The sequence below is a fragment of the Patagioenas fasciata genome, chromosome W, assembly GCF_037038585.1.
Source record: "Patagioenas fasciata isolate bPatFas1 chromosome W, bPatFas1.hap1, whole genome shotgun sequence".
Lineage (NCBI taxonomy): Eukaryota > Metazoa > Chordata > Aves > Columbiformes > Columbidae > Patagioenas > Patagioenas fasciata.
The window spans coordinates 66317997-66462175 of record NC_092559.1 but is presented as its reverse complement, the minus strand read 5'-3'; the positions used below and the strand labels follow the sequence as shown (position 1 = coordinate 66462175).

Genomic DNA, 144179 nt, shown 5'->3' with positions numbered 1-144179 from the left:
TTCAAAAGAAATTACAGAAACTGGAGGGGGCACAATTACGAGATCTGGATGTTATGTTAGAAACAGCCTGGAAAGTTTATAATAATAGAGAAAAGGAACGGTCAAGGCGTCATCAGCAAGACTTATTGGCCCTGGTCCAAGGACAAGGCAGGGGAGTAGGAATAGGAGTCCGTGGTAGAGGAATTAGAAACGGTCAAGGGTGCGATTTTCGGAATGTTCAGGGAACTCCTTTGGGACCTGTTGTAAAGCTTGGTTTAAATCAATGTGCTTATTGTAGGGAGGAAGGACACTGGAAAAACGAATGCCCGAACCGTCCGGGTTCCATGAGTCAGGTACCAAATGCAGTAGGGAATGCAGTACAAACTATGGTGTTGGGAGAGTATAGTAACAACAGCTGACTATATGAAAGCACGAAAATGGATACCCAGAATAAGGAGCCCCTGATGACGGTACAAGTTGGGGACCAGGATGTGAGATTTTTAGTGGACACAGGGGCTACCTATTCTGTGCTAAATTCCTTACAGGGAACAGTAGGTCATAAAACGACAACGATTGTTGGTGCCACAGGGAAGGAAGAAGAACGGCCATTCCTACAACCCTTAGATCTGTGTTTTGGAGAAAAGGAATTAACCCATGAGTTCTTATATGTTCCAGACTGTCCAGTTTCCCTTTTAGGATGGGATTTATTGACCAAATTGGATGCCGTAATAACATTTGAGGATGGAAACCTGGTAATGAAAATTCCAGAGTCTAAGGTAGGACAAATTCTGTTATTAAAAGAAAACCCGGTAGTGAAAATACCACAAGCTGTGGAGGAGGCTGTGATTCCTACGGTATGGGAGACTGACATACCTGGGAAATCGAAAACAGCCCAGCCTGTAAAAGTGGAACTGAAGGAAGATGCCAAGCCAGTACAGTTGAGGCAGTACCCACTGAAACGAGAAGCTAGGTTAGGAATAGTACCTCTAATTGAAAAATTCTTGAGGTATGGAATTCTAGAGGAATGTGAATCAGAATATAATACCCCAATTTTTCCAGTAAAGAAGCCTGATGGTAGTTATCGATTAGTCCAAGATTTGCGGGCTGTAAACCAGATCACTAAGGACATTTATCCGGTAGTTGCAAATCCATATACCTTGTTAACATCTGTGAAAGAGAAATAGAAATGGTTTACTGTACTTGATTTAAAAGATGCCTTCTTGTGCATACCCCTCGACCAGGAAAGCAAAAAGCTATTTGCCTTTGAATGGGAAAATCCACACAATGGAAGGAAAACTCAATTAACCTGGGCACGCCTTCCGCAAGGATTCAAGAATAGCCCAACCATCTTTGGAAATCAACTAGCCAAGGAACTCAAGGAATGGACTACAAAAGGTCATATCGTGATCCCTCGACAATGGTATTTGTTGCTACAATACATGGATGATATTCTGATTGTGACTGAGACACGAGAACTCTGCATCCAGGTAACGATTGAAATATTGAACCAGTTGGGAATGAATGGGTACAAAGTATCGAAAAATAAAGCTCAGATTGCATCCGAGACTGTGATCTATTTAGGATGCGAGCTCTCTCAAGGACAGCGAAGGCTCGGCCTGAACAGGGTACATGCTATTTGTGCTATTCCAGAACCACAAAACTTACATGAATTAAGATCTTTTTTAGGAATGACAGGATGGTGCAGACTCTGGATTATGGACTATGGGTTGATTGCCAAACCTTTGTATGAAGCACAAGGGAATAAAACATTTGTGTGGGGAAAGCCACAATGTGAGGCCTTCCAAAAGCTAAAACAGGCTTTGATGCAGGCACCTGCTTTGGGCCTGCCGGACTTGAGCAAAGATTTCCAGTTGTTTGTACATGAGCGACAAAGACTTGCCTTGGGAGTATTAACCCAACGACTGGGATCCTGGAAAAGACCTGTTAGCTATTTTTCTGAACAGCTAGATCCGGTAAGTGCTGGGTGGCCGGCGTGCTTACGGGCGGTAGCTGCTGCAGTAATACTAATCCAGGAAGTCTGAAAGTTAACTATGGGAAAAAGGATAGAAGTGTTTGTATCCCATATGGTGACAACAGTACTGGAACAAAAGGGGGGCCACTGGCTTTCCCCAAGCAGAATGATGAAATACCAGGTAATTCTGACAGAACAAGATGTGGGGGACTACCAGCTGCGGAGAGGAGCAACCAGCTTGTGCAGCAGGGTGCAGAGAGCACTTGCTGCTAGTCAGTCCCTCTAACTTATTGCCAGCGTCCCAGACTGCTGATGACCATGGTCGCCTCCAGAAGGAGAGCTTGTCTCAAAAAGACTGTGGCAACGCAGACTGAGGTTCTGTCCCAAACAGTGGCTGTTCAGGTCTCCGGCTGCAGGGAGTGCCAGAGCCTGCTGCTGCCAGGGGAGAGAGGCCAGCACTCCACCTGTGTGAGGTGTGAGCAGGTGAAAGATCTGCTCGACATGGTTGTGAAACTTAAGGAGGAGGTTGAAACGCTGAGGCCCATCAGGGAGTGCGAAAGGGAGATCGACTGGTGGAAAAACACCCTGACGTGCCAGTCGGAAAGGCCCCAGGGAGGTACCCCCGAAAAGGAGATGGACCTCCTGCCCTCTCGGACAGAGGCGGAAGTCCTGAGACAGCCCCACCCTTGTCGCTGTCGGGCAGAGGTAGGGGACCTAAAAGATGATGAGGGTTGGAAGCGTATTCCAGTTCGGCATCACAGGCAGCCCCCCTCCCTGCCTGATTTGCCTCCCCAGGTGCCCCTCTGTAATAGGTTTGAAGCCCTGGATCTTGAAGAAGAGGTAGGTGAGGAGGTGGTGCCAAGCCTGCCTACAAGATCACATAGGAAGAGGCGGTTGACTTCACAACTTAAGACTGCCTCTGATAAGAAAGACAGAAGGGTGATTGTAATAGGAAATTCCCTTCTGAAAGGAACAGAGGGCCCAGTATGCAGGGTTGACCCTCATCTTAGGGAAGTCTGTAGTCTACCTGGAGCCTGGATCAAGGATATTGTTAGAGAGCTCCCCAGACTGGTGCACCCGACAGACTACTACCCGCTGCCGGTCTTCCAGACAGATGGGGAGGAAGCTGCTTCCCGTAGTCTGAGGGGAATGAAGAACGATTTCAAGGTCTTGGGAAGGATGGTGAAAGACTCAGGGGCGCAAGTGATCTTCTCTTCGCTCCTTCCATCTTCAAGTGACGATGTGGGGTGGAATGGGAAAATTCAGTCTCTAAATGGTTGGCTCCAAGACTGGTGCTACAGGCAGGGCTTTGGATTTTTTGATAATGGCTGGTTTTATAAGACTCCAGTCCGGACAGTGTTACGCGGGAAAGGTTTATCTCGCAGGGGCAAAAGGATGCTGGGGCAGGAATTAGCTGGGCTCATTTGGAGAGCTTTAAACTAGGCTCGAAGTGGGATGGGATTGTAGCTGGGCTTGTCCCAGTGGGGCAGCATTCTAAAACGGATGAGGACCGGGTGGCCTTCTATGCCCCTAGGGAGAAATTGCTGTGCTCTGCTCGCTCCCTGAAATGCCTGTACACTAATGCACGCAGCATGGGGAATAAGCAGGAGGAGTTAGAATCCTATGTTCGGTCGGGAGATTATGATCTGGTGGCAATTACAGAAACCTGGTGGGACAGTTCACATGACTGGAATGTGCTCATGGATGGCTACGCCCTTTTCAGGAAAGACAGGCCAGCCAGGCATGGTGGTGGAGTTGCTCTCTATGCGAGAGAGCAGCTACAATGTACTGAATTCTGCCCAGGAGCGAAGGAGGAGTGAGTTGAGAGTGTATGGGTCAGGATTAAGGGGCAGGCTGGCAGAGGTGATACTGTTGTAGGTGTCTATTACAGGCCACCGGATCAGGCTGAGGAAGTTGATGAGGCCTTCTATGGGAAGCTGAGTGTGGCCTCACAGTCTCAGGCCCTGGTTGTTGTGGGGGATTTTAACTTCCCTGATGTTTGCTGGAAGGACCATTCAGCCAGACAGCCACAGTCCAGGAGGTTCCTCCAGTGCACTGACGATAACTTTCTCATGCAAATGGTGGAGGAGCTGACCAGGAGAGGAGTGCTGCTTGATCTCATCCTCACTAACAAGGAGGGTCTGGTCGAAGCAGTAAAGGTTGAGGGCTGCCTAGGTTGCAGTGACCACGAGATGGTGAAGTTCAGCATCTTGTGTGGTAGGACCAGGGCAATAAGTAGAATTGCAACCCTGGACTTTAGCAGGGCTAACTTTGGCCTTTTCAAGCATTTGCTAGGGGAAATCCCATGGGCAAGACTGCTTGAAGGAAAAGGGGCCCAAGATAGCTGGGTGGCATTCAGGGACTGCTTCTTCCAAGCTCAGGATTAGAGCATCCCCACACGCAGGAAGTCAAGGAAGGGAGCCAGGAGGCTTGCATGGTTAAATAGGGATCTGTTGGGTATGCTCAAGCAGAAGAGGCGAGTTTACAGGTCATGGAAGCAGGGGCTGGCCACCTGAGAGGAATATAAGGCTGCTGTTAGAGGATGTAGGAAAGCAGCTAGGATAGCCAAGGCCTCCTTAGAATTACAGCTAGCGAAAGGGGTCAAGGACAGCAAAAAGAGCTTTTTCAAATACATAGCAGATAAAACTAACACCAGAGGCAATGTAGGCTCACTGATGAATGGGGTGGGTGCCCTGGTGGCAGAAGAAACAGAGAAGGCAGAATTACTGAATGCCTTCTTTGTCTCTGTCTACTCTGCCGGAGGCTGTCCTGGGGAGCCCTGTACCCCTGAGACCCCGGGATGAAGCCAGGTCAATGGAGGAGTTTGCTTTAGTCAATGAGGGCTGTGTTAGGGAGCAATTAAGTAGTCTGGACATCCATAAATCCATGGGTCCAGATGGGATGCATCCGCGGGTGCCTAGGGAGCTGGCTGAAGTCATTGCTAGACCGCTCTCCATTATCTTTGCCAAGTCTTGGGAAATGGGAGGGGTGCCCGAGGATTGGAGGAAAGCAAATGTCACTCCAGTCTTCAAAAAGGGCAAGAAGGAGGACCCGGGTAATTATAGATCGGTCAGCCTCACCTCCGTCCCTGGCAAAGTAGTGGAACGGCTTGTCCTTGGTGCCATCTCAAGGCATATCAAGGATAAGAGGATTATTAGGGGCAGTCAGCATGGCTTTATGAAGGGTAAGTCATGCTTGACCAACCTCATAGCCTTTTATGAGAATGTAACAAGGTGGATGGATGATGGCAGGGTGGTGGATGTGGTCTACCTTGACTTCAGTAAAGCCTTTGACAGTCTCCCACCGCATCCTAGTTGCTAAGTTGAGTAGGTGTGGTCTGGACAATAGAGTAGTGAGGTGGGTTGCAAAATGGCTTAAGGAGAGAAGCCAGAGAGTGGTAGTCAATGGTGCGGAGTCTAGTTGGAGGCCAGTATCTAGTGGAGTGCCTCAGGGGTCAGTACTGGGGCCAATATTATTCAATATATTCATTAACGATTTAGATGAGGGAACTGAGTGTACTATCAGCAAGTTTGCTGGTGACACCAAGCTGGGAGGAGTGGCTGACACGCCAGAAGGCTGTGCCACCATCCAGCGGGATCTGGACAGGCTGGAGAGTTGTGTGGGGAATAACCTGATGAAATTTAACAAGGGAAAGTGTAGAGTCCTGCATCTGGGCAGGAACAACCCCAGGTTCTAGTATAGGCTGGGGAATGACCTGTTAGAAAGCAGTGTAGGGAAAAGGGACCTGGGGGTCCTGGTGGACAACAGGATGACCATGAGCCAGCACTGTGCCCTTGTGGCCAGGAAGGTCAATGGCATCCTGGGGTGTATTAGAAGGGGGGTGGTTAGTAGATCGAGAGAAGTCCTCCTTCCCCTCTACTCCGCCCTGGTGAGACCACATCTGGAGTACTGTGTCCAGTTCTGGGCCCCTCAGTTCAAGAAGGACAAGGAACTGCTGGAGAGGGTCCAGCGTAGGGCAACAAAGATGATTAAGGGAGTGGAGCACCTCCCTTATGAAGAAAGGCTGAGGGAGCTGGGTCTCTTTAGTTTGGAGAAGAGGAGGCTAAGGGTTGATCTTGTTAATGTCTATAAGTATATAAAAGGTGAGTGCCATGAGGATGGAGCCAGGCTCTTCTCGGTGGCAAACAATGATAGGACAAGGGGTAATGGGATCAAACTGGAACAGAAGAGGTTCCACTTAAATGTGAGAAGAAACTTCTCAGTGAGGGTGACGGAGCACTGGAACAGGCTGCCCAGGGAGGTTGTGGAGTCTCCTTCCCTGGAGACATTCAAAACCCACCTGGACATATTCCTGTGTGACCTCATCTAGGCGTTCCTGCTCTGGCAGGGGGATTGGACTAGATGATCTTCTGAGGTCCCTTCCAATCCCAAACATACTGTGATACTGTGATCATTTGCCCTCACATCCAGTGATTAAATTAAGCAGTCAGGTGAGATTTGGTCAGAAGCAATTGAATCAGTCGAGCCCAGTAAATGGACCTACAGTATTTACAGACGGATCAGGAAGGACAGGCAAGGCAGCCATTGTTTGGAAGGATGGGCCACAGTGGCAGCATCAAGTAGAATATCAGGACGGATCACCACAAGTGGTTGAACTTAGAGCAATGACCATGGCATTTCAGGCCTTTCCTGGACCTGCGAATATTGTGACAGACTCTGCTTATGTGGCCGGGCTTGTACAACGGTTGGGTAAAGCTGTATTGGAACACGTGTCTAATGAAAAGCTATTTGGTATTTTAAAAGTGTTATGACTTGAAATTCAGAAGCGTCATCATGAATATTATGTCGTGCATGTTAAAAGTCATACTACGTTACCAGCCTTCATAATAGAAGGAAATGCAAAAGCAGATTCTCTAGTTTCAGCAGTGACTTTAGGACCTGTTCCTGATGTTAAACAACAGGCAATAGCCTCACATCATTTCTATCATCAAGGCTGTCGTGCTTTGAGACGACAGTTTGGCATTTCATATTCTGAGACACGAAGCATTGTCAGCATATTCCTGCTTATTATGACACCAATCCCCGTGGCCTTCGAGCTTTGCAAATTTGGCAGACCGATGTTACGCATTTACCTGAATTTGGGCGTTTGAAGTATGTTCATGTCTCTATAGACACCTTGTCTTCTGCTGTTGTTTTCCACTACTCATAGTGAAGAATCTGCACGAGATGCAATACACCATTGGCAGCGTGCGTTTTCCTTTTTGGGAATTCCGCAGTAGGTAAAAACAGACAATGGCTCAGCATATGTATCCCGGAAAGTTGTTTCATTTCTACAGCTTTGGGGGGTATCTCATGTTACAGGTATTCCCCATTCTCCTACGGGGCAAGGCATTGTGGAATGCGCCCATGGAACACTCAAGCGTTTTCTCCAAAAACAAAAAAGGGGAATGTTGGGTGAGCCACCTGATGCATGCTTGGCTAAAGCCATGTATGTTTTAAATTTTTTGCAGGTTTCTGATGATGCCCAGATGCCACCCATTCTGTCATTTTTCCTCTTTAATGGCTCAGGAGAGGGTGGGTCCAGGGGCAAAAGTGTTGGTGCAGGATTTGCGCACAGGACCTGAATTATTAACCTGGGGGAGAGGCTATGCTTGTGTCCCTACAGATCAAGGACCGAAATGGTTACCTGCGCGAAATGTGAAACCTGTACTGCCTTCCCAACGATGATTGCTGCAGCTGCTGCATTTTGGATGCCTGCACAGACAGAGACTAACATGTGGATTATTTTAGCCAACATGACTGGTCAGGACTCCATATGCCTAGCTATGGCATCTCCAGAAAACCCATTCCACGCATGCTTGGTTGGCATCCCCCTTGATGATTACAGCATCACACAACTGTTTCAAAATAGTGGTCGGTGCAAAGGCATTGCAACAAACTGTAATAATACCAACCTGGCACTTTGGATTAATTGTCTCCCGGAAACAGATATTGAACCACAGGAACTGGAATTGCTGGGATCTGTGCCTACAGACGCTTGTATCCAGCTGATTTTTGAAAAGTGTCAGGACAATATGCTAAAGCATGAATGGATAAAACTGCAAAATGTTAATGCTACCCTTGATGACTACAGAAATGAAACTCGTTGGTGCAATGCCTCGCAGAAGAATCCAAGGGGTGTCGTTAACAATGTGGGACAGCGACCTCGAAAACTCCTGTATGGTGTATTCTTGATCTGCGGAGATAGAGCCTGGCCAGAAATTCCTTCTAATGCTGTTGGAGGACCATGTAGTTTGGGACGATTAACTCTCTTAATGCCTGATGTATCCATGATAGTAGATCACAGAAGAGCAAGACAGGAAAAACATTTTTTGCATATATATATAAGTCAAAATGTGTTCTTCGCCTCTGGGTGAAGAACCTTTTCCTAATGTCTACCCTAAACCTCCCCTGGCACATCTTCCTGCCATTCCCTTGGGTTCTGTCATTGGTCGGCTCCTACCTTTCCTCCTCCCCTAGTAAGGAAGCTGTAGACCGTGATGAGGTCTCCCCTCAGTCTCCTCTCCTCCAGGCAGAACAAACCAAGTGACTTTAGCCACTCCTTATACAGCTTCCTCTCCAAATCCTTCACCAACTTTGTAGCCCTGTTCTGGACACCCTCCAGTAGTTTTATATCTTTTTTATACTGTGGCACCCAGAACTGCACACAGTACTCCAGGTGAGGTGGCACCACTGCAGAGTAGAGCAGGACAATCACCTCCCTCAAGCAGCTGGCAATGCTGTGCTTGATGCACCCCAGGACATGGTTGACCCTCTTGGCTGCAAGGGCACACTGTTGGCTCATGTTCGACATGAGCTAGCAATATAATTACAATAGCCGCTCACTCCCCGCCACACACCCCTAAATAGGGGAGTGAATCAAAAGGGAAGGGAGAAACTCATGGACTGAGATAAACACAGTTTAATAGAATAACAAAATAATAATAATATAGCACTACTACTAATAATATTTATAAAATGGAAAATAGAATATAAAATAAGTGATACTCAATGCAGTTCCTCATTAACTCCGTCCATGCCAAGCAGCCAGCCCCAGGAAGAGAGCACCCTGGTCCCAAACAGCTGATCCCAGGGCAAGAGAGAAAAAGGCAGAAAGGCCCAGAGGTCAACTGCAAAATGGCAAGACAGCAAAAGGCCGAACTAAAGGAACTCCTGAACAGAACTCCACTGAAATGGAGCAGAACCAGAACAGGTCCCCATCTCCATCAGTCAAGATCTGCCCCAGCTATATCCCCCTTCCTAGCTGCCTCACACCTGCAGGCAGAGAGCTCAGAAAGATCTTGGCTCCCAGACAACAACTAATATAACAGTAAGCTCTTACATTCTCTTTGTACCAACTCAAAGACATCGGAAATTTACTTGAAGAAAAATATTAACTCCATCCCAGGGTTTTATCTTCTTGTTCTCAAACAAAATCCAAAAAATGACCATGCTAGCTTTGAAAAAAATGGTTTCTAACTGCCTGAAGAAAATTAACTCACTTTCAGTGAAACCAGGACAGCGGGTCACACTGATCACACAACAAGCTTGAATGGGGAACCCCAATCACCCAGGGATCTTAGAAGTTATCACAGACTAGCCAGAGGGTAAGGATTTCAGAATATCTCCAGAAGAGGAGATGACACTGATACAGGGAACTAACTAACTAACACTTAAAGAGCTAACACTTAACCCACATAGCAATTGCCTAGCTTAGAGCTTTGTGTACCTTATTGCATGAGAAACAGGAGTTCGCTGACAACTTCACAGGCCTTGCAAAGATAAAAAACCTAGCTGCATCCTTGGGTGAATGAGATAACAAGAATCTTGGGCACAGGACAGGAGATAAGCCAGTTCTAACCAGCTCATCAGTTTGAGTCCCAGTCAACTCAGCACACCAGGCCAAAGGTAGAAGTGTACAGTGAAGAAGACCCCAGTTCACAATCACTGTGCAGGCACAACCAGGAGGTGGAGACTATGGAAATTATTTCCCGGAACTCACTGTAATAAGAACTGCCTTCTCGGGGGCAGGTTATGAATATGTATAGACGTTCCTAGAATTGTCATGAATATGTAATACTTTACAGGAATTAACCAAGTTCACGGCTGCTGGAAATTTGCACACGTCTTGGGCAGAATTATCCCCCATGTGCCCAGTGCTGAATAAACATACCTTCTTTATAACCTCACAGGTTGTAAAGTAATTTCCACACCTCATTTTGGTGAGCCAGGCAGAAGGCTCTGCTTGGCTGCGGGATGATCAGCTGAGAGTGGACGTCTTAAGGCGCACCCCGAAGGTTTTTTTTTCGGAAGACCTCCGCTCCCAGCTGGTCACTGCAGGAGCAGGCAAAAGACCTTCGGCATTAGCAGCGGATAAGGTATGTTGTATTGATTCACGGAATGACCTTACAACCCTTGAGGTTATAAGGAAGGTATGTATTTATTTACGATGCTGGACACATGGGGAATCATTTCACCTAATACGTGTGTAAAATTACAGTAGCTGTGAACTTGGTTAAATGCAGTAAAGTGTTACATATTCATGAAAGTTTTAGGAACGCCTGTACATATTCATAACCTGTCCCCGAGAAGGCGGTTCTTATTATAATGAGTTCTGGGAGACCATTTCCATAGTCTCCACCTCTGGCTCCTCCTGGTTGCAGCTGCGCAGTGATCGTGAACCCGGGTCCTCTTTCTCTGTACACGGTCACCTTTGGTCCAGTGTGATGAGTTGGTTAGGTCTCAGACTGCTGAGTTGGTTAAAACTGGCATATCTCCTGTCCTGTGCCCAAGTTTCTGTAATTTAGTTCACCCAAGGATGTACCAAGGATTATTATTTTTGCAAGGCGTCAGTGAAGTCCTGTTTTTCATACAATAAGTTACACAGAGTTAAGCAAGGCTAGGCAATAGTGATGTGGGTTAAAGGGTTAGCTCTCTAAGTGTCTTTAGTGATGTGGGGTAGGGTTAGTTCTTTAAGTGTCAAGTGTTAGTTTTTTAAGTGTTAATTAGTTAATTGTCAATTCCCTGTATCAGTATTGTAACGCGGTGGGGACAGTAAGTCACAGGGGACGCCCTGAGCACGGCCAAGGTTCCCGCAGTGGTATTTGGTGTAAACGGAGGCAGGGTTTGTTGACCGAATGGGGGTCGGCCGCTAGTGATCTTGGGAGTAGATCAAGCAACCCCGAGACTACTGCATCCCAGTTTCAGGAGCCAGGACGGACCTGCTAATGATTGTATAAGAATCAGGAGAAGGGTAAGCAGAGTCTTTTAAATTACTTTTCGCAGCTGCTGAATGAGTAATAGTTGGTCTGGTAATTGTAATTGAATTGTAATTGAATTGTAATTGTGTGACACGGGGGAGGGGGGCAGTAAGTCGCAGGCCAGGGTTCCCGCAGTGGTATATCTTTTTGGAAGTGCCCGGGCATTCCATGCATTCCATTTTAAGCACTATGTGAGATAGCTATCTGTTGTGAAAACAAGCCGTAAAAGTGTCTGTGTGTGTGTCTGAGATGCAGTCTGACTGCTAAACGAGAGGTTATTGTTTCATTAGTAATTACTGTTTAAATGTATGGTGGTATTACGCTTTAGCTTGTGATCTATATAAAGTGGAAGATGAGCTTAAAACACCTTGATTTAAACCGTGGGGCGTGGCGTGAGTTCTCGGTTCCGGGACTCCTGTTACCCGGATTGTTTTTTTTCCGCGAACTAAAATCCACATTATGACCCCTCAGCTAATAGAGATCGAACTGAGGTCTTACCTTTACTCTGTGGATGAGAATTATCAGTATCTATCGAGTGAGAAAAAAGAAAAACAAATTCCACAATGGGTAACACTCGAAGTGGAGTTCTAAAGAAAAGCCCCCTCGGTTGCATATTAGCTCATTGGAAGGAAATTGTCGGGACGGGACGGCGGGGGGGGGTACGGAAAGCAAAAGGACCCTTATCAACTATTGTAATCAATGGTGGCCACTCTGTAAATTAGGGCATGAGGAGAAGTGGCCCATCAATGGAACTTAGAATTATAACATCCTGCTACAATTAATGTCATTTTTGAGAAGGGAAGGAAAATGGGATGAGGTCATATATGTAGATATGTTTTTCACTCTCTGAAACCACCACAAGTGGTGGTTTTGAGACCAGAAAAGGATTTAAGTTGTTAAACTCTGATTTGTATTGAATTTATGTGCTAGTTGGAGATATGGGAAAGAAAACTAAATGTTATGATGGATGTGAACTTGGGAGAGGTTGTATTTAAAAGTTGCTAGAATATGAACTGATTTGGATCTAGGAAAATGGAAATAATGGATTGATATTTAATATGCTGATTTTTGACATCTGTAAGAAATTGCAAAAGGTAAATGGGGCTGAGGAATGTAACTATTGCTGAGCTAATTTGAATTGCATATAGAGTGTATTATGGCTGGAATGAAATGGAAAATCCAAAAAGAAAAAAAGCAAAATATCCCAGGCCTGTGCTGTATAGCTTAAACATAAATTCCAGGCCTGTGTCAAGCTGCAAAATAAACTCAGCTCATTGTGACCAAGGAGTCTGCCAGAGCCTGGCAACTCCCACTTGGTACCAGTGATTACGCCATCCATGTGGCCTTGCCTGTATCTAAACTGCAGCAAGAAGAGAAGAAAAAAAAAAAATAGAACAACCTGGCTGCCCACTGCTAAAGTGGCGAAAAGGAGGGGGGCAGCCAGATAACTCTCAGGGTAGCCTCTCGCACCCAAAATAGTGCAAGCTCCCCTTAGAGAAGTTACAGAAACTAGGAGCAACATAAAGTAGGAATTTGGAAACATTGTGTCGAGGGTTTAGATTGCGGGGATGACAATAAAACCCTGGCAGATGTATTGTTAACCTCTTCCCCCTTTTGCCCCTCCCTCTCCCCCCTTCCCACTCAGGACAGGCGATTGGGAGGGAAAGAAGGACAGAGAGAAGAGAGTTGGAAAAGTTAAAGATGTTTTACTAATGCTACTAATAAGAATAGAGAAAATAATACAAAATATACAAAACCAATCTTGTAAGTCTCAGCAACTGCAGAGCCAGCACCCAAAGTCCTGGATTAGACTCTGTAGCCAACCGGAGCTGGATTCAGTCTGTCACTAGGCCTCAGTTCACAGGGACAACCAGCAAGGTCCTCTCCTAATGTCAGCCATGAGGAAAAAAGGAAAAGGGACGAGATCCTCGTGATCTCCCCATTTTATATGAAGTATTCACGTGAATGGAATGTTATACACAGTTGGTCAGTTTCTTGGTCACCGGTTTCTCGTTGCCCCTCTCGCGAGATGTTCATCCGTGCTTATCAATAAGTTTGCATTCCATTGCTATGTTTACCAAAACATGTATCTGGTTCTCCAGGAAAATGCAGCTAATATGAAGGCTTTAGCTGACAGGCAAATTCACTAAAAGAGAAACTTGTTTTTTAACAAAACCAGGACACATTGTTAGATGAAGCCTGGACAGTATTTAGTAACAGAGAAGATGAAGATCGTCGAAAGGATAGGCGTTTGATAGTAGCAGCATTGCAAGAAAGTAAAAAGGTTGGAAGGCTTTGAAAGCCTTTAGAGAGAAAAATCAGTGTCGGGAAAGGAGGGAAGGAAGCAGGCAGAGAAAGAACCAGGGAGTAGCAAGTTTTGAAAAAGACTGACGGGAACCTGGAATGAAGCTAGGGAGAGAAAAAAAACAAGTGAAATTTTTGGTAGATACGGGAGCAACATTTTCAGTCCTCAATCAAGCGTTAATGCCAATAAGTAATGATTACGTAGTAGTAGAGGGAGCCACTGGCCAAAGTGAAAGGGTGTATTTCTGTGAACCTTTGAAATACAAATTGAGTAAACAAGTAGGCACTCATAAATTTTGTTATATGCCCAACTCCCCGAAACCTCTTCTGGGGAGGGATCTGTTGGAACAAATGGATGCGGTAATCAGATTTGAAAAAAGAGGAAATTACTCTGGAGGTAAATGATCAACAATATGTGTAAATATTGGGCTGGCTTTTAGCAACTGTTCCCACAGAAGACAAGATTAATGAAGAAGTCATGAACCAAGTGTAACCCGGGGTATGGGCTACTGATTTGCCTGGAAGGGCCAAAAATGCTCCACCCATCGAGGTAAAAAATAGAGGACAGCAGCCGGTAAGGATAAAACAATAACCATTGAAAAGAGAGGACAGGGAAGGAATTTAACCGGTAATAGAGAAATTCCTGCAAATTGGGTTATTAAAGGAATGTGAGTCCAATTATAACACCCTTATATTGCCTGTCCGCAAGCCGGACAGGTCATATTGGGTAGTTCAGGACTTATGAGCTATAAACAAAATAATCGAGGACCTCTACCCAGTGGTAGCAAACCCATACATTCTTCTGACTGTATTAACCCTGATTTGTCTTGGTTTACTGTTTTAGATTTAAAAGATGCCTTCTTTTGCCTCCCTCTCCATGAAGCCAGCCAGACAATATTTGCATGACCTTAAAAGTGGACATAAAACCCAGCTCACATGGACAGCTATCAAGACTAAAGAATGGAAAGCCTGGATCCATCATTCTAGAGAAAAGAAAGCCTGCAAAGCACCATGGAGGGTAACCCACGTGCAACCTGGAAAATTGTATTTTTCATGATCATAGCTTTATGACATGGGTGGGATGAAAATTGGCATGTGAAGGTGACCCAAGTGATCGGGAACAATCTGAATCTTTCAGACTGTTGGACATGAGAAATGGAACCAACACTGTTCGAGTTGTTACATTTATATAGTACTAAAATTACATTCAGCCCTTTGAAGACAACCATGAGGCTGATGTGGCCCTCAGTGAAAATGAGTTTGACACCCCTGCAGTAGGCAAATCAGGCTGCTAAGATTTAAGTAGCTGAGTTTGCTTTGGACTGGCAATATAAAGGTGAACTTTTCCTAGCTTGGTGGGCCCATGATGCCTCAGGTCATCAAGGAAGGGATGCAACATATAGATGGGCTCGTGATCAAGGGGTGGACTTAACTATGGACACTATTGCGCAGTGAATGTGAAACATGCTCTGTGATCAAGCAAGCCAAGTGGTTAAAGTCTGTATGGTATGGGGGGCATTGGTTGAAATATAAATATGGGGAGGCCTGGCAGATTGACTTTATTACACTCCCACAAACCCACCACGGCATGCACTATGTGCTCACCATGGTGGAAGCAACCACTGGATGGCTGAAAACATATGTCATGCCCCATGCCACCACCCAGAATACTATCTTGGGCCTTGAAAAGCAAGTCCTTTGATGACATGGCACACCAGAAAGGACTCATTCCTGGAACAACCTCAGAGACACTTGGGCCAAAGAGCATGGCATTTAGTGGGTATATCACATCCCCTATCATGCACCAGTCTCTGGGAAAACTGAATGGTAAAATGGGCTGTTAAAGACTACAGTAAGAGCAGTGGGTAGTGGAACCTTCAGAAACTGGGATTCAAATTTAGCAAAGGTCACCTGGTTAGTTAACACTAGGGAATCTACCAATTGAGTTGGTCCTGCTCAGTCAAAACTTCCACGTACTGTAGAATGGGACAAAGTCCCTGTGGTGCGCATGAAGAATGTGTTAGGGAAGGCAGTCTGGGTTACTCCTGCCTTGGGCAAAGGCAAACTCATCCATGGGATTGCTTTTGCTCAAGGACCTGGGTGCACTTGGTGGATAATGCTGAAGGATGAAGAAGCCCAATGTGTACTTCAAGGGGATTTGATTCTGATTGACAATACTCCATGATGTGAACTGTATAATGTTAATTGCTACTGGTAATTGCTACATAATACTATACACCATACTAACAGTATTCAGTTGGTTCAGATGGACAAACGACATGGACCAAGTTCTTCCAGGATGAAAGTAGTAGATAGATGCCATTTATTGCTACAAGTGCATTTTTATACAGTTCTACCAGTTCATGTGTCTCTTCACTATTGGTTACAAGTTACAGCAGTAACATCTCATTGGCTAATTTTGCTATCATCCATGTTACTCTTCTACTCCCTTCTCTCTCACGGGTACAACTTAATATCTCCAGATACTCCTTTACTCCCATCCTTCTCAAGGGTAAACCTTAATATCTTCAAGTCTGATCTCTATTCCCATACTCTCTGTCAAGGATTCCACAGACCTGCTGTAGTTTCCCACATAATACCTTTCAGGTTAATGAATAATGAACTTTGATAAAACTGAACAAAGTGCAGCAATGATGTAACCAGATCTGGCTTCAGCAACTGGCATCCAGCCACCTCCTTGAGGTCGACATCTTTAACCTGCAATCCATGGGCATGAACCCTGCCAGATGCACCAGTTACAAGTTCTGGATGCAGCATGCAACAATGCAACACTCCATCATGACACACCATCTTTGACAGATAGAACCCAACGTCATGGACTAAATGGACTCAATGAACATATTAGAGGCACAAGATGATGCCATGGACTAAGAGAATAACATCTGTTTGCATATATGTGTGTATATGTGTATATATATATATTATATATATATGAAAAGTGGTAGTAATGAACTGTAATGTATTGGTAAGACCTGAGCATGACATAAATGATACAGAATAAGGGGTGGAATGCGCTGGGTCAGCCGAGATAGGGTTAATTTCCACAGGTAGCTGGGGGGATGACACAGCCAGGACAGTTGACCCAAAACTAACCAACATACTAGATTATAAGGAAGCTAACTTTGTCAGCAGAGAGAAGTACCAGACTCTCCTAGATAGATTTTCTGTCCTGCTTTTGAAGATCTTTTATATTAGACTTACAGAGGCTTCAAGAAAGACCCTCCCTTTCCTTCACCAAGGCATTTAGTGATTTCCTCTGATCTTGTTCTTTGGCAGCCAGTGACCCTAGGCAGATACCCTAGTTCCTTACCAAAAAAAGTCGATTCTGTTTTTTAGACTACTTCCAGTTACTTTAAAGGAACTTCATACTTCATCAATGAATCCCTGAATTTCCTCTGCTTTTTGAAGAACAAATGCTATAATTTTCCATCACCTGACCTCAGTCAAACTCTCCATCATCAGGTGGTCCCACTCCTATAGTTTGGTAATTACACCATGTTTAACAAGCCTTCAGCTGGTAAATGCAAATGGTCAGCCAAAAAGCAATACAGAGGTCACATTGCTGCATCTTGATTCAACCTCATTTCTGAGAGATTTCATTTTCCTGAGATTAATTACCTTTTATTCCAAACTCTAGGCTAAGCAGGACTGGATTTTACAGTGTGAAACTGTTCTCTTTGGCTACAATATGTGGAACAATTTCACTCATCCTGTCCTCACTTAGCCCAAAACAGAAAAAATCCAACTTGTTCTGCTTTATGGGGACTCAGGAAATGGAGATGTAGCTCTTTCATCATGTACCATTCCTTGAGGGCAGCACACATATAAAGTGGTGACAGTATTAAAGCATATGGAGCTATGCGCTTCCATTGAGTGGCCTAGCAACCAATGAGAGGGGAAATGGGAACAGACACTGTTATTGAAAGATAAGGATTTCAGAGGAGATGTGGAACAGGTCAAGTAGACAAGATTTTTCAGAGATTATTTAAATCCCATGTAGAATCACTGTGTAAAGGCTATGCTATTTAGACATTAGTCAAGGTCTCTATACAGTGTCAAGCCAGTCTATCAGTGGATGAGTCTTTGAAGTGTTAGTATCTAGTATGATGGATTTTTTAAAAAAAACAAGCTAAGTACATGCTTCGGATGTCAGTTTTTCACCATCTACTTTCCTGCGTGGTACAGAAGAGAAAACCTGTCTTCCAAACTCTTGACTTTTGTCTTTTGTACCCCAAAAAACTTCCCATTGCAAAGCTCTTTTGATCATAAGATTTGCAATGTTTTTAAATAAATTCATTTTTGCCACTCATTTCTGTTTCTCTTCAATTCCAAGATAGTTCTTTTTTGTGAATACTAGGAGATCACAATATTAATTATAATAATAGAGTTACTGAATAGACAGACAACTAGACGGAAATACTTTTTAAAGTCTTCATTAAAAGACTAGGAGGTTGCAAAGGCATGCAAAGCCGGGGTATATGAGTCAGTGTTATGTTGAAGCTAACATTACACAGATAATCTTAACCTCCTCTCCTTTCTGTAATATATATATATATGATTTAGGGCTGACAGTCTTCTGGGCATACTGCAAAAGACATCTGTCCAATAAGGTTTTTGGAAAGCAATGGGAATATACTTCCTGAAGTGATGTAGGACTGGAAGGGAGCTTTTGTGATTGGCTGGCTAAATTCTTGCTTGAAATCATTAGTTTCAGTGCTGGGACCTTATATTATTATTAACTATGTGTTAGATTCCTAGAACCTTGTCTAGGGTGTTGTTTTGTTTGGGTTTTTTTTTGTTTTCTTAATCGTTACTTAAATTTAAATGAATAAATATTCCACAATTCCTCACAGGCAAGTCATTCTCACTATGTCTCACTTTTCTCCTATGCCACATACGCTAATTGATCCATTCAGGACCTTTTCATCTGTAAATCCACAGATGACAAAATGATGAATGTAAACATACATGCCTTTTTTATGGAGAAGGAGGATATAAGACTTGCCTTTGTTTGCATGCTGGGGTGGAGAAAGATGTTTGTTGCTGGAATTAGTTTCTTACATCTCCACAAAGGGGCATAGAGACTTAGTGGCTTGACACCATTTGTGTTACAACCTGTTTAATCCAGTTTCATAGAAAAAGGAATATGAAATATAAGTCTGATTAAAAGGTTTTTTCCAAGATGCCCTGTCTGCAATGGGGTGGAATAACTGATGGCATGCCTTGGCAGGCCTAGTGTGTGGAAGTCACACATATCTATTAGGTTGGTGAAAAAGTAATTGCAGTTTCAGACCATGAATTTTAAATCATTATAACTAGGCTCAAGCATATCTTTATTAATCAAAATAAGAAACATTACAGTCAACACATTTTTGCCAATGAGAAATAAGCTTGTTTATTCCTGTAGCATAAAAATCTGTGCTTTGGGATTTGACGAACTCTTGAAAAGCATTTTCTGCATCCTGTTGGTTGTGGAAGCATTTTCCCTGCAAAAAGTTGTCGAGATGCTTGAAGAAATGATAGTCGGTTGGTAAGAGGTCAGGTAAATATGGTGGATGAGGTAAAACTTCGTAGCCCAATTCATTCAACTTTTGAAGCACTTGCTGTGCGACGTGCAGTTGTCGTGGAGAAGAACTGGGCCTTTTCTGTTGACCAATGCGAGCTGCAGGCATTGCAGTTTTCAGTGCATGTTATTGATTTGCTGAGCATACTTCTCAGATGGAATGGTTTTGCTGGGATTCAGAAAGCTATAGTGGATCAGAGTGGCAGCAGACCACCAAACACTGACCATGACCTTTTTTTGGTGCAAGTTTGGCTTTGGGAAGTGCTTTGGAAGTTCTTCTCGGTCCAACCACTGAGCTGGTCATTGCCAGTTGTTGTCATATAAAATCCACTTTTCATCGCCCGTCACAATCCAATTGAGAAGCGGTTTGTTGTTGTCACATAGAATAAGAGGACACTTCAAAATTATTATTTTTTTTATTTTCGGTCAGCTCATGAGGCACCCACTTGTGGAGCTTTTCCACCTTTCCAATTTGCTTCAAATGCCGAACAACCATAGCAATGGTCAACATTGAGTTCTTCAGCAATTTCTCATGTAGTTGTAAGAGGATCACCTTTGATGATTGCTCTCAATTGGTCATTGTCAAATTCCAATGGCCGGCCACTATGCTCTTCATCTGCAAGGCTCTCGTCTCCTTTCTGAAACTTCTTGAACCACCACTGCACTGTACATTCATTAGCAGTTCCTGGGCCAAATGTGTTGTTGATGTTGCGAGTTGTCTCTTCTGCTTTATGACCCATTTTGAACTTGAATAAGAAAATTGCTTGAATTTGCTTTTTGTCTAACATAATTTCCACAGTCTAAAATAAATATAAAATAAACAGCAAGTAATAAATCAGTAGCAAAAAAAAAACAAAAACAAAAAAACCATAAAGCACATTAAAATGATGTATAACATAAACACATTTACTTAAGAATGTATTCCAATATCAAACGGCAAATTTCAACAATGCAAAAACCGCAATTGCTTTTGCACCAACCTAATATTATCTATCTTTTTTAAATCATTGATTTCTGTAGACTGAAGAAAAATATTTTGAAGGTCCTATTGTTTAAGTACATTTAGAAATTTTTTTCCTTTTTCTCCACTGTCTGTTACTTATTTTCCAGGCTTCAGCAAAATTAGTACTGTTGACACATTTCATTATTTATTTGACTAACATAGGCAATTTTGAATATTTTGCTTGCATGCTATGCTTTTGGGACCATATTTATTGTCTTTTGTGTCTGATACTGTAAAACTGGCTAATTGAAGAAACTTCTAAAACCCGATTTGGAGGTTTTAAAAGCAATCATCACCTTTATTGACATGCCGGCACACTCACAGGGATTGTTCTGCCTAGTGGGGGCCCTGAACAGTTCCCAGACAGAGGTTATATTCCCACAGATCTTACATATTCATTACATTCCCAAGAAATCCTTTGCATATGCATTAAATTTCTCGGAACTACTTAACATATGTAAATATCCTTTGCGCCTGTGCAGTTCAATAAGTCGGTGGTCTTTGGAGGATTCTGGGATGAAGTAAGAAGTCTTTCTCAGGCTGTTTGCTGCTTAACCCCAAGTCCTGAGCAGGCACAGACCCTTTGTTATTTGGCTCGTAACCACAGAGATGGTAATAACCAGTCTCAAGCTGGTTGCTGGGCTGCTCTCGCTACCTTATCTTCTAGGAGCAAGCGCATTGTCTCCTAACCTTCTCCTGCTTATCTTAACAAATACAATTCTTGTGACTGAATGCCTAATAAGTACCTAACATCTGTAAACCTTCTTATTAATTTAACAAGTGCCTAAAATTTACGAACCTTATTTTTATTAACTGATTTAAATATCATTAATCCCTCCTCTTTTCTTGAGGGTTTGTAGCCATTAAGCTTCAAGACTCATTAAAATCCAAGTTTATAATAAGCAACATTCAGCTAAAGGACACTTTATCCAATAGTCTTGAGATATATGTCTTAAAGCAAGACTCAACTAATTGTGCAGGCCTCAAAATGTCTAAACTGCAAGGTCAATAGTGTCTATAGTTCACGATTAAGTGTTTTGCAAGCCACTCCTTGTTGTGTGAACACTAAAACTGAAAGGATTTATATATCTTTAGGTTAGCACCTTTTTTAAACTCTTAGTTACTGCAGCACAACACTTAATCACACATTGCAACATAACATGCAAACATACAAATATAACAATTGCTAATACAATAATGACAACCAATTTCTTAATCTATGTGTGTAAATCAGGAATCCAGGACACTAATCATGTCCAAACTTCTTGAAAACTGTAAGAGGTATTGCTTTTCTGTACCGCATGCAAGACACTAGTATGTTTCCAAATCTCCTCTAACTCAGTCATGATTCTTTTAGATTGATCAACATTCGAATGAAGTGTTTTCCCAAGACATATTAATAGGGAGGGGTATTCCTAATATAAGAACCCCTTTATTTGAATTCTCTAGGTAATATGTGCATACTCAGCAAGTGGTCTTGTCAGCTATCTGCATGGTTTTCTGGATCATCATAAAATGTATATTTTGGGTCCATGGATTCTCCTGATTTAACAGTGAACTTGCTATACCATATAACAGGCAAAGACTTATGTAATTGTAATACATGTTTAAACAAAGACCTACAAAGAAAACAGGCTAATATTAATGCTACAATGAATATTAACAAACCTCCTTGAATACAATAAAATTCTGTATAAGATTCTATTTCAGTCCAAGTTCAGTTCATTATGTCTTCATGAGTTTTAGTGTTAAAGGAGTCATCTCTTCTGATTTCTACCCAGTCTCTGTACTTTTCTTTAATCTAGTGTGGTGAATCCAGGAATTGACTGTTTTATGTTTCACAGCTGTGTTAGTTACCAACAGTACGATACTGGGTTCCCAACCAGTCTCAAGCTGGTTGCTACGCTGGTCTCACTACCTTATCTTCTAGGAGCAAGCACATTGTCTCCTAACCTTCTCCTGCTTATCTTAACAAATACCATTCTTGTGACTTAATGCCTGATAAGTGCTTAACACCTAACATCTGTGAACCTTATTGTCACCATTTACTGCAGGGTGAAAATAAACTGGGGCAGATACTCTCTGTTAACCCCCTCCCAGCCCTCCCCACCAAGGAAAGACAATAGGAGGAAAAGGGAGAGAGACTTGCAAGTTGGAAAAAGTTTTAAATGCTTTACTAATGCTACTAATAAATAGGTAAAATAATACAAAATATACAAAACCAATCTTGAATTTCCCGGCGTAGTTCAGGGTTACCCAATGTGAAGTTGGCGTCACTCCAGCGGCTGCAGGGCAGGCACCCGGAAGTCCTGGGCTGGACTCTGCAATAAAATGGAACTGGATTCAGGGATGCAGGGTCTGGAACCAGGCCTCAGATCTCAGGCATGACAGGAAGGATCCTCTTCAGGTGCCAGCCATGGTCGAAGAGAGTGAGACCCTTGTGATCTCCCACTTTTATAGGGTGTATGACATGTATGGGATGGAATACTTAGTTGGTCAATTTTAGTCACCTGTTCTATTTGCCCCTCCTTGCAAATACGCCCCTCTCACTTACGGGACGTGCGAATTTTATCAGCAACCTTGGCTGCCATAGCAATAAGTCTAAATCTGGACCTCTTCTGCATACCATTGCTACTGTTATCAACTCCGGAGTGAACAGTGTCTGAAAAACATGCAGCCAAATTCAGAAAAGTGCAGTTACTTAGAAGAACTTAGCTGAAAGGAAAATTCACTAAAAGAGAACTGGTCTTGTTTTTAACAAAACCAGGACACTTATTAATTTAACAGGTGCCTAAAATCTACAACCCTTATTTTTAAATGATTTTATTACTTATTGCTGATTTTAGGTATCATGTCAGCAAGTACAGAAAAAAATCACATTCATGGTACATTTTGAAACGAGTCACTTTTTAAGACAGCATCATGCTCTCCACCAACTACACCAACTACAAATAGCAGAACGATGGCCATCAGACAGTTCGGTGTTCTTCCTGTGATAATTTGTTTTTCTGAAAGGATATCAGGTGTGGGGCTGAAGCTATGAAGGACTATTTTTCACCAAGATCTTGAATTTTTGTGAACCAGAAAAAAAGGAATTAGCCAATATGTACAGGAAGACCATTTTGGCTTTAGGTACAACTGTACTGGGTCTATTTGGGATGGAGTTAACTTTCTTCATAGCAGCCCATATGGTGTTGTGTTTTAGATTTGTGGGTAAAATAGTGTTGTTAACTGTTCTGTACCAGGGAGGTGGCAGGGGGCAAGGGGGCGGAGAGACAGAGAGAGAGAGATGGTGCAGAGTTCTTTCTGAATCTCAGTAAGAAAGGCCTGACAACAAATGGCTTTTAATAAGATAGAACAAAAAGAGGCATATAAATCTTTTGTCCCTTCAAACACTAGAAACCCTGTGTTCATGCAGCATTGGATAGACTCCACATAGATTTTCCCATGGCATGCTGTGCAGATCCCACTGTGCATATCTCATCTGTGGAGAGACATTCCTCCTTTTTGGCTATTTGAGCTATTATATATTTTTCTTACAATAAATCAACGCTATTCATAAAGGATGTTCGCATTAGAACTTTTTTCTGCATTTTAAGATAAAGGCAAGGCAACATGGGTGGGGTAATTGCCAGTACCAAGTGGGAACTGCCTGAAGGCTCCTCTGTTACACTGAGATGGCTGATTTTATCCTGTGTTTTATCCTGTGGCCAAGGAATTTGTGCAGCACACCATAGGCCTGAAGGCCAAGCTGTATGTGCAACACAGCACAACACAGGCCTGGGCCTACTCAAGTTAACTGTTATGTTGATCTCTGACTCCTCCATGTAAAATGGTCTCTCGATCAAGATCACTACATTTCACACACAGTTTACCTTTCTCAAAGTTGTCATAAATTACAGATTATATATTAATAACATATGGGCTTCTCCAGCTCTAAGTACATGGCCCTATGGAGTAGACATGGCCTGTTCAAAATCACGTACTCCTCAAATAGAATGTTTTCCACAAGGCTCCCAATACAATAACACACCAGTACTTGCACAGTATCACAGCTTTCTCTTTTCCTGCTCTGTCCCATCTAGCAAGTAAGCTGGAGGTGGGCAAGAAGTTGGGAGGGGACACAGCCAGGTCAGCTGACTTGAATTACCCAAGGGAATATTCCATACTGTATGATGTCATACTCAAAAATAAAAACTGGGGTAGCAGAAAAAGAAGGGGGTGGGATTTTTGACCTCCAAGGTGTTCATCGTTTGGACACTAGCTGGGCATCAGACTGCTTGTGGGAGGTGATGAGTGATTACCTTTGCATCACTTGGTTTTTTCCTTCTTTCCTTCACTTATTAAACTCTCTTTATCTTGACCCACAAGTTTTCTTGCTTTTGCTTTTCCTATTCTCTCTCATCCTTCTAGAGGGGCTGGAGGGAGAGTGATAACAGCTGTGTGGGTGCTTAGCTGCTGGCTGGGGTCAACCTACAACAGCTCATGAATGACATATCAGAATCTGGATACCATCTAATGTTAATGGAAGGTCAAAAACTGGACAGCATGCCTACAATTTTTTGAACTCTGAAGAAAATAAAAGCCTATCAGAGACACAAATTTAAATTTGCCTATCGAAAAAGAGTTGATTGCATGGCATAAGTAGCTTTACAGGGACAAAGGTACTTAAGGGGTCTTTATTGTATTAGAAAAAAGACAACACAGATGAAAACCTGTATGTGTTAGAAATAAGCACATCTTTTAAACAGACAGAAATTAACCATCTGTATAAATGGCCAAGGAAAGGGAAGAGCTCTTTGTCTCTTGCTATTCTGCCTTGAAGATATATTTTAGCATGTTATTAAGATCAACATAGGGGTTCACGTGAAAGTCTATGCCCCATAAGAAACAAAAAGTCATCTGAGATGATCTCAGGTTCATTCTGTTTGTGTAATCTATGGACATCACTTAAATCACCTAACTTTAAATACTTAATTAAGGAGACAATGTCCTGTAGGTACTCAGTCAGTGGAGGAATACAGGATTCTCTATGAAAGCATTTAGAGACAGGCCAGCCAGGCGTGGTGGTGGAGTGGCTCTTTATGTGAGAGAGCAACTACAATGTACTGAGTATTGTCCAGGCACAGATGAGAGGTGAGTTGAGAGTCTATGGGTGAAAATTAAGGGGCAGGCTGGCAGGGGTGATACTGTTGTGGGTGTCTATTATAGGCCACCAGATCAGGGTGAGGAAGTTGAGGCCTTCTACAGACAGCTGAGAGCAGCCTCACAATCACAAGCCCTGGTTGTGGTGGGGGATTTTACCTTCCCTGATGTCTGTTGGAAGGACTACTCAGCCAGCCAACCACAGTCCAGAAGGTTCCTCCAGTGCCTTGATGATAACTTTCTGATGCAAAGGGTGGAGGAGCTGACTAGGAGAGGCGCACTACTGGACCTCATCCTCACTAACAAGGAGGGTCTGGCTGAAGCAGTAAAGGTTGAGAGCTGTCTTGGTTGCAGCAACCATGAAATGGTGGAGTTCAGGATCTCATGTGGCAGGAATAGAAAAGCAAGCAGAATTGCAACCCTGGACTTTAGCAGGGCAAACTTTGGCCTTTTCAAGCAAAATCAAAATGTGTACACTCATGGAAAAAAAAATGTTTTCAGAGTACACACAACCATTAAAGAGGGATGCCTATGCCTCTTTGAGTACCCTTTATTTTATGCAGACAGGAAACAAAGAATTTCAGTAGTTGCCCCTTTCTTCTTCACTGAATCATTCACATTCAAAACATGATGTCCTAATTCTGTTACACAGTTTGGAACTGAGTCTGTATAGTACCTAGGTGTCATGGAGGCACCCCAAAGTCAGTTAAAACTGACAAGTTCCAAAACAGACTTTATTCTGGCTGGAAAAGTGCAGCCAATAAACCAACCAAAACAGGGGTTATACAATTAGTTAGCACTCCGACAACACAAAATAAAGGTTCCGCTATCAGTTGAGGAGATTATTGGGGTACAGCAAAATAAGAATGAGTATCCACAGTGTGCATGCACACACAAGAAACACACCAGAGCCCTCTGACTCCAGGGTAAACTATCACTCACCTGGTTAGGCAAGGACTTATTCAAGGATATATCCAGTAAATTATCACTCACCCAAACGAGAAGGTGAGGCGCTCCCAATCCCGGGAAGTTTCCTTAGACAGCGTTCCAGTCTAAGGGGAGGGCTCTGGCTCAGCCGACCCGCTGCTCCGAGAAGACCACACAAAGGGAATCTTCGGTGGGAACCCCATTTTATAGTCTGATCATATCTGGCTGTGGGCATTCCAGAAGCTTCTCAGCTTCTCTGGGCCCCTCCTCTGCTAACGACCCTGTCAACTGACTTGGGTCCCACAAAAGAGCCATTAACTGCCCCATCGAAGGCTCCAGTTCTCAGAGGGGGATGTGCAACTGCCACACCAGTTCTCAGGGTGGGGAAGTGCAACTGCCACACTAGGACAGCCAAATGATCGCTCTACTGATGACAACACAATCCAGTGGAAGTATTTTCCATGGCTACACTGGAGTTATCACCTGCATAGTAAATAAATGATCCAATAAAACCAACTCACATCCTATTCTACCCTAGACCCACAGATCAGGTCCAGGTTTGTCAGTGAGTCACAAGGTAATAATGAAAATACTAAAAGAAGATGGCAGTAGAAAGACATTTCCACTTAGGATTTCCACTGAAACATCTCCTTTAAAGTCTCTTTTCAGTATATGATACTGCTTTCTAAAATTGAACATATTTGAAAAGGAGACTCTTGTCATATTCCTTTAGACCATCTTTATTTTCTTTTTCTTTATCTTAACTGCCATCTTCTAGGCCAACTCATACTTCCCATTTGTTTAGTTATTTATTTATTTTTCTGTCACCTCTGTCCTCTTTTTTTCCTCATGCAGGAACTTGTCAAATTCTGTAATTTCTCTCTCCGCATCAGAAGATGGTGGAAAAGTGCCTATAATTCAAACTATTGCAATGATGTGAGCTGCCCCAGATTTGCCCTTACTGAGCTCTAAGAAATGCACACAGCCATATGTTCTCAGATTTTGCTTACAGAGATAATTATTCATATTGTTAGTTGATTGTTTTAGTTAATGGCATAAAATAATAAAAACAGTTGAACATCCTTATAGATTTTCCCTGTGGTCAGCTTTTTTTATAGAGGTCACCTGGTATGTTGTATTGAATCATGTTCTTGCTAACACTATGATGATAGAAGAACAGACTCTAATGCTGATCATAAACTTTTATTTCCTACTGATTTTAAAGAAAGATAGAGCCTTTGTATTAAGCTCATACATGCTTCTAAACATTTATATTTGTTTACTATCGTATATCATGAACTATAAATTTAACTATGACATAACTATAGATTTAATTTGTTTTATTCATGTCTTCTGTATTATTTACATCACTGGTTATATAGTGTTTACTTGCAAACACAGATATAATTATTAGCAATCCTCAAAGTTTTTTCAAAAGACACCATAGGCTTCTTTGAAGATAATGTCAGCTCATAAAATATTGCATTTCCATCTGTACTTTCAGTGTTTTTAAGGTCAGAAAGAACTATTCAGATCACATAGTCATATGTCTCTGTTTTCAAGTTGTAGAATTTCACCCAGGAAAATAATGTGAGCAACATTTTTACTAAACACTTGTCAGTTGAAAGTATCAAAGCCACAATACTACAGTACTAGCTGTTCTGCCCAATGGGAGCTGCAGTTGTATATCTGAAGGCAGAAATGGGTCCATACAATCTATTATTAAACTAGAGTTTTACTTGCAGATCTATCAAAACATATGGTTATTAATGTAACCACACAGAGAGAAAAGCACATTATTGCATTCAAAACTGGCATAGTGCTTCCAGCAATGCTACACTTGGAAACTATAGATCATACAAACAGTAGGATAGTATCACAGCACATATTCCCTCATTTCCCCCACTTTGACAGGTACCTACTTCTGAAGAAGAAAAAGAGTTCCTGCTCCTCATGCAAGAGTTGGAAATGAAAATGCTAAAGAGGGAAACAATGTTACAGGGCAAGCAGCTTTAAAATCAGTCTTAAGTTGTTTTGTTATTTTTCCTTTATGAAACCTGTATATCAGGAGCAGGAGCAGGTAAACTAAGAGGCAGATTACATTTCTATGGCACAGCTTATGATAAAGGGGTCTGTCCATTGCTACACAGCATAACCTGCTGATGCCCAAGGGAAACGTGTGAATGCTGCTTTGTGGAGCACATTTTGCCTGCAGCAATGGTCAGACAATTCCTGAGGCCCTGGTGAGTACTGAATGCAACCCAGGGTAGGCCTTCACAATTAAAGAAAATTAAATGAGGAATTATCTTTGAACAACCAGGTCCTACTCCAAAGCCCATTGAAGTCAGCCTGAGTCCTTCCAACAACTTCAGTGAGCTTCAGCTTGAAACACACACTGCAGTTCTGCCCAGCTAATACATGTATAGTTCAAGCAAAATGGTTATATAGCTGTGCAGGGTGGGAGCAGGGGAAGGAGTGCATTCCTTGTGCTCTCCTTCCTGAGCTGAATTCCTGATTTCAGTAGAGCACACCATGGTAGTTGGCAGAAATTACTCCAATGGAGGGCTGCATTACTCATGGAAGAGAAAATGAGAAATGGGTCACCTCAGAAGAGGCATGATAAGACCTTTATGGCTCAGGAAACTCTTAGGAGCTCTATAATTATGGATTATTATCTGTGTGCACATACGCAGGCACATCGCAAGAAGAGCCAGAGGCCACGGATGCATTTGCAAAGAGCAAGTTTTATTTTAGTTACCTCTCTACTGGGGGATCTCCGAAGCCACACCTAAGCTCCCAGGCAGAGGTGACACAAACGGGGACGCAGGCGCTGGTCAGTTCAGCCCTGCTGGAAGATCGCTGGGCCTGTTGAGCTCGCCTGTATTTCAAGGCTTCAGGCAGGTGCAGCCTCCCGCTCTTTTTCACAACAAAGCAGAAATCTCAGACACAGTGATAAGGTGCCCAGAGTTTCTCCCAGGCCTGTGTTATCTAACACAGAGCTTCTACTCATCAAGCACACAAGGTCAGTAAGACAATTAGTGTGATGTGTGTGCTTTTTCTACAGACAGGTGCAAGTCACTTGAGCGTATTTACATTTAACTAACCTCCTCGCCGCTATATCCCCATACATTCCACCCCCTCGCTCACGTGACTTGCTTCTCCTGGGGTCAACAAAGCCAGAATTGTTCATTTGGGCTTGTGAGGTGTAGCACAGAGCAATTTACAGGGGCACACAATAAACACATACAGAAAAAGGAAAAAGCATATTTCTACAATAATCAGGTGTCCCATTCATCTTGTCAGGGAATTAAACGAGTCATTCAGCCAGGCATTAGTTCCAAAGATGCAAGATGTTGTCTTCCATGCTGGCTAGTTCATCATCTGTGTTGAAGGAACACATGACTTCAAAATCAAAGCAGCATTTGCAGCTACTACCTACTCAGAGAAACAACAATAAGAAACATTAGTGTTAAAATCGCTTAGCATAGCACAATTCTGTAACACAGCTATGGGGGTTGTCACCTTCCAGTAATACATACGCTGCTGCTCCAGCTCCTTCAGCTGGTATCACTGGGTTTAACAACCTGTTGTGGGCTAATTGCTTACACACACTGGAAAGTCGTGGCCTGCACTTTTTCAGATTGGAATTCAGTTGGATGTTGAGTCTGTTGACACCAATAACATTGTTCCAGTGCTGTCTCCTCTAGATAAAACACAGGTGTTCACTGAAGATACCTGAAATACAAGAACTCGAGAATCTGATATTAGTAAAGGATGTAACATAAGAGGAGAAGTCAGGGTACAAAACCATACAGCATTCTCTGGAGTCATATAAATTTTTACATCTAAATCAATAGGCTGCAGTCCCACTTCACAATCCGTTGGTGTGAATAATTTCATTTCCCCTGTAGTTAGTGGTGACACTATATCCACAGAAGTGTATACATATTGCCACCCCCTAGATGGGGATATGGGGCAAATATAATCAACCTGACAGGTATTTGAGGCCCACTGACCCCGTTTTACCTTTCCCTGTGCTCTTAAATGTAGCTGTGTACAAGCAGCACAATGATGTGAGCATGTTTTACAAGTATATAACAGCAAAGGGGTTTGATTGTGACCAATGTCCCATGTGTGTGCAGCATAAGCTGATCCATGTCCACAAGCTATATGCACATTTAGAGCTTGAGCATGCAGCTCAGCAGAGATCATATTATCTGCTTTCTTACTGTTTTGAGACTCAAATGAATCAACTTTATTGTGCTCTGCTATTAACTCTTCACAAGGGGAATCCTCCTCCACAGAAGATGTAAGGATGGAAATTCTCCAAGGCCCTAAAAATCCTAAAAAGGCATGTAATTGTTTTATTGCAGCTGGTACAGAAAACTGCTGGACTGTGTGCTGTACTTTAACTGGTGTTTCTCTAAGCTGCCTATGCCAAACTATTTCTAAAAATAGTACAGTAGCACAAGGGCCCTGTATTTTCATCAGAGTAATTGCCCAGCCTTGGTCCTGCAAATGCACCTTCAAAAATTCAGCAGCTGCTTCAGTTTCTTGTTGTGACACTGCCATGATCAACAGATTATCAATATCATGGCAATCAGTAACAGTACCCGACCATAGTGCTATATCAGCTACTATGATTTGGTGGCAAACGGAGGGACTGTGTTTGTATCTCTGAGACAATACTTGGCAAGTATATTGCTTTTGTTGCCAGGTAAAGGCAAACTGGTCTTGCACTGAGGTGGCAGTTGGGGTGGAGGGTGGGTGCAGTGTTGGCGGGGGGGCTAGGGCTGGTTGGCTTTTCTGCATAAGCATTAACTTTTGCAAGCAGCAAAAAATTTGTGATGGCATGATCCCGCTTATTTCTGATTGTGGGATACCAGCTTGTACTAAATCATTCCACATTAGTGTTCTCATCACCTGTGCTGTAACTCTTCTCAGTTTTGCCAGATTTCCATTATCCACCACCCAAACAGAGGGTCCTGAAATTACAGCCCCAATTCCGCTCAAGGCAGTTGTTGCAGTGCCTGCATTACCTATAGCACTTGTCACTGCTACCCTGTCCGAATCGGATCCCATAATCAATGCATACACCACCCCCATCTGCTGCACTAAATCAATACTTTCCTCCAATGTGCACCAATTTCCATGGGACAACACAGATTCAAGAGGTTCAGCATATGCCGTTAAAACTGCTGCACACAAACATTGATACAGCACAGGTGCAATAATATCTTGCCTGTCCAGACCTCTGACAGTTTGCAGCTAAGCATATTGTTGTTGTATCTGATCATCATAGGCTATAGGGCTTAAGAAAACTTTTTCATCTGCTAATAAATGGATAGACACAGCTCCACTATCCCAAGCTGGCAAAATCTGTGCCGGAATTCCTTCCCCACTCGTTTGCTGAGAGATCTCTGAAAATGCCGTTAACTCCTTCGGAGAGTGAGTATGTGCTATCTGCCCCCCCTCATCTGCTAGTTCCTGCTGCAGCACCATTTGTAGGGGGGGCTGTGCTCCCACCACTTCCCTGCCATTTAAGTCAGGGTCAAATTCAGACTCAATATTGGAGTCTGAGGATTCACTCAAAATATTTCCATCCCATTCCTTGGGATTCCAAGAGTGTTTTGTGGTAAGAGTACAAACCTGAGAACACAAAAACTCACTTTTGGCATGTTTTTCCTTTTGTTCCTTAGCAATACATGCTAGCAACCGGTCTACATTATCTTGCAGCTCATAGCACCGCTCTGCTTGAACAGTAATTACTTCTTGTGCGATCGCCTTTGCATCCTGTAAAATCTCAACCTCCTTTTCCAATTCTCTTATTTTACTCTTCAACGCAACAACATCACGATCAAGAGCATTAAGACCGGTAACAAATAACCATCCCAATCTTCCCGCTAATTTGCGAGAAGAAGTTGATGCTGCTCTCCATGGAAGCTTAAGCATAGCTGCTTGAATTACCTGGGGGGTAATCACCGCCCCATCATCAAACCGAGGCCATGACTCCGGTGGAGCGAATTCAGACAGGAGAGCAGCCACGGGAGCCCAGCGCTCCGTACTGGGCCATCCCGGAATTTGGGGAGTCACCCTCAAGGCCTCCCCTGTCCCCGTTTTTTTTGCAAACCACAGCATGGCTGGTTCTAGCGACTGCCGACTATGCCAAATGTGTGCACATACGCAGGCACATCACAAGAAGAGCCAGAGGCCACGGATGCATTTGCAAAGAGCAAGTTTTATTTTAGTTACCTCTCTACTGGGGGATCTCCGAAGCCACACCTAAGCTCCCAGGCAGAGGTGACACAAACGGGGACGCAGGCGCTGGTCAGTTCAGCCCTGCTGGAAGATCGCTGCGCCTGTTGAGCTCGCCTGTATTTCAAGGCTTCAGGCAGGTGCAGCCTCCTGCTCTTTCTCACAACAAAGCAGAAATCTCAGACACAGTGATAAGGTGCCCAGAGTTTCTCCCAGGCCTGTGTTATCTAACAGAGAGCTTCTACTCATCAAGCACGCAAGGTCAGTAAGACAATTAGTGTGATGTGTGTGCTTTTTCTACAGACAGGTGCAAGTCACTTGAGCGTATTTACATTTAACTTACCTCCTCGCCAAATCTTCCGCTATATCCCCATACATTATCTAAATTTGTTGTTTAGTAAACCAACTGAGAGCCTTTGCATTTGTGACTGTTGCAATTCCTATGTGGTGAAATTGCAACAGTCATCAATAAATCAACAGAAAAGATGGAGAATAGGAACATCATGTTAAGAGAACTTCTAGTGACATGACAAACAGATGAGTCTTTGCATTGTTCAACACTCAAATGATAGTAGTCATGATGCTGCTATTATTTTCCAACAACTCTAGGACATACTAGGAAAAACATGCATTTTGCATCATAATATACAGCATCACCTCAACTAACATTCTGGAAGCACATTTTCCTTGAGAAAACAACGGCATCAGCGGACTCCAAAGAACAGTGAATAGTTTTTAGTGTCCAACAGACAGTTCTTCAAAAGAGTAAATGTCGAGGGTTAAGATTGCAGGGTGACAATAAAACCCTGGCAGATGTATTGTTAACCTCCTCTCCCCCCCTCCAACTTCCCCCTTTTGCCCCTCCCTCTCCCCCCTTCCCACTAAGGACAGGTGATCAGGAGGGAAAGAAGGACAGAGAGAAGAGAGTTGGAAAAATTAAAGATGTTTTACTAATGCTACTAATAAGAATAGAGAAAATAATACAAAATATACAAAACCAATCTTGAAAGTCTCAGCAACTGCAGAGCCAGCACCCAAAGTCCTGGATTAGACTCTGTAGCCAACTGGAGCTGGATTCAGTCTCTCACTAGGCCTCAGTTCGCAGGGACAACCAGCAAGGTCCTCTCCTAATGCCAGCCATGAGGAAAAAGGGAAGGAAAAGAGGGCAAAGGCACGAGATCCTCGTGATCTCCCACTTTTATATGAAGTATTCACGTGAATGGAATGTTATACACAGTTGGTCAGTTTCTTGGTCACCGGTTTCTCGTTGCCCCTCTTGCAAGATGTCCATCCATGCTTATCAATAAGTTTGCATTCCATTGCTAGGTTTACCAAAATATGTATCTGGTTCTCCAGGAAAATGCAGCTAATATGAAGGCTTTAGCTGACAGGCAAATTCACTAAAAGCGAAACTTGTTTTTAACAAAACCAGGACAGTAAATTACTTTGGAGTGCCTTCAATGACTGTACTGGAGAGTTGCAATTTTAACACTTAGTACATATCCTTCCTATACTTCTTTTTAATAAAGAAACAAGGATATGCAGACTGAGGTTGTAGAAAGTGGTTTTTATCTTCTTTGTCCATCTTTGATCTCATTATCAGAAACCAAGATCTTATTGCTCATCATCATTTAGTAAGGACAACCAAAAACTACATGAATGTAAGAAAGATCGCGAGAAAACAAGACCTGAGTCAATGCTGTTTCCATTATTCCAATACACACAATTCAGTAAGTTTTTATCATGTCAATGACATACCACTAAAGAAATTTGTCATTATTCTTGTGTTTGCAAATAATAGGGAGCATTGTTTTTTCACTTATTTTGCTGAAAAAAATAAGGTTATCTATACTGTGGTTTAATTATATTTATGCAATTTACTTAACTGGTAGTTGTTTCTATTATGATTGCTTTACCCCTACTTCCTAGGTTATCTGCCAGTGTAAGAACACAAAACAGGGCTAGCTATGGAGGGAAAAAAAAAAAAAAAGAGAGAGCAAGCTCGTGGGGGTGACTGTAGCCCCAAAGAAATATTGAATAAAGGTCCTCTGAGCTATCTGAGCTAGAAGTCGGACTGTAGTGTCCTCAAAGGTTGACCTTGGCTATGTTTTCCCAAAAACAGGGTTCTGTCACCCGGTGTGCAAAAAAAAAAAAGGTAAATTGTAGTGTTAGTAACAGAATCAATTTTACAAAATGTTCCCTTCAGGGACAGGTGCAAAACTGATTCATCCTTTTGGGATGTTCAGGGATGCTCAAGCATATCATGTTTTACCTAATAAGGGATTTGAGTATACTCTTATCTTATCAACCTAGCTTTTATCTTAGCCCAAATATGCCTAGAATGAGAAGAAATATATACAGTATCTCTGGAAATTGAACAAGTCAGCAGTTATACAACTATAGAGTAGTACGCATGTGCAGTACCCAAAGGTGAAAAGGACAGAAGCGATGAAGACTACTTACTTCATCCTGAAGACCCCCTAAAAGACCACCAGAGGACACTGCGCATGATCAAAGTAGTTCCAAGGTGTTGCAATCGATGTTGCAATAAATGTTGAGTAACTGTTACGTTTCCTAATGAATATATGAATATGTATGTGAATGGACTGTATAAATACTGTGCAACTTAAACTGACTGCTGAAGCCAGCTTTGGGTGCGAACCCCTGGTTTCCCAGCGCTGAAATAAAGCACCGCATATAACTACGCCCGTGGTTATGTGTCCTGATTGCTAACAGTAGCACACAGAGATGAGATATTGTTTATTACAGAGTTGCACAAGCCTGGATGCTGGAATAAAGCCAGCATGACAGCAAGAAAAGTAACAGCCATTATATACAAAATCTTATCACGCTTAGGGCAGTTCTAAAGAGCCAATTGATTACATGTTTGCATACTGGTTAACATAATCATTTTAGCGTATAACGAGCAATGTTCAGCTAAAGGACACTTTATCCAGCAGTCTCAAGATATGTGTTAAAACAAGTCTCAACTAATTGTGCGGGCTTCAAAATGTTTAAAGCTGCAAGGTCAGTAGTGTCTGTAGTTTCTGATTAGGTGTTTTGCAAGTCACTTTTTGTTAGAGTAGCAGACTGACCTAAAACTGAAAGGATTTATGTATCTTTAGGTTAGCAATTGCTGGCAGGATTCATTCTTTTAAGTGATAATGACTACAGCTGGACACCAGGTGTCCACCAAGCCACTCTATCACACCTCCTCAACAGGACAGGGGACAGCAAATATGACAAAAGGCTCATGGGTCGAGATAAGGACAGGAAGATCACTTACCAATTACCATCACAGGCAAAACGGACTTGACTTGGGGAAATTAATTTAATTTATTGCCAATCAAAAATCAGAGTAGGGTGATGAGAAATAAAAACAAATCTTAAAAGAACCTTCCCCCCACCCCTCCCTTCTTCCCGGGCTCAACTTCACCCCCAAGTTCTCTACCTCCTCCCCCTGAGCAGGAGGGTTTGGGGGTTGTGGTCAGTTCATCACATTGTCTCTGTCACTCCTTCTTCCTCACACTTCCCTTGCTCTAGTGTGGGGGTCCCACCCATAGGACAGTCCTCCATGAACTTCTCCAATATGGGTCCTTCCCACAAGCGACAGTTCTTCAAGAACTACTCCAACATGGGTCCTTTCCATGGTGTGCAGTCCTTCAGGAAGAGACTGCTCCAGCATGTCTCCCGCACAGGGTCACAAGCCCTGCCAACGAAGCTGCTCCAGTTCTCCATGGGGTCACACGTCCTGCCAGGAGCCTGCTCCAGCACAGCCTCTCCACAGGGTCACAGACTCCTTTGGGTGCATCCAGTTGCTCTAGTGTGCAGTCCTCCACAGGCTGCAGTGTGGATATCTGCTCCACTGTGGGCCTCCATTGGCTGCAGGGAGACAGTCTGCCTCACCATGAACTTCACCACAGGCTGCAGGAGAATCTCTGCTCCACTGCCTGGAGCACCTTCTCCCCCTCCTTCACTAACCTTTGTGTCTGCAGAGTTGTTTCTCTCACATATTGTCACTCCTCTCTTCCAGCTGCTGTTGCACAGCATTTTTTTTTACCCTTCTTAAATATGTTATCGCAGAGGCTCTACCAGCATCACTGATTGACTCAGCTTTGGCCACCGGTGGGTCTTGTAGCTGGCTGGCACTTGCTCTATTGAACATGGGGGCAGGTTCTGGCATCTTCTCACAGAAGCCACCCCTATACCCCCTTGATACAGGGAATTGACAATTAACTAATTAACACTTAAAGAACTAACACTTAAAGAACTTAAGAGCTAACACTTAGAGAGTTAACCCTTAACCCATATCGCTATTACCTAGCCTTGCTTAGCTCTGTGTAACTTATTGTATGAGAAACAGGAGTTCGCTGATGCCTTGCAAAGATAAAAAACCTTGGGTGCATCCTTGGGTGAACTAGATAACAGAAACTTGGGCACAGGACAGGAGATATGCCAGTTTTAACTAACTCAGCAGTCTGAGACCCAACCAACTCATCACACTGGACCAAAGGTGATCGTGTACAAAGAGGACCCGGGTTCATGATCACTGTGCAGCTGCAACCAGGAGGAGCCGGAGGTGGAGACTATGGAAATGATCTCCTGGAACTCATTGTAATAAGAACCGCCTTCTCGGGGACAGGTTATTGAATATGTATAGGCATTCCTAAAACTTTCATGAATATATAACACTTTACTGCATTTAACCAAGCTCACAACTACTGAAAATTTACACACAACTTGGGCGCAGCTATCCCCCATGTGTCCAGTGCTGTGTAAATACATACCTTCCTTACAACCTCAAGGGTTGTAAGGTCATTTCTGCGCCTCACCCTCCACTACCAAAACCTTGCCATGCAAACCCAATGCAAGAATTTAGAAAGGAGGCAGGGCATAGTATTTAAGGTAGAGGTAGATCAGGCAGTGTGTAATAGAGGTCACAGACTTTTTAAGGAGAAACCTGTCAGTAGAGTAGACAAAACAAATGCAGACTTAATTAGTGGGAATAGATGAAGGTGAGGAGGAAGGTTGTGAGCAGTTAATTGAAGAAACATGATACCTCATACAAGAGGGCAGAACAGTGAACAAAGGACAGATATTTGTAATTCATTTGGAAAACAAAATCTGTGTCACCTCTACCTTTGAGGTAAGCTGTTGGCAATAGGAAAGAAATACAGTGTTGAATGCCAAATAAACATGTAATAATAACCTAGTAGTATCAAGTATGCAAATCAATGTTTGAACAATTTAGAGGGAGGGTTGTTGTCCCTATCATTGTTGTTTTTAATGACTACAATATGGTGAGAAGTAGTAAAAAGCTGCTTTTATCACAAGTGTCATATCCTGAGAAAATGTTTTCTAAGGGAATGTTAACAGTCCTAATCTGACAACCCAACTGTAGAAGATGCACACCCCTCCCCTCCCCCTCTCTTCCTTCGATATGGAAGGTGCAGACACATCTCCCCCCCTCTCCTGCAATGGGGTTAACAGATTCTTTTGTTTGATCCCAGAGCCGGTTGGCCAGGGTCGTTAAGAGAGAGGAGGAGGGGGCGCAGAGGCGCCAAGGAGCCGCTGGACACCCCACAGCCAGAGTGGGGGCACAGAGAAGCTTCTGGAATGCCCACAGTAAGATCTGACAAGGCTTTAAAAACGGGACCCCTGCCGAGGTTGTGCCCATTGTATGGACCTCTCGGAGCGTGGGTCAAATGCTGCCGCCGAAAGCCCTCCCGGGACAGGGACAGCGTTTGCCTCACCTCCACGTCTAGGTGAGTGACATAATTCCTCATCACTTGGGCGGGTGCTTATTCCGTGCTTAAATATAAGCACGTGTATTTTCTTTAATAATTCCTTGCCAGATTCAGGCAAGTGTATACTTTTCCCGGAGTCAGGGACGGCTCTGGCATTGTTTTTGGTGAGCCACATGTATGCACACTGTGGATCTCCGGTGCTATTATTTGCTGCGCCTCAATAATTACCCCAAATGATACTCGAACCTGTATTTATGTCACTATTGGAGAGCTAAAACCCCATTTTCCACCGGTTAATCTGCTGCACCTTCTTTACCGAATAAAAGTTTGTTTTGGACCCTGTTGTCTGCCTAAACTAAATTCGGGGTACCTCTGTGACACCAACCATCAAGTGCCAGAAGAGAAAATGTAAAAGTATGTCAAAAGAAAACAAGGGCAAATAAATACCACTTCTTTTGTCAGTTTTATGAAAAAGATTTGCAAACAAATCAAGATTTCAGGTTACAAGTTGTTGTTTGTAACAAACTGATCAGTAATTGTTAGGTATTAAGGAAAAGTGTGTGACACATACTCAATTGTATAATTTATTTTTGTTGTCAAACAGAATAAATATCCACAGGTCGCCCAGTCTGCTTCTCTATCTGACCTCCTCTTAGTTGCCATCACTGTTGGAAGCCTCTGCAAATGCCAAGAACAAACTGAGTCAAGAAATCAGCCCCTCCAAATCACAACTGTAGCATATCATTAGTGAAGGAAAACTGTTACCTTGTTGCCAAGAATAAAACTATTCGATGAAGAAATTAAGGAATCTTCAGGGATGCCTAAATATCTCTGTACTTCACACTAGATTAATTTTAAAATATCAAAGTCAGTCTACAAAGACAATATGTGTAGCAAGAAATTTCTATGGTTGTGAAAATGTGTCTATCTGTAAATATGAGTTGTGGTTTTGTTTGTTTGGTTTTTTTTACTAAAAAAAGTCAAAATAGCCTGTTTAACTCAGTATTGTCTTCCAGTATTGCTGCCTATTACCATAGTACATTATTCTCTTTTTAGGGAAAAATTGCTAAAAATGGCAGTTTTGTTTTTATTTGAATATCTGTCTCCTTTCCATTTCTGATAAAAAAAGATACAGAATCACAGAATGGTTGGGGTTGGAAAGGACCTCTTGAGATCATGTAGTCCAACCCACCTGCCAAAGCAGGTTCACCTAGAGCAGATTGCACAGGACTGCATCCAAGTGGGTTTTGAATATCTCCAGAGGAGGAGATTCCACAACCTCTCTGGGCAGCCTGTTCCCGTGCTCTGGCACCCTCAAAGCAAAGAAGTTTCTCCTCATATTCAGATGGAACCTCCTGTGTTTCATTCTGTGCCCATTGCCCCTCATCCTGTCATGGGCACCACTGAAAAGAGTCTGATCCCATCCTCTTGACACTGACCCTGGAGATATTTATAAGCATTGATATGATCCCCTCTCAGCCTTCTCTTCTCCAGGCTGAACAGACTCAACTTTCTCAGCCTTTCCTCAGAAGAAAGATGCCCCAGCCCCCTAATCATCTTTGTAGCCCTCCACTAGACCCCCTCCAAGAATTCCTTGTCCTTCTTAAACTGAGGAACCCAGAACTGGACACAGTGCTCCAGATGCAGCCTCACTGGGGCAGAGTAGAGGGGGAGGATAACCTCCCTTGATCTGCTGGCCACATTCTTCCTAATGCACCCCGGGATACCATTGGCCTTCTTGGTCACAAGGGCACATTGCAAGGCACTCATGGTCAACCTGTTGTCTACCAGGACTCCCAGGTCCTTCTCTGCAATGCTGCTTTCCAGCAGGTCCACCCCTAACCTGTACTGGTGCATCGGGTCATTCCTCCCCAGGTGCAGGACCCAACACCTGCCCTTGTTCAATTTCATTAGGTTCTTCTCTGTCCAGTCTTCCAGGCTGACCAGGTCTCGCTAAATGGCAGCACAGCCTTCTGGTGTGTCAGCCCTTCCACCCAGTTTGGTATTATCAGCAAACTTGCTGAGGATACACTCAGTCTCTTCATCCAGGTCATTAATGAATACATTAAACAAGACTGGACCCAGTACTGACCCCTGGGGAACACCACTAGCTATTGAAGTAGAATTTTATGGTTTAGTTGCTGTTGTTTATTTAGTTGCATTGTTGTCCTCCAGTTTTAAAGGTTAAGTTGATTTTGGGAGCAGTGAAGGAAGCAAATGGTTACTTTTAGGAGATTGAAAGGATTGTCAGTTTTGTTGTGAAAAAATGCTTTTAAAAGAAAAAAAATGTATTTTCTAAGCACAGGTAGATGCTTCAGTTAATCTCTTTTGGAAATTTGATGGATATTATTTTATCTGGTGCAGCAATGAAATTAATATTTAAAGGAATATTCAACTGATACTCCATAGAGTGACCAAATGCTGATTTCTGGCTTAGGAAATATTTGTAACTCTGAACTCTATCAGAAAAGAGGGACTAGAAGAGGCAATGCAATTTTCTTACTCATAGTTTTGTTAAAAATACTTCCTTCTACCACTCAAGTTAATTCCGTTGGCAAAAGTATTCACCCATTTATAGCTGAAATAAGGTATTATTATGAGTCAGTCTGTTGGACAGACTCTCACTTTCCTGTTGGATGTCATCCTCAGAGACAAGCTGCTGCTTTCATCCACTTTGCAAAATCATAAATACACAATCGAATTTCTAAATATTTCTACATTTGTAAGTCTCACAAATGTTTTCAAAGTGCACATATTAACTTTGAATTAATTATAAATTGGTCCATACTTCTCACCTCTAGTGAGTGTTCTGGATTGTACTTTAAGGATTAAAGATCCTATCCTGTTTCTAGGAAAATTTGTGGAATTCTTGTAATTAGTTACACCCTAAATCAAGAGATCTTACTGCACTAAGAGAAGCACTGACCTTACAAGATCACCTCCAGCTCAGAAAGTTAATTTCTTAGGATGTCAATATGCCAGAAGGAAGAGTCATGGCTTTATATCTATATAGGGCAGAAAAGTTTAATACACTGTGACTTTACATATTAACCCTAAAATAAAAAATATGTCATCAAAGTATTGTTCAAGATTTGTAAAAGTTATATAGTTCGAAACATAAAGGTTTAATGAAATTAATACAAAGTAATCATAAATATATCTTTGGTATTTAATTTTTGCACCCCTGTAATGTATTCATTTATTTGGTCAATTGTTAAATACATTATAATAACAGTAATGTTGTCTTGCAGTAACTCAGGTTGAGAAAGTGAATGTCTAAATTGCAGACTCGTTTTATGAGGAGTTTATAAATATCTGGAAAACTTTGGGATGGTCAAAACTAGATCTAAGAACAGGGCAGGGAGGTTGGTCCGAGCCTTATAATAGCATTATAACATTTAGTATCTAACATTTACTTCTAGTGTTCTGAACACAGCAGGAAAAAAAAATACTACTACAAGTTACTTCCTGCCATTTTTATCTTACTCTTTCAAAAGCCTATAACTCAGAGAATGGACTTCTAATTCTGTTTTATGAATTGTCTATTTTCTAACTGGCAACATTATACAGTAGACTCTTTGATACAGTTCAGTAGAAGTAACTGAACATATAACCATTGTATTTAACAACTGTTAAGCATGAAATCACAGAGGAACATTATTGTACCCATATCCATGGAGGAAGAAGAGCTTAGTTCAGAAAATAATATTGATTGTAGCAATACTTAGGCAAATGAAAGATGTTTTTGTTTTTCAGTAATTTAGAGCTTCCTTTTTATTTTACTTCACTTCTGAATTTCAGTTTTTGAATACCAGAGAAAATGTGTTTTTTATGTTTTGCAGTTTTGAGGAAAAGTCATTTCTACTGAAAATTTAGACCAAAGAAAATTATGAAGAAAAAAAAATTATTCACATATGTGGAGGAGTTTCTGTTAGATGGAGATTTGTTACTGAACCAACCAGGAATTTCAAGGCCAACTCAGATGCTGAGAACAGGACCTGCTGTGGGAGAGAAGCATTTCTACGATAACAGGGCCTCAACGTGACATGGATCAGCAGACCTATCATCAGTGAGACTCCAGCGTGTGGACAGCTCGTGAACATAGATGATATCCAATCAGTGAATGCATGCTTGGAGCGGGGACACATGATCAGAGAATAGTTGCATATATAAGGAGGCTTTTTCCTGTAATAAATGGCTTTGCGTGATTCACACTGAATCGGAATGCTCAGTCCTTTATCGTTCCAACACCCATACTTCAGAATGAGTAATTGCAAGGAAAGAAGGAGAATGGTAGTAGGGACTTGGCAACAGAGACAAGATCCCTGATTCTTAATCATAATGAATAACAGCTTTGAAATAGACATCTGACATCAGCTGCTGTTTTCTGCTAATATAACAGTGTTTTACTCTCAGTAGCATAAAACCGTCACTGAGAGAGGTTTATTACATTTTGTATAGTTAATCTCAGTTCGTTAATACATATAGATTTCCCTTCAAGGGTTAGTTTTCCTTATGCTTACTGGTCAGAGTAGGAGTAGGTGATCAGTGACAAAAGCAATGGGTGAGAGGAATTTACCCAGAAAGTTTTGTTAAAGAGCTCCATCTTGAAAGAAAAATGACCACAGATTATAATCTAGACATCGCTAATGTATGGAGAGTTGAATCTTCAAAGTCTCACCTCTTTGTGGGACTCTGGGGATTTGAGAAGCAAATTTTGATTGTGAAACATCTCCTAGCTTTTTTTTTTTTTACAAACCTGGTTCTGCCCTACCGGTAATGAGTGAAAAATCGAGGGGGGATATTGCTTTATAAATTAAGGTTACAATAAAACCTTGTGCTCAGAAGTTATCTGGGGTGTTACAGAATTTACAGGATTATAGATCAGACTAAATTAAATTGATCCTTTAAGTTTTTAGTAATTAACTTTAAAGAGCTGTCCAGTCAAGGGTTTCAACTTCTCAGTCATGCCTTTTTAAGTTGTACAAGATTTTGAGGGTTACATTCAGTTAGTTACTTAACCTCACCTTTTCACAAAAAAAAATTTAAAAATTGTGTATTGCCATTGCAACAAATGCTGCCCTGGCCATAAGTGGGCACTAGCTGGTGAAGGCACTCTCTGGGATGAACTGATTCTTTGGAAACATATCGCTAGTTGAACGGGGTGCATATAGCAAGGCTCAAGAACTGGAGTGAACAGGACCCAGTGGATTCCTCTTTTGGCTGGGGCTGGCTCCTGAGAATAACTTTCCAACACAGGGCAGGGATGGGGAAGGGGGCTGACGGCAGATAACCTTCCCTAGCTCCCTCCCTTTAGATGTCCCTATTTGCCCACGTGAAATCTCAGCTCACCACTGCGTCGGAGCAAAGCATGCCAAGAGGGAGAAGACCCGAGAGCTCGGGGCAAGAAGCTGTGAGTCTGGCCAAGAACAAACGTCCCCCCAGCCCTTCCTAGAGCAACTGACCCGAGCAAATGTTTGAGGAAAATATATATCCCGGTCCTTGCCCACGTCAAAATTAAATCTTAGCACAGCTGCCCTCGAAGCGTGGGGTGATTTGATCCTGCACAGCCTTTCGACCTGGGGAGCCCCGACCTCAGGAGCCCCACTGTTCTGCGGAGCACTACCCACTTCTAATTCCGTGCCCACGTTAAAGGCCACCGGATCTCGCCACTCTGAATCAGCGCACCAAAAACTCCTGTGCCAGCAGTTCCCGAAATCCTAATATCACTTGATCTGAGAGGGGAAATAAATTAAAAAAAAAATTTTTTTTTTTAAAGTTACACTGCAATTGTGCGCACACAGGAAGGCAGGCAGACACACTGCAGACTCCTTTGCTGTCTGTAGTTCAGTACAACTTTGGTTTCTCTGCTGAAGACAGCTGCGGAGTAAATGCAGCGGGTATTCTCTAGCTCCTGTAGGTATGGGAGCCCGGAACGACGGGCGCAGCGGCTGCGGGCGCAGTGGCTGACGACTCCCTATCCTCGCGGAAAGTCCGCACCCTCACCCGGGACCTCCGCGAAAGTCCCGGGGAAAGTATGAGTGCGCGGTATATTTCTTCCCTGACTGATGGAAAGTCTACTTGCCTTGAACAGAAGATAAAAATCCAGCAAATAATAAGGAATGAGAAAACTGTCTTTTTCTTCGCTCTGGAATATTTTTCACATTTCTGTTTCACATCTTTCTGTCCCTGCGTTTCTTTCCATCATATCAGTCGCTTCATTTTCTCCGCAACTGCGTTTGGTTCCGGACAGTGATTCCTTTCGCCTTGGTTTAATTTCCCCGCAGTGAAATTCTCTAAATGCTTTTTTCCTTACTCCTCGAATCCCGATTTACCTGATGGGGTGAATCTTTTTCGCCAAGGGCTCCTCTCCGCGCTTCCGGCGTAGCCACGCCAGGGAACGGCAAGGGTGCTCCGCGAACCGCGCCGGCAGCCGACACACTGTCCGCCCACCATCCGCCCTTCTCCAGGCAAGTACTTATGTCAGCAGTCATCTGAGGAATGATGATAGCATGATTTCCAAGTTTCTTCCTTTTGTTATACTTCTTAGCTTTGAATTCTTGCTGGGACAGCAAGACTTATCAGGATTTGCGTGAATCTCATCCGTGGGAAGTACCTGCACCAGCTTCATACCCGTCTTATTATTATTTTTACATTTATAAACGTTTTTCTGAAGTTTATTGAACTATTAAGTTAACATTTCAGACTTACTTCGATTTTTTTTTCCACAGAATATGAATATTGCCGAGTACATTTTGGTTTTCCCCTGCTTTATCTATATTGGTTTAGTGTTTTTTTTTCTTCTGCCTTTTCTGACTTTTATCTATTCCGCATATTTATTTCTTTCTTAAGAATCTCAGACACTTATAACAGTGGGTAAAAAGGTGTAAATCTGGGCCGTTTGTACAAAGTTTGATATTTAAAAAGAGCTGGTAACTAGGCTTAGCTTTAAACGAACTGGTAATTTTTTACTTTGTCTCGCAGCTGACTGATACTTATATTTGTGAAACAATATGAATAAAATCAAATAGGGAAAATATGTCGCTATGTTTACATATCCAAAGAACCATTAATACCACCCTCTTATGGTTTCTTGTTTGCAGCTATTTCTCTGCTCCCGTCTAGGTTCCAGGACGCCCCGGCAACCACTCGGTGCCTCTCGGCCACGCGAGGAGGAAGTGCCGGGGTCTCGGCTCCCCTCTGCAAAGGGTGTCACCTTAAGAATCATGCGTACATCCTGCTCCGTTGTGCTACTGCACTGACTCGGGCTAGCCTGAGGCTGAGGACGCGGACCAAAAGCTGTCCCTGCTCTCAGCACTGCCCCTGCATCGCGAGGTTCAGGTCGGCGTTTTAGGGCAGAAATTACTTTGCCTGCTGTTGCGGACTGAGGGCCACGCACACTTCTCTGCTGGGGTTGCGCTGCTCGATCTGCCCCGTGAGGAGTTCCCGCAGGTTACTTCTTCCCTTGCAGGACGCAGCCAGCACTGCAAGTCTCCGCGGGTGCGGAGCAGATCCTGCCCGGTACGGCACGGACAGGTACAGCAAGGCAAGAAGAAATGTAAGGCAAGGCACTGCGCGGTTCCGCCAGGGGGCAGCAGCGCCACACTGCACCACGCCTCCCTCGGCCGCCTGCTCACCGCTTCTCGCTCCAATTAGCATGTCTGTAATTAACGCCGCGACAGTTCTTGGACTTGCGTAACTTAGTTGGTCCCCGTGCATGCGCGTCTTCTCACATAGCACTTGCTACAGCCCGCCACACCCTGCAAAATGGGAGGTGCTCACCCGAGTGATCGGGACAAGATACAGTGTTGTGGCTTGCCTACGTTTCCTCAGGGCCGCGGCGGGGGAGACCGGCCGGGGCCCGGGGCCCGGGGCCCGGCCCCTGGCTCTACGACCCCTCTCGGTCGTAGAGCTATTCTTGGCTGGCAGAGTCCCCACGGCCCGGCGTGGTGCCCAGGTCCCGCCCAGGAACGCTGGTGGGGCAGGCTGGGCCAGCGGGGCGGCAAAGAGAAGTTCTCTGTATGCATGCGTACGGTGCAGTGCAGTGCGGTGGGGTGCCTGTGTGTGCAGTATTCCTGAGCTCTTGGGGGGGGGGCTCAGTGAGAGGTTTAATCCGTTTGTTCTCGGGGGAGTTCCTTCGGCCAAAAAACGTCTTAAAGTTGGTCTGGGAGGAGGTTGCCCTGCGCGTAGGGGCCGTGTGAGTAGAGGAAGCGGTAACAAGCCGCCGCACGGGATGACAGTGCCTACATGGTGCCGCTTCCCACGCCCGAGCAGGTAATTTCATGACGCCCGGGAGTTTATCCTTTTCGGGAACGATTTGCACTTCAGGGTCAGCGAAGAGGCTCAGTACGGGGCAGTCTCACAGCGTGGGGACTCGGGGAGGGATAAAGGAGGCTTTTATCGGGGAAGGCCCTCAGACGTGCAGCCGGGGCAACCCTGGTCCCACCGGGCGGGCCCGCAGGTCCTGTGGCGTGCGCAGATCCCTATTGCCTCTTCGCTTCGCCCCCTCCCCCCCCCCCCAAAAAACGATACCAACCACCAATGTACCTCATTTTCAGCAGTGTATTCTGCGATCCTTCCCATCAGAGTTACTTGGGAGCCTGTGTGCGAGAAAAGGGGCCTTTTCCTGGACCAGAAAGAAATAAGCAAATTCTGATTTGTGATACAGGGTTTCCTTACTTAGCAGGAATTTCTGCAAGGAAGTGCCTGGAGTCCTTTCTCAGTATAGCTTTGCATTTTATAATCCAGGTGTTCAGTTTTTATTATACATTTCCATGTTTGTATGATAGCATCTATGTTTAATAGTATGTAATCATAGAGATGATATGCATACTATATTGCATATTACACATATGAGTATCCATAGATCCAGACACACACAAAATTCCTGCAGTGTCATATAAGATCTAAATGTGGGTTTACGGGCTCGATCCTACAAATTGCTGATTACATCTTCCAGGTGGATCACTGCCCTCAAGTGCAAGTTCAATACACCTGAAGGCTTTAAATACTCTTTAAGATAAAAATTGTTTCCTTCGATGTTCAGTAAGTCTAGTTGTTCACTTAGGAAAGAAAAAAAAAAAGTACAGGAAAATAGTGGACTATCTGTTGAAAATTACTCCTGTTATTCCTACACCACTCAGGGGAAATTATCCCATTTAAACATGTCTGGAAAGTGCCATAATCCCCTCCCCCAAACCCACCTCCATTATGCCAATTCATATAACTGTTCATTTTCCTCCTGTAAGAATAATGATCTCAGTTAAAATAGGACAGTGATGAAGCTCATGACAGAATAATGTGATTCTTCTCACATTTTTTGCTTAGAAGGAATTGTTTGTTACCATTTCAGTTGGGAAAACCCATGTTCATTTTTGAAGCTAGTTAAGCTCACTACATTCCTTCTTAGTTCATACAGAAAATATAAAGGTAACATAATGTCTGTTCTGATGTAGAGATCCTGCAGGAATCAATACATGTATCAGAACCCTGGCTTTTATGTGTGCCTGGAAGAAATACACAAATGAGATCCAAACTACCAAATAGCTTGCTTTCACCTTTATATATGAAGTCTGTAAGGTTAAAAAGAGATGGGCTTAAGAACTGCATTTTTATACCAATAGCTACATACCCTAATAACCTGATCAAATGGTCCAAATTCTGCCCTTTTGAAATAAATTTCCCTGATTTTAAAGGCTTTAAAACCAATTTGGTGATTATTCCCTACTTCATAATCCACTTTTTTTTTTTCCGCTTGGATTATTAGAACTCGATAGCAACTCATGCCTAATGTCCCTGGAACTGAGTTGCCCAGAGGGCCTACCTGATTTCTGAAGGTCAAAAGCAATTTTTGTGTACACTTGTATGCATGTTGACAGTATTGTATATCTACTAACTGCTTCAAAGAAGATTAAACCTGAGTGTCAATACATTCTGAAAGATGTAGACACCAGATAATGGATGGTCCATACGAGAAAGCGAGTACATGGAATCGCATAGCAATGTTTATAAACAGTATAAGAAAAAAAAAAATGCAAATTTCAGAGCTTGCATGTTTGCATTTATGTGTTTCAGGTAATGGCACGTTATAAAAAAATATGCAGACAATTGTTCTAATATTAAGTTTTCTGATTTGAAAGGAAATCAGTTCTAACATGTTTTAATGTCTGTTTTGAAAATAAGTAAATTGGGAGAGAAACATTTTTGTACTCATTAGAATGGAAAACGTTATTTGATAGATTTTATTTTTATAATTTAAATAATAGTAACTTTCTACTTAGTCTGACTCAGCTGTTTCTATTTATTATATAAATAATTTTATATAACACCAAAATCTATAGAAAATCAAAGATAATTTTATACTTCTGAATAAAATACAGGATTTTTACAAGATATATTGGGGGGGCTGTTTATCCTAAATCATCAAAGACATTTTTATTGTAGTGCAATCTATTTCAAAAATAAAATTTAACTCTTATATGTTAATTTTACTTTGACACCGTTAATATGATCTCTTATTAAATTATTTTGTTTATTAAGATATAGTATGTATCAGGTAAAAGCATCCTAAAACATGTTGTCAATTTTGCCATAATTCATGTTTGCTATTTTTCACTCTGTATACATAAGAAACTTACATAACCCTATAGAAACCACAGTCTTGCTGATGTACTGTGCCATCTCTGGTGTGCAGATTGTTAGCAATTTGTTGTATATGTAACAATTGCAAATGTGGGGATTTGATTTCAGACGAGGTCTACTGGGGCATTTTTATTCTGCATCATCTCTGGCGGATATAAATGCAAACATATTTTCGTGTGTCGATGAATCTTTTTGAGAAAATTTACAATCAGCGAAATAAAATTTTAACAAAAAAAAATCAGAAGGACAATTACTGTGTCTGCAATATTTAAACTTTCGACTGGGTCCACCGTCAGCGACCCTCCAAATCCAGCCTCTCACAAATATAGGTGTGCTGTGAGTATGTCTGCGAAAGAGTGAGAGAGGGACCACAATTCATAAAGCCTCCTGTATAATTAAACACGAGAGCCTGCATTATTGTATTTAGTCTGGAACTGAAGATGTTAGTCTGCGGAGACACTTCCTGGTATTCTTAATCTATTTAAAACAGCTACTCTTGCTACTCAGCTCCAGAATTTGCAAAGATCTTTAAAAATAATTATTAGTATCGTTAGGAATAATAATATTAAAAATAACATCAGGAAGGAGCACCACTGGGCTCTGCGCGTCCCACGTGTGGCATGTGACCCCCCATCCGGGCAGGTGGGCGGACATGCCTCGGGCAGTCCTTCAACCCCTTCCTTCCCCCAGGGTGCCGCGGCGGGACCGAGGTGTGGGTGCGGAGGGAGCGCCTCCGCGGGAGCCCCAACGGCCAGCGCTGATCATGTGTCTTCCCTCCCTCCCACGGCTTTCTGATTTGGGGCGGGAGGAAGGAGGTGAGTGGGTGGAAAATGCCAGGGTGAAGGGGAGGGGGGAGCCACGTTGCAGTTCAGTGTGAGGTAGCACCCGTGGCCATCCCTCTCTCTCCATCGCCCCTCTCCTGTCTACCGTTTAACGAGCGGGGTTGAACTCGAAAAAGTCATAACTAATCTCTACGAGGATGCGTGTGACGTATGTGTCTTGCTGAGGGGCTGCGGACGGGAGCAGATCGGTGTCAGGCATCGCGGGGGTAAGTACCGGGGGGGAGCAGCCCTGCTACCCTGCCCCGCAACAAACTCGTCGCTCCTCCTCACAAACACACACACTCTCGTGGGGCAAGAGCTTTGCCGCGGTTTTGGTAAGGCCAGGCGATGCCCCACCTGGCTCCGGAGGAGGCCACACTGTGTCACCCACAGGGCAGGAGGAAGGTGAGACCCTGTCCGCAGTCTCCCGAGAACTCGAGAAAAGAAGGGCATCAGCAGGGAGAGCTCCCTCGCCGGCCTCCTTACACCTTGTCGCCCTGTGATTCCTCCGATCCCTCGTTGACTTGTTACGGCATTTCAGTCTTCTGAAAGTTTATGCTGGGCTGAGTGCATTGCGACGGACGCAGTAATCCTAGACGGCAGCAGAACAAGCTGGCGAGGACATTTCTCCTGAGCAGGGAAAGATTTCTCTGTGCCACTCCCCCCTTTTGTCCTTATTTCCCTAATTTTTTACTCCTAATGATAAATCTTATTTAACCGAACAAAGACTATTGGATAACAAGCCTGATCACCTGATAGCGACTTACCTATTGGTTTTTGGGGTTGCATTGAGCTGGAAGCGGTAACACTTATAGGGAAATTGATATTCACACCGTTTCAGGCAGAGCTGGTACACGTACAGCAATACGTACAATACGTACATACACATGTTCGTATCACATCACATTTATGTGTGTGTGAGAGAGAAAGACAGATCGGGTGCGAGCACATTGTCAAGTTCTCAGCTGGCTGCCTTTTAATAAATAATCAAAATAAATAAGGGTTTGCTGCTGGCTAGGGTGAGGTGGGAGGGTTTGATTTTTTGATTGCTCTGGGTGCATAAGGCCGACAATTGCTTTTCCCAGGACTGTTTGTACATTAGTTGGAAAAAAAGGGAAATGCTATGGGGAAAATAGTATTGTCTATGTGAGGGAGACAAGTGGAAGGAAATAAACAAAAGTTCTACTTAGTTAAATTGGCAGAGTAGGTTAGAAGTCTGACACTTTTTGCCAAATAGGCATGCGCAGAGATCTCAAAAAAATGGCAAGGTTTTAATGAAGGTACTGCAATTCTGTCTCATGGGGTTCTTCCAGAGCGTGGGAACGTATCCGGGAAGTGGCGTCACTCAGCCGCCGGGCCGCCCCCCCGTCGATCCGCTCGTGCGTCCTGCCGGCACGGCACAGAGGTGTGCGACTGTCAACCTGGTCCACTGCTCTCTCTGGGTTTGGGGAATGAGGCAGGATGAGATGGGAGGACGCCGACGTGTCTAGGACAAAATGAGAGACACTCACTATTATCATTTTAGTGTAAAAATGATCATCAGCAGTTCCTGGAGTTACTAAAAGATGAGAATAATACCTTTCAGAGAAAAAGAGCCAGGAAAATGTTAACGTTGTGTCTTAGTCTCGATTTTGGACTAAGTGTGATCAACCAGTATTTGGAGATCTCTTCAGTACTTGAGGGTGTAAACTGATTTTTCGTAGATTTACATTTTTCCATCACTCTAAGTGCGTTATTCAGATGATATATTGGTTCCTTTTAATACACGTACATTTTCTAAGAATGCATCCTCGCTATTGTGACGCTACTAGCGACGAATTCATTTATTCTCAAGTTTTATGACCAGGGAGATTTGCTCATTTACCTTAACGCACATTAGAAAACGCACTCGAAGAGCTACTTTGAGTCTCTGTATTTGTATTCACGGTACGAAAGTTAAAACCTCTGAAAGATAGTTGCCTCAAGTTGTGCCACACCCTTTCCTCACTATAAAAGAACTGCACGTTATTTTGGGGGGCAAGAAGAAAAAAACTCCTGCCAGTGCACAAAAAATGTCCTTCGAAATAGCCAAGTTATTACTTTCTCCAACTATAACCGGTTGAGAAAAGCCTAGAATGAGATCTCGGAAATCACTCATCAAAGCACACCCGGCTAATGAACTACTGAAATATCAACAACAGAAAGTGGCCGTTAATCCAAGTAAATGTAACCTCCAACTTCTAGGATGTATGTCTTCCTCCTAAAAACCTAACCTTCATTGCCATTTGTACTTGCAAAAGCTGCCTTTTGTTAAAATAAATATGGCCGTTTCATTTTAATGATTTTTTTAATTATTAAAAAGAGAAAAAGAGAATAGGGATAAGGTAAAGAGTAATACGATTGACTAGAAAGTGTTTCCAATAATCCATACAGAATCAATACAAAAATTAAATAAAGAATAGGGCCATTCTGCAGGAGTGAATATTAAAACTATACTCTTCCTTAGGATATTATTGTCGTCCCCCTTCCCACAGTATGTAAGCCATGCTTTTCTTCAAACAGGAATACACAAAGTGATTTTTTTTTTTTTTTTTGCAAAACGTGGAGGAGGCGGTTCTTATTCCTTCTGAAATGTGTTTGTGGATATTGCCTTTCCTGGTGTATATGAAACAATGCAAAGGGGAGAGAAGCTGGAGTGAGACGGTAGCGACAGGGATAACACACATGCTGCCCTTATCTCTCTGTACTCAGGGTGTCCTTCACAATCTTCTCTGGGAAGACTTTGCTCGCAGTGAGGCATTTATCATTATTCCGATCGGGAATCTAATTTTTGTGGGATACAGCCTATATCTGCAGGCGGGAGCGTGTGTATGCGGGGGGTGGGGAAGCAGGATTTCAGCTGCTGTAGCTGGGGATGGAGTCCCAATGAGGCGACAAGGACAGCATCCCCACTTGTTTCAGAAGGCGTGTTGCAAAGACTAAAAATCACAGCTGTTTTTTTGGTGGAATTTTGCTGATTTCTGCCCACTGAAACGATCGTTCTGGTAGGGCTGAATTCTTTCTCTAGAACGGGTCACGCTGCTGTGATGTCTTCTCCCCAGGCTGCGCTAGGTTGGGCAAGGGAACGCGGTGCGGTGTAGTCCTTCCTCGCACTCTAGCTCCGCCGATCGCCCGTGCTCGCCGGGACCGTGCGGAGCACCGGTAGGCGTCGCTGTCTCTCTGCCGAACGCGGAGGCTGGAACTAGAAAGCTGCGCCGTCGGGGACATCCCGGCCTGGTTCGGGTCTCCTGGATGGCAGGCAACCGTCCTCGGGGATCCTCATCCCACTCCTGATCTCACCGCCGCGCAAGGCTTCCACGGAGCCGACCACAGAGCGGATCCAAGGGGGACACTTTGAGTAGGAAACACCCTTTCGAGGAGTCATGGATCTGAAGGATACCCACGCCCTGCCCACCTTTTCCACTTGGTCTGTGCCAGGATATCAGAAGTAGTCTCCAGCAATCCAAGCTGATGTAAAGGGAAAAATAATCCAAACTGAAACAAAACCAGGTTTAGTTCTCTCTGTGAGGCAATTATTAAGGAAACCAGCGAAATAACGATTCATTTCAAACCTTAATGTATTGATTGCTTATTTTATGCCAAATTATAAACTGATTACAAAAATAGAACAACAGAAAAACCATCAGGAAAATGTAGCCAATTCTGTTAATGCTAAAAGCCATAAACATCTCGTGTATGGAAAATCAACTGCATTGGCTACTTATCTGAGACTGATGCTGAAGTTAACGTTTTGGATGCTAACTAAAACGTATGAAATAGAGTTTACTGTATGTCACCCCTTCGCTCTCGTCCCGGGAAATCTAACAATTTAGCAGTTATTTTAAATATGCATGAAATTCCTGAATATTAACATTCTTACCCCCCTCTTCCCCTAGCTTTCTACTTCTAATCGGAGGAGACATTATTAATCAGAGAGAGATTGGTACGACTCTGTAATTTTTTTCTGAAGGATGTGTATTATGAGGTGTATTTACACTGGACGTGTAAGCACCCCCATATTATGAATTTTTGTGAAGGCAAAAACTACTAAATTAAGCCTTTTCTTTACTGAAAAAAAAAATCTGTCATTTTAAGCGTCGGTTATTCTACCTAAAATTACATGGTTGTCATTTTACAATTTTTCATTCAAGACTTTAAATCTTGCCGGGAAAAAAAAAAAAAAAAAAGCCATTTTTCTCTACCTGTATCTCCCTTCTTCTAAACCAATCTGTAAATAATACCAAAACACGTATGTTCACGCGTAGAGCATATCGGCGCAGATCTGATTATGTACGGTTTTATGAAAAGATAGAGAGGGCAAAATCTAAGTGTAAAATGCTGAATATTTAGATTATTCTAGGCATTAAAAGCGTTACAAAAAATACGAGGGAGGGGATTTATTTCTTGTATTTATTTGCAACCCGACGCCCTCTCTCATCTGTAACAGTCAGCTGTAACGATTACCCCAAACTTGAGTATTATTAACGCTATTTTTTTTCTGTCTGAAATCCCTGAAATCGTCCCTTCGATGGCATTTTGAAATCATATGAGTTGTACGCGCCTTTATTTTTAGCTTTAAAAGACTCAATATTAGGTAACCAGTTGGAGAGGGGATGTTTATGTTAATATCGTACCCGTCAAATTAGCGTTAAAGTGGCAACTGACTGAGGCAAGACAGCTATCCCCACGATGCCTGTGGCACATGCAGGGGCGGTGGAGCTGGGGAGGGGCGGACAGACTGAGGAAGCGGCCCGCGCAGAGCGCTGCCACTGCAGGAGCTGGCGCTGCTGCCGGCTGCGGGGCTTATTCAAATGTCACCCGCTGCCTTTGTGATTCGCAGGGACCCAGTCTCGGTATGGTAATATGGGGCGGGGGAGCGGGTGTGTGGCTGCGACGAGAAGAGAGTTGGGGGACGGGGGTGCTCAGGCAACTGCTCCCGCGGCAGCCCAGCTGGGGCAGAGCACCGGCGGCGCCTTCCGTCCCGTCCCGCCAGGTGCTGTCCCGCCGGGTGCGGTGCCGTCGAGGGCAACGGCGGCTCGCAGCGAGGCAGCGGTAGGGGTAAGCAGCAGTGGCAGCACGGGGAGTGGCGGGGCGTGGGGTCATTGCCCTGCGCCACCGAGGGAGCCGCGGGCAGGGAGGCGGGAGACAGACGCACTGCCGCACACTTGTGCCGGGGGCAGAGGAACATTATGTAACATATTCATATACCCTCGCTCACCAACACCTACACATACCGCTCTCCCTCTGTGCCGTCTGCTACCTGCGCACACACCCGATCTTGGGCTAGGCACTCACCTTTGTGAGTCTGTCTTGCACATGTTACTACAGATCTATAGAAGAGCGCGATGCATGCGACCTAATTCAAAGCAATAGAAAAAATAGGTCCAGTGGGCTAAGAGTCCCCGACATCACTCGTAAATGGGCATCTGCACACAAATGTGTAGTCCTACCGCTGTTCATAAAAAATGTGTAAAAAATTACTTTCCTGTATGAATTATTGCTCTCTATAGTAAGGTAAGAATTAACCTAATGGATGATAGTATCTGTTTACGGAGTTTTTTAATGTTTTACGGGTAGCCATCTAACCAATTTTTATTGGATGACATATATGACTTCTTTAGTGTAGGGCTTGTACAACTGGAGTTAGAAGTAGTACTGGAAATACCATAAGAAATCAAATGAAAGTATACGTGTTTTGAAATAGGTATTGAGTAATACAAAACGAGCATGACATTCTGATCTTTATTTAAAAATACATATATGCGTGGCAGTCTTGGAGGTGAGGCAATTTTTGTCTTACATGTTTATGTAGGTAAGTCATTAATGGTGTAACTAATTATCTATGCATGTACTTCGATTTTTTTTTAAGAAAAAATGTGTGTATGGGTTGGGATTGTTCTTATGGAGAACATTGCTCATTTAAAATATATTTCTGGAATATAAAGAGAGAGCAATCTTCTGGTTTTAATCAAGTGCAAACTACTCTTTTTTCTTTTTCTTTTTTTTTTTTTAATAAGAATTTCCCCATTAAGGTAAATCGAAATGAGCTAATATTGTTTTTAAATTCAATTCAAGGCCCCTGGATTTTCAGATAAAGAAAATGTAATTATAACGGCATTTTTAAAAAATAACCTTTAAAAATGTCTTTTCAGTAAAGACTTAAGTAGTTGCTTTAAAACTACACATGTTAACATGAATTGTAATAAATTTAATAACGTAGCAGTTAAAGAACGTCCAAAATATCTTCCTTAGAGAAAGCACTCGATACCTGGGTCTACACATTTAAAAATAATATTCTGAAATAAAAGATTCCTGAAATCGACAGAGATATAAGTGCGTTTATAGGTCGTAATTTTGCAATGAAATATTATAAATCATTTGAATCAGTCCCCATTACACACATTATCTATATTGCCTTACACCTTAAAACATTTTTTTTCCTAACATGAAGTTAATTTCCAGGTTCGACCGATTGATATTATAGCTGAACATAGCCTCTTAAGACCCAATAGGCATGTTTTACATCTTTATTTGTTTTATTAGCTTTGTGCATATTTTATAACCTTGTGCAAGCAGGAGGGAGGAAACGGCATATAAAGGCACCTACACAGCAGAGTCATGCCAAAAGGAGGGGGGCGGAGAAAAGGGGGGGGAGTAAAGAAAGGAAGATCAGAGAAAAAGCGATAGCTTCTAAGTTTCGGTTAATTACAAAATGTAAATATAGCTTTATATATGCATCAGTATTAAAAATAACAGGAGGAGGAGGAGGGGAGGAGAATGGCGCAGCGGTGAAGCCTTGATTATGCATAGGGAACCGTCTGGAGCAGCCTGATCTGAACCAGGCTCTTTTCGGTGCCGCATCGCAACCGGCCCCGGTCGACGCAAAGCTGGCGCGCTCCAGCTTTCCCGCGCCTAACTGATATTTATTTGTTTGGTGGATGGGAGGAGGGGAGAACGGATTGCTTGTTCCATTAATTGCGATCTTCATTAATAGGGATGACTGCTCCGGGAATCTTCAGTCTCCAAGCAGTAGGATTTGCATTTTTTTAATGCCCTAATTTCCTTGATTTATATAAATGTAGCTGGACGTACAGTAAACCTCAATCTGACGTCAATGAACATGACCTCGCTGTTAAACCTGGAACGCGAAGCGAGGACGGGGGACGCGGCGGTGGCAGGGGCGCAGAGCCGGGAGCGCAGAACCGGAACCGCTCCGGGCCGAGTCGATGAAGCTCCATCAATACGCGCTGGGCCAGGCCCGGGCGGCAGCCGCAGCAGGGAGGTGGACGGACCACCGATAGGCACCGTCCACAGCTGTGTTGGCTGCTCGGATCCTCATTTGCCACACTGATAAGAGCCCTTGCCCAACAAAATAAACATTAATAAAAACATTAACCCGGTTCGCCCTCCCTCTGTCCCCGCACGGCGACAAAACAAAGGCCACCCTCGCGGTGCGCTATCACGGTCCCTGGAAACGGTGACGAGCGGGAAATAGAAAATACCGATCAAGTAACAAAACCCCCCTCCAGTACTGCACGACACACGCAGTGCAGGTAGATCATCATTGCAAATGACCGTATCGATACAGTGTTAGTGTTTTGATGTAAGGGATTCACTGACATCAGTGCCTGTTTAAGGAAGAAGCAGCAGAAAATGGAAGCATCGCTAGGCAAGCTGTTGGTTCCTCCAGCCGATCTGATCTGCAGGTCAAAACCATCCTCCTGTCTTTGCACTGATTCTCCTATTTGGAAAGATAAGCAGCATTAAAGGGTTCTCGGGTATCTAACTGCAGAAAGTTGGCTTTGTTGTTGATACCAAGGTAGAAAAGGGGAGACGCGAGCAATTTTCTAAAGCTGTCTCCTCTATATCTTTACCTGTACTCTTTCTCCCTTTAGAAACACCTCGATTTTATAATGACGTTTGGAGAACTTTTAGCGCTAGGGGAATTTCTGCTGGTGAGGCTGTATAATTAAATGCAATCGATGTTTTGAAAATGAATGGTATTCTTTATTAGGATCTAAATTTTTATTTTTCTCATGTATGTTTGTCTGGTTTGTTATGTTCCAGAGCACCTCTCTAGAACTTGGCACAGTCACTCTTAGAGCAAACAAGCTGCAAGCTAGCAGCTACACACATGCACACACACACACTCACGTCCTGCTTCTCTATTCACACATCTTGACTAAACTTAAATGGCCAAGCCAGGGAATGGAAACATGAGTGTATTTCCGACTGAAAGGCTGATCCAGACTTTTATAAATCCTCTCAGTAGTTTTGTGTAGCCAATGTTTACCCTGCATTTCGTTAGTTTAGTCTGAGATCGCATTTTTATTCTTATAGAGTTCAGTTGGTCTGTCTTGTCCCAAAGGGCTGTGTTAACATAAGGGTCCATGAGTGCTGTGCGCAGTTGGGCTGTGAAGGACCGTGACCAGGACAGGATGGCCGCACTGCTGTCCTTGCCAGTAGTTGATGGGAAATCCACACCTCTGCGGACTGACTACCCCTTTCCCCGGAGCCGCACTCTGGACGGGACTCCCATATGACAAATATATAAATATATATATATGCGACATACACATATGGAATAATATGTATATATATGCATTTTTTAGTATTTCCCCTCCCCCAGTCTTCTCCCCCCCCCCAGTTTCCCCTCCCCTCGACACATTCTTCACACATGCTCATACACCTTGACACCTGCCTACACGGCTACGACACAGCACTCTATCGAAAACACCATGTGCGGATGTCGTACAAAGTTGTCCCAGACAGGGACAGGCTGTCTGGCAGACTCCCAAAACCCTGTCCCTCTCCTATCCCACTCCGAGGCTCGCCCCCCGACACTACTGACCTGCAACCACCCCCGTCAGCCCACCTCCTGCCCACCCCAAACAGCGAGCACAATCCCGTTGCTGCGTCCTCCCGGACACACACCAGAGAGCCGTCCTGCCTCCCTACCTTGCCGTGCACCACCTCCCTCCCTTCTTCCCCACACACCTCCCGTGGTCAGGCACACTCCCAAACTTCTCCCAACGCACCATGCAGCTCTTTGCCCGGCTCCTGCGCCCTAAAATGAGCTGGCGTTTTCACGGGCGAAATGTTTGTTCTATGCCACTGGTTTTGAACCTGAAGCGTTGAATGAGAAGGAAAAGAAGGAAATCACAAAACTTTAAGAAAGCCTCCTTCCAGCAATCACTGTGCTGATGAGAGGTCACGCTATAAGTTTCATGATAACAAATTGGAAGGTATTCTTCTTGTTGTTGTTGACCGGTTGATCAATTTTGACAAAAGTTACACAAAATGGGAATACGTCCCAAAAACGGTACCCAGAAGAAACCCTTCTTCAGAAGTTAGCTGAGGGAAAACACCTTAGAAAAACTCAACCATTTGATGCGAATTTTTTTTGTTTCCAAAGAAATGTGTGCTTTCCTTCTCTAGGAAAATGTAGCCATTGCTCTTCTTTAGACTAGGCATTTCTATTTTGTTGCATCTGTCAAAATGGGACTATGAGAGGTTTTGGTGTAAATTCATTCTCTCTGGTAATGCACAACATATAGGAGGAATGGGGAAAGACTGTGACAATGGATGAACAAAAGGGCTTCCGTACATCAGCAACAAAAGTGTTGGGAAAACTGGTTGAATTTCAGAGCACGTCCTCAGCAGAGAGGGCCGGACTAGACCTCGGTCAACCCCTCCAAAAAAACTTGCAGACCCTCACATACAACACTTCACTTTCTACTCTGGAGCTTAGAAAGCAATGTGGAAAAAGGAAAAAACAAAAAAACCCACAAACAACCAAACAAAAGCAAAAAGAAGAAAAACCCAACCAACACACCCCTTTTCCTTTCTCTCCCCACCTTTTTTGTTTGTTTGTTTGGTTGGTTGGTTTTTTGTTTGTTTGTGGGGTTTTTTTGTTGTTTTGTTTTTTGTTTGTTTATTTTGTTTGTTTGTTTTTGTTTAATGGAAGCTTTGTAACTATTTTAGAACAAATCGTGCAAGAATTACACCATGGAACTAAACGGCACTTTTAAATAGAGATGAGGAGGGGAAAGATCAGAATATCTGGAGATAAGAAAGAACCTGCTTTCTGTGTTTTAAAGGGGTCTTCACCGTAGTGGTAATCTTTGTTTTCTACTGGAGATTCATGTAACAATTTAAATCTGGGGTCAAATCTTTATTTTATAAAGAACAAATGTAAGTATGGCGAGGGGGATATACAGAACCTGAATTCGTTATAAAAGGGAGAGATCTGAACTTCATTGCACCTCTGCAGTTTCCAATTGAGGGAGTGGGTATATGTGAACCTGAGTTTGGTTAGCAACTCTGTGACAGGTTCAGGGGTAGGAGCTGCCTCGCCCAGTGTCAGACAAAACAGGTTGTCTTAATGGGGCTCCAGGAACTTTCACTTGCGACCGTGAGGGAAAGTTGATTAACAAGGCAGGGGTTTTTGAGTTAACACAATGACTTATATTGGTTAGTTGATTTTGTATGTCTTAAGCTAAACTTGTTGGTCTTGTGTGTGGTTAGGTGTGGGTACTCTTAATTATCAAGAAAATTGCCAGTAAAAGCAGATCTATAACGTTTAAGTTTGGAGAGAGGAAGCTTTTTAGCAGTACCTGGGTAACTTTTGAAGGTGCGCAGACATAGGAACAATCATTCACCGGGTTTTAAATTAGCATATGGGAACTAACTCCTGTTGGTTCTATATTTTTGACCTGTTTTGTAAACAAACAAACAAACAAAAACAAATTTAAAAGTCGAACACATATTTTTGAGATTGCCCATGTGGATTTGTTCACTGAAGTTATTAAATGTCTGTCTCTGTGCTTAGTGGGTTACTTCAAGCAAGTAGCCATCACTTACTTGGTTGTCCAAAATGCAGCCTGATCAAAATATTTGAGCGAGGGTGATTTAATAAATGTTTCATGAGGTTGGCCGGGGCGGCAGGGGCAGTGGCAATGTGTCTGGCATAGGCTCAGCCCGACTAAAACGCACAACTTTTTTGAGAGGGGGGGAAGAGGAGGAGGAGGTGGCCTGCGCCATGTCGCTGCTCTTGGTGTCGCTGCCCCGGGAGTCTGAGAATGGCTGCTGCGTCACGACACGGCACGGCACAGTCCCGGTCGCCGCGGGGTCGGGTTTGGAGCGCGGAACTGCCCTGGCGGCGGGCCTGGTCAGGCTATCCGATGCCGGGGCGCAGGCTACCTTCGACTCTGGAGCGGGCCCTCCGGGGTGCTGGTAGACAGAGAGCGTAATTGAAGCAAGGAACTTACACAATGGCGCTTCTGTTTTAGTCCTTCCTTTCACTCACCCACCAAAACACCCACACACCAAGTAGCATACCTCTCCAAGAACAACTCTACCCCAGGATTCATGAAATGGGTGAAATAACTTATCATAAAATAGCAGAACACAGTTACTTTGTAAGAAATAATATGTTTTTAAACTAAGGCTGATGTAATCGATATGATACAATGACAGAGATTAGATTGTTATATTTATTTACACATGCAACTTTGATATAGTAACAGTTTTGTAACGATCCTGCTTTCAGGACATCAGTGATCTGAAAGACTCAGAAATTCTATCGGGAAAATACTGGCTTAATGTGTTTTGCATGTTTTTTGAACTGAAGGGTAAATGGAGCCTCCATCTTTTATTAAGTAACTGGCAGCTTACAGTATGCAAATATTATATATGCCTCTGTGGCTTTCAGCATCTCTATTCATCAGCCCCAAATGTTCTTAAACTTTTTAAATCTTAGGTCTCCACAAATAATTATGGAATTTGTTGTTATTGTTCATAATTATGTCCTGTAAATATTAATTACCACATTTAATCCTGCAGATACCAGAGTACATTACTCGTATCTATTTTATGTCATATTAGATCATCTGCAGGAAGTGTGTCTAGTTATTTCCCCATTTAATCTAGAGTCAAGCATTTTAATAATGTATTCAATAATCTCAAAATGTTGATATACACAGTACCTCCTGAACACATATGCATTTATCTATTTACATGTTTCATGAACAAGAACAGTGAAATTATTTAAATTATGATCCTTTGCCTTTTTTGTGGCTATTTTTCAGATTTAATCAATACAGGAAGACCACAGGAAATGACAATCACAACAAGAAACGGTATTATTATTTTTTGTTTAATAATAAAAGTCAGACAACAGAACATTTTCTTTAACAGCACACCTTGTATCCATGTGAAATTAGTGAGTGTGGTTTTCTTTTTTTCCCCAAGGTTTTTAATTCTCAATAGTCCACCTGTTCTTATTTTGTATTTTGGATTTGTATTAGATATCTCTTTGCATACCATATGTTCAAAATAATAAGAATATAATCTGCAGTTGCCTGTAAAAATAAATTGTGGTCACAAAAGAAATGATAAGACACTTTTATTAGAAGGCAAACCAGTCAAGTGACTTACCTGCCTGAAAGGAAAGGGATATTATGCAGGAAATACTTGCCTGGATTGTATTGGTGTGACATGTTTTACATTTATGTGAATTCTATTCTAATTTATTATTAAAAGAGGATTCATATAATGTTATATAGTTATGTACTTCATAGCAGTTTAAATAGGGTTCCTATGTATTCCATATAGAAGATAGGGATACTGGCATTGGAACAAGTCTCTGTAATAATTAGAGAATCATAAATATTCCTCTTTAGAGTAAATAGAGACTGTTTATTCTTAAAAACATACACAGAGGATGTTTCTTTTTTACATCACAACTGTCTGGAGACCTATAAAAAGATTAGAAAACAAGCATGGCAACCACATGCCAATTTAAAGGCAATTAATGAGAATTTATTAGGGAGGCAGAAGGAACAAAAAGAAATGTTTGGATTCTGTATTTTCCAATATGCAGATCATTCTAAAGTGGTTTTGGAAAAAAATTACAACTGCTGTATAGATTTTTTTTGTGATATTCACAATAAGCAAACATTTTCATGCAGTCTTACTGGGCACCCCTCGATTTCAAGGCCCTACTAGATGACCGAAAGTTAGAAAATTTAGTTGGCAATATAGCTAATTAACAGCTAGGTTATAATTGTCATGTTGGCTCTTTTGACTTTCTAAGGCTCCAATGATTAATCAACAAAATGTGACAAGTGTATTGCAGCTACTACTTAAGTCAGTGTGTAAGTTGATCTTGAGAACAGAGCTTGATGTTTTAAAGGCATATTTTGCATCTTTAAAACATACTGATTTACAATAAAATGTCTTGCATTTAACTGCAAATTCTGTAACATGGTAACATGTTTTAGTGCATGCATTAATGTGTATGTATGTCTGTGTTAATATGTATTATATATAGAAATATCTCTATAAGCATAGACATACACACATATACACAAGGAACACCTGAATTTTCAGACCTCTGACAATGTAATGCATAAATTCACAATCCTATTGTATGTAACACATGCCTAACCACTAATACTGCTGCCTCTAGCTATTGCAAGAAAAAACATATTTCTGTCTAGCTGCCAATTCAGATAAGCTCATTAGAATTTTACATAATATCAAAATGATCATATGCCTTTAGATATATCAGATGTCTAATTGTCATCCTTGTGCTTGAGCAGCCTGAGTAGTAGAACAGGCTGAGAAGTAATGACAAAGAACAGTAATGAATAATACAGTGTTATAAGAATTCTAAACATTTTATGCCAGACTGTATAATCTGAAAAGAGCACTGGCACAATTACCTCATCCATCTCATATATGGCAAGCACTGGTGGCAAATTGTAGTGTTTCTTTATACCAGAGTATCTAACATGAATTTAAAATGTACTTAGTCCTACACATGTATACATGGTTCTCCTATGTACATACAAGCACACATATGCTTTATTATGTGAGCAGGCTTTACAGTCAGTATAGAACAACACAAATCTCAGTTTATCTCTATGCGTTTAAATATTTCCCCTTAAAACCAGCAACAATTAAAACAGTTTAATTTACAAAGAAATCTATTCAAATGCAGTGAGATGTGTTGCCTATAATTGTACAGAAACATAAAACATGATGCATTATGTTTTATTTTACACCTTGAAAGAATAGTAGCAGCATGAATTTTAAGTAATAATTTCTTTAGAAGTGCAGAGCAGTCCATATTGTCTGTGTTGAATTTTTCAATATGCATCTTATACCAACCACAGTAGGTATGAGCTGTTGAAGTACATTTATTAATTTCAGCAATTAATATTGTAGATCTCAGTCCAGAGTTTCATTGTATTACGTGTAGTTGAAAGACCTTTACTGTTTGCACTTTAGGCTTAGAAAATTTACATACAAATTATAATGTAAATAATTTAAAGTATAATGTGGGGGAGGGGTGAATTGGGAGACTTAAATCTTAAAACTGTACATAATGCATTCTAACAGTTTAGAAATACTTGCCTTCATAAATTTCTTGAGCAATATAAGCATGCGTTTCTTCACTCTAAGTACTAGGTTAATAAAAATAAACAATAAATCAGCATTTTTATTAAGGCATTTCACCATTTGCTGCAATGTTCACCTGTGTTGCATTCTAACACACCACACCCACACACCCCACCCCCCACACACACACTGGGAAATGGGGATCAGGAGAGAGAGAGAGAATAGATGCTATAGAATACATTGGAGAGAAGCCGGAGCCTGCTGCTAGCAGCATTCCGAATAAACATAGAGGAAAATGCGTTGCACAGTCGTAAATACCTGCAAATCACTATAGACACAAAATATGACCGAGCTGTGAAACCATTAAAACCACATCACAGCAGGGCAAATTGTCAATGTCATTACACATCGACTCACTGCGTAACACAGATCTGATTCGCAGTCTCAGAAAGCAAAGCTCTACTTTAAGCTATAGCAAAGTGCCTCACATCTGTCTGCACAAGCAGAGGCTGCCAAAAGAGAAATACAGGCAAAGACGTTCCGCAGATCTGAAACGCTTTTATCTATACTTCGAAAGATAAATCTTCCAGTCTTCGGATATTAGAGCGATCTACGCTAGCAAGAAGGAACATAAAGGCGGCAGGTGGATTTTCCTGCAGTCGGGAGCGGTAGAGGAGGCAATGTTTGGCTTAGTCCCAGGCTGCCGCTGCCGCCGCTGCCGCTAGCAGGGGCAAATCGCTGATCACTCATGCATATCAATAACCGTGTGTACTTGAAATTTCTCATGACATCATCATTACCTTGGTCTCTTGCGGTCCAGGACCTCTGACCTTGCCGGGCTGGTCCACATTTTGTCACTGAAAGCACTCCAATGATGCCCCTTTTCTCCTTTTAGACCGGGGGCAGCAGCAAGCCAGCAAGACCGCATCTTCTTCCTAGCTCTAGGAGACCTGAGAAAGAGAGGATCTTCGCCCCTAAAACACACATACATGCAAGATATTTGCAAACAAGCTGCCACCATTTGGTAAAAATCTCTATACCATGCAGAATCTCAAAGGATCAGGAGCTGGATCCTCGAATCATCTTACCACTTTCTAATGAAATAGGATTTTTTTTCCCCCTCCTTACACTGCACTGGAAATTGTTGATGGCTTTACATCTTTACAGAGTCTAAAGAATCTTCCGTGAGACCGAAGCAATTTACAATGCAAATAGAGGCTTGTGAAGGGATGGATGCTTTTCAGTCTTATCACAGCTTGATGCACCTTAATAACTGGGTTTATTTTCTGATGTTAACAGATGAATTGTTGGCTGTTGCTGCCGGAAATTACTGACTGAAAGAAAAAGTTCGGAATAAACTTTGAAGGCAACAGATCTCTTTCGGATATTATTAGGTGCGCGCATACACATATGTCACAATTGCATAAAAGGATAACTATTTTAAAGCAGCACTAGTATTCTTGGAGGAAACTACACGTCTATCAGGAAAAAAAATCTGGATTCTAGCAAGGAAAAAAAAAAGGAGCTTTGAGGGAAGTGAGTTGTTATCTTTGGTTATCTAGCTGTATGAGTGTTTTGGTATTCATAAAGCTAGATAACCGAAAGTAAAAACTCCTTCAGGATCACCGTACACCATGTGAAAATGAAAGACTACTGCAAGAGACAGTATAAAAGCCCGAGAAAGGTCAGGAATGCTTATTGAATCTAACATTTTTACAGCTAAAGGTGGGAGTGGAGGGAATTAAATGGCATACTTAGTCCAAAATATGAATTTGTAAGATGCTAAATGTTGCAATGAGGAAATGGTACTGATGGTAAACAGTGCATGTGCAACTGTTGCTGTTAAATAAATAAAGAGAAACTCAGACCTGGTAATGTTTAACTGGGATGAGATGATTTTTTTTTTTTTAGAAAGCTATTTGGAAATGCTGTTTCATTCTTCAAAATAATTCATTGCAATGAAATAGCTTTAAAATAAAGCTGGTAGTTGGTTAGGATGAAGATGATGGTTGGTGGTGTTGATAATACAGTGTGGACTGAACTGGAAAAAAAAATCAGTCTGCACTCATCTTAGACAAAACATATTTCAAATAATATCAAACCAGGCTTTCAAAAAAATAAAAGTTTACACTGAAGTGTAGGCAAGCTTAACAATTTGTATCTGCTGAGAACTCGGTGGAGCTGCACAAGGATGAAAAGTGATGGCTGATTTTTATTCTTCTATTCAAAATGCAAGCACAGATGCTTCTCTGTTCTGAGAAGGTTTCCTTGAGGAGGCTATTGAAGCAGAAAGACATGATGGAGACGAAATCGCCTCCCCCCTTGTCAAAGTGTTAAAAATGTTCTGTGTCTTACTCTGCGCCTAGCATTGGAAATGAAAGTGACATTTACTCCAAAAATCCACGTGTGCGCCTCCTCTCTTTTTATTTAAGGATGATCAGATCTATCCAGGAAACAGTTCTGGCATCCCAAACCGAAATAATTAGGACGTATATAGACCTGACAGAAATGGAAAGGGGGTGGGGTGGGGAAGCCGACAGTCTGTCTTGCCTAATTGATTCCGTTAAACGGCGTGTAGATGTGAACGGCTGGGCGCTCCCATTCCCACGCTCGGGGCAAGTGGCAATTCCAGTGCCCCGGTAGCCCGTGACAGACAGCCCTGCTGGGGGTTGGAGGATGAAAAAAACCATCAAGTGCGCTATACCATACTCATCTCCATCGCCTCTGTAAGTGGAGGCATTTCTCACCCACAGTCATCTGCAGGCTCTCAAGTGAGACACCAACTGCTCTGTGGCTGCACACTGTCTCTTTCTGTTAATTCTGCAACCTCGGTACAAGCTCCTCGGGAGCAACTTTCACTTTTCTTCCGTGGCCCAAGTCTCGCAGATGATTTAGGAGAGGCAAGGCAAAGGCAAGGCAACCCCGGAGGTGCAGCTATGGAGACTGCACTTCTCTTCTCTGACAGAATAAATAGTAGACATCATGTGTTGACCTTGCAAACACCTCATGGTTTTTAATAGACACTTGTTTGGATGCTATTCATCTTTATAATTATTGCAGTTAAGGCAGCTTTTACAGTGAAACTGAGCAGGATTGATTTTTAAGGGTAACATTTTCCTTTGGACTTGACCTAAACATCTTTCCAGAGTCACACTAGTGTATAATACTATCTTACACATCGAACATCTCTAAGGTAGATTAAAATAAGATCAGAGATAAGGAAACAATTCTCAAACTTCTTCATAAATTAAAGAGCCAACCTTGTGCAGGTTGTTTGTTTGTGGTTTTGGTGTGGGTTTTGGGTTTGTTTTTTTTTTTTTTTTTTCAATTTTTACTTCGGAATATACTTTTACTTCGGTTTATAATGAAAATATTGATCTTTACGTCACAAACTCTGAGAAGAAGGAAGCAGAGAACCATCAAACAGGTCCTTGAAACACCACATGCATTACTGATTTAAAATAATTAGCCTCCAAAGTAATCTCATATTCTCTGTAGTTCCAAGGATTTTCAGTCTGAAGGGCTTACTCGGTGACTTTTTTACTGAGATTCATCTAGTACCCCAGCCAAACTGTATTTACATAAATTTCCAGTTTAGCTGTTGTACACGTGCCAAAGTTTTACTACTGTAGTAGTGACTGATGAGAAACCCCTTGTTTATTTACATTTGAAGTACTGTTTGCGCGACCGGTCTTTCATTGTTAAATGCCTGTATGCCTTTTATTTACTGCGTGTCCAGGGGTGCTATTTACCTAGAGCCATTGTCTACTACAATTAACATTTACATTACAAAGTATCTGGTTTTCTTTCTCAAAGAGCTTCAATTAAGGCAATAAGCTGTTTTCTGGGGAAACCTATTATTTGCTTAGGCATTCCATGGAGTCAATTTACTTAAGCTTTTGATTGAGTCTTAGTATTTTATGTGAATTTGTTAAGAAAAACACCCCGGGAAAAAAAATCAACATTATAATCGTGTTAGTCATTAGGATATTAAATTGATTTGTACCTTATTGACGATACATTATTATTATTATTATTATTATTATTATTATTATTATTATTATTATTATTATTATTATTATTATTATTATTATTATATTGCTTAGAAGCAAAATGCCCCATTTCTTCCCCCTTTTGTCCTGCAAATCTGACTTGGGAAAAGAGAGCATATGAAAATATTAGTATGCCCTCCAACTTTATCCTTTCTCACGTAGCAAATAATGTTATATAAAATTACTTATCTGTAAACTGCTGTTTCCTTAAAACTTGTAAAAAATCAAACAATATAAAACTTCAAATAAAAATAAGTGTAAATATCAGTTGAACAGTCCTTTGAAGGCTAGTTTTATCACTGGGAAAAAACAGATCAAGTTTATTTAGCATACCACTCCATTGTAAAACAGTTGAGTGAAGTTGCAGGTTGCGTGAGTATGCATGTTAACTAGTAGGAACCCAGGCTTATTCTTTGTGAAAAGGGAGCAGCAGATTGCTGTGCAAGGTCAATGTTAAAAAAGAAGCTGAATTTAACACCATCTGGAAGAAAAGATCCCTTCACAACTTTCTCACACCGTGAGACAAAACTAGTGTCTCTTGTTCTGGGCCCTTGTCTATGCAACCATACAATACTGAGTCATTATACTTTTGCTGAGAGAAAATTTGAGAACACAATATGGGTAACCAGGGAATGACCAAGTTTCATTGTGCCTCCTTAAGTCAATTGAAATCTATGTCTAGAGCTATGAATGGCAGCATTGTTTTCCTCACAGGGGCTGTACTAAATGTCAGTACAGTGTAAAGAAAAACTTGAAACCTGCAAATAACTTACCAGATCTCAATTATAATATTTTCCCACACTAGAACTAATATCATTGTTAAGGTCTACAATGCCCAAAATACGAAAAGAATCAGAGAAATATGAGTTCATTTACAAGTTATTTTAGTCAGATAAACTTTTAAATTTTCTTATGGGAACTTGAATTCAGCATGTAGAGCTGGCTTATAGTTTCCTGAGAAGTTCAAGTTACAAACCTGTTTCTTATGTAATTAAGAAAATAAACTGTGTCAGCAAGCTTGTATCTTGCAACTATTTCAACTCTCTAGCTTGGAGCTGATAAAACATAAATAAGTACTCCATATTACACAGGTTGCTTCTGAGTTGAGCTTAAGGAAAGATTTTTCCTTGAATATTTAGAAGAAATAAGGCTGAAGCTCATAAACAAGGTAATGGATAATATATTTCTGTAGGTGTTGGTGAAATCTATTAATATATCTCAATGTAGATCCAGGTACCAGAAGGAATGTTTCCAGTTCTCTCAGTTTTTATTACCTTTTTTTTAGCTTGATAATAGTTTCTAAGTGCTATTCAGTTTAGTCCTCTATTTAGCATTTTTATATCAATTGGCATTGTTCACAATGCAGACTAAGAAAAAGAAACAGTCCAAATGCATTACAAGGAGCTAGTTATATATTTTATTAGAACATCCGTGTTTTAAATATAATTTACTATGATTTTGTTAGTTTCATAAAATATCATACAGTTCTGCAAAGCAATGAGTAACTACATTTTTTATGAGTAATACATCTGTGCCAATCACATTACCTAGAAAATTACTAAGCAGGAACAATATCTGCAGCATTTGACATTTGCAATTCTATTGAGTAATAATGACAGAGACCACTCAGAGTGGCTTGTGAAAATATAATGTTAGAAAAGTTGTATTTTCTTAATTTCTCATGTAACAAATAATAAGTTAAGAACAATAATAGTAATTAGAATAATCCAGATTTGAAGTCCAAATAGGAGAATGACACTAGTATATGTTTAAATTCCATTCATGGCAGGTAGAAAGTCAAAACTCTGTAAACCTTCTGTAAGCCATAGTGCTAGTGGGGCTGTTGCACTGATGGTAACAAAAGCTGAGTATTGTACAAAATATGGCAGTTAGGGAAACTATATTTACCAGTCTGGAAATGGGTTGCATGAATGGACATATTAATGAGTGCATCTACCCCTTCCTAAACTTGCCATTAATATGCATTAACAGAAGAAATTAATTATTTGTTTCAATTAAAATTGAAATATTTCAATTTCAGTATGTGAAATATTTCATTTCATAAATAACTTAAGAGTGTGCTGTATTTTAGGGCAGATCTATTCTTTCCTGTGTGAATTCTTTCCTGTGTGAATAAGTTGTTTAGCCTGGAGAAAAGGAGGCTGAGGGGAGACCTTATTGCTCTTTACTGCTACCTGAAAGGAGGTTGTAGCATGGAGGGTGTCAGTCTCTTTTCCCAGGTAACAAGTGATAGAAAATAGCCTCAAGTTGCACTGGGGAGGTTTAGATTGGATATTAGGAAAAACTTCTTCACTGAAAGGGTTTTCAGGCATTGGAACAGGCTGCCCAGGGAAGTGGTTGAGTCACCATCCCTGGAGGTGTTTAAAAGACATGTAGATGAGGTTCTTAGGGACATGGTTTAGAGGTGGACTTGGCAGTGTTAGGTTAATGGTTGTACTTGATGATCTTAAAGGTCTTTTCCAACCAAAACAATTCTATGATTCTGTTGACTAGCTCCAGAAGGGAGGGTGAAGTAGTAGACCCACAGAGACACAACTAAAAAGTACATTTAGATTTTAAAAATGCACAACATTTTCATAGATTTCACACCCTGGGATGAGTACATTTTTCAGACCTTACCTCTTTCATAATGTTAATTTAGAGGAAAGAAAATGACAGACTTCTGACAATTAAATTTCCCCACTAAATGGTAAATATATGAGATAAAAAATTAATACATTTTGATGGACCTTTCTGTGAGGGAATGGGAAAGAAGAAGGAGAAAGCCCTTTGGCTTTTCAGTTGTCTACTAACAATAACCTATTTTGTTCTTCTTGAACCTGTCACATGTATTTAGCTATATACTTATGTACGTGTATATATAGACCTATACATTTATAACATGTGGTATAAAGCAGGTGTGAAGATTACCTTGAAGGGCCAGAGTCTGATGTGGATAAAATTGTGGTATTAGCTTTGCTGGGAGCAGGATAGAGTCTCATACCAGAGTGTTGTCTAGCAGATTTAAATGCATACATATAGTAGGAGAAAGGAAGGGGAGCGTTCACTCTGTGTCATTAAAAGTAATGGAATTTCCCCCCTAAGTCAATATGATTAAGACTAAGCTATTAATGATCCAAATCTTGCAGTTCTTGTTCCCCCTGTTCCCCCAATCTGTTGTCTACAGTGGACAAACACATAGGGCAGAGGAGAAGAAAGATTATTTGGGACCCCAATGAAGGAAAGGCCCTGTGCATTGGCAATGTAGAGTCCACGCATGAGGGTTCCTTTCTAGAAAATGAAGAAGCCACAGGCAGCGTTGGCAGAGGACCTGTACCTGTCACCCTCCCATCCCAGCTTGCCAAGCATGGGGCCCAGCTGACCTCCCAGGGAGGGGGGACTTCACCCTTAACAGCTTTTCCAACTTAATTCAACCAGGTATGAACCAAAACCTTGGTGTTGGAACCTGCTTGCCACCTTGGTCTCCTCAACCTGCAGTGAATTATGTGTGGGAGGCATCCCGGCAGGACTGAAGACAATCCACATGACCTCCCACTGCTGAGGGACTCTACTATCATAGAATCATAGAATAGTCTGGGTTGAAAAGGACCTTGAAAGGTCATCTAGTCCACCCCCCTGCAATGAGCAGAGACATCTTCAACTAGATCAGGTTGCTCAGAGTCTCATCCAGCCAGGCCTTGAATGTTTCCAGGGATGGGGCATCTACAACCTCTCTGGGCAATCTGTTCCAGTATTTTACCACCCTCATTTTAAAAAAATTCTTCCTCATGTCCAGCCTGAATCTCCCCTCTTTTAGTTTAAAACCATTACTCCTTGTCCTATTGTAACATGCCCTTCTAAAAAATCTGTCCCCATCTTTCTTATAAGCTCCTTTTAAGTACTGAAATGCTGCAATGAAGTCTCCCCAGAGCCTTCTCTTCTCCAGGCTGAACAACCCCAAGTGTCTCAGCCTTTCCTCATAGGAGAGGTGTTCCACCCCTCTGATCATCTTGGTGGCCCTCGTCTGGACCTGCTCCAACAGGTCCATGTCTTTTCTGTACTGAGGGCTCCAGAGCTGTACACAGTACTCCAGGTGGGGTCTCACCAGAGCGGAGTAGAGGGGCAGAATCACCTCCCTTGATCTGCTGGTCATGCTCCTTTTGATGCAGTCCAAGATATGATTGGCCTCCTGGGCTGCAAGTGCACATTGCCGGCTCATGTTAAATCTCTCATCCAACAGTACCCCCAAGTCCTTCTTTGCAGGGCTGCTCTCAATCCTTTTATCCCCCAGTCTGCATTGATACCAGGGGTTTCCCTGACCCAAGTGCAGGACCTTGCACTTGGCCTTGTTGAACCTTATGAGATTTGCATGGGCCCACTTCTCAAGCTTGTCCAGGTCTCTCTGGATGGCATCCTGTCCCTCAGGCATGTCAACCGCACCACTCAGCTTGGTGTCATCTGCAAACTTGCTGAGGATGCACTCGATCCCAATGTCTGTGTCACTGATGAAGATATTAAATGGTACAGATCCCTGGGGGATATCACTTGTCACTGGTGTCCATCCAGACATTATGCCATTGACCACTACTCTCTGGGTGTGACCATCCAGCCAGTTCCTCATCCACCAAACAGTCCACCTCTCAAATCCATACCTCTCCAATTCAGATAGAAGGATGTTTTGGGGGATTGCGTCAAAGGCTTTGCAGAAATCCAAATAGACAACATCCATAGCCTTTCCTTTGTCCACTGATGTAGTTACTCCATTGTAGAAGGCCACTAGGTTGGTCAGGCAGGACTTGCCCTTGGTGAAGCCATGCTGGCTGTCTTGAATCACCTCCCTGTCCTCCATGTGCCTTAGCATAGCTTTTAGGAAGATCTCTTCCATGATCTTCCCAGGCACAGAGGTGAGGCTGAGAGGTTGATAGTTTCCAGAGTCCTCCTTTCTGCCCTTTTTACAAATGGGTGTGATATTTTCCTTTTTTCAGTTATTGGGGACTTCACCTGACTGCCATGACTTCTCAAATATCATGGAGAGTGGTTTGGCAACTCTGGGATGCATCTCGTCAGGTCCCATGGACTTGTGTATGTTCACATTCCTTAGGTGGTCACGAAGCAGATCCTCAATTCTAGTGGGAGGGACTGTGCTCTCCCAATACCTGTCTTGCAGTTTATTTTCCACTCAAGAAGTGTGGGAAGAGAGCTTGCTCGTGACAACTGAGGCAAAGAAGTTGTTGAGTACCTCTACCTTCTCCTCGTCCAATGTTACCAATTTACCAGTCTTGCTCATTGTGGGGGCATGCTTCCTCTGACTTTCCTTTTCTGGTTGACATACCTGTAGAAGGCCTTCTTGTTATTCTTTGTGTCCCTTGACAAGTTCAGCTCCACTTGTGCCTTGGCCTTCCTGACCCCATATCTGCACAACCAGGCAGTGTCCCTTTACTCTTCCCAGGATACCTGTTCCTGCTTCCATTGCCTGCGCATTTCCTTCTTTCCCTTTAGTTTGAGCAGCAGGTCTCAACTCAGCCATGCCGGCCTATTGCCCTTCTTACCCAATTTCTTACATCTGGGGATTGTGAGCTCTTGTGCTCTATGGAAAGCATCATTAAAGATCTGCCAGCTCTATTCTGCTCTCTTGTCCCTGAGGGCAATCTCCCAGGGTGTCCCATTGACTAACTCCTTGAAGAGCTGGAAGTTGGCTTTCCTAAAATTCAAGGTCCTTGACTTTACTCTTCAGCCATCCCACATCCCTCAGGACTGCAAACTTCATGAACCTGTAATCACTGCAGTCCAGGCTGCTTCCAATCTTGATATCACCAATTAGCTCACTTGTATTGGTGACCATCAGGTCCAGTATTGCACCCCACCTGGTAGGGCTGTCCATTACCTGCCTGAGGAAGTTATATTCAATGCACTCCAGAAGTCTCTTGGATTGCCTACAGCTCACCATGCTACTTTTTCAGCAGATGTCAGGGTAGTTGAAGTCCCCCAGCAGAAGAGCCTGCAAGCGCTATGATGAGATGGCAGTCCGCTACCAGTGATGTTGCATGCCTCCCAGAACTGGTGTGCTGATTAGCATTTCCCAGGAGATCAGTGACGGTGGCAGGGGTCTCCCAGGCTGGTCCAGCTTAGTTTAGCTGGGGATCACCCTCTCTCAAATCCCCATGGTTGCTGACCTTTTTTCCCACCATAGTCTTATATACAGTTATATGCATATGTATTTAGCTTATATAATTATATATAGTTATATACACTTACAATTAATAATTTAGGTTCTCCTATCTGTTGGGCTACAAAGTGTGCATTATTAATTACAACTATTAATTGTCGTTAATGATTATTATTAATTAGCACTTCCTTTGCTAAGAAGCAGTCATTTGTGTCCACAGGCTCACATGAACAAGCCATAAAAGTAGCGAATGCCCTCCCACCAGGTACCATATTGCAAAGTAATTGAAATATTATTATACTGATTTGTCATTATTGCAAATGTTTTCATTTCCATGTGGAAAGATCCTCCTGTGAATAAAGTGAAAACTCTTCCAGGCTCATCCCTTGGCTTGAATATTGCCTCTTGGTCCCTAGCTTGGTGCACCTCGCTGCAAGGACAGTATGAACAGTGTGCCGAGGGAGACGCTGGTGGCAATTTACAGTTCCGGTGTGCCTTTGTGCAAGTTTGCGTCATTGCAATGTGGTGATGGGCTGGGGGTGTGTGTGTGTGGGGGGGGGGGGTGTGGCTGGGAGCTGCTTCAGGAAAGTCTTCTGGGCCATGGAGACTTACCTCCTGACCGGCATGTCATCAGAAGACTAAGCTCTCCCCTCTCGGGAGAAAGAAGTTGACCAGAGGTTGTTTATAAAAAAATATGGGTCTTAAGTACTTACTAAAGCCAGTTAATGACATCGTGCATGGACATTTAAAGTTGTTGTAAATTCCAGAAAAAATTAGACAGAAATCACGCTGTGTGCAGCTAATGATACAGAAACTAAGGAAACTGCCAATATAAAAGATTTAGGTAAGGAACTGCCTTCTGTTTAGCCTTTCCACTTCCAGTTTGTGCATCAGTATGGAGAAAATAGAAACTAGGTCAAAATGAACTTCATAAACAAATTACTATGAGATATAATCAGTAATTTCTCTTGTTTAAAGTCTAAGAAGAGTTGTTTGGGAAAAATAAATGTCCCGTGCTTTGGGTCAAAGCTTGGTCAGTCTATCTTTGGACTCAAACAGTATCAACGTTTGGCCCTTTGTAAAGAACCTGTAAAGTATGATCAGGATCACTTTAATTCCAAAATAAACTCTGTGCAAAGACAAAGTAGATACAGTTGGGTTTTTTTTTAATTGGATTTTTTAAGAGACATATTTTCAAATACATTACATTTATTCTGTTAATAATGTCAGTTGTCTCAAAGGGATATTAACATAAAAATACACTACTGTCATTGTCATGTAGCATATTATCTTTAGGAAACAAGAGTTTGGGGTGTTATAAAATAATATCATTATGATAATATTGCTAATAGTTTAATGTAATTGTAATCTAACACAATAACCCTGTATGAGAAAGCAGAAGTCAGTAACAGAAAACCTGCACAAGAAGGATAGAATGAATGTATATGTGTGATTTATTCTCACCTAACACAGTAGCAGTTGTGGTACATCAAAAAATGAAAAAATTAACACTTCCGTATAAATATAAATTATTGTCCTTATCTGTTTTCTGTCACAGAAAGCAATTTATATTGAAGCACTGTAGAATTCTCTGTAGGTGCATAGAAAAGTATAACCTTTTGGTGTTATCAACTGAAATGGAACTGGATCTAATTCTTCACTGTTTTTCTGTATTAAATATTTGCTTCAAAAAATACCATTAAAAACTCATTTTCTTTGGCTCTAATTGAAGTAAGCATAGATTACTGTTGAGGACTGAGGATTTTATGAGGTACCAATATTTTATGAGTAGCCATAAATATATTGTTGGAAATATATTAATAGTAATTTCATATCTTCCTCTAAATCCACATAATTCTCAAATAGTATAAATTAGTTTCATATGACAGCTATGTAGATTATTTTTATTTTAGAAACATATGTGAACAGAATTGACATATGCACTCAAACTTCTTTGTGTGTATATGTATGCATATGTAAGTTTAAATCCTTAAAAAAATTATTATCTGTATCTGTGTATGCACTTTCATGAAATAAGCTCACTACATTCCCAGTAACCATAAGTTTTACTACATTTGTCTGAAAAAGACTTCATGTGCTAAGGGAAGATTCATAGTACAACTGAGTTAACAAGAGTGAGTTACCTCTATCACCAGTCTGTCTACACTGACAAGTCAAAAAACTTCAATTTCTTTCCTGCATTGCTGTCTCCCATTGATTGTCAATGTGATAATCTAAGATAACTAAACAAAATCAAATAATCATTTAATGATATTATAGTAATAAAATCAGTATTTCTTCTCATAGTTAAAAAAGATACACTCAAGGATTTTATTGTAAATTATACTTAAATTCACTTACATTCTACTAGGAATAATATTTTATTTGTTATAGAATATTCTAATCCTATTCTGTATTTAAAAGTTGTCTTTTTAATAAATTATACTAAAAAGAGAAAACAGTGTTTATGCTTTCATAATTAAAAAAAGATTAATCAAATATAGCCATGTTAGATATGACATCATGTACACCGCTACAGTATTTAGTAAATCTAATGCCCAGAGTCATTGTGCATGCTCCTGGGTGTCTTTCTGATGTCTCTCCAGTCCAATGAATTTTGAAGTGTGATTATGTAAATTTTTCACTGATAAATAAATTGCTATAATTGTAGTTGAAATACCACTCAAATTTTTAAGACTATAGGAGCTAAATAATATATTATGCATTACTTCATTATTTATAAAAACTAATTAAAAATACCTGTAGGGCAAAGCATAAATTTATTTTCAAATAGTCCTTTTTTTTTGTACCAGGTACAAAAATGTTCCAGATCTGTAAAAAAATCCCTCAGATAATTCCCCCCCAACCAAAAAAAACCCCACCCCCCCAAGTTTCCTTCATTAAATGCAATATTTTTGTTTGGATTAATAATATTGATACAGTGACTACACTCTTATTGTGACCATGCTATCAATTCAAATATATGTCAACTGATATATATAATTTCTACTACGAGGAATACAAGACTGCAACAATTAATGTGGGTGGGAGGTGAGTGTATAACAATAATAATAGCATTTTAACTTGCACTGAGAAATAGTGAGGAGCTGGCAAGATTTTGATGGTTATAGATTTAGCAGTGAGAGTCAGAGATATGTAAAACATTGCAAAATTAAAATAACGGGCTATGTGTATTTTAAACAAAGCATTCAATACTGTTTGTGAAAAGTCTCAGTGAACTGCCTGGTGGTTATTAGCAGCACTAGACTGCTTTTAGGGAGGCCATTTAACTGTACTTCATAGAATCATAGAATGGTTTGGGTTGAAAGGGACCTTCAAAGGTCATCTAGTCCAACCCCCTGCAATGAGCAGAGACATCTTCAACTAGATCAGGTTGCTCAGAGCCCTGTCCAACCTGACCTTGAATGTTTCCAGGGATGGGACATCTACCACCTCTCTGGGCAACCTGTTTCAGTGTTTCACCACCCTCACAGTAAATAAATTCTTCCTTATGTCCAGCTTGAATCTCCCCTCTTTTAGTTTAAAACCATTACTCCTTGTCCTATTGCTACAGACCCTATTAAAAAGTCTGTCCCCATCTTTCTTATAAGCCTCATTTAAGTATTGAAATGCTGCAGTAAGGTCTTCCAAGAGCCTTCTCTTCTTCAGACTAAACAACCCCTGCTCTCTCAACTTACCAAGGAACTTTAGTTTTAAATTTGTGCAAATTCTAGTTTTAGACTGGGTTCTAACCATCATGTAGAAATCATAGGTATCATGTTTGCAGTGTATACACAATAGTTATTCCTTTTCACAACAGACCTTTGTCTACTTGTGAATGAAATACAGGATACTGATTGCAGAAAACCCATGAGGGCATATTTTCTCTACCATATATAGTAAGTCCCATTTGATGCATTAGCATTTAGCCATTTTATGCAAATTTATTGAGAAAATGACTCAGATTTAATCTGCATCAGCAGTAACTCATAACATCCTCATAAGAGGAAAGGAATTTAAAATTCATTAGAAAACTAGAATAGTGTTGAAAACATTATTAAAGCATTTTTCAGTGTTTTGCTTACACTAGTTTTCTCATCATGGTGCCACCATTTCATGACAAAGAGCATAGAGGAGAAAACATTTGACTTAAAATGCCTGCTGGCACATATCACTGAGTTTGTATGTCGCTAAACAATGCATGAGCATAGACTTGAATACCAACTATTTAATTAGCACTTTAACCATTCATACATAGAAAATAGGTCATTTATATGCACCATGCTTAGCTATTATTCCCATAAAAAGCTACCAATATTTTGTCTAATGTATGTGGCGTTCTAGTATGTCATCATAAGAAAATCAAAATATATAGGTTTTTTTTTTTAAACCTTGACACTTAAAAAATTAAGTAAAACGTGAAGTCTTTATATTTGTCTTGGAAGTTTATTTTAATAATGTAGTTTAACCTTAAGTCTGCTATAAAAAGCTGGATAGAACTAATAATTAAGAACTTCAATGGGCAACAAAAACCCTCTAACAGTCCCCAGTTTAACTGAAGGCTATTACTACAAACCTCTTGTACATACAGTTACATTTAATGACAAATGGTGACTTGCAAATGCTGCATTTGAAAGATACTGCTCTTATTCTAAATGCTGTTGATAGATGATGCTGAAACAAAAATTCCCACAGTGAAATAGTCTATTTTGAACATAAATGGAATACATTTGTGAAGCATTTTGCTTAGAAATATTAATTAGTTTTGTCCACGCCTCTCAGTATCTGCACAACAAATAGAATATCATTGAAGGAAAAAAAGCATGTCAGTTAATGTAAATGAAAGTCAGTCACTTGAGCACATTTTGCTAATAATGTACTGTATACAAATACACTTGCTGTACTCATGATAAACATAAGATACTATATTTAACACAAATGTTTAATTAGTTACATTTAGCTTATAATATTATTCCATACTGAGCTAAGAAAAAGTAAGTTTTGGTATATTTAATCTGTGTTTCTTGCAAACAATATACACCAAAGTATCTGTAGGAATGTAGGCCAAAATATCTGCCAAATCAAATGACATTGTACAAACTATTACTTATGTATAGAGCCCAGTCCTGTAAGTTCTCAGTTATTCAGGTAGATATTACACAAGATGTTTCCCCGGTTTAAATGAGGCAGCTCTTATTTATAAGAAGTAGGTTGGACCTATCATACAGCAAATTAAAATTGCTTATTAATGGATAACAGTTTGTGCATGCTGAGTTTTCAACCTGATTTTGACCTGTTCTTTCTGTGTCTTAATCCCTGTGGTTTTGCTACCCGAAATCAAGCCCAAACCTGCATTTAACTAGACACTAATTAAACAAAATGTTAAAGACCAGAGGATATTTGAAGTCTCAGGTCAATATGACCAGTTCACTTAAAAATTAATAAAGGAATATATACTTTTAATGCTCTAATAATTTTACAAATGAACAATGTCATTTTTTTCAAAAATGCTTATATAATTAGAATAATAGATTCATAGAATGGTTTGGGTTGGAAGGGACCTTCAAAGGTCATCTAGTCCAATTCCCCTGAAATGAGCAGAGACATCTTCAACTAGATCAGGTTGCTCAGAGTCTTCAATCTGCAGTTTCTTCGCAGGAATATTTTTAAACCACTTGTCCATTTTGAGAGGATTAGCTTAGTTAAAACTAGATACTATAATCCATAAATCCACTTAACTGGGCACAGGTGAACTGCAATACGTTGCAAAACGCTGCAAGCAAACGAACGAGTGAGGGCGCCACTGTCAACCCCTCTGCGTTGTGGAACACTCACTCTTCCTTCAGGATACCTCATGTATCGTACGTCTTGTCTGACATATAGACCAAGTGAGGGTGTCGGTGTCAATACATTTATTACATATTAGTAAAGCTTAATTTCTCTTTTTTTTTCGATAAAAAAGTAAATATCAGTAGAAATTGTAATATTTTCTTCCCACACTCCAATGGATCATCTTGTGCAACTCATGGGGTGCATGCATTTAACTTCGGAGACCACTGCTCTAGAGAATCCATTGTAGATTACTTAAGAGGATTGATTGAATCAGCTTTTTTATATATATATATATATATTTAAAATCTCTAAATTTTTATTATTATATAGTCATTTGATTCCAGGTGTTTCTTTTGCCTGGAGTTAAATCTTCAAACAAAATGTTTTCTAAAGATAAATCTTGATAGTGCATTTGCACACTGGTTTTGAGAAACATACATGATAGAGACCTATTGTCATAGTATTTCCTGCTTAGGAAATAGTAGGAATACAAACATTGCCTTGAAATACAAATTTAAAAATCAGAAACGAATGTAGCTAATGTAGAGCTAACAGATTTTTTAAAAATATTGAATGTTCTAACCTGCCTATTATTGTGGGACTCTTACTTTCACTGAAAGCATGTATTATGCCCTTTCAGAATCAGGCCAAAATAGAAGAACATGGGAATCAAAGTGATTGGGAATGAAGCTGATAGAAAAAAATTACCATTGAAAATTTCCAGGTTTGCTGAAATGCTTTGATTTTCATCTGGAAAAACTAAGTGAAATGTTTTGGGTTTATTGTTATTAAATTATATATCTCTGTGTCCTAATATTGTTTCATGGAAACAGAAGGCCAGATTCCTTTTCTCATATATGAATGGGGCTCTGATGCACTGTAGTCTCTTGTCTAATCAAGTTCTGATATACATCATTGGAGTTGCATGGCTGCAAGTGCATGCGCACTGAGCAATAAACCCAGCATATAAAGGAAAAAATAACTGGGTTACAAGACTTTGAAGAAAACATGGTACAAGATTTAAACATGGGAATATCAGATATTGCAAATAGATTTCAAAATGAAAAAAAATAATAACAATAATGGGAAAATGTCTTTTTATATTTTGGTTTTGAACTTGGATATATTATTTTACATTTGTTTTCTAGAGAACAGATATCCTTATTTCTCATAGAGACAAGAATCAGAGATAGATTTAAATGACAAAAAAACAACAAAAAATACAATTGAGCATGTTAATTAGCATAGCTAGTAACCTAAGTTATAACCAATAAACCCAAGAAAAAAAATCATCTTGATCTAGAGAAAAATCTATGAAATGTAGCTTCAGTCTTAGTTTTTTTTGTGCAGATGTATTCTTGTTTAGGTTAAGCAAAAAGCTAAGACCCACTGTTTTTTGTTTCCCCAAATTACATATCCACTTCAGACACCAATTCTGTCAGTTTGGACAATAGAAATAAAATCAAGATCAGTGGCTAGTATAAAGTGTGGCTGAATAGTGAAGGGCAATATTCTTTCTACTGTGATGATGAATAATTTAAACAATGCTATTGATTCCCCCGTGAAGAAAGCTGGCAGATTCTCAGCCCAGACCAATTAAGAACAAAGATAATGTCATTGTTTATTTTAAAAAGTGATTTTAGTCACAATAAGTGCTGTTAATTTTAACAGTACTTTGGTAAAGCATATGAGCAGAACTTGAAGTCAAGCCTGCACTTTTAAAAAAACATCTATTATTCCATGCAGATAAGCTAGTGCAGACATCAATTTATGCCTTAATTTTAAGTTTGCATCCCTCTGTTGAAGACATTTGATTTTCCCTGAATTGGACTTGGGCACAGAGAGTCCCTAGACTTTATAAAAGCAAGTCTGAAATTGCTATGGCTATTACATGTGGCCATTTCTACTCATTAAAAAGCTGCTTCTGAACACAGCTTACCAAAAAAAAAAAAAAAAGGAATTGCCCATCTTATTCCCACCTAGTGGATGATGGGAAGGTGGTGGATATAGGTTTTCTGGATTTTAGTAAGGTTTTTGATACTGTCCCTCACAGCATCCTTCTGGACGAGTTGTCCAACTGTGAAATGAGCAGGTGCATGGTGCACTGGGTGAAGAACTTGTTGAATAGCAGGGCTCAGAAGGTTGTAGTGAATGGCGCTATATCTGGCTGGCCACTAGTCACCAGTGGTATTTCTCAGGGTTCATTTCTAGGGCCAGTTCTGTTCAATATTTTTATCAGTGATCTGGGTGCAGGAGTTCAATGCAAGTTTGCTGACAATACCAAACTGGAAGGTGCTGTTGACTCTCTCAAGGGACAAGAGGCCTTGCAGAGGGATTTAGATAGATTGGAGCATTGGACTATGATTAGTAAAATGAAATGTAACAAGAACAAATGCCAGATTCTGCACCTGGGATGAAGTAAAGCTAGGCACATGTAGAAATTGGGAGAGGCATGGCTGGAGAGCAGCCCTGCTCTGATCTGGGTGCGTTGGTTGACAGGAAGCTCAATATGAGTCAGCAGTGTGCCCTGGTAGCCAAGAGGGCAAATTGCATCCTGGGGTGCATCTAACACAGCAGAACCAGCTGTCCAAAAGAGGTTATTATCCCACTGTATTCAGTACTGGTGCAGCCTCCCCTTGAGTATTGTGTATAGTTCTGGGCCCCACAATTTGAAAAGGATGTTAAAGTCTTTGAATGCATTCAGAGGAGGGCGACAAAGCTGGTGAAAAGACCGGAAGGAATGTCCTGTGAGGAGCAGCTAAGGACACTGCTTTTTTCTAATTTGGAGAGAAGGAAGATGAGGGGCAACCTCATTGCTCTCTACGGCTTCCTGAGGAGGGGAAATGGAGAGGGAGGTGCTGATCTCTTCTACCTGGTATCCAATGACAGGATGCCTGGGAATGGCTCAAAGCTGTGTCAGAGGAGGTTTAGACTAGACATTAGGAAACATTTATTTACCAAGAGGTTGGTCAAACACTGTAACAGGCTTCCTAGAGAGATGGTCGATGCCCCATGCCTGTCAGTGTTTAAGAAGTTTTTGGACAATGTCCTTAATAACATGCTTTAACTTTTGGTCAGCCCTGAACTGGTTAGGTAGTTGGACTAGATGATGGTTGTAGGTCCCTTCCAATTGAACTATTTTACTCTATTCTATTTGATTAATCTATTAGTTTAGTAAAGTGAAAAATGTTATCAGAAACACATTCACCGAAGACTGAAATGTACTAGCCTAAATTAAGCATGGGAATTTTCCCAGCGGATTGCGTAGTCTTTGTTAAGTTTCTTACAGCATCTAGCAGAGAGGTATTTTAAAATTATAGATGCTCCGGTTTTGAAGTTCAAAATATGTTTTTAAAGTGTATTGTATCTGGATACATCTTGTATCAAAGCTTAATTTCCAAATTCATGTTTTAAAAGCTCTGGTTTAGGTATTCTGATGGTTCTTGTGTTGAACTGAATCTAATAACTTCTAAAAAAATTTAATAACTTCATTCTTACATTACTGAGAGTTTTGTAACTTTCACAAATACCAGCAGTTGTTAACATTAAAAAAATAAACTTTAAAAATGAAACTGCAATATGCCAAACGCAATATTTGGCACTCATATATAAATTCGAAAACAAAATCAAAACACTCTTACAAATAAGGTAGTATTTTTATGGTCGTTAATAGAAAGATATTGCAATATAATGCAAATAAAAATGCCAGTAACTTGGAAAAAGGGGCAGGTCACCTGGGAGGAATATAAGGTGGCTGTTTCATTATGCAGGGATGTGGTGAGGAAGGTCAAGTTCCACTTGGAATTAAATCCAGCCAGGGATGTCATGGACAACAAGAAGGGCTTCTTCAAGTACATCAGCAGCAAAAGGAAGGTGAGGGAAAATGTAGGTCCACTGCTGAATGAGGTGGGTGCCCTGGTGATGGAGGATACAGAGAAGGAAGAGTTATTAAATGCCTTCTTTGCTTCTGTCTTTACTGCTAAGACTAGCCTGCAGGAATCTCACACCCTGGAGGTAGGAGAGAAAGTCTGGAGAAAGGAAAACTTGCCCTTGGTTGGGGAGGATCAGATTAGAGATCGCTTAGGCAAACTGGACATCTACAAATCCATGGGCCCCAATGGGATGCACTCATGAGTGCTGAGGGAGTTGGTAGATGTTATTGCAAAGCCATTCTCCATCATCTTTGAAAGGTCACAGAGAACAGGAGAGGTGCCTGAGGACTGGAAAAAAGCCAACATCACTCCAGTCTTCAAAAAGGGCAAGAAGGATGATGAAGGAAACTACAGGCCAGTCAGCCTCACTTCCATCCCTGGAAAGGTGATGGAACAACTCATTCTGGATGTCATCTCCAAACATGTGGATGAAAAGAAGGTTATCAGGAGTAGTCAGCATGGATTCACCAAGGGGAAATTATGTTTGATCAACCTGATAGCCTTCTATGATGGTATGACTGGCTGGGTAGATGAGGGAAGAGCAGTGGTTGTTGTCTACCTTGACTTGGGCAAGGGTTTTGACACTGTCACTCACAACATCCTCATAGGTAAGCTCAGGAAGTGCAGGTTGGATGAATGCACAGTGAGATGGATTGTGAACTGGCTGGATGGCAGATTTCAGAGGCTTGTGATCAATTGCTCAAAGTCTGGTTGGAGGCCTGGATCTAGTGGGGTTCCCCAGGGGTCAGTACTGGGTCCAGTCCTGTTTAACCTGTTCATCAATGACCCGGATGAAGAGACTGAGTATACCCTCAGTAAGTTTCCTGATGATACAACTGGGAGGAGTGGCTGATACACCAGAGGACTGTGCTGCCATTCAGTGAGATCTGGACAGGCTGGAGGACTGGTCAGAGAAGAACCTAATGAAATTCAACAAGGGCAAGTGTAGGGTCCTGCATCTGGGGAGGAATGACCCCATGCACCAGTACAGGTTAGGGGTTGACCTGCTGGAAAGCAGCATTATGGAGAAAGACCTGGGAGTTCTGGTGGACAACAGGTTGACCATGAGTCAGCAATGTGCCTTTGTGGCTAAGAAGGCAAATGGAATCCTGGGGTGCATTAGGAAAAGTGTGGTCAGCAGGTTGAGGGAGGTTCTCCTCCTCCTCTGCTCTGCCCTGGTGAGGCTACATCTGGAGTACTGTGTCTAGTTCTGGGCTCCCCAGTTTAAAAAGAACAAGGAACTTCTAGAGGGAGTCCAGTGGCAGGCTACAAAGATGATTAGGGATCTGGAGCATCTTTCTTATGAGGAAACACTGAGAGAGCTGGGTCTGTTCAGCCTGGAGAAGAGAAGGCTGAAAGGAGATCTTATTTATGCTTGCAAATATAAGAATGAAAATGTCACTGGTGATCAACAAGAACAGCAGTGGCTACAGAGCAACTGCAGGAGATTTCAGCCCAGTGAACTGACATGCAGAGAAGTATCAGGGAGCTGGAAAAGGAAATCCACTGGTGGGATCAAGCTCTGGCATCCTGGAGGGAGGTAACACCACCAGCAAGAAACGAAGATCAAGGGATTCTTGTATCCTCCCCTTGCCTGACTGAAGAAAGCAGGTCAAGGGAAAGGGATGAATGGAAGTAAGTACACACTCGGGGTGGCAGGAAAAACACCCCGTTACCCACCCAATCTTCCCAGATGTCTCTGTCCACAAGGCATGAGGCTCAGGATGTGGAATGCAGCAACTTCAGGAACAAGGGGAAATGGCAGTAAGTTCCTGCTCAGCACAGAAGGAGAAGGGTTCCTACTGTGACCACCCCATCCTCCCAGGTTCCCTTGCAAAACAGGTATGAGGCCTTGCAAGTGGAACCAAACACCAACATTGAGGGAGGCGGTTCCACTAAGTTGGAGGTGCTGCAGAGGATAAGTCACCCTGCACACTCCATCAAAACAGCTCTGTGGCAGAATGCAAACCCCCCTCTCTCCCCCCACCTCCTTCAGTATGGAGGGAGTAGGCACATCTCCCTCTCTCTGCTACTTGAGGCTAACAGCTTCTTTTGTTTGGCCCAGAGCACCCTGGCCAGGGCCATTAGGAGAAGGGATTGCCAAGGCGCCAGTGAGCCGCTGGGCACCTGTGACCAGTGTGGGGGATGTTTGGAGGCTTCAGGGGCACCCCACACACGGTGTGGGGGTGCAGAGAAGCTTCTAGAATGCCTACAGTCAGGTCTGATCAGCCAGTATAAAAACGGGACTCTCTTGTCGAGACTGGGCCCATTGTCGCCGGTCTCTCGGAGCACGAGGAAGATCCTGCCGCCGAGACCCCTCCTCCCCGGGATGGAGACCCTGCTTGCCTTGCCACCACGGGTGTGAGTAAAACCCCTCGCAGGATTGCGAGTATATTTAACCTTTCCGTGCACATATGCACGTGTAACTTCCTGTGCTTAATACAAGCACATATAAAATTATTTCCTCGCACAATCGCGAGTGTATTTATATTCCGTGCACATTTGCACGTGTACTTTAAATTATTTCCTCGCACAATCGCGAGTGTAACTTTATTCCGTGCACATTTGCACACGTACTTTAAATTATTTCCTCGCACAATCGCGAGTGTAGCTTTATTTCCTCGCACAATTGCGAGTGTATTATAAATTTATCCTTGCACGATCGTGAGTGTATTTTCCTCCCGTGCTTCCACATAAGCACGTGTAGTATTCCGTGCACATTCGCACATGTAAGTAAAGTAACCCTCGCAGAATTGCGAGTGTATTATAAATTTACCCTCGCGGAATTGCGAGCGTACGCTTTACCTGTATCTCTTTAAGAATAATCCCGCACCGTGTTCAGGCAAGTGTGTACTCCTCTGGGACTCGGGGGTGGTTCCGGCATTGTTTTGGGTGAAGCCACGTGCATGCACTCTGCCTGTTGTACTAGTTGCTGCCCCTTAATAATTTTCCTCAACTGATACCCGAACCTATATTTATGTCACTTTTGGAGTGCTAAAACCCTGTTTCTCACTGGTTTAATAAAAGTTGTTTTGGACCCTGTTGTCCCTTAAATCAGCCTCGGGGTGCCTCCGTGACAAGCTCCCACAAAAAAAAAAAAGGTGGGTTGTGATCATAGGAGACTCCCTTCGTCAGACAGAAGATGGGGGAAAGGCTGAGGTACTAAATGCCTTCTTTGCCTCAGTCTTTAAAAGTCAGAACAATTGTGCTCCAGGTACCTAGCCCCCTGAGTCAGAAGACAGGGATGGGGAGCAGAATGAAGCCCTAGTAATCCAAGGGGAAATGGTTAGTGACCTGCTACACCACTTGGACACGCACAAGTCTATGGGGCCAGATGGGATACACCCAAGGGTGCTGAGGGAGCTGGTGGAGGTGATCATTAAGCCACTTTCCATTATCTATCAGCAATCTTGGCTAACTAGGGAGGTCCCAGTTGACCGGAAGTTGGCTAATGTGATGCTCATCTACAAGAAGGGCTGAAAGGAGGATCCAGGGAACTACAGACCTGTCAGTCTAACCTCAGTGCTGGGCAAGGTCATGCAACACATCATCCTGAGTGACATCACATAGCACATACAAGAAAACCATATGATCAGGCCCAGTCAGCATGGGTTTATGAAAGGCAGGTCCTGTTTGACCAGCCTGATCTCCTTCTACAACAAGGTGACCCACCTAGTAGATGAGGGAAAGGTTGTGGATGTTGTGTACTTAGACTTCAGTAAAGCCTTTGACACCGTATCCCACAGCATTCTCCTGGAGACGCTGGCGGCTCATGGCCTAGATGAGTGTCCTCTTCAATGGATAAAGAAGTGGCTGGAGGGCCGGACCCAAAGAGTTGTACTGAACAGAGCCAGTTGGCAGCCAATCATGGTTGGTGTTCCCCAGGGCTCAGTATTGGGACCAGTTCTGTTTAATATCTTTATCAATGATCTGGATGAGGGGATTGAGCGCACCCTTAGTAAGTTTGCAAATGACACCAAATTGGGTGGGAGTGTTGATCTGCTGGAGGGTAGGAAGGACATACAGAGGGATGTGGACTGGCTGGATTGTTGGGCTGAGGTCAGTTGTATGAGGTTTGACAAGGCCAAGTGCCAGGTCCTGCACTTGGGTCACAATAATCACATGCAACTCTACAGGCTCAGGGGAGAGTGGCTGGAAAACTACCTGGCAGAAAAGGATCTGGGGGTGTTGATTGACAGATGGCTGAATATGAGCCAGCGGTGTGCCCAGGTGGCCAAGAAGGACAACAGCATCTTGGCTTGTATCAGGAATAGTGTGGCCAGCAGGACTAGAGAAGTGATTGTGCCACTGTACTCGGCACTGGTGAGGCCACACCTTGAATACTGTGTTCACTTTCGGGCCCCTCATCATAAGAAGGACATTGAAGTACTAGAGAGAGTGCAGAGGAGGGCGATGAAGCTGGTGAGGGGCCTGGAGCACAAGTCTTATGAGGAGCGGTTGAGGGAGCTGGGGCTGTTTAGCCTTGAGAAAAGGAGGCTGAGGGGAGACCTTATCGCTGTCTACAACTACCTGAAAGGAGGTTGTAGCATGGAGGGTGTTGGTCTCTTCTCCCAAGTAGCAAGTGATATGACAAGAGGAAATGGCCTCAAGTTGCGCCAGGGGAAGTTTAGATTGGATATTTGAAAAAAAAAATTCTTGGACAGGGTTGTCAGGCATTGGAACATGCTGCCCAGGGAAGTGGTGGAGTCACCATCCCTGGCAGTGTTTAAAAGGCATTTAGATGAGATTCTTAGGGACATGGTTTAGTGCTAGAGTTAGGTTATGGTTGGGCTCGATGATCCTGAGGGTCTCTTCTAACCGAAACAATTCTATGATTCTATGATTCTACAATTCTCGTGTCTGGCCAGCGAGAAGGCTGGAGATGCACGAGAAGCTGGGAGGGGACACAGCCAGGACAGCTGACCCAAATTGGCCAAACGGATATTCCATACCATATGATGTCATGCTCAGTATACAAACAAAGGGAAAAATTAGCCGGGGGGTCACTGCTTGGGAACTGGCTGGGCACCAGTTGGCAGGTGGTGAGAAATTTCATTGTGCATCACTTGTTTTGTATATTCTTTTATTATTATTTTATTTCAATTATTAAAGTGTTCTTATCTCAACCCATGAGTTTTTTGACTTTACTGTTTTGATCCTCTCCCCCATCCCGCCGGGGAGTGGGGAGTGCATGAGCCACTGTGTGGTACTTAGTTGCCAGCCAGGATTAAACCATGACAGGTAAACAGGAAGTAGATGGCTGTTCCAGCCAGTCAATAATAGGGCTGCCTGAGAACACATGGGTATGACCATGTCAAGAAGTGGCTGTGAGCCAATCACAGAACAGTTTGGAAAAATGGGGGTTATGACACATAGCAAAATGGCAGCTCCCTGCCATAAAATGGTGGCTGAAACAAAATGGTGGTCCCCTATGTAGGGGAAGGGGCTTCCTGGTCTGATGTACTTTTGGGTAAACTGGAAAGGGTGGCTGGTCCTGCCAGCCAATTGCAACAGAGCATGTGAACAGAAGACAGGAGTGACTTCTAGGGACTATGGAACATGTGGCTTCCTGCAGGGGGCAGGACTTCTGTTGGAAGCTGGGGATGGGGCACCTGTCACTTCTTATCAGTGGTCCTTATAATACTGACAAGACCATTGCTTTACTTGATCTGATTAAACATTGATCGTTTCTTCTCCCAAAGACGTTTGAGTCTAGTAAGCAGATGATAATAAAGGATTGTTTTTTCAGTTGTGGCGTGCTGTGAACAATTGCAAAAATCATAGTCAATATTTGTAACTAAGTCTGTGACTGAAAAATTTGTGAGTTGAAATGTATTCACATGAATTCAAAACACGTATTACTTCAAAGCTTATAATTCACATAAATGCTGGATGAATAGGAAATACTCAGAGTACTATGCTAATTCATACAGGGAGATGACTTTTTGCTCTTATGCAGTTCATTATTAATTTTTTTTTAACCAGTATATTGATAGGACCTACATTTTCTTCTCAGCCAAGGCATATTTTTGGCAAAATAATGCAACTGACTGCTCACTTGAATATTTAATTTTATACTCACTTATGCAGAAGCGTGCCAGCTACTGATACATAAAAACAATTTCTGGTATCACTGTCGAGGGTTTAAATTGCAGGGTGACAATAAAACCCTGGTAGATGTATTGTTAACCTCCTCTCCTCCCCCCCTTCCCGCTTTTGCCCCTTCCTCTCCCCCCTTCCCGCTAAGGACAGGCGATTGGGAGGAAAAGAAGGACAGAGAGAAGAGAGTTGGAAAAATTAAAAATGTTTTACTAATGCTACTAATAAGAACAGAGAAATTAATACAAAATATACAAAACCAATCTTGAAAGTCTCAGCAACTGCAGAGCCGGCACCCAAATATGAATACTCGGTTTGACTATTAATAAATACATTCTTGCATCACCGACCTTCCCTAGCCTAGTGATTACAATTTGAAAAATGTTAGACTTGGTTCTTTGGTACAATCCATGCTTTTACAAAAGCTACTAAGGATATTTTAATTTTTTGTTATCCAGTGTTTTATTTTAATGTTATTTGAAACTTGGCAATATTTTGCTACTAAAGCTTTGCAGTAGAGAATGTACAGTTGATGGGAGTTTTACTATCTTCCATCCCACACAGAAAACATATAGTACTTCTCAAATCAGTGATTTAATGACATTCTGTAGGAGGCCAAAGATAACACAGCCTTTTTTTCTGCCAAATTACATTGAAAATCTTACTTCAAACCTCTTGTCCAGAGAGAACCAAAACTTGAGTCTAAGAGTATAGTATAGCTAGTAGATTTCATACTTTCCTATATAAAATACTTCTGTTATACATGTGGATTTTGCATCGAAACACCAAAGATATTTTGCAGGTGTATTTCAATAGTCTGCTTCCTTCTTTTATTTTTTTGTGTGCTTTGATGTATGACTTCGATGTGATTCTATTAATACTACATGTGTGGGGAATGGTTGCAATCAGATTTTTAAAAGAGTTTTGGTGACAACAGATAAACACAGTATTGGAAATTTGATGCCTACATAACTGGCCCAAAGTCTCCATATGTTTTTCACAATTCTGTATGGGCTGCCTATTAAATAATGCCTTAAAACCAGTATACTTACACTGAGGTAATAAACCTAAATTAGTCACTATGGCAAAGAGTAAATTATTTTTATTGTAATTTCATAGGAACAGAGATATACATAGAAGTAAGAGTTTACTTGAAGTCAAATACAAGATATTATCAGAACTAGGGTTAAAACTAAGGGTTTTCCAGAGCTGTTCATATACTTAGACTACTTGATATTCCTACTTTCTTTGTCCTTTGACTCTAATATAAATGAATTTATTATCACAAGAATATTAAAGAGAAAAATATCCAAAACATTAATGTGTATTTTTTGTGTGTCCTGCTATCTATAAAATAAATTATTAATTTTCTCTTGGTAGATAAGCACACATCTGCATTAGTGTATTGCACATAGAATGAAAAAGGGAATATTTTGTTCTTTAAAGTTATGTTTAAACCACAAAAATGAGCATACTTTACAACAAACATCTTTGATGCACTTAATAATTCTTTGTTTCAGAGCAGTATATGGCTAGTGACTTATGTACCTTGAGGAGAACTGAGATGTCTTTGGAATTATTCTTGGAATTAGACCAGCATGAGGTCTCCTCTGTCAATCTAAGGTAATACTGCTGAAAAGCAAGAAGTTCAAAGTGATGTATGTCTAGCTGACTGTGCATTGGCAATGTCATGCCTGGCAAAAGTTCTATATGCCTGAACCCAAAAACCGTGGGAAAATGGGTTAACCTAGGGGTATTGCCATTCTATGAGGTAGGGTAAACATAAATTCCTTTCTGAGGGGTATTTAGTAAATAGAATAAAAAACTTCTCTAGGAACTTCTCTATGGACAGGTTTTACTAACAATTTACTAACAATTGTAGTCCAGACTTCTGCCACAATGCATTACTGTGCAGATTAACTAACTAGTTATTTACCTAAGAATACACAGCATAATGGCAAATTGTTGTTTTCAGTTAATTTGTAAAGCCTTTGCAACCCCCAGAGATCCCATTAAAGGAAAATTAGACAATTTTAAATGAGAATGTGGACAGATAATCATATAGTCTGATGCTACAGGGGCTATGTTTCTTGTTAGAGAAAATGCTCGGATTCTGCTTTCCCTTAACTTGGTGTACATCAGAAGAGGTTTCAGTTGCAATCATTTTGTATCAGGGTGTCATGGTTTAACCCGAGCTAGCAATACAACCATGATAGCCGCTCACTCACCCCCTCCCCCACCCCCCCCAAATAGGGGAGTGAATCGAAAGGGAAGGGAGAAACTTGGGTTGACATAAACACAGTTTAATAACAAAATACTAATACACTACTAGTAAATATATATATATAAAATAGAAATAGAATATAAAAGATACTCAATGCAATTCCTCACAAACTCCGTCCACACCAAGCAGCCAGTCGCAGGAAGCAACACCTGGTCCCGAACAGTTGATCCCAAAGAGAGAAAAAAGGCAGAAAAGCCTAGAGGCCTCTGCAAAATGGCAAAAGGCCAAACTAAACGTCCCAAACAGAACTCCCCCGGCTCCCACAAAAAGAGTGAAGAAGACAAAGAAGTGAGAGAGTGACCGGAAGATCCCGACTCTCCTTAAATATGAAACATGACGCTAATGGGATGGAATACTCTTATTGATTAGTCTGGATGTCAGTCAAGGTCTGCCCCATCTATGCCCCCCTTCCTCGATGCCTCACACCTGTGGGTAGAGCACTCAGAATGTCCTTGGCTCTCAGACCAGAGCAATTAAAAACATTAACTCTGTCCTGGGGTGTTATCCCTTCTTTTCAAGCTAAGTTCAAATAATGACCATGCTAGCTATGATAAAGAAAGGTTTCTAACTGCATGAAGAAAATTAACTCATTTTCAGTTGAACCAGAACACAGGGTAAACCTGATATAAAATGAGGGCAGAATCAATCCTACTGGGACTTACACAATTAAAGTAAGGGGAAGTATGATTTGGCAAACAATATGCATGAAAACAAATTGCTTTAAAATATTCTTTTGAAATGTTTTCTTTAAGTGATTGTAGAAAAAAAGTAGCAGCGTATACACCGAGATCTGAAGTATATCTGTCTCATTCTGCTTCCTTGAAGTTAGGTAAATGATGTATCCCGTCTTCACTTTGGCTATGCCTGGTCTCAGAAAGATACTAATTATCATGTAATAACTTTCACTAGTTGTTTCTCCCTTTAGAGTATTAAAAAATTGGTTGTGATGACAAGAGTAAAGGATAATTAATGGTTCTTAAAATGTCTGTAGTGCAAAATGAAATATTGTTTCTGCTAATAATTTCAGAGAGACCAAGTTGGTATGATTTTAATGATATTATGGGTATGCCTCCCTCCCCTTTTTTAGGGGAAATAGCCCTCACACTTTTCTACTGTTTACAAAACTTGGAAAACCTCTATCAATGCACTCAAATTATTATTAAATAACACATTAAAATATCCTAAAACACATCACAAACAATACACAAATCCTTCATGTTCAGAAATCCCATTTTCTTCAAAGGTTTTGACTTGATTTCAGTGGGAGCTCTGTAAACAGGGGGTGGAATATCTAGGTTCTTAATAATAAAGAAATCCTGATTCCAAAACCAGAGGTGACAAAAAATCAAACACATTTTAAGAAAAAGCTTGAACAAAGATGTTTTGTACAACTTTATCAGATATTTATTTTAGCTATCAAAACCTCATGTAAACACAATTTAACATAAAGTTACTTGAAAAGGGACTTATTTTGTTATTTTACAGAAATAATGTGGTATGGGTATGAGTATATATGACAGAGAGAGAAAGACAAACCATTCTACTTGCATGAAAACCTTCGAAAATTTTAAGTTTGGAAGTTTTGTAGTAAGTCAATATGCCAAAAGTTTCATTAAAAGAGAATCATGGACAGTCAAGCTTTTAAAAGGTTAGAAATGTAAGAATTAAAGATTTGTTTGTAACCTTTATGATACTTTCTTTGATCATATACTAGTTTTCTCAAATATTCCATCAGCAAAGCTTAAAAGTAAAATCTTCAAAGCCATAGCACAGATTTATTTCATTTGAGTGAATGGAATAACCAATAACTGAGGTCAGATACTTTTCTGTATATGGACAACTCTCAGAGATAGATATGTATAAAACAGATACTTTGCCTAGAGTTACACAATAGAGACAACAGCGAAATACTGGGTATCAGGATACCCTAGTGCTGGGAGTAATGTGTTTTCCAGCAGTAGTGAAAACCACCTAAGGATTTATAAACAACTAAGGAAGAACATAAATTGTGTACACTCAGTCTGAAATCCATCTACCTGATGTGGAAACTAAATCATATGAACCAAGGGTGGTGGTAAATTGGCTCCTTTTCAAACTGGCAACTTGTCATGAGTTCCCCAGGGATCAATATTGGGCCCAACATTGTTTAACATCTTCATAAGTGATCTGGATGATGAGATCAAGTGTACCCTGATGAAGTTTGCTGATGACACCAAACTGAGCAGGGAAGTGGATGCTTTGGAAAGGAGAGCCCCCCTGCAGGATCATAGAATCATAGAACAGTTTGGGTTGGAAGGGACCTTGAAAGGTCATCTAGTCCACCCCCCTGCAATGAGCAGAGACATCTTCAACTAGATCAGGTTGCTCAGAGTCTCATCCAGCCAGGCCTTGAATGTTTCCAGGGATGGGGCATCTACAACCTCTCTGGGCAATCTGTTCCAGTATTTTACCACCCTCATTTTAAAAAAATTCTTCCTCATGTCCAGCCTGAATCTCCCCTCTTTTAGTTTAAAACCATCACTCCTTGTCCTATTGTAACATGCCCTTCTAAAAAATCTGTCCCCATCTTTCTTATAAGCTCCTTTTAAGTACTGAAATGCTGCAATGAAGTCTCCCCAGAGCCTTCTCTTCTCCAGGCTGAACAACCCCAAGTGTCTCAGCCTTTCCTCATAGGAGAGGTGTTCCACCCCTCTGATCATCTTGGTGGCCCTCGTCTGGACCTGCTCCAACAGGTCCATGTCTTTTCTGTACTGAGGGCTCCAGAGCTGTACACAGTACTCCAGGTGGGGTCTCACCAGAGCGGAGTAGAGGGGCAGAATCACCTCCCTTGATCTGCTGGTCATGCTCCTTTTGATGCAGTCCAAGATATGATTGGCCTCCTGGGCTGCAAGTGCACATTGCCGGCTCATGTTAAATCTCTCATCCAACAGTACCCCCAAGTCCTTCTTTGCAGGGCTGCTCTCAATCCTTTTATCCCCCAGTCTGCATTGATACCAGGGGTTTCCCTGACCCAAGTGCAGGACCTTGCACTTGGCCTTGTTGAACCTTATGAGATTTGCATGGGCCCACTTGTCCAGGTCACTCTGAATGGCATCCTCAGGTATGTCAACCGCACCACTCAGCTTGGTGTCATCTGCAAACTTGCTGAGGATGCACTCGATCCCAATGTCTGTGTCACTGATGAAGATATTAAATGGTACAGATCCCTGGGGGATATCACTTGTCACTGGTGTCCATCCAGACATTATGCCATTGACCACTACTCTCTGGGTGTGACCATCCAGCCAGTTCCTCATCCACCAAACAGTCCTCCTTTCAATTCCATACCTCTCCAATTCAGATAGAAGGATGTTTTGGGGGATTGCGTCAAAGGCTTTACAGAAGTCCAAATAGACAACATCCATAGCCTTTCCTTTGTCCACTGATGTAGTTACTCCATTGTAGAAGGCCACTAGGTTGGTCAGGCAGGACTTGCCCTTGGTGAAGCCATGCTGGCTGTCTTGAATCACCTCCCTGTCCTCCATGTGCCTTAGCATAGCTTCTAGGAGGATCTCTTCCATGATTTTCCCAGGCACAGAGGTGAGGCTGAGAGGTCGGCAGTTCCCAGAGTCCTCCTTTCTACACTTCTTAAAAATAGGTGTGGTATGTACCTTTTTCCACTCACCAGGGACATCATCTGACTGCTGTTGCTTCTCAAATATCGTGGAGAGTGACTTGGCAACCACATCAGCCAATTTCCTCAGGACTCTGGGATGTATCTCATCAGGTCCCATAGGTTTATGTATGTTCAGGTTCCTCAAGTGGTCATGAACTTGATCTTCCCTTACAGTGGGAGGGACTTTGCTCCTCCAGTCACCATCTTGCAGTTCACTCAAGAGGTGAAGGAAGAGAGTTTGCCACTGAAGGCTGAAGCAATGAAGTTGTTTTATACCTCAGCCTTCTCCTTGCCCGTTGTTAACAGTTTACCAGTCTTGCTCATCAGGGGGGTACACTTTCTTTGACCTTCCTTTTCTGGTTGACATACCTGCAGAAGCCCTTGTTATTCTTTGAGTCCCTTGCCACGTTCAGCTCCAGCTGTGCCTTGGTCTTCCTGACTCCCATCTCTGCACAACTTGGCAGTGTCCTTATACTCTTCCCAGGATACCTGTCCCTGTTTCCACTGTTTGTGCATTTCCTTCTAGCCCTTTAATTTGGTCAGCAGGTCTTGACTCAATCATGCCAGGCTCTTTCCTTCCTTACATCTGGGGATCGAAAGCTCTTGTGCTCTATGGAAATTGTCCTTAATGATTTGCCTTCCCAGGGGGTCCCATTGACTAACTCCTTGAAGAGCTGGAAGTTGGCTTTCCTGAAATTCAGGGTCCTGACTTTACTCTTTGCCTGCCCCACATCCCTCAGGACTGTGAACTCCACCAGTGCATGGTCACTGCAGCCCAGGTTCTCTCCAGTCTTGACATCACCGATTAGCTCACTTGTGTTGGTAACCATCAGGTCCAGCACTGCATCCCCCCTGGTAGGGCTGTCTATTACCTGCCTGAGGAAGTTATCCTCAGTGCACTCCAGGAGTCTCTTTAATTGCCTACAGCTCACCGTGCTACTTTTCCAGCAGATGTTGGTGTGGTTTAAGTCCCCCAGCAGGACAAGAGCCTGGTAGTGCCATGCTTCCTGTAGCTGGACTAAGAAGGCTTCATCAACAGTCTCCTCCTAATTGGGCAGCCTGTAGTAAACATCAATCACAACGTTTCCCTTGTTGCCTCAGTCTCTGATTCTTACCCATAAGCTTTCAACCTCCTCGTGGCTATTCTTCAGAGACATCTCTTCACACTCTATCCATCTCTTGATGTAGAGGGCAACTCTTCTGCACCTTCTTCCTTGACTGTCTGTAGTGGCAGAGCACTACCCCCCCCCGCCCCGGGGGGATGGGGTTGTCGCCAGCCTGGCTGAGAGGTGAAGCCAGAGACAAAAGAAACTAAAGGAGCACCATTAGAAGGTAAAAATGAGTGAGGAATCACCGGACACACGCATGCAGAGCGTGTGGACAGTACATGCAGCCTATCACATTATTGTATAGCACGAGTTACAACCAATCACATTGTTGTAAGGCACGTGGGCAGGGCAGCTTTGCTATAAAGCTAGCCCGGTCCGACAATAAAGCAAACTCTGTGAACATCACATTGGTGTGTCAGGTTCTGTCTCTCGCATGGAAAAAACAACATTTTGGTGACCCTGACGTGATACTTCGTATCGAAGAGGATCGTTAGAAGTGAAGACGTGAGGAAAAAAAGCCACCTGGAGGGTGAAGATAGCCCTGCGCTCAAAGAAAAGTGGAAAGTAGGCGTACGGGTAAGCAGGTGGCGTGGGAAACGCGGTATCTACGGAAGAAAAAATAATAGTGAAAAGTATTCTGCAGCTGGCTGCACGAACAGGAAGATTTTTGGAAAAAGACGCGGTGGAGCATCTTTTACTATTCGCCCAGCGGAAGGGGTGTGTCCGATCAACGGACGAATTTTTTTCTCCCGGTACATGGGAGGACATAGGGAATGAACTATGGGAAGCGGTTACAAGGGGGAGCCGCGAGGCTTGCAACCTCGCCGGACCGTGGCCGGAAGTCAGGCAGCTGATGGAGGAAGTCTCAGAGGAGCCGGAGTTGTGTGCTGTCCCCTCGGAGCCACCCGCCGCGAGCTGCCCCCTCTCTGAGAACTCCGAAGAATCAATACCGCTGGTATGCCCCATATCAGATTTGGAGTTCTGGAGCGGAGAGCAAATTATACCCTCTGCACCCTTTGAGACATTGCCTGCGTCTGACGACGAATGGCAGCAACCAGCAAGTTTCAACAAGCCAGGACAAGTTAATCCAGCCGACGTGCCTTTGCCGGAGGACCTGATGGAGCACCAGGACGGAGCACCGCAGAATCGCCCTGACTTCCAGGAGGAGAGCCACGTGCAGAGCCTGAAGGACTTACTGAGACGGCAGGAGAGCCAGATGCAAGAAGTTCTAAAAGCTATGAAATTATTAGATGGCGGTAACAGTAAAACTTCGTGATTAATAGCATATAAAAAGGCGTCAGATGCAATTAAGGACGGGTTGGAGGCAATTGGCAGGGAATGTGAAAAACGGGGAAAACAGGAATGAGAGGGGGTGGAATTAGACCTCACTCCTGAGGAGTTCCGTATCAAAAGGGAGCAAATACAAAAATGGGCTAGACAATGTGTTGAAGATGGGATGTGGTCTGTAAGAGAAGCAGATGAATATTTGAGAGCGTGATACGGAAAAAGGCTGGAGACTGGGTCAGCTGATCGATTTGCGAATATGCGTCAACTTACTGATCCACAGGGAAACACAAGGGAATTGTATAGCAGTGATAATAATGATAATTTGGGTGCTGCCTCGGTACATCAGGGTAGAGATATTCCTCGAGATCATTCTTATAATGCAGGGCAACGTTGGCAAGGGATAATCAGAGATGCAGCCATTGAAGGGATCATGTAACCTAGCAGCATTACAGCAATGCCAGTGCACATAGATAACAGAGGACAAAGGCAGTGGTTGCCCTTTGATTGGAAAACGGTTAAGCAATTGCAAAGTGCAGTTATGCAATATGGTATGGATCATAAGCACGTGATGCAGCTAATCAATTCATTTTTCAAGGGGCAAGTACTAACTCCAACAGATATTAGGGCATTGATGGAGTTATTGCTTCCTCCAACGGGGTATTTGCTGTTCTTGGACAAGTGGCAGGGGAAGGTGGAATTGGCAGTACTAGAAAATGTTCATTTACCAGCTGATGATCCCTTGCGATTAGCTAGCATGGACCGATTACTGGGTCGTGGGCAATATGCAGATGGTGCCACTCAGGCAGCGCTTCATCCAAGGATTTTGCAGCAAACGCAAGGGATTGCTCTGGCGGCAGTGAAAGAATTGCCAAATATAGGTAACCCTGTGCCACCCTATTCTACAATAAAGCAGGATCCTGAGGGACCATATATGAAGTTTGTGGACCGTTTAAAAGAAGCTATAGATGCTTCTCCTAACCTGACCCCAGAGGCAAAAGCTGCTGTGGGGAAAGATTTGGTTATGATGAATGCGAACACCCAATGCCGGCAGATATTAGCTGGTTTGGGAAAAACTGCTTCTCTGGCAGAGATGGTGGAAGCTTGTACACGGGTACCAATTATGCAACAGGAGGTAGAAAAGGCAAAAATACATGCTTGAGCCCATGCTGCGGCCTTGGCTGCAGCACTTAAGCCTGCAACGAAAGGCCGAAGCCCTTCTTCTTATGGCCTAGCATGTTTTACTTGTGGACAGAGAGGACATATTAAAAGAAATTGCCCTCAGTACACTTAGCAGCATTACAAAAATGGCATAACTGTCCAGTTAATTTGGTAGCAGATTCTCTTTATGTTGTGGGAGTTGTACAATGAATACATAGAGCGCTTTTGCAGCGAGTTTCCAATTCCTTGTTGTTTGAAGCATTGTTAGATTTGTGGAACGTGTTAGATTATAGGACAGCACCAGTATTTATAATGCAAATAAAAAGCCATTCTAACCTGCCAGATGGTCTAGTTGAGGGAAACAGCATTATAGACAAACTTGTGGCAGTAATAGATGCATCTCCTTTTGAACAAGCCAGACAAGTTCACGAATTCTTTAATCAATCCTTCATCAATTCTTTCATCAATTCAGCATCACTCCGAAAACAGTTTGCCCTTACCAAGGAACAAGCTCGAGCCATTATTGCAGCTTGTCCTGATTGTGCCTGCATAGTGCCTCTCCAACAAAAGGGAGTAAATCCTCGGGGCTTGCAGCCAGGTCAGTTATGGCAAACTGATATTACTGAATTTGCACCGTTTGGCCGACAAAAGTACATTCGTGTGTCCATAGATACCTGTTCAGGACTGCTGTGGGCTACAGCTTTGACCTCAGCAAATACAAAAGCAATAAAGCATCACTTATTACAAACTTTTGCTGTCATGGGTGTTCCTACACAGATTAAAACAGATAATGGTCCCGCATATCATTCTGACACACTTGCAACCTTCCTTGTCCAGTGGAAGGTATACCACCTGTTTGGAGTCCCTTATAATTCTACTGGTCAAGCAATTATTGAGCGTGCACACCGCACATTGAAAAATAATTTGTCTATTTTGAAAAAACAAGGGGGAATTGGTGTGAGCCCAGAAGAGATATTGATGAAGGCATTGTATGTGCTGAACTGGCTTAATCCTAAAAGTGAAACTGGAATGGAACCGGTTGTTATGCACCATATCAAAAATGTCGAAGATTTTTCCGAAAATGTACATAAGGTTAGTGTGTTTAATCCGATAACACAACAATGGGAAGGTCCTATGTCACTAATAACCTGGGGAAGGGGATATGCTTGTGTTTCTACAGGTAACCACAGAAATTCATGGATCCCAGCAAAGTGGGTGAGACCTTGGCTAGCTAACAAAGAAGAAACCGATTGCAATGATGACAACCCTTAACCTCAGAGGTGTTATCACTTCTAGCAATGGATGTAGCCAGTGTTGAGAATACCACTTTGTAAAACAGAGCAGCAATTAATTTTTTGTTATTGGCCATGGTCACAGTTATGAAGAGTTTGATGTTATGTGTTGTTTGAACTTAAAAGTTAAAAAGAGAAAAGATTTGCAGAACAAGAAAATAACAGAAGATGTTGGGTTTTTTGGGTTGGATGCCTTGTTTGGTTAAAAGGAATATTGAAAACAGGTTTGTTCTTGTTAACTGTAATTGTATTAGCCTTAATGTTCTTACCCTGTATTTCGCACTGTCTTTAAAGCATGGTACGGTGTATTGATAATACTATATTAAATAAAAGAGGGGGAGATGTAGTGGCAGAGCCCCCCCCCACCCCGAGGGGATGGGGTTGTCGCCAGCCTGGCTGAGAGGTGAAGCCAGAGACAAAAGAAACTAAAGGAGCACCATTAGAAGGTAACAATGAGTGAGCAATCGCGGGACACAGGCGTGCAGAGCACGTGGACAGTACATGCAGTCTATCACGTTATTGTATAGCACGAGTTACAACCAATCACATTGTTGTAAGGCACGTGGACAGGGCAGCTTTGCTATAAAGCTAGCCCGGTCCGACAATAAAGCAAACTCTGTGAACATCACATTGGTGTGTCATGTTCCGTCTCTCGTATGGAAAAAGCAACACCTGTCCCTTCTAAACAGCCTGTAGCCCATGACAGTTGACCTCCAGTCATGAGATCTGTCCCACCAACTTTCAGTAATGGTCACGAGATCATAGCCTTCTAGCAGCATGGTGGCTTCCAACTCCTCCTGTTTGTTGTCCATGCTACATGCACTGGTGTAGAGGCATTTCAGCTGGGCTGTCAGCCACATCACCTTCTCAGAGGAACACTCCTTAATTCCTTTGAAGTTTTTCACTGGTGTTTTCCTGTTGGCTTCTGTTACCTCAGAAGCCCCCAGCTTGTCTCTTTAAGACTTCAGGTGTGCTCCAATGTGGCCAACATGTCTCAGGGACACCGGCTGAGGGTCCTTGCTAGCACATCGCCTCTCTATCCTTGGTGTCTCATCCCACAGTTATTCACAGGCAAGCATGATATCGTTCCACTTCCCCATAATGTCTGGTTTAAAGCTCGATTAATGAGACCTGCTAGCTTATGTGCAAATACCTTCTTCCCCCTTTGAGAAAGGTGAACCCCATCTGACACCAGCAAACTTGGTGCTGTGTAGGTAATCCCATTATCAAAAAACCTGATGTCCCAGATGTCCTGATGTTTCACGTGCTCACTGAGCTACAAATAGCTCACTGTTACGTTCCCAGTCCAAGTTCACCTGAGCCACTTGAGTTCTGGCAGCATGGTCTACCTCCTTGTTGTTTTGATCTTTGGCATTGTGGCTCTTGGGCTTATGAGTATCTACCTTTAACAGCAGTGTTATGTACCCAGGCAGCAATGTCTTGCCACAGTGAAGCAGCCCAGATGGGTTTACCTCTGAGCTGACAATTGGTCTGCTTCCACTGCAGTAGCCATCGCCATAGGGCATTTGCCACCATCCATGAGTCAGTATAGAGCATTGGCCACTTCTGTCATTTGGCAATCTCTAAGGCCAGCTGCATGGCTTTCATTTCTGCAGACTGTCTCGACTTGCCTTCTCCTTCAACAACTTTGACGACTTCTTGTGTGGGACTCTACACAGCAGCTTTCCCCTTCCATTGGTTTCCCACAGCATTACAGGATCCATCAGTAAACAGAGCATAATGCCTTTCATCTTTTGAGAAATTATGTGGTGGTGCCTCTTGGGTACGAGTCACCTCCTTGGGCAATGCTCCAAAATCTCTGCCTTCTGGACAGTCCATGATCTCTTCCAAGATTCCTGGGTGGTTGGGTTGCATGATCAGTGCTACCCACTTACTCCATGTAGCATTGGTTGTGTCATGTGCAGAGGGAATGTTTCCTTTGAACATGCAGTGCACCACAGGCAATTGTGGTGCAAAGAGGAGCTGTGCTTCTGTACCAACAACTTCTGAAGCCACTCAAACCCCCTCATATACTGCTAGTATCTCTTTTTTAGTCAGGGTGTAGTGGGCTTCTAATCCTCAATACTCCCGGCTCCAAAACCCTATAGGTCAACCTCGAGTCTCTATGGGTGTTTTCCTACAGAGGTTCCAGGTGAGGCCATGGTCTCTGGCTACAATGCAGAGCGTTTCTCACAGCCAGTCCTCTCTTGACTGGACCAAAGGCTACCGCATGATCTGTGTCCTGTTTGATATGTTCAAAGGCCTGCTGATGTTTTGGGTCCCAGTTGAAATAGTTTTTCTTTCAGGTCACTTGATAGAGAGGGTTCACACACTGACTGTAACCTAGAATATGCATTCTCCAGAAACCCACAGTGCTTAAAAAAGCTTGTTTTTCTTTTTTGTTAGCTGATGGGGACATCTTATTGATCATATCCATAAGGATGGGAGAACATCCCTCTTGACATTTTATTTCCAAGAACTTGATCTCCTGTGCAGGTCCACAGGTCCTTTGACCTTGTTTTTTTTTTTTTTTTTTTAATGGCAAAACCACCTTCGACTCCAGTTCATATTGGAGTTCTAGCATGTCCAGTATGGCAGCACTCCACAGCAGTATGACTTTGTTCAGACCACAGTAGTCCACTGTTGACCTCTACCCTCCATCAGACTTTCACACTGGCTATATAGAACTATTAAAGGGTTAGTGAGTCTTGATGATCACTCTTTGGCTTTCCAGTCAATGTATCAATTTATGGATGGGAGCCAGGGAGTCTCAGTGTGATTTTGCACTGTCCTGGTAGCAATTTGCTGTTCTTCGATGTGCAGCAACCCTACAACAGAGGGATCCCCCAAGAGGCCGGGCAAAGTAGACAGCTGTTTAATCTTCTCTGTATCCATGGCGACTATACCAAAGGCCTAACAGTACCCTTTTGGGTCCTTGAAGTATCCTCTCCTGAGGTAGTCTATGCCAAGGATACATGTGGCCTCTGGGTTGGTCACAATAGGATGCTTCTGCCACTTGTCACCTGTTAGGCTCACTTCAGCCTCCAACAGAGACAAGTGCTGGGATCCCTCAGTCACTCCAGAAATCCAGATGAGTTCTGCTCCCTTGTACCCTGATGGCATTAGGGTATACTGTGTACCAGTGTCCACTAGAGCTTTATACTCCTGTGGATCTGATGTGCCAGTTCATTGAATCCACAGAGTCCAGGAAATCCTATTGTTCCTTTCCTTTCTTCCTGGTGAGAGTATTCACTATTTGAATCCTGCAGTATCAGACTAGAAGTCCCATCACCAAGATCAGGAGGAGAGGCATTCTCAGATTCTTCTGCATCTGGGGGATTGCTGCTTGCCTTCCAATATCTCAGTATCAACTGGAGTGGCAGCCTTAACAGATGTCTTCCCCTGCAGTTCACATATGCCAGTTTATAGCTTTGAGGTGGATGCATCATCCCACTTCCACATATCCTCCCCCTGGTCACACAAGAGGAGCCAGAGGGTGCCACACAGAGTACGCCTGGTGTTCCTCCTCCTCCTCCCTTACTAACAGATTATATGGACCCATCGACCATTGTTTCATTTTGACTACTGGGGAAATTACTGTAGCTGGGGTTTGGGTCTTTGTTTCAGCCATGCTGTCCTCAGATGCAGAGGTCCTCTTTTCCCTGCTCTTCCGATGGTGCTGGACAGAGGCTTGATAGGCATAGGTCAAGCCCCAAAGCAATGCTAGGAGTTGCCAGGTCTCATATGGGTAAGCAAGTCAACCTTCTGTCAAGTGGTGCACCAGTTCAATGGGATAACATACCTGTTCAGGCATAAAAACTCAGGCTATTGGAAGTGATAAGTTCCCCAGGCATCTGCCCAAATCCTTCCACATACCCTGCCACCCAGGGATCAAACAGCTCAGGGCAAATTTATTTGTCACATCACCAACCAGTTGTTTACTTGTACGCCAGAACCAAGTCAGGTTCCACACACCTAACAAAAAGCCAATCATGCTGATAATATGATTACACAGTTTACATGAGGATGTATAAGAAACTTGGGAACCCATGCGGTAAAACTGAACACGTTCATCCAAAGAAAAAGGGATGTGTAATCTAAAGATAGACCATCAGCTTCTGGTTTTAGCAACAGTGATATCAATCTGAAGAAACCACACTAATTTCAGAGCAGCTGCCTTGGATTTACATATGAATTACATATGTCAAATCAGTCTCTAGTTTATTGCTGAACATTAATCATAGAATGTCCTGAGTTGGAAGGGACCCACAAGGAACATAGAGTCCAACTCCTGTCCCTGCATATGACAACCCTACAGTTCACACCATGTGTCTGAGGGCATTGTCCAGTCTCTTCTTAAATACTGCCAGGCTTGGAGCTGTGACTACATCCCTAGGGAGCGTGTTCCAGTGCTCCACCACCCTCTGAGTGAAGAACCTTTTCCTAATGTCTAGCTTAAACCTCCCCTGGCACATCTTCCTGCCATTCCCTTGGGTTCTGTCATTGGTCACCAGAGAGAAGAGTTTGGCGCCTACCCTTCCTCCTGGCGAGGGCAAAAACTCATGGACTCCACACAATTCAATACGAATTCAAGCGAAGCCATTTATTACAGAGACAAGCCTCCTTATATACCCAGTTATTTCTTGATCACGCGTCCACGTTCCAAACACGCATTGGCTGATCGGATATTGTCCATGTTCACGGGCTGTCCACGCGCCCGAGTCTCACTGCTAATAGGTCCGTTGATTTACACCACGTTGGGGTCTTGTTATTTCGGAGTTGCTTCTCTCCCATGGCAGGTCCTGTTCCCAACCTTGAAATTCCTGTCTGGTTCAGTAACAAATCTCCATCTAACAGCAACCCCTCCACAACTCAGCCTCAAGAAAATCCCTCAAATCTCCCACAATTCCCCCTTTTTGTTTTTGAACCAGCCAGGCCTTGTTTACAACATACGGAATCATCTTTGAAATACGCTGCAGCATACAACATATGATTAACAAAAATGATTACAGTTACATATAATGTAGCTAAGCCTAACATAATAAGATCAAACAACTACCCACCATTTGTCAAACCCTAATTCTACTATGACAATCTTAATAACGTGCTCGGTTAGTTTGTCTAAAGTACTATGAATAGATCCAGAATGATTAAACAAGTTAATACAACATCTTTCTCTTAAGTTCATCACAACCATGTCCTTACAATAGCAACAAAAAACTATAGCAACATGATTTTGAAGTGTAACATGCCTAATACCATCAACATTCACTATTAATTGAATTAATATCTCAGAAGTTAGATTAGTCTGTTTAAAAGACCAATAGCTTAACTTTGATATGTCTCCTAAAGCTTTACCAGCTGCTAGACTAGGGAGAATACTAGATACTAGAGATACTATGGTAGGAATGTCTCATAATTTTACCTCATTTTTGCATTGACTAACTAAGTGTAGTATCACCCTTTTGACTCTCCTGCTGTTTGCTCAAATTGCCATTCTCCACAGAAGGTACACCACCTGCTTGCTGACAGGCTTCTAGACCACAAGGTCTGTGAGCATCTATACTGAATTAGGATCCGTAGTTTACATCTGAAACAGCCCTCACAACTTAACTCTCTCCTGTCCGTCTGCATCCGTTGAAACTTTGTTGAATCCACTTCAGTCCTCGGCCTGTAATGACACAAGCATAACCTTTTCCCCAGGTTATCAACTGATGTGGCCTTTTCCATTGACCATTAACTAGTGATTTGACCATAACTAATGTAGGTTCTTTCTGATTTAGCATGGTTTTGGGTCATACTTGCAAAGTGTCATCACAGGGCAAATTTAGGCTGCATCACTTAGATATAAGTGATTCATCACATACAATGCTTTTGACAATTGGTTTTGTGGTGTTTTCCCTACTTCTCCCCCCTTTTTGTTTAAAAAACAAAAACAAAAACAAGACAGTTCAGAATCAGATACTTGCATTGGACCTTGACTACGTACTCAGAATCACAAATCAAATTTAGAGATTCCTCCTTAAAAAGCTGTAAGTAATGTAAAGCTGCGCCAAGTTCTGCTAATTGCGTTGAACCTTCAATAATTTTTACAGAATGATGCCAATTGTTATCTTCACGTCAGACCACTACAGCTTTATGAGACTTCCCAGAACCATCAATAAAAACTGTGCAAGTATGTAGGATCAGACCAACCACAAGTGTGGTCTGTGACCTGATGTTAAAGACTTGCAGGTTCTGCATCAATTTACATTTAGGCATGCCAAAAGCTGTGCTGTTAAAAAAATCAGCTAGTGCAATTTACAAGGATGTAGATTGCAAATAAAAAATAAAAATTAAATTTCACAAACGGTACATGTATGACGAAAGGATCATAGCCTATTAAGACTTACATTAATTCCCTGCATTTCTTGATCAGAGTAACAATCGGTATATCAGTCTGTTAGCATTCTCATCATACTGTCCCACAATAGCCACAGGTTGTTTCTATGTTGTAGCTATAAATAGAGAAATCTGCAAGTCCAATCAAAGGCAGTCAGCCTGTAAGGTTGTCATAAATTTATTCATCAAAGTCTCTAAGTCCATTTTAGCTGTCATATTTATTGGATATTGTTTTCCCTTACCGGATCAAAGTCCTGTTTCAGTTCTATCAGTGTAGTATTTGCTTTATCGAAACATTGGCTGTTAATACTAGTGGAAATACAGCATTTGAAATTTCCTTGGAGATTTCTCACTTGCAGTAAGCAGATCTGCGCCATCCAAGCAGCTTCTTGTAGGACATGCAACTAAACAGAATTCTCAGAAAACGTTATTTGAGCTTACAATTTTCTTAATGAATCTTGACCCAAGAGAGGTATAGGGCTTTCTGGCAACTACAGGAATGCATGTATTAAAACTTTGTTCCAAATTTGGCATTCTATTGGTCTCAAAAACCAGCCTTTCTTTCGTTCTCTCCCATGACCTCAAAAACTTGCATGGTGAATTCACTAAGAAGTCTCTTACAACCAATTACCACAGAATAAGTCTATTAAAAAAAAATTTGGTTTAATTTCCCAACTTCATTAGAACTATGGATCCACTGGCAATGCCTTTAAATTTCAACCCTCAGACTCCTTGATGCAGGATTACAGTTCTCTAGCAGTAACATTGTTGGGGGGGGAATAAAACCTCCCTCTCGCCCCCATCTGAGATGGCAGGATCTCCAGCCCAGCATGAAAACAAATCAGTTTGAAGTGCACATCAAACCAACTTGGCTGCACTCTACACCCAAATCAGTACCACTCTGACCCAGAGAAGCACTGAGCACTCTGACCCCCCAAAGCTGACCAGTGTGAAAAGACTGACTTCAGCAAAGAGGGAAAATGATGAGCTCTCTTCCCAGATGTGCCAAAACCTAGGAAACAAGACAGAAGCAGAAAGAAACAACACCAACAACCGCTGATTCAAAGCCGAGAAGCAACACAGTGCCACAACAAGGATGGATGACAATACTCCAGGAACAAAAAAAGACAGAGCGGGGGGAGTAAAGCCCCCCTTTCTCCGCTTAGCATCGGGAAAACAGGTTGGGTTTCTTTTGTTTTGGTTTTTTCCTTTTTTTTTTTTCTTCTTGCTGCAGTTCAGATATAGCCAAGGCCATGCAGCTGGCGTAATCACTGGTATGAAATGGGAGGCTCTGGCAAACTCCTCGATTGCAATGACCTGAGTTTATCTGGCAGTTTCACACAAGCCCGAAATCCATGTTCAGGCACAGGCCTGGGATATTTTGCTTTTTTGTTCTCCCATTTCACTCCAACCATAATACACTTCATACACAATTCCAACCAGCTCAAGAGTTGCTACACTCCTCAGCCCCATTTACCTTTTACAATTTACAGATGTCAAAAAACAGTATATTAAGCATCAATGCATTATTCCATTTTCCTAGGTTCCAAATCAGTTCATATTCTAGCAGCTTTTAAATACAACCTCATACAATACCAAGTTCACATCCATCATAGCATTTAGACATTTTTTTGTTTGTTTTACTTTTTTTTCTTTCTTTTTTTTTTTTTTTTTGCAAAGCAGAGTTTAACAATTTAAATTCTTTTCTGGTCTCAAAATTACTAGATAACAATATAAGCAATTACTCTAATGTGTAAGGATGCATCCTAAGGGGGAGCAAGGTGGAATTTTAGCAGTGGAACCGGTTCCCATTTGTAATTATCTCCCCAAACAAAATTATTTTGGTACCAACTATAAATATGCAAATTAAAATACTGATCTCAGATATGAAAACCAAATACCAAGTTCAAATATGCAGATAGATCAGAATTACACTTATCCAAGACAATATCTCAATTTTTGCATTGCACCTTTGGGCCGCTTACTGCTCAGCCAGGCAGAGGTACCTCTGGGTCTCCCTGACAAAACAGGTCAGTGCGCCCTGGAGCCCCATCGGCACCCACCCCCCCACCGCCGCAGCAAGCTGGACTGGGCAAAGCTTTTATTAGTGTCTCATCTGGTGCGCTACAACTGTTATCCCAAAACCAGGATTCTTTAATTGGTGTGCATACAAAAAAGCCAAATCCAGCGCATCGAGATAAGACACAGCCTATCACAGAGTTGCGCAAGTCTGGATATTGGAATAAAGCTAGCATGATAGAAAGAAAAGTAACAGCTATTACACACAAAATCTTAACATCACGTTCACGCAGTGAGGAACTAAGTTACTCATGATCTTCTGTAATATCACAAAACACACTTTTTGAGTCAACGGATTCTCATGATTTAACAGTCTGTGAACTTACTGTACCATATAACAGAGAAAGACCTATTAAACTGTAATATCCTTAAACAGATACCTACAAAGAAAACAGGTTAATAAGGAAAGCATCTTGCAGACTTCAACCAGTTTACTGTGACCTGTATGTTATCACTTCACTCTCTCTCAGCTTGTTGAAGTTCAAACTGTTTCGTCTGTAAAACTGTCTGAAATGATTTAATGATCTCTTGTAGGGATTTATTTTGTCCTACTCTTATCACCTTAAAAACAACATTAATCGCAAGTGTTATACTTCAAGATTGTATTCTCCGGACGCTTTTCCCAATCATTTAACTTATACAGCAGCCACCATTAATTACAATATTTTACGAGATCTTCCTTCCTCATATTTCCAAGTGATTTCCTATGTTTCAAAACACCTCCCAATACTGATTTCTTAGGAACACAACTGAAAACAGTCATTTCTGACCCCATCTCGTAAGTAAAAAACATGAGAAGAGGGAGGGAGGGGGGGAAAGCACAGGGCTGCTTGTACTGCGAGTGGGAAAAGTGGGGAGAAAGTTTTACGGTGTACTTATACCACAAAGAAACAATTCTAACAACAACCAGTGAAACCATTAACTCACATTCCTGACAAGCTGCTTGATTTTCAGAGGGGCAATACACAGACGCACGTAATATGTACTGTAAAACCTGCAGATAACATGTTGATAGCAAACATTAGCATTCTCTACTGCTAATTTCAACACCAGTGCTTCCTTAACTTCTACGTTTTCAACCTGCTTATTGATAGCCTCTTGAAGATGGTCAATAAATTGCACGTAATTCTCACTGGGATCCTGATAGTAGTTATAAAAGATTTGGCTGCTTTGTTGGTTTTCAGACACCTCTACTATAGTTTGATATGCAAGGTCTGTTGACTGCCTCAGGATTTCAGAAACTAATAGTGCCTGTAATTGTGGTGTGTCAATTAGTGTCTGTTCCAAGAGCTGGGAGATACCTGCCGTATTCAACGAGTCTCCATCGTTCCATCCTAAATAATCTATAGCTGTTACATTGCATGGGTCTAATTTTGCTTGAGTCTTTCGTAGTTTTTATCTGATCTTGGGGCAACATGTACACATACTCTTTTTCCTGTTAACTTTTGAAGAAAATGCTGCAAACCCCCATCCTCATCGGAGTCATCAGATAACATGGACTTGAACGGTGCTGGAGAATCGTTGGTAACAGGAGGGTTCAGAACAGTGCACAGTCTCGCCAATACTTTGTAGCATCATAAATATTCTTATTACCTGAGTCCCCAGGAGTTCCCCCTTTCCCGTCACGATCATCATGACCGCATTGCCGACTGTTGGATTCACTCGCTATTAGCTGATCTAATCTGTCACACAGTTCTGTTTTCCAGTTCTTATCCAGTGACTCCTTCTACTCTCTCGTGGAAGTTGGAGGGTTAAAAGGCGGTAAAGGCAGATACAAATTGGTAAAGGGACTGAGAGTACACTTGTTTACGACATTAGCATTCTCAGTTTTCACAGGTTCTTTGGGCAAGTTGTCTGACTCCAATCCTCTGGACTTGCTGTTCTCACCAGGGTTGGACAATGGTATAGGAGGCCACCTGCTCGGCATTTTTCCTCCCCCCGCCCCGGACTGCTGAGTTATCGGGGGTGCCGAAAGCACAGCAGGGGATGGAATAGGGAGGATATCAAAGACACGAACCGGGTAAACTTCACAGGGACTTTCAGGACACTTATCAGGCTTCAACGCTGCAAAGATTCGGGTAGCAGCAGACCGTTCAGCCTTAAGATCTTTTAAGGTAGTGATTACAAGCTTCCATGTAGTTACTAATGATTGAGCTTCTTTATCTCCATTGCTGACTTTATCCCATGATTTCTGCCCTATATCGTCCCAAAGTTCAAGTTTAAGTTTTGAGTCACTAATGCTCATAACAGTCTTTTCAGGTTTTAATTGCTTCACTGTAGTAATTATCAGTTTCCAAGTGGTTACAAGGCCGAGAATATATTTTTCACGGCGACTAATTGCCTTCCACAACACCGTTCCCACTTTTTCCCAAGTCTCTATTTGAAAAACTCCTAACAGGTCAGCAGGAAACCCATTGCCTCTGCACCAAATTGATAGTCTTTTGAGGTGACTCTCCTCATACTTCACCCCTCTCTTAGAGAGAATATGCAAGAGGAGCTGCAGTATTTCTTCTTCTTTAAAAATATTCTGCCCTGTAGTGGCAGAGCCCCCCCCGCCCCAGGGGGATGGGGTTGTCGCCAGCCTGGCTGAGAGGTGAAGCCAGAGACAAAAGAAACTAAAGGAGCACCATTAGAAGGTAATAATGAGTGAGCAATCGCGGGACACATGCGTGCAGAGCGCGTGGACAGTACATGCAGCCTATCGTGTTATTGTATAACACGAGTTACAACCAATCACATTGTTGTAAGGCGCGTGGACAGGGCAGCTTTGCTATAAAGCTAGCCCGGTCCGACAATAAAGCGAACTCTGTGAACATCACATTGGTGTGTCAGGTTCCGTGGCTCGCATGGAAAAAGCAACACTTTGGTGACCCCGACGTGATACTTCGTATCGAAGCAAGATCGCCGGAAGTGAAGACGCGAGGACGCGACCTGGGGGCGACACCAGCCCGGCGCTCAATCATAGCGGAAAGTAGGCCTACGGGGAAGCAGGTGGCATGGGAAACACGGCATCCGTGGAAGAAAAAATAATAATGAAAAGTATTCTGCAGCTGGCTGCACGAACAGGAAGGTATTTTGAAAAAGACGCGTTAAAGTGTCTGCTCCGATTCGCCCTGCGTAAGGGGTGTGTCCGTTCGACGGACGAATTTTTTTCTCCCGGTACATGGGAGGACATAGGGAACGAACTATGGGAAGCGGTCGGGGGAGCCGCGAGGCTTGCGATCTCGCCGGACCCTGGCGGGAGGTCAGGCAGCTAATACAGGAAGTCTCAGAGGAGCCGGAGCTGTGTGCCGTCCCCTCGGAGCCGCCCGCCGCGAGCTGCCCCCACTCCGAGAACTCCGAAGAATCAACACCGCTGGTATGTCCCGTATCAGATCTGGAGTTCTGGAGCGGAGAGCAAATTATACCCTCTGCACCCGTTGAGCCATTGCCTGGCTCCGACGACGAATGGCAGCAACCAGCAAGTTTCAACAAGCCAGGACAAGTTAATCCAGCCGACGTGCCTTTGCCGGAGGACCCGATGGAACACCAGGACGGAGCACCGCAGGATCGCCCTGACTTCCAGGAGGAGAGCCACGTGCAGAGCCTGAAGGACTTACTGAGACGGCAGGAGAGCCAGATGCCAGAAGTTCTAAAAGCTATGAAATGATTAGATGGCGGTAACAGTAAAACTTCGTGGTTATTAGCATATAAAAAGACGTCAGATGCAATTAAGGACGGGCTGGAGGCAATTGGCAGGGAATGTGAAAAACGGGGAAAACAGGAAAGGGAGGGGGTGGAATTAGACCTCACTCCCGAGGAGCTCCGTATTAAAACGGAGTGAATACAAAAATGGGCTAGACAATGTGTTGAAGGTGGGATGTGGTCTGTAAGAGAAGCAGATGAATATTTGAGAGCACGATATGGAAAAGGGCTGGAGACTGGGTTAGCAGACCGGTTTGCAAATATGCGTCAACTTACTGATCCACAGGGAAATACAAAGGAATTGTATAGCAGTGATAATAATGATAATTTGGGTGCTGCCCCGGTGCATCAGGGTAGAGATATTCCTCGAGATCATTCTTATAATGCAGGGCAACGTTGGCAAGGGGTAATCAGAGATGCAACCATTGAAGGGATCATGTTACCTGGTAGTATTACAGCAATGCCAGTGCACATAGATAACAGAGGACAAAGGCGGTGGTCGCCCTTTGATTGGAAAACGGTTAAGCAATTGCAAAGTGCAGTTATGCAATATGGTATGGATAATAAGCATGTGATGCAGCTAATCAATTCATTTTTCAAGGGGCAAGTACTAACTCCAACAGATATTAGGGCACTGATGGAATTATTGCTTCCTCCAACGGGGTATTTGCTGTTCTTGGACAAGTGGCAGGGAAAAGTGGAATTGGCAGTATTAGAAAATGTTCGTTTACCAGCTGATGATCCGTTGCGGTTAGATAGCATGGACCAGTTACTGGGTCGTGGGCAATATGCAGATGGTGCTACTCAGGCAGCACTTCATTCAGGGATTTTGCAGCAAACGCAAGGGCTTGCCCTGGTGGCAGTGAAAGAATTGCCAAATAGAGGTAACCCTGTGCCACCCTATTCTACAATAGGTCGGGATCCTGGGGAACCATATATGACGTTTGTGGATCGTTTAAAAGAAGCGATAGATGCCTCTCCTAACTTGTCTCCATAGGCAAAAGCTGCTGTGGGGAAAGATTTGGCTATGATGAATGTAAACACCCAATGCCAACAGATATTAGCCGGTTTGGGAAAAACTGCTTCTCTGGCAGAGATGGTGGAAGCTTGCACACGGGTACCGATTATGCAACAGGAGGTAGAAAAGGCAAAAATACATGCTCAAGCCCACGCTGCAGCCTTGGCTGCAGCACTTAAGCCTGCAATGAAAGGTCGAAGCCCTTCTTTTTGTGGCCTAGCATGTTTTACTTGTGGACAGACAGGACATATTAAAAGAAACTGCCCTCAGTATGCTTAGCAGCATTACAAAAATGGCATAACTCTCCAGTTAATCTGGTAACAGATTCTATTTATGTTGTGGGAGTTGTACAATGAATACATAGAGCGCTTTTGCAGCGAGTTTCCAATTCCTTATTGTTTGAAGCATTGTTAGATTTGTGGAACGTATTAGATTATAGGACAGCACCAGTATTTATCATGCATATAAAAAGCCATACTAACATACCAGGTGGTTTAGTAGAAGGAAACAGCATTATAGACAAACTTGTGGCAGTAACAGATATATCTCCTTTTGAACAAGCTAGACAAGCTCACAAATTCTTTCATCAATCCTCAGCAGCACTCCGAAAACAGTTTACAATTACAAAGGAACAAGCTCGAGCCATTATTGCAGCTTGTCCTGATTGTGCCCGCATAGTGCCTCTCCAACAAAAGAGAGTAAATCCTCGGGGCTTGCAGCCAGGTCAGTTATGGCAAACTGATATTACTGAATTTGCACCGTTTGGCCGACAAAAGTACATTCATGTCTCCATAGATACCTGTTCAGGACTGCTGTGGGCTACAGCTTTGACCTCAGTAAATGCAGAGGCAGTAAAACGTCATTTATTACAGGCTTTTGCTGTCATGGGTGTCCCTACACAAATCAAAACAGATAATGGTCCTGCATACCACTCTGACAGACTTGCAACCTTCCTCATCCAGTGGAAGGTACAACACCTGCTTGGAGTCCCTTATAATTCTACTGGCCAAGCAATTATTGAGCGTGCACACCGTACATTAAAAAATCTTTTGTCTGTTTTGAAAAAACAAGGGGGAATTGGTGTGAGCCCAGAAGAGGTATTGATGAAGGCATTGTATGTGCTGAACTAGCTTAATCCTAAAAGTGAAACTGGAATGGAACCGGTTGTTATGCACCATATCAAAAATGTCGAAGATTTTTCCAAAAATGTGCCTAAGGTTAGTGTGTTTAATCTGACAACACACCAATGGGAAGGTCCTATGTCACTAATAACCTGGGGAAGGGGATATGCTTGTGTTTCTACAGGTAACCACAAAAATTCGTGGATCCCAGCAAAGTGGGTGAGACCTTGGCTGGCTAACAGAGAAGAAACTGATTGCAGTGATGACAACCTTTAACCTCAGAGATGTTATCGCTTTAAGCAACGAATGTAGCCAGTGTTGAGAATACCACTTTGTAAAACAGAGCAGCAATTAATTTTTTGTTATTGGCCATGTTCACAGTTATGAAGAGTTTGATTGTATGTGTTGTTTGAACTTAAAAAGATAGAAGATTTGCAGAACAAGAAAATAACAGAAGATATTGGGTTTTTTGGGGTGAATGCCTTGTTTGGTTAAAAGGAATATTGAAAACAGGTTTGTTCTTGTTAATTGTAATTGTATTAGCCTTAATGTTCTTACCCTGTATTTCACACTGTCTTTAAAGCATGATATGGCGTATTGTTAATATTATATTAAATAAAAGAGGGGGAGATGTAGTGGCAGAGCCCCCCCCACCTCAGGGGGATCGGGTTGTTGCCAGCCGGAGTCTCACTGCTAATAGGTCCGTTGATTTACACCACGTTGGGGCCTTGTTATTTTGGAGTTGCTTCTCTCCCATGGCAGGTCCTGTTCCCAGCCTTGAAATTCCTGCCTGGTTCAGTAACAAATCTCCATCTAACAGCAACCCCTCCACAACTCAGCCTCAAGAAAACCCCTCAAATCTCCCACACCTCCTCTCCTAATGTATTGAGATTAAGTGGAAAAGCTTTGATAGGTGGCTCATAGAGAGAAGTCCACACAGGAGCAGGTTTTCTGGGAGGAACTGTGGACCATGGGGGAGCCATGCTGGAGTAGTCTTTCCCTGAAGGACTGTATGCTGTGGGAAGGACTCTATGCTAGAGCAGAGGGAAAGTGTGAGAATTAAGGAGCAGCAGAGACAGTGTTATGAACTGATTGCAATCCCCATTCCCCATCTCTGAGCTGCTCAGGGTGGATAGGATGTAGCAGAGTTGGAAATGAAGTAGAGCCTGGGAAGAAGGGTGGAGGAAGGTGTTTTTTAGTTTTGTCTTTGTTTCTCACTACCTGAATCTATTTTAAATTGGCAATAAATTAAATTAAATTAATTTTCCCCAAGTCGAGTCTGTTTTACCAGTGATGGTAATTGATAAGTGATCTCCCTGTCTGTATCTCAACCCATAAGCTTTTCCATCTTATTTTCTCCCCCTGTCCTTTTGAGAGGAAGGAATGAGAGAGCAGTTGGGTGGGTGTCTGGCATCCAGCCAAGGTCAACCCACCATAATTACTAAATACAAATTTCTGATTCAGTAAAAATAAGCCGCAAGGTAGCTTGTGGAGCACAGAAATGGCAGCAATGCCATGGGCATATGCCAGCCCAAGTGCATGGTCATCGTTGTTATAAAAAATGTTCCCAGTCACAGGAGAGTATGGTGATAAGTGGTACAGCAAACAGAAAAAGCTGACAGAAGCCACTAACAAGCTCTGGACTCTTTTATACAGGAAAGCAAGCAAGCTCTGTGACTAATGCAGGAGCCTGCCAATTAACTGCTGAACAACTATAAATGCAATCCGATAAACGCTCCAATCAAATCTGTCATTATCTTAAGCCCTACATTGGAGACCAAAAGGGGCTATGGTGGGTTGATCCTGGTCAACAGCTAAACACCCATATAGCTGCTCACTTCTCTCTCCCACAGGACAGAGGAAATAGAAGAAAGGTGAGAAGAGCCATGGATCAATATAATGACAATTTAATAGGGAGAGCGTGCAAGCTAAGCAAAAAGAGGAATTAATTCGCTACTTCCCATTGTCAGGCAGATGTTTAGCCACTTCCTGGGAAGCAGGGCCTCAGCATGCATAGAAGTTGCTTAGGAAGACAAATGCTATAACCACAAACATCTCCCCTTCCTCCTCCTTTTCCTGAGCTTTTATTGCTGAGCATGATGTCCTATGGTATGGAATATCATTTCAGCTCAGCTGTCCCAGCAGTGTCTCCTCCCAACCTCTTGCCCACCCCCAGCCTACTCACTGCATGAGAGTGGGGGCCAGGGCAGAGTGGGAAAGAGAGAAAGCCTGGATGCTGTGAAAGCTCTGCTCAGCAATAATAAAAACATTGATGTGTTATCCACAAATGCAAATCACAGCACCATATGGGCTCCTATGAGTAAAGTTAACCCCATCCCAGCCAGACCCTTTACAATCCCTGACTGAATGAAGCTGAACAGGAAAAGTATAATGGTATTTAAATTATTGTAGGTATTGTAGGTTAGATTCTGCTCTATCGCTGAATTTATTCAGATGGAAAACACTTTTGCAAATTCTGACCATAATATTTGAACCTGATCTTAATTTCCTTACACAGAAAAAATTTCTAGGGTGAGATCTAGATGGACTTCTTAGGCACGTCAAACTAAAGCTTTGTAATGTGAAAAAAAAAAAAAAAAGATGATAAACGTGCCTAGATTTCCCAAGGAGACACAGAGTGAAACAGGCAATTTTGAAGGTCACCTCTCAGCCCTCCACCTGTGCTTGGTAAGGACTCATTTGAGATAACCAACAGGAACTCCTCTGTACAGAAGGACTGTCTATCAGTTCCTTGTTCAATGTGGAGTTTTCTGTGGATTGCCATTCTGTCAATCACACATACTTACAACAAAGAAAAATTGCTGTTAAAAAACTACTGTAATAATATGTATACCAAGACAAAGCCTTTAGGTCTAAATATATATATATAACCTGTATGAAACTATTGCCACAGAGAACAAGACTCTAGTTCTGGACAGACTACACATGGTGGATTGGTACAGATTTATAGAGCTTCAGTGAGGTTCAGTAGTTTGTTTACTGTTTTGAAGACCTGGAGTCCAGTAATCCATATTCCTAGATTGTATCTTCCAGTTTTTATGGACTATGGCCCATGCAAAATAAATGTTATGAGAATGAAAACAACTGTTGAAAGATATTCTAATTAATCACTGCAAGAAATATTTGAAAGAGAGAGAGAATAACATAGCAATTAAAAGCACTACACAGTGCATTATTTTATTTAAAAGTATGCACTGCATATAGCTGTCTTTGAACTGAGTGATTGTGGCAGCTCCTGGGAAGGTGCAGGCAAATTCTTACAGGTAATCTTAAGGAGGCAGATGTTTCCTCCTCTCAGTCATGGAGTTATTTTACTGATGTGACATCATATCAATGAGTTGTAAACCAATTTTACTAGAAGATGCTCTGAAACAAGGAGATGAGGGCATAGTTCTATTCTTTAAGATTAGCTTGAGAGATATTCTCCTTTCAGAAAGAAAATAAGTTTCGCCTTCTAGTTTCTTGGAGGAAGGTGATATTGGTGGCATTGTATTACGGCCAATCATTTTAGCACTACTAAAAATCGTTCTTGTTTAGAAAGAAGTTCAATGATGTTGTATTTGATTAATTCCATATTCCCACAGGATGTTAGAAATTGTTTCATGTCCCATGTAGGAATTCCACAGAACTGAAGGTACTTAGTATCATAAAAGATAAAGCTCAAGCAGCCAAATTCTTCCTTTTGCATCCTTAAAATGCTGAAAGCAAATAAAATGTTTTGATTGTGTGAAATTATACATCTGTCAACATGAACCCAGTTGTGCTCCCATTGCAGTCAGTGGGAGTTTACTGTTCCATTTTAAGTGGGCTACATTAAACCCTCTATCACTGACTTTTGAATAGAAACCAAGGACCTCATTCTGAAACATTCCCTCTGGTTAGCAGATCCACTGAAATCAGTTTTGAATCATCCTCAAATTTCCGTAACATCAAAATATACTTGGTGCAGTAGAAGAAAAGCCTGAATTAATAATAGGATACAATCTCTCTGTTGTAAGATGCAAGGAAAGCAGAAGCCCTTGAAACTGAAGGTTAGCTGTCCATATTGAAGCTTATATGTGCAATTCAAAAATATATTTTATAATATCACTTTATTAAGATCCATATAGATAGGTATATAGCAGATATCTCACTCATCATAAATATAATAGTACTTCTTACCTGTTACCTATGGCTACTATATTTGCTTAAACAGATATCAACAAAACCCCTCGATGTATTACTAAATCAAAAGATTTTTTGAGGAAGTTTAGACACTGACTTTTCATTTTCTTAAATAGTTGTAAATCCATTATTATGTTATAAGCAAAAAGATACATTTGATTTAAGGTTGAAATATATTGATAAATTAAATCCTAATATCAGATGAATGGAACAATTTTAAAGAGAAAAAATATCACAGAATCACAGAATGTTAGGGATTGGAAGGGACCTCGAAAGATCACCTAGTCCAATCCCCTTGCTGGAGCAGGAGCACCTAGATGAGGTTACACAGGAATGTGTCCAGGTGGGTTTTGAATGTCTCCAGAGTAGGAGACTCCACAACCCCCATGGGCAGTCTGTTCCAGTGTTCTGTTACCCTTACTGAGAAGAAGTTTCTTCTCAAATTTAAGTGGAACCTCTTGTGTTCCAGTTTGAACCCATTACCCCTTGTCCTACCACTGGTTTGTCACCAAGAAGAGCCTGGCTCCATCCTCCTGACACTCACCCTTTATATATTTGTAAACATTCATGAGGTCACCCCTCAGTCTCCTCTTCTCCAAGCTAAAGAGCCCCAGCTCCCTCAGCCTTTCCTCATAAGGGAGATGCTCCACTCCCTTAATCATCTTCATTGCCCTGCCCTATCTCTGTATATAGGTTTTGCTTTGCACTGTGCTATATCAATAGAACTATATGCATAATGAGGCCATGGAAATGAAGTGAAATCAGCAAAAGTATAGTGGAGGAGGGGGTAAAATATGGCCATCAGTATAATGACCAAGGAGTAGAGAATTTAAATGTTTAATGCTTGCACATTGAAGTTCATTTTTCTGTCATCTTTTTGAATGGGTAGATTGAAACTCTTGAAAGACCAGAATGAGAAGATCTCTGTTCTGGATGAAAAAGTTTAATAATATTCTTTAACAGACTGTCCAGATTTAACTTTCTAACCTATAGCAGTTTACCCATATTTTTAAAATAAAGAAGCATGGTAATAACTAGTGGGGATAATGGAGGAGAGGGAGAACCCCCATTTTCTGTTTTTTCAATGAACGGGTCTTTTGCCTTGTTGCACTGTCTGGATGCCAGCTCCTCATGTCTCAGCCATGATGGAAGCTTAGAGTACAATAGAAGCACAGAAACAACATGAATTACTAATACATTTATATCTTACTGGATGGCCTCCACCCCTGAAATGAATGTAGTCTAAAAATATCCTCCACTCTAAATTGCTTTACTACGCAGGCAGTCTTGCAAAAATACTACACTTACAAAATAAAAATCCAAACCCCAGACAGAATCATCTTGATGTGAATTGTTTTGCTTCTGTTTGAAAATTCTCTGTCTTTTTGAAAGATATTAGTCTCATTTAATAATATAAAGTGCATGCCTATGATAAGAATGATAGTATTCTACTTCTTGTGAATTTATGAGGAATATCTTGTAATTTCAAATAAAAAAAAAGGAAAAAATGGAGGAACTATATATCATCAATATATATAGTGTTATTTTTTATTGTTGTAGCCTGATAAAACTAAATAATATCAGTTATTGGAAAATATTTTCAAGATACAACAGTGTTTTCATAACTCATGCTTAACATGGTACATGCTAATCATAAAATGGTAACATTAATTTTTTTATATTTTAGTTATGTAGTGCACCTTATTATCGGTAAATTAATATTAATAGTTCCAATTTATCTTTTAAGAATAGCATATTTAAAAATATTAACATTTTTTAAATGCAAAATAAAGCCAAGCCCATAATTAGCAATGTCCTTTTTTGATGTTAATTGACTTTATGGTTGTTAATTTTTTTTTAATTTGACAAATACCTCAGCTTTATCAAAGAATGACTGAATTGTCTTAACAAAGAAGATGAAGGCCGTGTACTGCTTATAATAGAATAACCACCTTCCAGAGCTCTTAAATCCACAATATATGTAGTGCAGGTCCTGAGTGGCTTTTGTTTTCAGTGTGTTTTGTAAGCTTTTTTTCTGCATCAAATACGTCAAGTTAATTTACAGGGCGCTATTACTGATATGTTTTCTTGGTTTGTGGTTTTCTGTGAAAGGCAGGCAGCTGAGACCAAGTCTTCAGATGGAGGGGAAGGAGCAGGAGGAGAACATATATACATATAGTGTACCAGTGTCTGTAAATTGCCATATGACAGCAGACCAGGAGAAACCTCCAGTATCTATTTGCATACTGAATAATATCCAGGATTAAACCAAACTGATTTTTATACAGAATTTAGACCTGACATTTATTATTCAATTCACAGACATCTTGAAGGAAAGTTTATTTTCCATTCATAGCTGAAAAATCTTCTAAGATAAATAAAGGCTGGTTTAGCATTAACAGTAAATAAATATATTTTCTGTATTTATTATGAATTTATCTTATATGATTACTAAACAGATGTTTGCCACCAAACTATTTTTGCTCCTCAACAATTCAAAAGAAAAATATCACACTTACTATGTGGAATTTGTAAAATGCGTCTATTTAATTCCAGAAGTTTGCTTTCCATAAATAAAATTATAATGTATTTTTAAAATGAATTAAAATAATCTTTTGAAAAAAAGTTATAAATAAATACCAAGGAAAGATTTTTATACCTTTCTATGTTTCTGTAGACAGATGTATTTTTCTACCTACTGTATGCATCAAGTAGTATTTTGCAAGCAGTATGAAAAATATGAGCAACTGTTACATGTGAGTTTGCAGGTAGTAAATTTATAACATAGCACTAATTCATTTTCATCATCTGATAGGTTCATAAAATATTTTGGTGATGATTAGTATTCAAGTCTTGATAGCTGGTACTGATAAAAACTCAATCTAATAAAATTTTAAATAAACCAAGCCTTCTCTTTTAATGAAGGCTAGTACAATGCTTTGACTTGTTACTAATTTAAAGGAATATATATTACACATTTTCAAGGTGATGATCTCCAGATAACTCTTCCAATAATTTTGACAAGATGTTGGTACCTTCTGTGAGCCGCTTAGCATCTGGCAGGATCAGGACCTTAGTAAGCATATCCACTTAAACACTACTTCGAAATCTCTAGTCTTTGCTGAACAGCTTTTAAAACTTAGCTTAGTCTGAAAACTGAAAACAGAGAACAAATGCAGGCTCAGTTCAATGGCTTATTCTTCAAAAATTAGGATATACTATCATTAAAAAATGTACTGAAAATACATAGGGACAAATCCCCAGCCGACACAAATTTTCCTAGTATATTTCATTCAGATGGGTTGTAACAATTTACATGTACCTGAGAACTGTGTCCTAATGTTTGTTTTGGTCCCATGTCTGTAAGGCACTGAGCATTTTCAAGGGGACAGCTCTGGGTTCACTAGTGTGAAACCACAGTGAGAGTTTGTGTTCAGTGGTGTTCAGGTTTGGACCCTTTATGAACACAGAGCAGAACAGGATAAATGTTAGACACTCCTTACATTACTTCTGAATACAAAATGCATATGTAAAGTAAACAGATAAAATTCCTACATTTATATATTTGGATATCCATGTTTTCTGAAAAAAAAAAAGCCATGTAAATAAATTCATTTGGTCTTCATGGATGTTCTGACAGATTATAAATTTTATAATTTAAAATATAATACTTGGGAACCATATTGATTTTCAGGTGTGATGTACATGCATGCACACACATTCACACACATGCATACCCATTCATTTGGATATGTACCGTATTCTTTATTATTTCATATGCAATAACACAGTTGTGAGCTATTTTTGTAGTGTATTGCAGTCAGGTTTATAGTGTATGTACATACAGTCACTTGAAACAAATAAATGTAAAATGTTACATTTAACAGATCTATGTTATATAAAGCAAAGGTTTCTCACTCATTCCGTTGTTTCATTACTTTCCGGCTTATTTCCCCAATTAAATTTGAGATCTCATATAATAACAAAAGACAGCACTTTCAGTGAACTTCTCTTCCACTACATTGTTACACATGAAAGACAGGATTGGGTTTATGTACATTTAAAAAAAATCTATAGATGACATCAGTAAAATATTAATGAATAAAACAAAAACTATGGCTTATTTCATAAGTGTAAATGCAGTGATGTATTTATGACACAATTAAGTGTACTCTTAAATTTTATGAACAGAGAGTAAGTTCAACTAAGAACATATACAATTAAAATTGGGCTTTCTCTTTAATTTGGTCTGCAATACTTTTTAAGTTTAGGTATATAACCATATAATAATTTCTGTTAAGACTGAAGGATTCATATAGGACTGATACTGCATGCATTGTTTTGTGAATATTTTGGAGCACATGACAGCCTAAATAACACATATGTTTTTGCAAATTAATTAACTCTATAGCAGTATCCAGTAATAATGTATTTCCAGTGTAACAGGCAGTTTTATTTGTTTTTTTATAAAATGCTAGACTTCTCAACCTTACTGTTGCATACTAATAAATGGTGAATATCTAATGATATTTTGAGGTCTTACAATGCATTATACCTTCATCTGCAAGTAACTTTATTGATATCAAATGAAATCATGTCATGAATTTGAAGGTCTAGCTGATGTGCTAGCTGCTTAAAGTATACAGAACAAAAATGTTAATAATTAATAGTCATTATTAGTAATAATTACAATTAGGAAATTCTTAGGCTAGGTCCTGATTAATTTATTTAATAAAAATAATATCCAAACCTCTAGGATATGCAATAGATCATTGAATCATAGAATAGTTTTGGTTAGAAGGGACCTTCAAAGGTCATCTAGTCCAACCCCCTGCAATGAGCAGAGACATCTTCAACTAGATCAGGTTGCTCAGAGCCCCGTCCAGACTGACTCTGAATATTTCCAAGGATGGGGCATCTACCACCTCTCTGGGCAACCTGTTCCAGTGTTTTATCACCCTCATTGTAAAAAATTTCTTCCTTGTGTCTAGCCTGAATCTCCCCTCCTTTAGTTTAAAACCGTTACTCCTTGTCCTATTGTAACAGGCCTTCCCAAAAAGTCTGTCCCCATCTTTCTTATAAGCCCCTTTTAAGTACTGAAAGGCTGCAGTACGGTCTCCCTGGAGCCTTCTCTTCTCCAGGCTGAATATATCTAGAACATAATTCCAATATGTCATAGTTACCAAGAGACAATTTAGTGTCATTGTTTCAAAAGTCTGCACTTAGAATAAAAATGAGAAGCTTGCTAAATCATTCTATCAGGTGGGTGATCAGATTATTGAAGTAATTAGACCAAACTCATTTTCAGAAATCAGTCCAATATAACAGACATTTTACTCTCCGTTATTATCTGTAGGTAACATAATAATATGTAAAATATCTACAAAAAGACTTCTATCCATTTTGTGTAAATAATTAATCTTCAGGTAAGACAGACTATCTTGCATGTATACATATCACATGTAGACAAAAAATGTGAAGCTTTAAAAAGCAGTATGCTAGTAAAGTAATTGATTTTTAAAATATTTTATTCAAATTCCTACTAGTTTACACTGCTCCCAGGAGAGACCAAAGAAATATTAAAAATACAATAGAAATAAAAAGAATAAGATATTTGTCACTCTCATTTAAATGGATGTATGCTGCTATCCTATAAATGTCACATCGGATAACCCTGAAAAATTACCGTGAATCTCCACAACTATGCATATTCATGATTGTGTTTTGCATAGTGCTGGCAGCAGGCTGCATGGGGGAGATATGGAGGGAGGAGGGTGAGGAAAGACCAAATGATTTGACAGACTAAAATTACTACCAGCATCCTAGAAATAGACTTAGCAATAGTTTCAGTTTGCTTGGTTTACAAAACCAAAACAAAGTCTGTAGCACTATCCTTATGATGCTTACAATTAATTAGTATTTTTGTGCTATATATTTAGGCATAAAAATTTAATAAAGATTAATTGCTGAGAAATGCCAGTGTTAATTAGAAGGTTCTTTTTATTACCAACAGTTGTAAAGAAAACAGGGAAAGAGAAATCAGAGGAGTACTTTTCAGAATTGCTTTTTTTTTGTTGCATTTCCAGCATCAGATCAAAGCACAAATTTCTCATTTGTTCACATGATATAGATGAGTGTAAATTAAGGTGCATTGTTGTTTCTGTGCCAAATATCACACCTAAGCAATATTCAATAAACTATGAGACTTCAGTAAACTAAAAGACTATTAGAGATAGAAAAGTTGTCATGTGTCTAGCTCAATAGCTATTTGTGCTGAAGCAGAGAGCAGAGTTAATCAGTGGCTTTAGAAGTAATTGTCAATAGAGTTTGGGTAGTACAAATAAACAGCAATTATTCCTTCCACAGGATCCCAAATAGAAACAACAATACTGGTATTGTTCTCCACTCCTCATTAAGAGGATTCAGGAATGGAGCTGAGAGCTCTGAGGTGGATGGGAAACTGACAGGCAAACTGTGCTCTGAACGCATCTCTCATGATCCCACTACAACAGACTCAGGCTTTGGGCCTCAACAGTGCCAGCTGCACTGGGAGAAGCCAAGCCTGTCATTCTATCTTCTCATAAAATCTTCAATGCAAAGGTAAAAGCATAGTTGGAGCTTAATGAAGAAACAAATACAAAGGAGAAGATTAGGCCTTGTTAACACTTGCATTCATTTGTCCCTATAAAAAACCTGCAATGAAGGGACTGCTTTACACATTTTTTTTATAAGGAGCGAATTATATCGATGAGGTGTTGTTTTTATAAATATTTTTATACATCTAGCTATGACCACAAAACTGTAACCCAGCAAATTGTTTTGTAAAAAAATCAAATTCTAACAATTCTGTTAATGACAACTTCCAATCCATAAACATATACTTAAAAAAGTAGATATTAATAATTTTGTACGTCTTCCATCTGAAGTCTTTACTTATATAGTTTACTGCATGCTTTGGAAAATAATGTGGAAATTTATGCATTGTTATTGAAGTTAATCTGTTCTTCAGGACAAATGTTGAAGCCTGTTCCAGTGTTTGACCACCCTCTTGGTAAATAAATGCTTCCTAATGTCTAGTCTAAACCTCCCCTGGTGCATCTTTGAACCGTTCCCATGCGTTCAATCACTGCATACCAGGGAGAAGAGATCAGCACCTCCCTCTCCACTTCCCCTCCTCAGGAAGCTGTAGAGAGCAATGAGGTTGCCCCTCAGTCTCCTTCTTTCCAAACTAGAAAAACTCAGAGTCCTCAGCTGCTCCTCATTGGACATTCCTTACAGCCCTTTTATCAGCATTGTCCTCCTCTGGATGCATTCAAGGACCTTAACATCCTTCTTAAATTGTGGGGCCCAGAACTATACGCAATACTCAAGGGGAGGCTGCCACCAATGCTAAATACAGCGGGATAATCACCTCTTTTGACCAGCTGGTTATACTGTGTTTGATGCACCCCAGGATGCAGTTTGCACTCCTGGTTGCCAGGGCACACTGCTGACTCATGTTGAGCCCACTGTCAACCAACACCTACAGCACCCACCTTTCTCCAGGGCTGCTCTCCAGCCACTCCTCTCCCAGTGTATACCTGTGCCTGGCATTACTCTGTCCTAGGTGCAGAATCTGGCATTTGGTCTTGTTAAATTTAATGCCACTGATGACTGATTTCCCAATGTTCCAGTTTGTCTAGATCCCTCTGGAAGGCCTCTTGTCCCTTGAGAGAGTCAGCAGCACCTTCCAGTTTAGTATCATCAGCAAACTTGGTAATGGTGCATTAAATTCCTGCATCCAGATGATTGATATAAATATACTGAACAGACCTGGCCTTAGAATTGAACCCTGAGGAACACTGCTGGTGACAGCAGATGTAGCCCCATTCACTACAGCCCTTGAGCCCTCCCCTTCAGCCAGTTCTTCACCCAGCACACCGTGAACCCACTCATCCCACAGTTGGACAACTTGTCTAGAAGTATGCTGTGAGGGACAGTATCAAAACCCTTACTTAAATCCAAAAAACCCTACAACCACTGCCTTCCCTTTGTCCATAAGGATGTCTATACGGATGACCTTATAGAAGAAAGAGATCAAATTAGTTAAACAAGACTTTCCTTTTGTGAACCCATGTTGACTGTGCCTGATGATTGCATTATTCTTTAAATGTCTTTCAACACAGTATAATCTTCTCCATAATTTTTCCAGGAACTGAGGTTAGACTATCAGGTCTATAGTTCTCTGCATCTTCCCTCACGCCCTTTTTGTAGATGGGAATAATACTGGCTAGCTTCCAGTTAACAAGGACCTCCCCAGACTCCCAAGACAATTGGTAGATGATCGAGAGGGGGCCTGCCATGTCATCTACTAGTTCCTTCAGTACTCTGGGATGAATATCATCAGGTCCCATGGTCTTGTGAACATTCAGCTGATACAGCTGGTCCTTTAAAATTTCAGTGTCCATACATGGAAGGTCACTGTTCCCGCAGTCATGGTCCTCTGATTCAGGGGACTCGGTAACCCAAGGTATTGTTAAAGACTGAGGTAAAAAAATGCATTGAATGCTTCCACTTTTTCTTCATCTCTATTAGACAGATGACTATCTTCAACAAGTATCGGTCCAATGTTTGCTTTAGACCTCCTCTTGTTATTGACATACTTAAAAAAGCCCTTCAACACTGTTCAGTTTCAACTCTAGTTGAGCTTTGGCCTGTTATAGAATAATAGAATCATAGAATGGTTTGGGTTGGAAGGGACCTTCAAAGGTCACCTAGTCCAACCCCCCACAATGAGCAGGGACATCTTCAACTAGATCTGGTTGCTCAGAGCCCCATCCAGACTGACTCTGAATATTTCCAAGGATGGGGCATCTACTACCTCTCTGGGCAATCTGTTCCAGTAAGGTCATGTCTCTTCCCTGCATATACAAACTACAGCTCTGTACTCTTCCTGGGCAGCTTGACCTTGCTTCCAGAGATCATACAATTATTTTTTTTTCCTCTTGAGCTCCATGAGGAGTTCCCTGTTCAGCCAAGCTGACCTTCTGCCCCACTTGCTTGACTTTGGACACAGTGGAATTGCCTGCTTTTGTGCTTCTAAAAGGTGGTTCTTAAAGACTGACCAGCACTCATGGACTCCTAAGCCCTCAAAGGCAGATTCCCAGTGTACTCATCTAAATAGTTTCCTGAATCATACCTTAAAGTTTGCTCTCCTGAAGTCCAGGGTAGCAACTTTGCTGACCTTTTTTCTCATTACATTGAAAATTTTAAACTCAGTCATTTCATGATCACTGTAGCCAAGACAGTCACCTACCATCACATCCCCCATGAGTCCTTCTCTATTCACAAACAAGTCTAGGAGGGCATCTTTCCTAGTTGGCTCACTGAGTACTTGTGACAAAAAGCTATCTCCTACAAACTTCAAGAATTTCCAAGACCTGCTTATCACTGCAGTATGATATTCCCAGTTGATGCCTGAGAAGTTGAAATCTCCCATAAGGACAAGGGCTACTGATCCTGACATTTCTCCTAATTACCTATACAACAACTCATCAGTGCTAACATCCTGGCTGGGCTATCAGTAGTAGAAACCCACTGCAACATTTCCTTTGTTTTCCATCCCCCTAATCTTCACCCAGAGGCTCTCAGCCACTTAATCCCTAACTGTAAGGGTTGTAGAGTCACACCTCTCCCTCACATATGGTGCATCTCCTCCACCTCACCTGCCCTGCCTATCCCTCCTCAACAGCCTGTAGCTCTTCATCCCAGCACTCTAGTCCTGGGGCTCATTCCACCAAGTGTCACTAGTACCAATGACATCATAGCTCTGGGAACTGGCCAATGCTTTCAGTTCATCCTGTTTGTTTCTCATACTGTGTGCATTGGTGTACAAGCATTTCAGGTATGCGCCTAAGCCCCCAGTGCTCCCTGAAGCAGTGTAAATGCTCCCATTAGCATTGCCACCCTCAGGCAATGCCATGCTAACCCCTTGTCTTACCTTCATCTATCCTGTTGGTATCCCCTTCCCCCATCGATTCTAGCTTAATAGTTCTATTCTATCCTATTCTATTCTAATCTTTTCTTCAAATAAGTATTACATGAGTAACAGCCAATAAGTTCAAGACACACACATAATAACAAAATAGTGTAACCAATTTAATAAAAGGGCGAGGTGCATAACCAGTCAGGGGAATCTGATCATGCACTGAGGTTGGGGTTATATGCTTGGCTTCCTTAGGCAAATCTCCTACTGTTTTATCATAAGTATATGGGGTGTTCACAGCTGGTGAAAGCTGGCTTAGTTTGGGTCTTCAGATCACATTAACCCTAAGCTCATAGTCCCAGGTAACATTTGTTCTTCTAAGCAAGTTGTCTTGACTTTCACAGAAGCTACTCACATCTATAAGTATTGGCAAGAATGGGCCCTTAAACTGCCATGAGAAACCTTACATGGATAAAGTTCGCAAATAAGTAATTGTTTTGTAAGTAATTTCTTGCAAGAATAAGCTCAGGTACAATAATTGTGAACATGACAGAAACAGAAGCAGTTTGCAGAGATGTCAGTTCACGATGCATGTTGGTACATTTGGAAAAGGTACCTTACCCTCTGGCATTTATAAAAATTGTACCATAGCTGTATATTGTGTCAATATAAATATAAAAAATCTTTAGACAATATATTTCTAGAGTGAACATAATTCACATAAACTTCAATGAATCAAAATAAAATAAATAGCACCAAGTGCTCAGAATTGCAATCAGGGAAGCACTCAAAGCACTGTTGACTTCTGTGGAACTACTTATATGATGGAAGTTACTTATATTCTTAAGTGTTCACATTATTGTATTCTATTATAATAATGTTATGTCTCTCTTAAAAAAAGCACTAGCGCCCTTTAAAAAGAATAAAGATCTTGCTACAGTATCAGTGCAAGTAAGCCACTAAATAGTTCATCAAATTATTAATATTAGAAAGGAAAGCACTTGTGATTTTCTTTTGATTGAGTGCTCTTCTTTTAGAGTTAGACTACTCATACAATCAGCTCTGTCTAAGCAGTAATGTGCACTGGTTCATTTCAGAGAGGCTTCTAAAAAGTCACAATTTTTTATTTTGTCCACCCCTTGCTTCAGAGAATAGTAATCTTTAGGTGACCTCTTCCAATCAAAAATTATCCCTTACCTCTGCATCACCATGCTTGCTAGAAAGCTCAGGTGTCCATTCCCTATGCTTAGCTCACTCTGTACCTGCTGCACCTGCAAAAGAGATACAAGATAATTGTACTAGGGAGTTGAGAAGTGCTCTTACCCGTATCTGGTATGCTACAAATAACCTTTATTATTTTCTGGAACTTCCTGTTAGTAGATAGAGCTAAGTGAAAACTTTTCTTTCTCTCTAGGTGATAAAACAATTTACTGATTTTGCTTTATTCATTTCACCTTTGTGTTAACATTGAAAGTGCAATTATTATTGGGTAAAAATATGCATGCAATTCACAAATAAATATACTTAAATTGAAAAAAAAAATAAAAAAGAAGAAAATGCCATAAGGTTCTCCACAGAATTTTCTCTGAAATTTTCCATTAAGGGAAGAAACTGTGACCCTATGGGATGAGGCCTATGAGTTCAGTACATCCTTCAAACAGGTAAAAGACAAAAGGTGCTGAAATACATGCACTGGCTGTAGAGTTTTATACAAGTGCAATAATACAACTGACTTAGAAGTCATACTGGCAAAACCTTTCCTGATGTTGTGATAAAGAATGCACAAGACCATTTGAAAAACAACACGAAAACTGAGGATGTAACTAATGCTGATAAATTGGCATTTCTTCACAGAATTCTGTGGAAATGTTCAAGGAAAGTAAGCTATGAATTCCTAGCTTCAAACTTTTCTTGTTATCATTTTATGGAGGCTGCTTACATGACTTTTAGAGGAATTCTTCTGGTTTCACTTGCTACCATCCTACTTACACTCTTTTTGTTGTTTATATAAGGGAGAAAAGCACCAGGCTGGCTTGTAACTCCATGCATGTAGAAAAGCAATGGCTCTTCATATTTTGATTTCAGTATGACTAAATATTTGTCATCTACATCTCAGTATGAAGTTATTGCATTAATTTGCTTATTCTACAATATTGTTGAATTCCTTTCCTTAAAGTACAGACTCTGATCTATTTATGATATAATTTCTTAACAAATACTAATTTTTATAACTACCATATTATTGTAGCACTTATCATTAAAACAGCAAGTAAACCAGCTAGTGTTCTTTATGATCACAAAAAACCCCAGAATTTAAGGTACAAATCTCATCCTGTAAATGAAAAAAATGGTTCTTTTACATTTTAAATAATAAATATTATATAGTTTTTCACAATCTGTTAAAATATTTTTTCAAACATTAACAGTATTTTAAACCTAAAAATATTTAGAAAAGCATTAATCCATTTTTCCAGAATGTATAACTGAGAATGAAGACAGACAATGTTTCGTTAGTTAAGCCAGATTTTTCATTTTTAATGTAAAAATTGTAGCCAGAAATAGACTTTTAAAATCGAAAATGTTTTTTATTTTAGCTTTGGCGCTTCACTGAAATATACCATTTTATTTCTCTCTACTGCTATTCCAGGGACAAACAGGAGTTTAGATTTCTCTCTGTAGCATTTAGCAAAAAAATTATAATTACTTCCTAATTAATGGAAGACCTGGTCCCAACAGGAAATTGATCAGGATCTATAATTAATGTTAAGTTGTGTTCATTTGCCAAGGGGAACTGCTCCGGTGCCGACCTGGTTTGTAGCGAAGTGGCAGATAGTGCAGTAAGGGATTTTCTGAGGAAAGGAAACGTCAGGATAGCGGTGAGAACGGCTAGGAGCCAGCAGCTCTCTCGTGGGAGACGCTGAGGAGACCTGGGCCTTTGTAGGGCAACGGCGGAGGATTTAAACGAGGTGTAACTGACACCAACACCAGTCAGTGGCCGAGGGGAGCTGCTCCGCTGCTGCCCCGGTCTGCAGTGAAGCAGCAGATCTCGGAACAGTGAGGGTTTTCCAAGGCAGGGAAGCGCTGGGGCAGCTCTCTTGCCAGATATGCTGATGAGACCTGGGCGTTGCTGGGGCAACACCTGATGATTTAAATGCGCCGTAACTGCCATCACAAGTCAGTCACTGAAGAGAGCTGCTCCGGTGCCGACTTGGTCTGCAGTGAAGCAGCATATCTTGGCACAATGAGGGTTTTTCCGAGGCAGGGAAACGACATGGCAGCAGAGAGAGCCACAAGGAGACAGCTGCTCTCTTGCAGGAGATGCTAACGAGACCTGGGCCTTGCCAGGGCAACAGCGGGAGATTTAAATGTGGTGTAACCGCTACCTCCAGTCAGTCGCCGAGGGGAGCTGCTCCAGGTCTGCAGCGAAGCAGCAGATCTCGGAGCAGTGAGGGAAACGGCAGGGCAGGGGCGAGAACCACCAGGAGCCGGCTGCTCTCTTGTGGGAGACGCTGACGAGACCTTGACATTAGCAAGGCAACGGCAGGAGATTTAAATGTGATGTAACCGACACCACCAATCATTCGCCGAGGGGAGCTGATCCAGCACTGATCCACTTTACAGTGAAGCTGCAGATCACGGCGCATTTAAGGTTTTCCCAGGTCAGGGAAACGCCAGGGCAGCGGCGAGAACCGCCAGGAGCTGGCAGCTCTCTCGCGGGATATGCTAATGAGACCTGGGCGTTGCTAGGGCAACGGCGGGAGATTTAAGCGTGGTGTAACCGCTACTGCTAGTCAGCCGCAGAGGGGAGCTGCTCTGGTGCCGAACTGGTCTGCAGCGAAGCTGCAGATCACGGCGCAATGAGGGTTATCTGAAGGCAGGGAAATGCCCGGAGAGCGGAAAGAACCATCAGGCGCTAGCAGCTCTAGGTCGGGATACACTGACGGGAGCTGGGCGTTGTCAACGCAACGGTGGAAGATTTAAACGCGGTATAACCGCTTCCGCTAGTCAGTCGCCGAGAAGAACTGTTCCAGTGCCGATCCGCTCCGCAGCGAAGCGGAAGTTCACGGCACGGTGGGGGTTTTTCGAGACAGGGAAACGTCAGGGCAGCGGCGAGAACCACCAGGAGCCGGCAGCTTCTCACGGGAGACGCTGACGAGACCTGGGAGTTCCTAGGGCAATGGCAGGAGATTTAAACACGGTGTAACCGACACCACCGCCGGTCAGTTGCTGAGGGTAGGTGCTCTGCTACCGACCCGGTCTGCACCGAAGCAGCAGATCTCGATGCAGTTAGGGATTTCCAAGGCAGGGAAATGCCAGGGCAGCGGCGCGAGCTGCCAGGAGCTGACGGCTCTCTCGGGGGAGACGCTGATGTGACCTGGGTGTTGCCAGGACAATAGCGGGAGATTTAAATTCGGTGTAACCTACACCACTACGTCAGTCGCCATGGGGAGCTTCCCTGGTGCCGACCCGGACTGCTACAAACCAGCAGATCTCGGCTCAGTGAGGGTTTTTCTGAGGCAAGGAAATGCCAGGGCAGCATTGAGAACTGCCAGGAGCCGTCAGCTTCTCTCGCAGGAGACGCAAACGAGACATGGGCATTGGAAGGGCAAGGGCAGGAGATTTAAAGATTTAAATGCAGTGTAACTGACACCACTACCCGTGGTCGGCAAGGGGAGCTGCTCTGGTGCCTACCTGGTCTGCAGCGAAGCGACAGATCTCGGTGCAGTGAAGGCTTTTCCAAGTCCGAGGGAAAAACAGGGCAGCGCTGAGAACCGCCAGGAGCCGGCATCTTCTCGCAGGAGACGCTAACAAGACCTGGGTGTTGCCAGGGCAACGGCAGGAGATTTGAATTTGGTGGAACCGACCCCACAAGTTAGTCCCCAAGAGGAGCTACTTTTTGCCGACCCGGTCGGCAGCGAAGCAGCAGATCTTGGCGCTGTGAGGATTGTTCCGAGGCAGGGAAACACCAGGGCAGCAGTGAGAATCGGCAGGAGCTAGCAGCTTCTCACGGGAGAAGCTGAGGAGACCTGGGCGTTGCCAGGGCAACGGCAGATGATTAAAATACCGTTTTAACCGATACCACCAGCAGTCAATCGCTGAGGGGCGCCGCTCCGGTGCAGTCCCGGTCTGCAGGGAAGCAGAAGATCTTGGTGCAGTGAGGGTTTTTCCTAGGCAGGGCAATGTCGAGAATGGCCGGGCGCTGTCAGCTTCTCTTGCAGGAGTCACTGATGAGACCTGGGCATTGGAAGGGCAATGGCAGGAGATTTAAATGTGGTGTAACCAACACCACCATCAGTGAGTTGGCAAGGGGAGCTGCTCTGATGCCTACCTGTTCTGTAGTGATGTGGCAGATATCAGCGTCGTGATGGATTTAGCAAAACTGGTAAAAAAACAGGGCAGAGGAAAAAACAGCCAGGAGCTAGCGGTTATCTCTTGTGAGATGCTGATGAGACCTGGGTGTTGCCAGGGAACAGCGGGAGATTTAAATATGATGTAACTGACACCACCACCAATCAGTTTCTGAGGGGTGCTATTCTGGTGCTTACCTGGTCTGCACCAAAGCAGATGTTGGTGTAGTGAGGGTTTTATTGAGGCCTGGAAAAAAACAGGGCAGCGGCGATAACAGCCGGGAGGTGGCAGCTCTCTCCCAAGAGACACAGACAAGACCTGGGCATTGCCAGGGCAACAGCAGGAGATTTAATACTCTGTAAATGACACCACTAGCAGTCAGTTGCCAAGGGGAGCTCCTTTGGTGCCAACCCAGTGTGCAGCAAATCGGCAGATCTTGAAGCAGTGTGGGGTTTTCCGAGGCAGGGAAGTCCAAGGGCAGCAGCGAAAACTGCCAGGAGCCAGCAGCTTCTAATGGGAGACGTGGACAAGACCTGGGAGTTGCCAAGGGCATAGCAGAAGATTTAAATGCAGTGTAACGGACACCACCAGCAGTCAATTGCCGAGGGGAGCTAATCCAGTGCTGACCTGGTCTGCAGCAAAGGGGCACATCTTGGCACAGTGTAGGTTTTTCTGAGGTGGGGAAATGCCAGGGCACCAGTGAGAACCATCAAGAGCTGGAAGCTTCTCACAGGAGACACTGACAAGACCTGGGAGTTGCCAAGGGCACAGCAGAAGACTTAAATGCACTGTAACTGACACCATCATCATTCAGTGGCCAAGGGGAGCTAATCCAGTGCTGATCAGGTCCTCAACAAAATGGCAGATCTTGGCACAGTAAGGGTTTTTTTCCAAGGCAGGGAAGCATCAGGGCAGTGTTGAAAACCACCAGGAGCTGACAGCTTCTCATGGGAGACTGAGACCTGGGATTTGCCAGGGCAATGGCAGGAGATTTAAACACGCTGTAACTGACACTGCCACCTGTGAATTGCTGATGGGAACTGCTCTGGTGCAGACCCAGTCTGCAGTGAAGTAGAAGATCTCTGCATAGTCAGGGTTTTATCAAGGCCGTGAAAAACCAGGGCAGCGGCAAGAACAGCCAGAAGCCCACAGCTCTCTCGCATGAGATGCTGAGACTTATGAGTTTCCAGGGCAACAACAGGAGATTTAAACACTATGTAAATGACACCACCACCAGTCAGTCACCGAGAGGAACCACTCAGGTGCTGACCTGGCCTGCAGCTAAGTGGCAGATCTCAATGCAATGAGGGTTTTATTGAGGCAGGGAAATGCTAAGGCAGCAGCAAGAACCTCCAGGAGCTGACAGCTCTCTCGTGTGAGACGCTGATGAGACTTGTGTTTTGCCAGGTCAACAACATGAGTTTTAAATGCTGTGTAACTGACACCACCACCAGTCAGTCACTGAGGGGAGCTTCTCCGATGTCCATCTGGTCTTCAGTGAAACAGCAGATCTCAATGCAGTGATGGTTTTTCCAAGGCAGGGAAATGCCAGGGCAGTGGCGAGAAAAGGCAGGAGCTGGCAGTTCTCTTGCAGGAGACACTGATGAACTCTGGGCATTTCCAGGGCGTAATTGGGAGATATAAATGTGGTGTAACTGACACCCTCACCAGTCAGTTGCCAAGGGGAGGTGCTCTGGTGCAGACCTGGTTTGCAGCAAATTGGCAGATCTCAGTGCAGTAAGGGTTTACTCAAGGCAGGGAAACACCAGGGCAGTGGCAGGAACCACCAGGAGCCAGTGACTCTTTCTTGGGAGATGCTGACAAGACCTGGGCATTGCCAGGGCAACAGTGGGTGGTATAAATGCAGTGTAACCGACACCACCAGTCAGTTGCTGAGGGGAGCTGCTCCAGTGTCGACCCTGTCTGCAGCGAGGTGGTAGATCTTGGCACAGTGAGGGTTTTCCAGTGGCAGGGAAAAACCTGGGCAGTAGTGAGATAAATCTAGGAGATTCTCATGGGAGAAGCTGAAAAGACCTGGGCATTGCCAAGGCAATGGCAAGAGATCTATATGTGATGTAACCAAAACCACCACCTGTCACTTGCCAAGGGGAGCTGCTCTGGTGCCAACTCAGTTAGCTGCCAAGTGGCAGATCTTGAAGCAGTGAAGAAATTTCAGAGGTAGTGAAAAACCAGAGCAGCAGTGAGAAGTGTCAAGAGCCAGCAGCTTTTCACAGGAAATGGTGACGAGACCTGGGTTTTGCTGGGGCAATAGTGGGAGATTTTAGTGCAACCTGGTCTTGAGCTTTCATGGTATTACTTTCACAGATAAGTCCTTGTTGTTCTCACACAACACATGCATCAACATCAATGGTTTGCCATTTATTTCACTTCCGTTGAGCCCATACTCTGTTTCATTGGATAGAGTACTGCTCCATTGTTGTGGTTGAGATGGACAAACGACATAGACCAAGTTCTTCCAGGATGATAGTAGTAGATGCCATTTATTGCCACAAGTGCATTTTTATACAGTTTTACCAATTCATGTGTCTCTTCACTATTGGTTACAAGTTATAGCAGTAACATCTCATTGGCTAATTTTGCTATCATCAGTGTTACTCTTCTACTCCCTTCTCTCTCACGGGTACCTCCTTAACATCTCCGGATACTCTCTTACTCACATCTCTCATATCTTCAAGGCTAATTTCTGTTCCCATGCCCTCATTCAGGGAATCCACAGACCTACTGTAGTCCCACAATTCCCCCTTTTTGTATTTGTGCTAAAAAAGTTGCCTTCATCATCTGCTGCAGGGCTCTTTGTCATGCATGATTTCTCTGCTGCAGCATTAGTAACACAACCACAACAATCATCAACAAAATCAGTCCCATTTTCACTACTGAAAACAACAACCCTGGAAGCCCCCAGCCACTAAACAATTTATTTAACAAACCCCATCAAAATTTTCACACCCATGTCCTTGAACTAATAACAAAAAGTCTATTGTGGCTCTATTCTGCAGTGTAGCATGTCTTAGAGAATCTACATCTAACAAAGGTCCACTTAAAACCTTAGAAGTTCTGTTGGTTTGCTTAGCTAACCAGCATCCTTAGTTTTCTGAAGTATTTGAAGCTTTAGCTGTGCCAACACCAGATACATGAGATCCTAAAACCCTTAACCCTGATCCCCAAAAATCTACATTATCATCGCATTTTGACTCATATACATGCAAAAAGCATTTTTCCTGTCTTACTCGTCTGTGATCTATTATCATAGATACATTGGGTGTTAAGAGAGTTAATTGTCCCAAACTACATGGTCCTCCAACAGCATTGGAAGGAATTCCTGGCCAGGCTCTGTCTCCACAGATCAAGAATACACTATGCAGGAGGTTTTCGGGTCACTGTCCCACATTATCAACGACACCCCTTGGATTCTTCTGCGAGGCATTGCACCAACGAGTTTCATTTCTGTAGTCATCAAGGGTAGCATTAACATTTTGCAGTTTTATCCATTCATGCTTTAGCATATTGTCCTGACACTTTTCAAAAATCAGCTGGATACAAGCGTCTGTAGGCACAGATCCCAGCAATTCCAGTTCCTGTGGTTCAATATCTGCTTCCAGGAGGCAATTAATCCAAAGTGCCATGTTGGTATTATTACAGTTCGTTGCAATACCTTTGCACCGACCACTATTTTGAAACAGTCGTGTGATGCTGCTGTAGTTATCAAGGAGGATACCAACCAAGCATGTGTGGAACGGGTTTTCCGGAGACGCCGTAGCTAGGCATATAGAGTCCTGGCCAGTCATGTTGGCTAAAGTAATCCACATGTTAGTCTTTGTCTGTGCAAGCATCCAAAATGCAGCAGCTGTAGCAGTCATTGTCAGGAAGATAACACAGGTTTCACATTTCATGCCAGCAACCATTGCGGCCCTTGATCTGTAAAGACACAAGCATAGCCTCTCCCCCAGGTTATCAATTGATGTGGCCTTTTCCATTGACCATTAACTAGTGATTTGACCATAACTAATGTAAGTTCTTTCTGATTTAGCATGTTTTTGGGTCATACTTACAAAGTGTTTCATCACAGGGCAAATTTAGGCTGCACCACTTAGATATAAGTGATTCATCACATGCAATGCTTTTGACAATTGGGTTTGTGGTGTTTTCCCTACTTCTCCCCCCTTTTTGTTTAAAAAAAAAAAAAAAACAAAAAACAGTTCAGAATCAGATATGTGCATTGGACCTTGACTACGTACTCAGAACCACAAATCAAATTTAGAGGTTCCTTCTTAAAAAGCTCTAAGCGCTGTAAAACTGCACCAAGTTCTGCTAACTGAGTTGAACCTTCAATAATTTTTTACAGAATGATGCCAATCGTTATCTTCACGCCAGACCGCTACAGCTTTATGAGACTTCCCAGAACCATCAATTAAAACTGTGCAAGTGTGTAGGATCAGGCCAGATACACATGTGGTCTGTGACCTGATGTCAAAGACTTGCAGGTTCTGCATCAGTTTACATTTAGGCATGCCAAAAGCTGTGCTGTTAAGAAAATTGGCTAGTGCAATTTACAAGGACATAGATTACAAATAAAAAAATCAAAATTAAATTTCACAAATGGTACATATATGACAAAAAGATCATGGCCTATTAAGACTTAAATTCATTCCCTGCATTTCTTGATCAGAGTAACAATTGGTATATCAGTCTGTTAGCATTCTCATCATACTGTCCCACAGAAACAACCTGTGGCTATTATATTGCAGCTATTAACAGACAAATATGCAAGTCCAATTGAATGCAGTCAGCCTGTAAGGTTGTCATAAATTTATTCATCAAAGTCTCTAAGTCCATTTTGGCTATCATATTTATTGGATATTGTTTTCCCTTATCGGATCAAAGTCCTGTTTCATTTCTATCAGTGTACTGTTTGCTTTATTGAAACATTGGTTTTTAATACTAGTGGAAATACAGCATTTGAAATTTCCTTGGAGATTTCTCACTTGACGCAAGCAGATCTGCACCATCCAAGCAGCTTCTTGTAGAACATGCAACTGAACAGAATTCTCAGAAAATGTTATTTGAGCTTACAATTTACTTAACAAATCTTGACTCAAGAGAGGTATAGGACTTTCTGGCAATTACAAGAATTCATATGGTAATACTTCGTTCCAAATTTGGCATTCCATTTGTCTCAAAAAAAGGCCTTTCTTTCATTCTCTCCCATGACCTCAAAAACTAGCATGGTGAATTTACTAAGTCTCTTATAACTAGTTACCACAGAATAAGTCTATTAAAAAAAATTTTGGTTTAATTTCCCAGCTTCATTAGAACTATGTATCCACTGGCAATGCCTTTAAATTTCAACCCTCAGACTCCTTCATGCAGGATTACAGTTCTCTAGCAGTAACATTACTGGGGGGGAAATAAAACCTCCCTCTCGCCCCCATCTGACATGGCAAGACCTCCAGCCCAACATGAAAACAAATCAGTTTGAACTGCACATCAAACCAACCTGGCTCCACTCCACACCCAAATTAGTACCAGTCTGACCCAGAGAAGCAGTGAGCAGTCTGACCCCCCAAAGCTGACCAGTGTGAAAAGACTGACTTCAGCAAGGAGCTCTTTCCCCAGATGTGCTGGAACCTAAGAAACAAGACTGAAGCAAAAACAAACAGCACCTACAACCCCTGATTCAAAGCCGAGAAGCAATGCAGCGCCACAACAAGGATGGATGACAACACTTGAGGAAATAAAAGACAGAGCAGGGGGAATAAAGCCCCGCTTTCTCTGCTTAGCAGCGGGCAAACAGGTTTTTCCATTTTTTTTTCTTTCTCGCTGCAGTTTAGATATAGCCAAGGCCACGCAGGTGGCGTAATCGCTGATACGAAGTGGGAGGCTCTGGCAAACTCCTCAGTTACAATGAGCTGAGTTTATTTTGCAGCTTGACACAGACCTGAAATTTATATTCAAACTGTACAACACAGGCCTGGGATATTTTGCTTTTTTGTTTTCCTATTTCATTCCAACCATAATACACTTTATATGCAATTCCAGGTAGCTCAGCAATAGTTACATTCCTTAGCTTCATTTACCTTTTAAAATTTACAGATGTGTCCTGGTTTTGTTAAAAAACAAGTTTCTCTTTTAGTGAATTTTTGCCTGTCAGCTAAAGCCTTCATATTAGCTGCATTTTCCTGGAGAACCCAACACATGTTTTGGTTAAACCTAGCAATGGAATGCAAACTTATTGATAAGCACGGATGGACATCTCGCGAGAGGGGCAACGAGAAACTGATGATCGAGAGACTGACCAACGGTGTATAACATTCCATTCACGTGAATACTATATATAAAAGTGGGAGATCACGAGGATCTCGTCCCTCTTTCCCTTTTTTTTTCTCATGGCTGACATTAGGAGAGGACCTTGCTGGTCGTCCCTGCGAACTGAGGCCTAGTGAGAGACTGAATTCAGCTCCAGTTGGCTACAGAGTCTAATCCAGGACTTTTGGTGCTGGCTCTGCAGTTGCTGAGACTTTCAAGATTGGTTTTGTATATTTTGTATTAATTTCTCTATTCTTATTAGTAGCATTAGTAAAACATCTTTAATTTTTCCAACTCTCTTCTCTCTGTCCTTCTTTCCCTCCCGATTGCCTGTCTTGAGTGGGAAGGGGGGAGAGGGAGGGGCAAAAGGGGGAAGTGGGGGGAGAGGAGGTTAACAATACATCTGCCAGGGTTTGATTGTCACCCCGCAATCCTAACCCTCGACAAGATGTCAAAAAACAGCATATTAAACATCAATCCATTATTCCATTTTCCTAGATCCAAATCAGTTCATATTCTAGCAACTTTTAAACACAACCTCATACAATACCAAGTTCACATCCATCATAGCATTTAGGGTTTGTTTTGTTTCTGGTTTTGTGTTTTGATTTTTTTTTGTGTCTGTGTGTTTTTTGTTTGGTTAGCTGTTGTTGTTTTTGTGTGTGTTTTTTGTTCCTTTTTTTTTTCAATGCGAATCAGAGTTTAACAATTTAAATTGTTTTCTGGTCTCAAAATTAGCAAATTAACTTAAAGTACCATACTTCACCCAATTTTTTCCAAAGTTCTGCAGAACAACATTAATTGCAATATAGCACTAAAACCCAGAATTCCACAGTTAAGCCACATTCGAGTACAGTATCATTTCAAGTTTTCTTTTATCAGAATATTTCCCCAGAATTTACTCTAATGTGTAAGGATGCATTCTAAGGGGGAGCAAGGTGGTATTTTAGCAGCGGAACTGGTTCCCATTTTGTAATTATCTCCCCAAACAAAATTCTTTTGGTACCAAATATACATATATGCAAACTAAAATACTGAGCTGAAAACCAAATACCAAGTTCAAATATACAGATGGATCACAGTTACACTTACTCAAGACAATATCTCAATTTTTGCATTGCACTTTTGAACTGGTTACTGCTCAGCCAGGTGGAGGTACCTCTGGGTCTCCCTGACAAAACAGGTCAGTGCGCGCTGGAGCCCAGTCCGCACCTGCCCTCCCACCGCCACAGCAAGCTGGACTGGGCAAGGCTTTTATTAGTGTCTCATCTGGTGCGCTACGACTGTTATCCCAAAACCAGGATTCTTTACATGGTATGCATACAAAAGAGCCAAATTTAGTACACCAAGATGAGACACAGCCTATCACAGAGTTGTGCAAGTCTGAATGCTGGAATAAAGCTAGCATGCTAGAAAGAAAAAATAATAGCTACTACACTCAAAATTTTACCATCACATTCACACAGTAAAGAACTAAATTACTCATGGTCTTCTGTATTATCACAAACCGCACATTTTGAGTCCAGGGATTCTCATTATTTAACAGTCTGTGAACTCACCGTACCACACAACAAAGACCTATTAAAACTGCAACATGCTTAAACAGATACCCACAAAGGAAACAGGTTAATGAGGAAAGCATCTTGCAGACTTCAGCAAGTTTACTGTGATCTGTGTGTTATCAGTTAATTCTCTCTCAGCTTGTTGAAGTTCAAACCGTTCCACCTGTAAAACTGTCTGTAATGTTCTAATGATCTCTTGTAGAGTTTTATTTTGTCCTGCCCTTCTCGCCTTAAAACCAACATTAATTGCAACAAAGTATTATATTTCAAGGTTCTATCCTCCGGCCACTTTTGCCATTCATCTAACTTACACAGCAACCACCATTGATCATACTATTTCACCAGATGTTCCTTCCTCATATTTCCAAGTGCTTTCCTATGTTTTAAAACACCTCCCAATACCGATTTCTTAGGAGCACGACTGAAAACAGTCATTTCCAACCCCACCTCATAAGTAAAAACCATGAGAAGAGGGAGGGAGGGGGGGAAGCACAGGGCTGCTTGCAGCGCGAATGGGAAAAGTGGGGAGAAGGTTTTATGGTGTACTTATACCACAAAAAACCAATTCTAACGACAACCAGTAAAACAATTAACTCACATTCCTGACAGGCTGCTTGATTTTCAGAGAGGCAATACACAGAAGAACGTAATATGTACTGTAAAACTTGCAGATAACATGTTCATAGCAAACATTAGCATTCTCTACTGCTAATTTCAACACTAGTGCATCCTTAGCTTCTAAGTTTTCAACCTGCTTATTGATGGCCTCTTGAAGATGGTCAATAAATTGCATGTAATTCTCATTGGGACCCTGATGAATAGTTGTAAATGATTTGGCTGCTTTGGCGGTTTCAGGCACTTTTATCATAGCTTGATATGCAAGGGCCATTGACTGCCTCAGGATTTCAGAAACTTATCGTGCCTGTAACTGTGGTATGCCAATTAGTGTCTCTTCCAAGAGTTGGGGGAAATCCGCAAACCTTTCAGCAAATCCCCATTGTTTCGTCCTAAATGATCCATAGCTGTTACATTGCATAGGTAAAATTTTGCTTGAGTGTTTCATGGTTTTTATCTGATCTCGGGGCAACATGTACACATACTCCTTTTCCTTTTAACTTTTCAAGAAAATGCTGCAGACCCTCATCCTCATCCGAGTCATCAGATAACGCGGACTTGAACAGTGCTGGAGAATCATTAGTAACAGAGGGGTTTGGAACAGTGCACTTTTTTACTTTTGTTTTGTTTTGTTTTTTTTTTTTTTTTTGTTTTTTGTTTGGGTTTTTTTTTTTTTTTTTTTTTTTCTTTCCAAATCTAGCCCAGGAAAGCCACCCCCCTCCACTGTGTCTGCCTGTTCCCATTGCTCTTCTAATCCTCTCAAAGTCTCTAGCAACAAGTGCCATGTTGTTACCTGTCCAGTTTTTTCTTTGGATCTTTGGGTAGTACTTTGCCCCATAGTAATGTAGTCCTTTGTAAAGTCAATTCCAGAAGGCTAATACCCTGCTTTTTCAGAAGCAATTTCCATGCAGATAACGTAATACCCTCTTCTTTAGATAAGTTCCACCCCACCCCCTGTTCCTGGTAGCT

The 144179-nt window shown here is 41.9% G+C and overlaps 1 long non-coding RNA gene across 1 annotated transcript; it reads right to left on the bottom strand.

Annotated features, from left to right (window-relative positions):
- Positions 1–64083: 64083 nt before the first annotated feature.
- On the bottom strand, positions 64084–134718 carry LOC136115751 (uncharacterized). Its single transcript, XR_011736311.1, has 3 exons — positions 134053–134718; positions 130558–130631; positions 64084–65036 (listed from the first exon to the last, which is right to left on the bottom strand). It is a non-coding gene; the product is annotated as an uncharacterized lncRNA (long non-coding RNA).
- Between the last annotated feature and the right edge of the window lie 9461 nt (positions 134719–144179).